General features: G+C 37.3%; 1 protein-coding gene across 3 annotated transcripts; it reads left to right on the forward strand.

The window, feature by feature from the left end:
* The first annotated feature begins 907 nt into the window (after nucleotides 1–907).
* On the forward strand, nucleotides 908–114,648 carry cntn5 (contactin 5). 3 transcript variants are annotated; one of them, XM_084950056.1, is made up of 24 exons: nucleotides 908–1,451; nucleotides 37,335–37,452; nucleotides 52,437–52,643; nucleotides 60,387–60,510; nucleotides 60,621–60,796; nucleotides 68,132–68,227; nucleotides 71,336–71,539; nucleotides 76,638–76,740; nucleotides 82,739–82,920; nucleotides 86,626–86,762; nucleotides 86,916–87,045; nucleotides 89,569–89,713; nucleotides 93,466–93,593; nucleotides 93,975–94,150; nucleotides 95,497–95,617; nucleotides 98,205–98,363; nucleotides 101,165–101,314; nucleotides 101,986–102,056; nucleotides 111,452–111,686; nucleotides 111,771–111,880; nucleotides 111,989–112,175; nucleotides 112,339–112,451; nucleotides 113,099–113,267; nucleotides 113,733–114,648. In XM_084950056.1, exons 2-24 carry the CDS (start codon nucleotides 37,398–37,400, stop codon nucleotides 113,834–113,836), a joined length of 3,282 nt encoding a protein of 1,093 aa, XP_084806182.1. In that variant the 5' UTR covers nucleotides 908–1,451; nucleotides 37,335–37,397; the 3' UTR covers nucleotides 113,837–114,648. The 3 variants fall into 3 exon arrangements, with proteins under 3 accessions (XP_084806182.1, XP_084806183.1, XP_084806180.1); XM_084950057.1 differs by having other exon boundaries at nucleotides 95,500–95,617; XM_084950054.1 differs by having other exon boundaries at nucleotides 909–1,451; nucleotides 93,975–94,162.
* The last annotated feature ends 16,305 nt before the right edge of the window (nucleotides 114,649–130,953 follow it).

Genomic DNA, 130,953 nt, shown 5'->3' on the forward strand with positions numbered 1-130,953 from the left:
CTGCATGGATCTGAAGTCAATCATGATCATCAATAAACACTTGTCCTGTCAAACAGTCCCTTGACAAGGAGTCAAACATCACCTTTAGCTCTTTTCTAGGTTTGTTAAACAATTGGTTTTCATTTTTGTTTTCAGATTCAGTATTAGTTTTACTATTGATATGGTTTTAAAATCTGGCATCAAAGGGTGTGGATCTGAGGGAAAAAACCAGGCAACACTACATATCCTTGAACCTGCTTTATCGTCAGTTTGGGCTCTAAATATGACCTGAATTCACAAATGTAAATCGTGGAGTATAAAATAAGACTTGAAAAAATGTGACTGACTTCATAAACTCATCATGAATTTACTAACTTCACAGATCAAAAGAGCATTTTCTATCAACATCTACAAAGTCTTCTTTATAGAAGAATCTCCACCTACTGGTCATTACAAAAAATGCAGCTTTAAGAGGCTGTGCATTAGTTTTACTTTTCAGACCCTAAAGTTAACAGGTAACAAATTTCCCTGTTTAAATGAATACAGCGGAACACCAGGTGTTTGATGAAGATGGAAAAACAAGCTTCAAGCTAATTTTGTATTTAAAACTTTAATCTGCGAAATTGGTGAAACATGCTAAGCCAAAGTTAGCCATTTGCTACATACAGTAGCTGTTTATTGGTTATTACCTTAACAAGGTGAATGTTAAAAATAACGATAAAAAACATTTTTGTCATATTTCACAATAGGCTAAAAATGTGGAGAAAATTCAGCAGCAAGACTCGACTGGAAATGTATATAAAAATTAGTTTTAATAAATTATCAGTGCCTCACACATGTGTTAATGGGGCTGTAGACGTGTATGTATTAATGAACAAAAAGGGGGGGAAACCCAAGTCAGCATTATATGCGCACTCTTGAAAAGAGGGGGTATATTCAGCCATTTACAAAGCAGATTTTTTCCACCCCCACTTAATCAACTTCAGCATCAAAGCGACCAGCAGATAGAAAAGCATATTCCGACCAAGATCTTTGTACAGTGGCAGAAACCGATGCACTGATGCAATGCCACTCCTTATAACTAACTAAGGGCCACCTTTTTTTCCTCAGCATCAGGGAGATGGGATGCTGCGCTGCAGACAGAGCCTCAGCCGGCTGCAGCGGTGGAGGCTGACAGAGAAGAGACTAAACCAAAGCTACGTCCAGCACGACGCACGGCACCTCCAGTAAGCTCCCCGAAGTCGAGGACGAGCTTTCACGCTTCTAGGGGGTAAAGAGCTCGAGACCGAAAGAAGTGTACCTGTTTCCTGCTGTTTGTGCTTAAGGATGTGCTGTTTGCGCTGACTAACCACATAGAGCGGCAGAGAGGAGGACCCGGACTTCACTGGATATAACCGCTGCCATTCCGTTGTTTGGGTCAGCTACCACAGCAGCTATCACCCGGAGACCGAGGACGACTTTTTTGTATTTCCGTGAGTATTTTAAAGTATTTCACTTTACTCGCATTTCTTTTATTTTTCCCATCGATTGTAGAGCTGGATCTGTAAGAGCGAACGCGGGTTGTCTAAAGAGAGACAAGTTCTGGAGATGACAGCCTGGAGATATCCATGAAAAAAATAAAAATAAAAAAAATAAATAAATGAAAACCTGTAAGGAGCTGAATAGTTTTTTTTTCTTGCTTACTTCCAACCACGCTGCTTCAATAACTTCTACCTTTTCCAAAAGAGTGAACAGAGTCAAAATTAAGCATGTGGGTGATGGAGCTGTTTCAAGATGCACAAAACACACAACAAAGTGTCAAATTGAACCATTTCAGCTGCTCATCGCGCCTGGGGGTAGCTGAAATAATGACTTCAGTTTTGAAGTCAAATTAGCGGTGCCCTACAGTAACGCTTCAGCAGTCTTAAAAAGAAAAAACAATGTGTAGATTTGAGCTCTAGCATCTCAAATGGGTCCATTAAATGTTCTGTGTAAGAAAAAGAGCTGCACTGTGAGGGCAGGAGAAGATCTGTATTTTTGGAGGGAGGATTGCATTTTTAGGTTAGAATAGAACAGGAGGCTTCTAACACACCACTTACCACACAAGTAGACCCATAGGAATTATCCAGTCAGAGATATGCAGATTTGCCAAACTCTAATTTTGGAGCTTGGCTGTGTTGAATGCAAAGTGTAATACTATGGTCTAAGTGCACTGGTGACAGTTGGTTGTCCACTGTGGCTTTTAGGCTCACAGACTTGTGTTTGGTCTTATTGATGTGTTTGGATGATGCACAGAAATGAAATGGCTATTATTAAGCAATTACTCAATTAGGATATGTTTTCTTTTCTTTTTTTTCCCCTTAGAAGTTTGCATGACTTTCTTCTCAATGACAGTAATTAGCCAAGCGGTGGCAGAAGGAATTAAGTCTGTCAAAGAAAAATGCACCCTTTCAAGGTCTTTCTGCTGTCAGTAACTCCCCTGCTGCTTGGGGTTTTCTTCATTTTTGCCACTCCGAGGCACTAAGAAACAGCATTGTAATAATTTAAGGGTAATTTCTAATTTAAAGTCACTAAGTATGTCAATACAATATTTAAGAGTCATAAAGTTTTAAATGATGAGCCTCTGCAACATTTTTTTTTCTAAAAATATAGAAACTAGTTTTGTCTGCATCCTTCAGTGGTTCCCAGAAGCTGACATATAGTAGCAGATGTTCAGATCTGCTTTGAAGGTGGTAGATGTTCATATGAAGCATGTATCTGTGAAGCTCAAGAAAAAGACAGACATTTTCCAACAGTAAAAAAAACAAAAACAATTGTTCTTACTCCATAAATTGTAAAATTGTGAAATATATGGCATTTGCTTTATTGACACCCAGCGTGTTACATACACAATGGTGTAAGTATAGTTTGTGTATGTGAGAGTGCGATATGCTGAAAGAAAAGTAGCCTTCGCTCTCTGATTTGCCTCATGAATTGTTCTAAACTCTGTGACCTATGTCACATACAATACACCGTGGCAGAGCTACACTGCTTGCAACATGGATGCAGTCAATATGGAGTTTTGCTACAATGTCAAAAAATTCAGGCAAATTCAGCAAAACCATGTGTATCTTTTTTTTCTTACAGCAGTGGCTTTCTGTTTTATTTTCCCCTGATTCCAACTGGTATATTTCACTCTCAGCATGAGGACAATGCTCCACTTTAACAAACATGGAGCATTTATGACTCAAGGAAGCTTTCCATATTTCACCATGAAAAAAAGGGTAAAAAACAGAAACCTCACCTAAATATTGGTCAAATTTAACACCAATAGCTAAATATCTTTGAATTATATCTCTAAAACTGTATAGCAGTGTTACAATCATATAACCCACATCACAGTGTAGCTCTATGGTTTTCTGTTAGTGTAATAGAGCATCCATTAAGACTTAATGATGGAAGTATAACTTGGAGGCATGCTTGGGATTTCAAATGTCCTATAATTTGCCTTAATATTATTATAGATATATATCTATATTTCATAAGCCCTATGTGCTTAAATGATTGCCATATCAGTTCATTGTACAGCTGGGTTTAATTTCCTAAGATTATCTGAAAATGGCTCATCTCACCAAGATATGTATAGTTCAAGTCACCAGATGCAGTAATCAAAAGGAGATTCACCTGCATATCAGGGGGAAAGGTGGAGGGAACGCACAGCTGTGCTTGTTTCACTTGGCATGAATTAGAGGTTACCCCTATCTTTATCATATGTAAATCAGTTATTTGCTTGCAGCGCATGCTTTAAAATGTTTGTAAATCCACATGGGGGCAGGTGTGAGATGAAATGCAAATTAGTAAATCGGCTAACCTTGATTGAAATGAAAGATGTCTTGATGTTACAGCTGCCCCATCCTCCTAAATTAAATGACTATTGACATGGGCCAACAGACACGCATTTAGGGTATGGCTAATTAAAAACGACAACTCTGGTGAAGGCCTTTGGGACACTTGGGGGAAAAAAATGCATATCAGCAGTGACAAGAGAGAGGCTAGGGATAGAAACTGTCTCACCACCCAAGGGAATCATATTTTCACTGACAAATCTGCAACTAATAAAGTGAAAACGGACAAAAATGTCGTGCGGAGCACAAGTGGCGCTCAACATGTCCCTGTAGAGTGTTGTGAGCAAAGCTATTCAAAGGATAATATGGTATCACACTATATCCTGCTTTATTGTATAGAGCACTCTGAAGCTTCTTCTATGGTGACAAAAGCGCAGTGAGGCAGTGATATGAAATTGCTGAGCATCCTCAAATATGTAAACAACATGTTTTTCACTGTCCAGAGGATGCAAGGGCTTAATTTTGTGCGCAAAACATAATCGTGACTAACAATGTAGGCCCTGGGAATATTTCATGCAGTGATTTGAGATGACATGCATTTGTTGGATTAAAGAAATTCCTTTTAAGTGTTGGTAATCTTGACAGTGGCAAACTCCTCTTTGGCTGTCTTCCTATCTAGCACTTTGTTTGTAAGGCAGGCTGGTCTAGCACAGCCTGGAAGACAAACATCCCTCATGACCCATCTGACAACTTAATTTATATAATTGCTTAGAAGCATCTGTGTAAGAAAGACTGACTTTCAGCACCCTCATCCACTTGTCACTGTTATGAATGACTTGGATTTGATGTCCAATGAGTCAAACAGACAATCTTAAGTCGCACTGACATTGCAATGCTAAAGCGTGTGTGTGAACAAAATAAGTACTGTTAATTTGAGTGCAGTTTTGCATCCTTCAGCCTCGTACCTTCATCTCGTATGTACGTCGCTGCTTTGATCTGACTCGTGCGCTGCAGCCAGGAGGTTGTACAAAAACACCACGCACCATGACAATTGTGTGAGTTAGCAGTGTGTAATTAAAACAAGCGACATGACTGCATCAACCTGGGGCTTTCCTTTCTTGATTTCTACTGCTTTCAGAATGGCTAAAATAACTTATTTTGGTTTGCTAATATGTCCCACAGCCTCAGGTTGGTTAATTATGCTGCCCTGGTATCATTTGTCTTTGGGCTGTCCTCAGTGTGTTTAATTTGAGCAAGTGATCTGAAGATACCTGCAGGCTTCCTCTGTGCCACAGCTTAAATATGTGCTTTTAAAGTGTTAAAGATTATTAACTGAAACAAAGCAATGCGTTTATGAAGTAGTAGTTGAAATGAAAACAGGAACACACTTGTAATCAAAATATGGGTCTCTCATTAGTTGAAATGGTAAATCTAGTTGATTATCGGGGCAACAAGGCAAACCTTTTGACTTCATTGATGAAATCTGCACAGTAGCACCCTGTACTCAACATGTTACTTGCGTGCTGAAATAGGTGTAAGGAAGGAGTTTGTCAGTGAAGCGAACACCAAGTATTTGCAGAGATGGTATGGAGAGAGTAGTGATGATGGTGGGGAATAGCCCGAGGATGGAGTGTTTTTCAGTAGGCAGCTCCTGATTTTATGTGACAGTAAAGGGCCTTATCTACCAGGGCCATGATGAAGCACAACACTCTTTGATTTTTTATCTTCCAAACGTCTAACAATCTCATGCTCTAGACAGATTAGTGAGATGAAGGTGTAAAAACTGGCTATGCAGTTTCATAGGAGTCAAATACAGGGTCTAAGGCTATATCTGCATCATGCTGATAGTACAAAATGAAAGATTAGCTGAATTTAGTGACACTTTTGACTTTCAGATGAAAGAAAGTAAAATGTGATTATATAAATAAATAAAACATTTAAAAAATATATGTAACTGGTAAACGAGTTTGTGTTTGTCAGATTGGGAATGCATTCAAAAGTGTTATAACGACAGACAAAAAGGGGTTGCTTTCAAGCTATGTGTATAATCTTCAATAGAATTTGAGGCATAATAAGTTATTGTTACCTAAGATTCATAATTTCATTTGCATTCTTTTTTATACTGTTATATATTTAATTTTTGTTTCTCATTACCTCAAGCAGGGCATTGATACGCCAAATGATTCCTAGGAGGCAATTTTTTTATGCCTCACTTAAAATTCATTGGCGCTCACACCAGACTTTACAGCTCCATATCTACTCCTGTGGTATCTTAATAAGTCTTACCTCCAAAGACACGGAGAGCATGAGCAGTGTTTATAGAAATCAAAGGAACACTGAGAAACCAGTGATTTTAATGTAACATTTCACAAGTCCTGAGGCCGCGCCCATAAAAGTAATCCAGCGCCACCCCATTCTACACCACTTGCACCTATTAAATGTGCGTGACGCTCTCAGTTACTGGAAAACTGCAACAGTCTCGGAACGTTTTAATCATGTCTTGAACATAATTAGGTCGAATTACCTTTCACATTTTAATCTTTAACCCTAGTGAAAATGTCTTTAGGCCCTGTTGCTTAACGGCTGTTTTCTAGCTCGTTATTGCATTAACGATTTTTATGTGCTGTGTTTTCTCTTGTAAAAGTTTGATTGGAAATGAGGAATCATCTTGAGAACAGTTTTGTTTGACTTGTGCTGTATTTTTATATGCATGTTTACACCATTAATTCTAATTGCAGGTTACTGTCAGCTCTTTCAGAGTGCAGACATATTCTTTCCAGAACAGTAACCTCAGTAGTTCTTGGACATATTTCAAGTCAAGTCCTTCGTAGCGTCTGCTCCTTCATGATCAACCTAATAGTAGGGATTTTTCCAAGGGAATGCTGTCCATTAAAAGAAGAGAGTGTTTTAGGGTCACCTTTCTTGCATTTTGCATGTTGAGTTGATATATTCCACTCTCATGCCTCTTTCTCCCAAGAGATGAAATGTGTATGGAGGAATCTGTTGGAAAACAACTGAGAAGGCTGTTGTGCTTAGCTGTCTTGTGCAGTACCTCACCATGCGGTCTCCTGTGACAGCAACAGTGAATTTATTCTATCCTTATGAATGCATAAATTCTGAAGTATTGTTTTGTTAGGCTATGATATAATGGTACTCATATGAATGGGCAAGACCTGATCTTGGGTGATTTTCATTTTCTGTACCTAACTTTGAACTTATATAAACACGTTAGTTAAAGTCAATGATCTTGGGATTGTGTGATAAAGGAATTCAATTTAACACACTTCAGTATATAGTATCCATGGTGTTAAAAAAAGGCTTTTTTGTCAGACTTAATAAGAGTAAAATGTCTTCCAGATATTAGGATGATGTGAGGATTCATTAGGTGTTGGGATAAGACAGACCCACTGATGCATTTTACAGGAAATAAAAGAAAGGATGCTGTTCTGTGAAGCATCTATACAAAGCTGCTATTGTGTTGTGAATGCTGATGTTTGGGTTTACACCATTTCTTGATATCAGCTGTCAGCTTGGTGTGAGAAGCATTATAATGATACTGAAAAAAATACAAGGGAGATTAAATATTTTATTTTTTTCCTTTTTTGCATTTCTTTCCTGCATTTCACAGTAGCCATACCATTACTTCAATATGTGCAATTAATTTATATGGTTTATATTTTAATTTTCAAGTCAACGTTATCCATTCTTAATATCTCTTTAAATTCTAATGCTTTTATGCTCTTAATAAAACAATAAGATAGGCAACCTCTGAGCACTGGGTGAGAGGCTGCTGAATTGTTTCATTTTCCAGCAGTTTGTTAGAACAATGAATGCTGCAGTTAACATAATGGGAGATTGATGAGAGATGTGACAGAAAGGGAGGGCTACACAAAAATGAAAATGCCAAAAGTGCAGCCTGTGAAAATAAAACTGGCCAAACCTTTTTTGAAAAAGTTCAGAACATTCACTAAGCTGTACAACTCTACAATTATTGACTGTAATTCTCATTCTAGCACATCATAAGCAACTCCAATTGTTCGGCAACTGAAGGCTTGTAATTAATCAGCTACAGTACGTAGAACATCTGCTGTGCAGGAGAGAATCTCTGGTCTGAAACACACACACTTAGATCTACAGTTTCTAGGTAATTGAATTAGTTTAGCTTCAAAGGGAAAACATTTATGGGATGGTTTCAAATGGTTTAAAGGGCCATTCTCTTTTTTTCCAAGTCTTATTCTACTTACCACAAACTGTTCTGTGGTAAACAGATTAATTTGTAATCAAGCCTCAGAGTGTCTAATCTAATTTTCTGCGTTACCTAAGCATATTTAAAAACATGCAGAGAGCCATTGTAGTGAAGGAATTTTCAGCCTGTTTCTTTATTTCAAAGACAAGCCCGAGAAAGAGTCATTGCTTACTGTCGTTTGTTGGAAATCTTTTATTGCTCTTACAATTAGAGAACACACAGTCTTCAATTCGAGCAACATTAAGTTCTAGTAGTATCTCCTTTTTCTCACTCTGTGTGGGTGAGGAAAGGGTGAACTTTCAACATGGAGTGGAGCACACACTGAAAACAACTGGGGTGGTGAAATCAGAGCAGAGGAGAGAAAAGCAACTAGAATCACTGAAAAACTCAGAATTTTTTGCATTGTGCTAAAAGAAAAAGAGTGCATATAAAATTGTTATTTTTTTCTTTTTCCTCATTTAATTTCTTTTTTGTATGTATGTGAATCTACTGTCTGTCTGAGTGATCAGAAGATGTTGTAGTAATAAAATCTGGATTTAACACTTCAAAACAGCAGCTTGAATTTGATTTGGATGTGTCTGCTGCTTATTACTATAGTCTCAGTGGATCATGTTTCTTGTACTATTTCATTTTTTTCTATTACCTGATAAAAGGAAACATAAATATATGTTAACAATGACCATTTAAAGAGAATATGTACTATATTAAAATATAGTATATGTGAGCAGAGTAATGCAGCAGTCAGAATATTCACCATTCATGTATATTTTAAGACCACAAGCCTTAGCCTTAAAACATTGTGAGCCCAAGATACCTTTGTCAGCAGACAGGTGTTCTCTGTGTTTGACAAAAGTTAAAAACAGACTGCAAAAAGTAAGTGCAATAGGGCGACAGGCACCGTGCACCCTGGACAGGTCTGCAAAAGTCCATACATGGAAAATTTGTGTGAGATACCTTCTGCAGACTCTCTTGGTTGTGAATGAGCTGACTAAAGTTTTTTTTTTCTATTGCGAGTGCAACAGAACAGTGTTTTAACTACACTTGGAGCTGGATATATTTCTCAGGGATTGCGAGACTTACGTTTGTTTCACTTTTCCACTTGGTAAGTAACCAAGAGGACTTAAAGCAACTTAAATGTTACACAATGATACCTCTGAAATAAGATCCTGTAAATGACAAGTAAAATGTATATTTAAGCCAAGTTCTGCAACAGCTAAAAGGTATAGTGAACTTTTAATTGTAAAAGTTGTAATGTAATGCAATGAATGTAAAGTGCCCAGGAGGTTACATCTAAATGAACAGGTTTTCTTTATTTATACTGGCTTTAAGATCAATCACATAGTAGATAAACCATACTAAGCTGAATTCTCCTATACAATAGTTCACAACTGGTTTACAATCAGGTAAAGCCCTTTACACAACAGACATGTAAAATCAGTGGAAATCAGACTCATCTATGCCTAATGCAGCTGTTCATAGCGGCGGCATAATTTGGCTGGACAAATATGCAGCATTTGTTTTTTCAAACCATATTCAATTTTTCAGATCCGAATAAAGAGATCTGACAACTGCATTTGGCAATCATCTTTCTACTGTTTTACCTCAGAAACACAGCTGGATGCAGCTCTGTGTCAATCGACTCTCTAAAATTATTTCTCTGCAAATCACATGTGGTCCCAGCTGTCCCAAGAAGAGCTCAAACTTCCCCACTGACATTCTGAAAAATGTATGAAAGCGTCCACGATACAGCTTCAACTACATGATCAAGCCATGCAATTCTGCCTGTTGCTGCCTTCTCCTGAGAACTGAATCTTGTTGACTTGATTTTTTTCCACTGTGCATTTTTTAATATGAATTCTTCTGCAAAAATGCAATCATTTGATGTTCATATGCGTTACACGATGAGTTTGGATTCTAAAATTTGGGAAATTTGTGCAGTTTTTTTCATAATGAACTTGGTTTGTAATGGTATTCAAATACAAAATAGGACGCAATAATTAGGACTGAAAAATGAAGCCCACCAAAATACCAGTTTATTAAAAGCATTGCCTCATTTTGAATTTAACATGTCTTTAATAAGTTGGGACCAGGACAGCAGAAGGCTGGAGAAGTAAATGGTTAATATAAGAAGCTGTTACTGCATTTTTGCTATTTACTAAGTTAATTGACAACCGGTGAGTAACACGACTGGACATAAAAAGAGAATCTTAAAGCTGTCTTCCCCAGGTCAAAGCTCATTAACTGGATTGAGACAAAGTGGAAAACTGTTCTTTGGACAGACAAATTGAATTTTTTTCCTTTTTGGTTTGGAAAACATTAACACTACATACTCTGGACTAAGGAGGAGAGGAACCATCCCACTAATTATCAGCATGGTTTTGTAAAAACTGCATATCTGTGCTTGCACAGTGGTGAAAGATATATATGTGATTTAGAGCAACATATACTCCCATCTTGATCTGTTTCAGGGAAACCCTGGCATATTTCAATAAGACAGTGCTTTTTAAACAGCATGGCTTTGTAATAGAAAAGTCTGGGTGCTAAACTGGCCTGTCTGTAGTCCAGATCTTTCACCAACTGAACACATTTAATTCAGGACTGTTGATCAGCTAGAATCGATCCTATATCAGACAAAAATGGGATAACATTTCTCTTCCGGAAGTCCAACAGCCGGTTTCCTCAGTTCCCAGATGTTTACCAACCGTTGGTAAAAGAAGAGGTAATGCTACACAGTGGTAAATGTGGCCTTGTCCCAACTAAAAACATATTGAATGTTTAAACTCAGACATTGTACTATTTCACAAAAATATGAGCTCATATTGAATTGAATTGAATTGAATTGAATTCAATAACATGTCTCAGAAAAGTTAGCGGCGGTGACAGAGGTATGCTATGAAGATATGAAGCTCCCAGTGCAGTATTTCTGCTGGTGTTAATGCCAGAGGAGGCAGTTATTGAGTCAGCAGACTCAGACTTTCACAAGTGTTTGGAAAACGAGACTGTGTGGTTAGATGCTTGATTTTATACATCTTTAGCAATGTGGTTGAAAAAAACTGAATTCTGATATTAAGACGTGTGGTCCAATACTGTTGTCCATAAGGAGAATCAAGGAAAAAAATTCCAAGTGGTTAAATTCATTGCTTATATATGAACACATAACTCCAATTTTAGCCAAATTACATTGGCTCCCTGTTAAATATCGCATAGATTTTAAAATTCTTTTGTTCTCTTTTAAAATTCTGAATAATTTAGCGCCCAGCTATCTTTCTGAACTACTCCACTTATACAATCCCAACAGAGCACTTAGATCGTGCAATCACATGCTCCTAGCACAAGTCGAGAGGTGACTGGGCCTTTGCAACCGTGGCACCTAGACTCTGGAATAACCTCCCTGTTCATACTCGTACTGCCGAGTCTATCCAGTCTTTTAAATCACGTCTTAAAACGTATCTTTTTACTTTGGCTTTTGATTCTAACTAGTTGGCTGTTCTAGCTTGTTGTGTTGTTACCTGTTGTTTGTTGTCCTGTTTTATTGTTTGTCTTAATTGTCTCATGCTTTTACTGACTGTGAAGCACTATGGTTAACATTGTTGTTTTAATATGTGCTATATAAATAAATAAATTTTGATTTGATAATTTATTATCTGGAAGTAGTGTGTGTGTGTGTGTGTGTGTCTGTCTATTTCTTATTTAGATTTACTGGCTGTTCCATATACTTGTGAAAAGCCTTTTGTTGTCAAAGTAGCCAAGACAAAGGCTGTAATGCTTTAATCATGTTGATTATTGTTCATGGTCATCTTACAACATCAGCCTCGGGTTTTCCTACAATACAAACCTATTTTTGAACCACTGTTTCACTGGTGCAACATAATCAAATTTGTATGAACTATTATCTGTAATTTGTTCATTGCGATTAGTGATCCCGCTTTAAAGAAATTATGCCAAATAGAAATTTAGTTGCTTATATGAACTAGTATATAGCATCACTGTGTTCTCCATAGTAAAAATGAAAGCACTTTATCACTTTAGGATCTGGACTGTTGAGATCAGATTCAAATAAATTGAGGCTTAATTAGGTGTATATATCATTGCCATAAATATTACCATGGGACTGCACTGAGAACTGCACTGGGAATGAATGACGAAGAAATACGTGGCTATGTTTCAGTAGCTGTCGTTTTTAATTTTTAAGTCACGAATCTTCGAAATTGACCACACATTAAAAAATAGTTATTCCTAATCAGACTGTTAATGCAGATTTTTTTAAAAGCATCTTTACTACCAGCTTCCATTCTGTGGACCACACTATAGTTACCATAGCAACTTGTGCCCCTTGATTTGAGCGAGGAAAATCAGGTCACATTATTGCTATGTTGGAAGCGACCTTTACTTCACATTACAGATCTAATATTTGGATTCCTCTTTCCTGCCCACCACTCACTTTGCATCTCTGCTTAATTGTCTGCATTCAGTCAGAAATCAACATAATCCCAAATTTTTATCTTGATTAAATGCATTTTGGCTAAATTGCAGAGATTGTACCATCAAAGCAAGAATTTTTAGATAAAAGCTCATCTTAGCATCTCCTTTATTTTTCTTTTTGTCTTTTAGCGTGCCATTAGCAGATAAATCCATTTACACTACTTCTGTTTCAGAGCACCTCTTTTAATTATCTGTGTACCAACGAAGAATTGACAACAAAATGCCTTTGTTTTGTATATTTCTTCTCATACATCTATTAAGAGCTACTAATTTATAGAATTAAACATCATTAACACATTAGTTTAGTTGGTTTTATTCAAATGTACCCTGTTACTTTGTTCTTAGCAATACAAGTGGATGCGTTAATTGTGCAGACCTGTGCTCTAGAGATCCAACAATTAGTTTTGAGACAGTCTCCTTCTGTGCCAGATCACATACTCATTAACTCTCAATTTTCAGTAGAGCTCATTTAAAGCATAATTGTGTGACACATGGAAACTGTGGTTCTGCCAGGGAAAATTTAAAGTACAAAGTTTCAGGTCCTCAAAACTGGTGTGTATGTGTGCATTTGTTTGTGTATTTGTGTGTTTATGAAGCAGTCTTGCCCAACTGTATGATACTGCAAAACCGTGTGCAGAGGGTAAACAAATGTAAATGTGGTAATGTTTCCCTCACTATTTACACACATATATATCCACACACAACCTATTTTTAACAAAGCTGTTAAAACAAGTTGTTTTTGTCCAAAAAGCAGAACAAAAGAGGGATATTCGAGAGGAATATTTCTGGGTGCTGGATTGTTTAGTGCCAGCCAGTGCGTGCAAAGCTGTTTTAAGGTTAGAAGAACTGATTAATTTACATATATTCTCTGATGAAAAAGTAAACATAACCAGATGCTTTAAGAGATTATGCCCTTTGGTATACCTTGGTATTGCGCTAGAAATGTGTTTAATTTATGGTGAGAGAAAGTATTTTAATTAGAGCAGTTAAACAACTGCAAAATGTAATTTATACCAAGCTACAGTGTATAATCTGCAGATCTGCAGTGCTTAGCATTTTATTGAGCATGGAATGATATGCCCCACAACCCATTTCACATCCAGGAGAGGTGTGACCTCTATGCTCCCCCCCCCAAATCTGCTGGTGGACACTTGTAATGAAACAGAACCAGTGAGCTTTTTCTTTACTACTTTCCACACTTTGATCAAATATTTCTAGTTATTCATTTGATACAAATACACATGAACTTGAAAATTAATTGGACATATTTTTTGTTCAAGACGTTTTAAAAGTTTTTAGAGTTCAGCTGTCTCCTTGATTGTCTCGAATCAGCAACTCTAAACAAATGAAAGCAGTAATTATAGTTTGGGGTGAGCGACATAACCTCAAAATGATATCATGCTATTTCAAGGAAATTTGCCAACATGTTATCAGTAATTGCAGCTTCCAGGCAGCAGCATTTATTAGTGCAAATAAAATGAAGGACAATATTCTTGCATTTTTTTTAGTAATGTGCTTTGCAGGAGGTTGTTGAAGTAGCTCCATTTTTACTAAATCATAATGAGAGGCTACCATGTGGCTCTCACTGTCAGATGTGCCTAGACCTGACCGATTATCATGTGTGCTAGGGAACATAAACACAGGGTAGCACTTTTCAAGACTTTGGGTGCCTTGAAAAGCGCTATATAAATCCAATCCATTATTATTATTATTATTATTGATATTGTAATATTACACTTAAATTTAAAGAAATATACCAGTAGGATTGCAGATGATATGATATGGCACAGCGCTAATTAAAATATTCAGGGCTAAAATTTCAATATGACCTTTGTTATACTGTCATCTAGGTGGATGGTAGAGCTGGAATACATAGATAAGACACTAGATTTCCAACATTCATTAGAGTTGGTGCATTTTACATTACAATAGTGACTTTTTCAACTAATATATAGTTGAACACTCATTTTACATTCATCAGGAAATTTTGTGAAGATCCGTTGATGGGTGTCTATGCTGTTTATTCTAAAATGTGTTGACTTTGCAGAACTCCTTTTGGGAATGCTTTTTAAAAAACTGGAGATCAAAATGCTGTTAGAGCCATTTACTCATGAAGTACATCCTTTACAAGGTTAGACACTATTAATGTTTTTTTTTTCTTAAATATAATCATTCACACTAACCTCAGACAAAAATAAAATATTTACATTTATTTTTCAATTGCTTTACTTTCTTAATAGAAGGCCTGAGAAGGCACCACACTGACTGAATTCACAAAGAAAACTTGAATGTTTTTGTATTTTGTTGTTCACCTCGCTGCTAAAAACACAGTGTGAACTAAAGCAAGACTTTTATCAGTATAAGTTACTAGCATAAAAGCAAAAAGATAAACAGGAAAACAGGCTCTCTTTATCTTACTGAACTTTATAAATATGACATGTTCAAAGATCCCTTGAGAAATGTGCACCACTCAGAGAAGTGGGAGACAGGGGAATACATTTCAAATGGCCTAGTATGCGCAGAGAGTATATCTTTTTGGAAAATTGAGTTGAAAATCATTAACATGACAAATTTTTCAAGTCTTACAGTTTAACGATGAAGGGTTTACCCTGCCACTATAACTGTTCTTTCTGAAGCAACAGTCTTATTTGAAGGAAATTAACATATTTATGACTCAGCTTTCATTTTGATGGGGGGAATAAAGGTTTTCTCCAGGATGAAGATGACCTTTTTTATATAGCAAGGTATAATCTAGCCTACATTAGTTGGTGGACATAACTTAATGTTTTAGTTGTTGCTACATAAGTAAAAATATATCTTGAAGACAGCTCTTTGTTTACTTTGTCTTTTACTTTGTAGTTTTTTTTTCTCAATTTGTTTAAATATTTCAAAATTTGTTCAAAATGGATAACAGGACCAGAAGGCTAATATGGTACATTAGCAACTTTAATGGTCAGGTTTTGCCTGAAACCCTGGCGCTTTGATTGAGGGATGTTAACTTAAGACTGGTCTCCCACTGGGCTTGTAATACACTGGCAGAAAACCCACATAACTATTCTTTGTAATGAACTAAATGAGGTGGTTCAAAACCCAAAACAAAACACATAGTGTCTAATTATCACTATTTTCCCCCACTACCTTCCATTATTTCTTTTGTTTTCCATGTATTGTTTTTTCATTTGAATTATATTTAAAGTTTGATGTCATTCCCTTTTAATGATGTTTGTTAACTTCATGAATCATTCATCCATCTATCCATAATGGGGAGGCAGGTGAGTGGGATAAGTCATAGGGTGAGGTGCAAGGTACATCTTGGCCATGTTGCAAGTCCATCACAGAACCCAGACAGACAACCAGTCATGCTCAGATTCACACCTGTGGCCAATTTAAAATCACCAGGGAACTTAACAAGCATGTCTTTGCACTGTGGGAGAGAGCAAGAGTACCCGGGAAAAATCCCACAGTCACAGGAAGAACATGCAAACTCAACACAGAAAGGCCCCAGCCAGCAGGTTGCTTTGAAGCATAACCTTGTTGCTGTGGGGTGACAGTATACTTACCACTACACTACTGTGCTTATTATGAATACGCATGTTAAATAATCCAGATCAGAAATCCTGATTAGTATTTTTGCCATACTTGGCAGGCTTCTTGATGCTACGTGCTTCCTTGCAAATGTCTGCTGAAGGTCATTTTAATGTTGGAGTTACTACAGAGCCCATCTAGAGATTAAACTAACATTGAAAACAATATAGGAATAATATGTGATTGTACTGGTTGTATTGCATTAAGTTTAACTTTATACTTTGTCAAATATATTGTCAATCTTCTCCTAAAAAAACAAAATGGTACTCTTTGCTTTCTGTCTATCCCAGCAGCTGCAGAGACGATAACCACTTGCAGCTTACTGCTTTCTCAGTCCAAAAACAGACATTTGAACAGCCTCAGTATGCATCTTTGCACTGATTTTAAAACAATGGTGGATTTTAACATTCAGTGCATTCATTTCATGATGATGTAAGTTTGTGGGATGTATCACATTTTTACTGTAATCATTATTTGCATAGTTATCACCAGACTGCCAAATTCTAAAAAAAAAAAAAAAAAAGCTACTTACTTAATAGGAAGGCAATGTCAAAATGAAAAATGTCTGTATGGTTGATGCCTCTCTTATCCCATGTTCCAACTCATCTTAGCTTGGCCTGAATTCTTTTACATATCTTCATATATGTGTGCCACGTTGCTCATTTGGCTTTAAAGTGTCAGTATGTTCTCAGATTCAGTCTTCTCTAAGGACATATAAGTATTTCAGGCACACACTTAATTCTCCCTTTTTCATCACAACAGCCAGGCAGCACATGTAATTTTAACACTGTGAAAGGAGGTAGCTCCATTCAGGTGTGCACTATCTCATGGTGAAGACAATAATTGCCTGTGCTCCTCTTTCCTTTGGTAATTGTCTTTTGATTGAGGTCATCGGGACAATTAAAACCATTGAGGGGTGAATAGTGGCAGCCAGAGACTTTAGAAAGCAATGCTAGGTGGTAGAAAGGATGAACAAAATGTACAGAAGAGATAATTGTGTGTGGGAAGACCTAGTGAAGTCAGGATGAAACTCGCCGTGCTTTATCACAATCTATTAATTCTATGCCTTTTTCAAAAATCTGTTAGGGTAATAGGAGAGTGTTCACAGGAGTGCAGTTTTCTATTTTTAAGAAGTTATACGTCTGTTATGTAAAGTAGTCACTCAGATTTCAGATCAAGTGACAGAAAGCTGTTTCTTTTTTTATTAACAACAGACACTTCAGTGCCAAAGGCCAGGATAAAATGAACTCGAATCTGTTGAAGTCAATTTAACGTGAAGTACCTCTTACCTTGATGTCACTCGGCAGTAATGGAAACATCTACTTTGTTTTTACAGTAGGATTTTAAAACGTCAGTTGAGTATATTAGAACATAAAACTTTACAAATTAGCAAAGCTTGAAGGTTTACCTATAGTTGAATACTTCCATTTCACTATGCATAATAATGCATTATGCACATGTGGGTTTTTTTAGAAGCAAAATATAAAGAAATAACAGTGAAGAGTTTTATATGTAAGTGTGTGTGTGTGTGTGTGTGTGTGTGTGTGTGTGTGTGTGTACACACAAATTATATACATATGCATATGTGTAAGTGTATTGTGTAGGTCTGAAAAATTAAATTTATTTTAAGAACAAATTAAGATATTTTTCTTTAATTATACAAAATTATAAAAACTGTTTTGATTAAAATTTTATTTTTTCCCCTCTGTGCTCATTTAAAATAAAACATTTTAAGAGGTGAGCCTCCAAGCATACTTTGCATTTTTATATTGAATTAGGCTGGATGATAATTATTATTAGTTGTTGTTATTGTTATTATCATTATTGGTGCCTTTGAAAGCTGACATTTAAATAAAATAAAGTAAGTGCTTTGAGGCGTGATGAGGCGTTGTGATTTGGTGCTATATAAATAAAATTGAATTGATTAAAAAATGTGTACAGAACAAATGCAGAGTGACATTTAAATGCTTGAATTTTACTTTTAGAAATTTGTGTTTTTTGTTTTAAAATAACATTTACATGTAACCTAAAGGGTAGACCTAGAGCTGGAGAGGGGCTCAACTGCCATGATTCTTAGACATAAATTCATTTTAGTTAAATCTAGCTATTCTTTGTAATTGTGCATGAGAAGAAAGTGGGTAGAAATAATATTTTCGTATTTTGGTAGTCATGATTTCAAGACTACCAAAATAACTTTAGCTGCATTAATCATGATTTCACATAAACCCGTAGTACCAGAAGAGGTAGCAGCTTATTGCGACTTTAGGGCATAGCATAGATATAAAACGGATTAGCAAAAATATTCGTAAATACCAACTTTTGATTTTTGTAATTGTGCCAGTATGTTAACAGGGCAAATGACCACATCTTAACTGCAGTTGCTCGCAGCAGACATTATGATGTTGGGGGGAAAAAAAGGGGGGGGGGGGGGGACACCTGCTCATACTTCTGAATTAACTGAAATAACAAGTGGTTTTGCAAGAAGATTGTGAACTATTATTGAAATCATTTCATTTGCATAGATTTCTGCTTGGATTTCCTCAAGACCACGAAATGAAAATAGAATTTAAAACAAAAGTAAATTGCGTTTAGAAATATACATTATTATTACTCAGCGGAGAAAGCTTTGTAATGCGAGGATGTCATCTCTGATCTTTGGGAATGTTCATGAGCACTATTGTTCCATACACATTGCCTGTAGTTCTAATCAAAAACAACAGCACACTGATTAGGAACATTCATGTTGTTTTTGTTAAATTTACACCTTTCTCCATCAACGTGAGATTGAGTTGAAGCTGAGACTGATTAGAGTGGAAAAAATGCTTTTCTTTAAATTTTATTTATACAGTGCCAGATCACAACAACAGTTGCCTCAAGGCGCTTTATATTGTAAGATAAACCCTACAATGTGTCACTCGATTAGAATTTGTAGTGACAGATTTTTGTCCTTCTAATTTTGCCCTGTATACAGTGGAATCTACAGCAAACAGTAGTGATCTTTTTTAAGTTGAAGATTTAAGATTAATAAACAAGGTTTACTGTCCAGAAATTACAGCTGTTTTTCTAGTCCCCCATTGGCAGAGGCTCAAACGTAAATGGACAGTTGTTTGAATTCAATGAAGAAGGTAAACTAATGAAACCTCTGGATGTTAGTGCCACATTTATACTTATTGGTAGCTGTTCCCTGGAACTCGCAGTATAACATACATAGAAAAGTTGATGCAGTGAAGGAGGCAAAGCAGGTCATCTCTTAATTGGAAGGTTGTTGGTTCGATCCCTGGCTGTTCCAGCCTGCATCCCATGTTTATACAAGATACTAACCCCTACATAGCATAGAATAAAAAGTGTTTATATAACTGGGTGAATGAGGCACGTTGTATAAGCATTGTGAGTACTCAGGTAGAGCTGAAAAGTGCTATATTAGAACTCGATTTACCATATACTGGAGAACTCAGGAATATCAAAAAGACTGAAAGACCACAAAAGACAACTAAAGTTAGTTAAGAAAAACCCCTGCACGACAATTTCACAAGTCAAGAACACTCACTGTCAAGTTCTACAATCTAGAGAGTCCAAAGAAACAGTTTTATAGCAAGGTGAAAACTAGTTTTTACATTAAGAACAAAAAAGTCAGATTAGACTTTGCTGGCTGCAGTGACGTGGCCTAGCAGAGCGTCTTTGGGGAAAAAGCAGCATTTGGTGATATCCATGGGATCTAAACTTCAAGCAGTCATTGACTGCAAGGATTAAAATGCTTTTTTTTTAATAATGATATTTATTTAATATTATACAAAATAAAATATGGAATTATTTTATGTGTTTAGTGTGTTATATTTCAAACTATCTTTGTCTAATCACTTTTAAACCTCTAAAAATGTCGGTCAGTGGAAAATAAATAGGTGTAACTCATAAACAGATAATGCAACCCTTTGGTTAAAAGCCACATATTCAACCACTTTAAAACATATTAATGTTAGTCTCGTCCGTTCCCAGAATACACAATTGAAGTTTCACATATATTTTTAATATTGCAACAAATAATGATAATGTTAATTTTTCTGAAACATGACTGGTACTCTGGTTTGCATTTCTAACAGTTCATTTAAGGAAGAACAGCAAGGACCAGCCTGTGTAATCTCGCGAGTAGATTACACAGGCCTGAATAAAAAAATAAGTGTTTATTCTAAATGTAACTGATTGTTTTGCTTTTAAATGTAGCAAATTTCTCAACACGGGCGTTGTTTTAAACATGTGGATAAAGATTTTGTCAGTGTGTCAAAATCCAGATTTCAGCTGTACAGAGTAGCAGCTTGGCAAGTGGCTTGTGTGTTAGCAGTTTTTCCTATGGTTAATGGACTGTGGTAAAGTCCATATTTCATTGTGTTCACAGGATCAGAAAATAAATATTTATGACAACAGGTTTATTGTGAATTCGGCTGTATTAAGGAGAGAAGGAAAGAGTGGAGGAGAGACACAAACAGATGCAAATGAATGAAACAGAAACCCAGCTGAGTTTAGCTGCACTCAAGCACTTAGAATGACATAAAATGAGAGAAATACATACCCCATACTACTATTGATTATAAACTGGACATTAACATTTTCAAAATTCATTGTTCTCCCTCAGCATTTGATTTCCATCAGACCTAAGAACACTGACGCTAATTTGCTGTCACTTAACCCTTCTTTGATACACTGATTTTCAAAAAAAATTAAAGGATTTGAGCATTTGGCTCAGGTCAGCGTCACTACCAGTGGTATGAGGTGATACAGCACCTGGACCCTACAGAGGTTGCACAGGTAGTCCAACTCATCCAGGTTTCCTTTTGTTTGTTTATTTATTTGGGGCAGGGGCTTCAGTTACTTCAATTACAGCCTCAATTTAAAAATCATAGTGCTTTTTGCTACTAACAGCATCACATCTAACATGTGTGTTTACCACACGCTATTATGCTCTGCTTAGCACTAATATAGGAACACCTAAGCAATGAGGAGACTGGACACCTTTTAAGGTCAACTACCATTAGTTACCTACTTTAGTTTAAGGCTTGAATGTCATAAAAACCTCACAATGCAATGGAATTTTATTCCACTGGAACCTTTAAAGCTGAAAATCTAAAATGTAGTTATATCTGGATTGTTTGATTTAAAATCTACTGTAGTGGTGTACAGAGGCAAAAGTAGAAAACTTGTCTTATTCTTCAAATACTTACACACCTGACTGTATATTAACTAATTCAGTTTTTGTTTTTTCTGATGCTGTCATGGTGCACATCAAGACTTGAAACCTGATGTCATGAAGTGACCTTTCTGGATTCATTATCATTCATTCATTCATTATTTCAGCCTTTCTGGAGCCAAACCAGTGAGACTGGTTTGAATGACAATGAATGACAATGACAATGCAGGCTCGGATGATGGTATTTTTGCATATTGTATCAAAATGAGTCTTATTTTAATGTAGCTCTATGATTCAGGGATTGTCCCCATGTCCCAGTGAAGGCATTGTGGATGCTGTTCATGTGTCAGGAGTAATGTTATGGCTATAGCAGCTCCAGGATTTGTCTGTAGATGACGTCACCATTATAGTCTAACTGTCTGTTCGTTTGTGAACAAGACGGTGATCAGATTTACTTGTTGATGATATTGGTCAGGATTGGCTGATAATAGATGTTATGGTATCAGCATTATAATTTGTATTTGTATCATAATGCAGGAAAAGAATGATAGTGGAGTGTAATGTGACTGTGGTCTTGATAGTCTTCATCTTAAGTTGCTTACTATTGTAGTTAGTGCAGATACATTTTTAGCATTGTATTCCACAGTCACTCACAACATTAAAATCACAGACTGGTGAAGTGTACTATTCTTTTCACAAACCGTAGATCTTCTTCTGAATATAATTTGTTGGGCTTCAGAGCTTTAATAGTAAAAACAGGAGATAAATCAAAATTTTACACTGACTGTGACTATTGTACAACAAAATCACCGAAAATATGAGTTAATTCAATTCAATTCAATTTTATTTATATAGCGCCAAATCACAACAAAAGTCGCCTCAAGGCGCTTCATAGATACAGAGAAAAACCCAACAATCATATGACCCCCTATGAGCAAGTACTTTGGCGACAGTGGGAAGGAAAAACTCCCTTTTAACAGGAAGAAACCTCCGGCAGAACCAGGCTCAGGGAGGGGCGGCCATCTGCTGCGACCGGTTGGGGTGAGAGAAGGAAGACAGGATAAAAGACATGCTGTGGAAGAGAGACAGAGGTTAATAACAGATATGATTCAATGCAGAGAGGTCTATTAATACATAGTGAGTGAGAAAGGTGACTGGAAAGGAAAAACTCAATGCATCTTGGGAATCCCCCGGCAGCCTACGTCTATTGCAGCATAACTAAGGGAGGATTCAGGGTCACCTGGTCCAGCCCTAACTATATGCTTTAGCAAAAAGGAAAGTTTTAAGCCTAATCTTAAAAGTAGAGATAGTTTCTGTCTCCCGAATCCAAACTGGAAGCTGGTTCCACAGAAGAGGGGCCTGAAAACTGAAGGCTCTGCCTCCCATTCTACTTTTAAATACTCTAGGAACAACAAGTAGGCCTGCAGAGCGAGAGCGAAGTGCTCTAATAGGGTGATATGGTACTACAAGGTCATTAAGATAAGATGGGGCCTGATTATTTAAGACCTTGTATGTGAGGAGCAGGATTTTGAATTCAATTCTGGATTTAACAGGAAGCCAATGAAGGGAAGCCAAAACAGGAGAAATATGCTCTCTCCTTCTAGTCCCTGTCAGTACTCTTGCTGCAGCATTTTGGATTAGCTGAAGGCTTTTCAGTGAGTTTTTTGGACATCCTAATAATAATGAATTACAGTAGTCCAGCCTGGAAGTAATAAATGCATGAACTAGTTTTTCAGCGTCACTCTGAGACAGGATATTTCTAATTTTAGAGATGTTGCGCAAATGGAAGAAAGCAGTCTTACATATTTGTTTAATATGTGCGTTGAAGGACATGTCCTGGTCAAAAATGACTCCAAGGTTCCTCACAGCGTTACTGGAGGCCAAGGTAATGCCATCCAGAGTATGAATCTGGTTAGATACCATATTTCTAAGATTTTCAGGGCCGAGTACAATAACCTCAGTTTTATCTGAATTAAAAAGCAGAAAGTTAGCGGCCATCCAGGTCTTTATGTCTTTAAGACATTCCTGCAGTTTAACTAATTGGTGTGTGTTATCTGGCTTCATGGACAGATAGAGCTGGGTGTCATCTGCATAGCAGTGAAAATGTATGCTATGTCTTCTAATGATGCTGCCTAAGGGAAGCATGTATAATGTAAACAGAATTGGTCCTAGCACTGAACCCTGTGGAACTCCATAATTAATTAACCTCAGTGTGTGAAGAGGACTCTCCATTTACATGCACAAATTGGAGTCTATTAGATAGATATGATACAAACCACTGCAGTGCAGTACCTGTAATACCTACAGCATGTTCTAATCGCTCTAATAGGATATTATGGTCGACAGTATCGAACGCTGCACTGAGGTCTAGCAGGACAAGCACAGAGATGAGTCCACTGTCAGAGGCCATAAGAAGATCATTTGTAACCTTCACTAAAGCTGTTTCTGTGCTGTGATGAGCTCTGAAACCTGACTGAAACTCTTCAAATAAACCATTCCTCTGCAGATGATCTGTTAGCTGTTTGACAACTACTCTTTCAAGGATTTTTGATATGAAAGGAAGGTTGGAGATTGGCCTATAATTAGCTAAGACTGCTGGGTCTAGAGATGGCTTTTTGAGTAAAGGTTTAACCACAGCCAGCTTGAAGGCCTGTGGTACATAGCCGACCATTAGAGATAGGTTGATCATATTTAAGATCGAAGAATTAATCAATGGCAGGACTTCTTTGAGCAGTTTTGTAGGAATGGGGTCTAAAAGACACGTTGATGGTTTGGAGGAAGTAATTATTGAAGTTAACTCAGAAAGATCAATTGGAGAAAAAGAGTCTAACTTAACATCAATGGTACTAAGAGTAGCTGTAGATAATATTACATCTGTGGGATGATTACTGGTAATTTTTTCTCTAATGATAAAAATTTTATTTGTGAAGAAGTTCATGAAGTCATTACTAGTTAACGTTAAAGGGATGGTTGGCTCAACAGAGCTCTGACTCTTTGTCAGCCTGGCTACAGTGCTGAAGAGAAACCTGGGGTTGTTCTTATTTTCTTCAATCAGTGATGAATAGTAAGATGTTCTGGCTTTGCGGAGGGCTTTCTTATAAAGCAGCAAACTATTTCTCCAGGCTAAATGATGATCCTCTAAATTTGTGACACGCCATTTCCTCTCCAGATTACGAGTCATCTGCTTTAGGGTACGTGTTTGAGAATTATACCACGGAGTCAGGTACTTCTGATTAGAGACCTTAGTTTTCACTGGAGCTACAGTATCCAGAGTCGTACGTAGTGAGGAGGTGAAATTATTAACAAGATAATCAACCTCTGTTGGGGTAGCGTTCAGATAGCTGCTCTGCTCTGTGTTGGTACAGGGCATTGAAGATGATAACAGTGGGTGGATTATATTCTTAAACTTAGTTACAGCGCTTTCAGAAAGACATCTACTTTGATAAAATCTACTCTCCACCGCTGTGTAATCAATTATTGTAAATGTAAATGTTATCAGGAAATGATCAGACAGGAGAGGGTTTTTAGGAAACACTGTTAAATGTTCAGTTTCTATGCCATATGTTAAAACAAGATCTAGAGTGTGATTAAAGTGGTGGGTGGGTTCTTTTACATTTTGAGAGAAGCCAATTGAGTCTAATAACAGACTAAATGCCATGTTGAGGCTGTCATTTTTAGCATCTACATGGATGTTAAAATCACCCACAATAATTATTTTATTTGAGCTCAGAACTAAATTAGATATAAAGTCTGAGAAATCAGACAGAAACTGTGTGTAAGGCCCAGGTGGACGATAGATGATAACAAGTAAGACTGGTTTCTGAGTTTCACAGCTGGGGTGGACAATGTTAAGCATCAGGCTTTCAAATGAATTAAAAGTCTGTCTTGGTCTTTCATTAATTAATAGGCTGGTGTGAAAAATTGCTGCCACACCGCCCCCTCGGCCTGTGCTTCGAGGTTTCTGGTAGTTAGAATGACTCGGGGGTGTTGATTCATTTAAACTAACATAATCATCCTGCTGCAACCAGGTTTCTGTAAGGCAGAGTAAATCAATTTGTTGATCAATTATTAAGTCATGTACTAACAGAGACTTGGAGGAGAGAGACCTAATATTTAATAATCCACATTTCACTGTTTTACTCTTTGGTTCAGATGTGGATACTGTATTGTTCTTTCTTTTTGATTGTTTATGTTTAAGTTGTTTGTTGCTGGTTTTTAGTTTGTTTTTTGTCTTTTTGGAAGCTGACACAGTCTCTATGGAGATGGGTTTTTGGGGGGGTAGCAGGAGGAGAGAAGCTGCAGAGAGGCGTGTAAGACTGCAACTCTGCTTCCTGGTCCCAACTCTGGATAGTCATATTTTGGGGGGTTTAATAAATTTGTCCATATTTCTAGAAATGAGAGCTGCTCCATCCAAAGTGGGATGGATGCCGTCTCTCCTAACAAGACCAGGTTTCCTCCAGAAGGTTTGCCAATTATCTATGAAGCCCACATCGTTTCTGGGACACCACTCAGACAGCCAGCAATTTAAGGAGAACATGCGGCTAAACATGTCACTCCTGGTCTGATTGGGGAGGGGACCAGAGAAAACTACAGAGTCCGACATTGTTTTAGCAAAGTTGCACATCGATTCAATATTGATTTTAGTGACCTCCGATTGGCGTAACCGGGTGTCATTAAAATGTCTTTGCTGTGTTTGGCTGTATTTACTTTCAAAATGATCACTATCTGAGGCTTCACTGCTCACTTACTCAAGGCGTGGGGATTGCATGTTTGTTGGCGCGGAGGGGGCATGGTTCCTGTACCATCAGTGGAATGTCATTGGCTGATATCTTTGCTAAGCAGTAGGATACTATAAAAAAAATTTTTTTAAAAATCTGCTAAAGTTAGCAACAGTGAGATGAGCTCAAGCATGACGGTCTCTGCTGTAAAAGAGAAGGATGTCAAGTGGACAAGGTGACCTAGTATCCATTTCAAAAATGCAGGAAAAAAATCTGATTCCCAGAATAAGCCCCAGAATTGAAAACAAAATATACTTACCCAGTAAAAAAAAACTAAAACCAAAACCACAAAAAAACTTAACATGAGCACTTAAGCAGCATCAAAAAGAACCCAATCCTTCTGAGTCTCCATCAAGCAACCCACAATCACCCAAAGTTAAGCAGCATGCCCTCTGAAGACACCACAGGATGTCTGCTAGGGTCCTGTGTCCGTGCTCTGACTGATCAGATGGGTTATTGCAGGATATGAGGCACTTGCAAAATATTAGGCACCTGCCTAATATTTTATGTATGCCATAAATACTGTTAATGATCAATAGATTATGTACCCTAACTGGTTCATACTGACACATTTAGGATTCACTGGTAAACATTCACATACTGTCAACAATATGGGATCAAACATAGAAAGCCTTAAGCTTACTTTATCTAGCAAACACTAGATCACCATTGTAAATTTGCACAATTCTTTAACTTAATAGTTTTTGCTCTAATTTGCTGTATATAATTATCAAGTTTAATGAGTTTTACATGCTTTCTCTCTTCATTAGTAGAACAGGTTTTGTTTTGTTTCACCAAGCTATTCTTTTTTTTTTATTCACACTCACAAAAAGGTTAGAATTGGCACATGTAGATGCACTGTTAAATGTTAAATGAGTCACTTATTACACTGCTTCGTGTACTACGTGAGGCAGCTGCAAAAAAAAAAAAAAAGCAAAAATCTTGAAAAATGTTGCTGTTATAATTTGGTGCATGTTCTATAGTAGTGTTTTGCATTAGATTAAGACTTCTGTATGAGTTTATGGTCCTGGTGGAGTTGTGAGTAATATATGCTTTAATAGCTGTCGATGTCGGGGTGCTCCGGTTATAATGAAATAATAATGAATGTAGTTGACATGGAGACTGTGAGATGTTTAATTGATACATTGGTTCACAGTCAGGCGCAAGTAGAACGGGATGGCTTTATTTCTATTGTGGGTGCAGTCAAGGAGTCTGCTTGCCCCTGTTAGAGCAACAGCCTCAGGAAAGGAGAAACTCAGCCAGACTCTGTGACTGCAGTATACTGATAGAATACAGAAAAAATACAGAGCCAAGATTAAATTTATCAGGAAAAGACGTTTAAATGTAGACCATAACAAAGATCAACCACACCAAGAGAGAAAGCTGGTCAAAAGTAACAAAAACAGGGAGGGAGTACTACCAGCTTTGTCTCAATATGCACTGAAATATAGAGTCTGCTAGTTGCACCTAAGAACAAGAGGGAAGAGATGAGAAGCAAGTGGGGTGGGCGAAGAGAAGGCAGGAGAGAAGAGGTACAAAAGGGCATGTAATAGCCACAATGTAGACAACAGTGGTAAAACACTAAAAAACGCAACAGAGCAGAATATGTAAAGGTGCAGTTGGCAGGAGGTTTTCTAAAACAACCTGAACACTGACATGGCTCGCAGATTGATTCCTTTTGTTGCATTTGCCACCTGCTTCACCCTTAATAGTGTTATGCATACTGCTTACCTCACCCTGAGGTTCCATGTTATTTCTAAGCAGACATCTCATTGAAACGAGTGGCAGGACCAGGAACTTACCAACTAAGGGGCTCGACAACAGGACAAATAAAACACTGTCTGCCTTAAAGCAAAAAAAGAACCATGCTATAGTTTTGTTTTTTTACTTCAATCTAGTAGAGGGGGTTTGTTTTCAGCACACATTTTCTTAATGCTGCTTACTTTCTAATATAATGCAATTTTGTTCTACTGCACATTATGTGTAGGTCCATAGACACAAATGCAGGCAAAGTGGGTTGCTCAAGGGCACATTCAGTGATATTAGTTGAGGGGATTCATCTGCAGTGTATTTAGTATATATTCCAAACATTCCAATTCAGGCACCAAAAATTTAAGTCTAATCAAAAGTTCATTTCTCTAACATTCATCATTATCCCCTCTTGTAAATGGTCCAGCTTATTAGTTGTTTTTAAGAGTTTGCCTCCGCTTTAACGTTTACAAATGGCTTGTCTTGGTCAAAGGAGTGAAACGGTGGCAAGATTAATCCCAGTATTATCATGTTTTAACCTCACCCCCTGCTTTCGGATTAAAACCTCTAGAGTGTGTAACGAGACATTTTAAAGAGCTTAGTAGTTTGTCTTGGCGGAAATACAAATATATCTCTAAGCAGTGTTTTCTGTTATACTTATCTAGATTTATTTTACCACAGCAAATGCATGAATATGAACATGTAAAAGAGATCATTTAGCTGAAACATATCTAACTCCAAATTTTTCTGTACATATTATATACTTTTAAGTCCTGTAGTGTAGTATCAGAAGAGGAACCAGGATGCATATGGACAACAGATTAATAAATGGGTGAATAAAATACAACTGAGTCATTCAGCTTTTATTATTAAGTTTGTTTTAGTCTGTTTTCGGAGTTGCTTCCAGACCTCTTATGGGAAGAAGCTTGTCACTATCTGCTGTGTGGCAGGCAGGATGAGGACCCAGAAGCAGGGCTCGGAACACCGAAGGGTAAACTAAAGATGGCAGCTTTATTGCTGGAGAACCCCAGTACTTGTAGAGAAAACTAGATACATTAAACTCAAACCACAGAATTGGTGAACCCAGAACTAGGAAATACTGGGGATAGGCAGGACACACAGACAGCACATGGGAGTGATACGACGTGACAACAGCTAGAGGAAAACACAGGGCTTAATACACCAGGGAGTAACGAGGGGATGGGAAACAGGAGGGAAGCACAGCTGGGGCTAATCTGACATAATGAGATAAGGAAACAAAGCAGAATACGCTGACATAGGACACAGACTGTCAAAATAAAACAGGAAGCATGAGGCATTCACAAGGACATGGACTTGACACTGAGACAGACTGGAGAGACAGAGGGAACGTGGAGACAAGAGTGACTAGATGTAGAGCAGGGGTGGGCAACTCCAGGCCTCGAGGGCCGGTGCCCCTGCAGGTTTTAGATGTCCTTGAACCAACACAGCTGATTTAAATGGCTAAATTAGCTCCTCACCATGTCCTGAAGTTCTCCAGAGGCCTGGTAACGAACTAATCATGTGATTCAGGTGTGTTGACCCAAGGTGAGATCTAAAACCTGCAGGACACCGGCCCTCGGGACCTGGAATTGCCCACCCCTGATGTAGAGTGTGGGACACGGGAAAGTACAGCGTAGACATGGGAACCGAGAATAAACACAGGCTAAGATAAATACTAAGGGAGGAAGAACTACAATCACTAAGAACTAAAGAAAACCAAAACTGAACAACAATAAATCAAAGAATCAAATAATATAATTACAAAGTTTGAAACAGAAATACTCAGTCGCAGACCCAGAACTCTGACAAAGCTGATCCAGAGGGTTTAATCTCTATGAATCTGCTGGTAGAACCTGTGGAGGGAGCCCGTTTTTGGATGCTGACAGACATGTGATCTTGGTCGTGTTTTAAGGATTTTTAATAACTAAAACCAGAAATGTTCAGCTGGAGCCTCCATTGGCCCCCTAGCTACTCCGAGCATCCCACAGTGTCATTGCTGCAATCCCAGTCTACATCCCACAGATATAAAAAGGTGATGGGGTCGGTCAAAAAAGGAAGCATGAAAAAGATGATGATGTAAGGTTGGGATTTGGAGTAGCTTTGGAAATTCACTTAGTCCAGTATGATGATGATAATGATGATAATAATAATAATAATAATAATAATAATAATTTGACAATAATAACAATAAAAAATAATAAATAATAGAGAATAGAGTAAAGGAATAACAAAAAAGCAACAAAAACTCAACTTTAGCAATAAAAATAGTAATCGTGAACAGAAGAGGAAGGTTTTTATGCTGAAAAAAATTATCAATTGTGGTTAATAAACTATATCAGAACCATGGTTATGGTAAATTAAATAAATAATGACCTAATCTTACCTTTCATACATTTCCCACTCCAACTCACTAAAATTAATCCCAACAAATATTCCTTCAGTCATTCATTTCAGTCTAATCCAATTAGTAAAAAAAAAGAAAAAAAGAAAATAGTATAGCATATATACATATATATATACATATATATATATATATATATATATATATATATATATATATATATATATATATATATATATATATATATACATATACATATATATATATATATATATATATATATATCGTTGTATAAAAACATTTGTGGTTCTGGTACAATGTGTACATGTAATGTTACAATAAGGTTCAGCATTATCATTCTTTGATAATTACAGGAGCAAATGAATATGAGTATGATCAGTTCAGTCCACTAAATATGAGCAAAAGTCATGCTCATATTTATAAAGTTGTAAAAACTTTATAAAGTGGTCTTAATTTTTAAAAAATAGTTCTACAGGCTTTCTGAAGGTCTTTCAAAGTCTTTCTTTGGACACTGACTACTTTTTGATCACTTGCAGTCCGGTCCTTACACTTGACTACATTCAAAATAATGTTAAGTTACTTAGCACTGACCTATGAATCATTCAAGAATTACAGTAAAAGGCACCTAACTCAAGGCATGAACCACTGTTGTCTCTACACAAAACAGCCAATATAGCAAGCAACCAATTGTAAATCATATAGTTTACTTTTACCTTGCTACTAGCAACATTATTCAAAAACACATTATTGGTTCCCATTTCTTTAGTTGAATCTAAGAAAAAATGGGATGGGTGTAAAATAGTATTTTTGCTACAGATTACAGAAAACATACACAAGTATTTTTGTACCTAGCAGCTCTTTGATTCCCAATGAGCTATTAGCTGAAAACTTGGCGCATCTTGGCATGTTGCGCAGTATGTCCTTAAAAAGTCTGAGGAAACTGGACAAGTAAAGGACAAAAGAAAAAGTGGCTTTAAAGAAAGATCAATAGCAGATGAATAGGATCTGGAGGTCTTGTCCTTTAAACTGAGGAAAATAGCTTAACTGAGACCTGACAAAGGACCTGCCTGAGAGATACATGTGACCCTAACGTTGATCTTCTTTCCGTTCACTGAAGCCTCATCAGACATGGTCCCACTGGAAGGGTTCCCGGTCTTATGAAAAACTGAATTATGAACTAAATTTGAATCAAAAATTTAATTAATAATATCTTCAACATGTAGAAATGAGGTCAGAAAAGCGGTTGAGTGAAGAAGAAAAGGAGTAAAGGAGTGGAGGCTCTGTCATGTCACACACACACACACACAATGAATACTCTCAGTCATGGATTGGGCTCCCCAGAGCCCAGACCTCAACATTATTGAAACATTGCAGGATCATCTTGATAAAGAGCTGAACAAAAGGCAAAAGGAGCTTTGGGATATCTTTTAAGAAAGCAAGAACGATTGTGTTCTTGTTCTTGAGTTTTGTTGAAGAATAAAGGGGGCCATGCCAAATACTGACTTTGAAGCCTGTTAGAATTGTGCAAATTCTGATTTTGCTTTTATATACTGCATTATGATTATTATGCACCAATTATGAATTTTTTTCATTAAATCTCTGCACTTATTTCCCATTTTCCTTGAAAAATATAAAATAATAAAGGGTGCCTCAAGACTTTTGCATAGTGCTGTATATAATATATAGACACCAAGTGTTTATATGACAGTATCCACAAATGAGTGAGCAAGTGCAGCAGAGATGAGCATCATAGACTTGTGAAGTGGCTTCACTCATCACCTCTTAAACATATTTTTAGCATGATTATAGTCAGATGTTTGCAGAGGAGCAGGCAGATGTTTGTGGCTGCCAGTGTCCTGAGTACTTGTGCTTCTGCTGTTGGTATATTCTACTGATGCAGATGCTACTGGAACTACTTTGTGTATACTACAGCTACAATTTGTTTTGTATATGTACAAAATATCTAACACCATGTTGCCCAGTTGTTTTATTACTTTATTTACTCAGCGTGTTGACAGACTCTGAGAGTAAGATGACAAGTTACACACTGCTTTTTGCAGGGCTGGAGAATGTATCTGATTGCATACATCTGTTAAATTTCAGCAAATAAACATTTTGTGCGCGTGTGTGTGTGTGTGTGTGTGTGTGTGTGTGTGTGTGTGTGTGTGTGTGTGTGTGTGTGTGTGTGTGTGTGTGTGTGTTCCTATCAGTGACAAATGCTGTAATATACTATTGTGGCACTGATTACATTTCTGGTCTCAGCATTTGGTAGACTTACCTTTCCCGATCCACAAAATGTATGCTAATTGAAACAGGTGACAAGGTGAGGCAAGGGAGCGTGAAAATGATCATTACAACCACAATCTGGATATCTGTGGTAGTACATTTGCCATCATGGCTTTCATTTTCCTGTATGACTCAATATTTGTTGTGCTAATACCTTTGTTAAAAAATACAAAGGTTACATCCAAGACATCATTGTTTTCAAGCATGAATAGAAACATGTCCAAGTTGTTGAATAATCCATAGCAAATTGATGGATTTCAAGGGGGGCTTAATATTTCTGGTGACAAAAAAACTACAAGCATACAACAACAACAGGTCCCGTCAAAATACATAAGTGTCACGCTACATTGTAATTGAATCATCATAATTCATTCCATTTTTAGAAGGCTGTCGGAAGCATCTAAATTATGTGCTTGTCCTTCATTGTGTAAAATTCCACAATATCCTGCAATAAGCAGTTAATGAGAATATAGCTACCTGGGGAATGTTTTCAGGCAATGTTTGCGACTGGTGTTGTTCAGCCGGACAAACAATGTCTGCACATATTTAATGGAATACGTCTTGTGAAAACACAAAGTAGAAGCATCACAATGAGGACTGTCAGTGGACATTGTTGTAACCTCTGCACTACCTCATTAATGCTTCTCTAGCTAAGCTGTGATCGGCTGGACAGAAGTGTTGCAGGATTCAGCTCCACAGCCCCCTAATGTATATAAATGAAAAGTTGCAGGCTACTGTGGAGTACTGAATATTCACTCTTTTTGTAGATCACTTTGTCATGTAGAAAACAAAATATTTGTCTTTTAGTAAAATACAAACTCTTAGAATTCTTCAGCATATGATAAGAGTGGCTAAATAAAATCTTTGAGTAAAATGTAAAATTAAGCATACATTAATTTTATGCTTGTGAATTATTTACTTTTTTTGAGCCCAGTTTCTGGTTGTACAATATCCATTGTATTGGCTTGTGAATCAAAGGCTATCTAAAATTGTTTTTCTCCCATGTGAAATTTAGGGTTGACTGGAAAATGAAAGCTGATTCAACAAATGGCATGTCTGACAGAATTCCGTGAAACACAGAGCAGTTGAGTTGGTTAAACCTTAGGTTGTCCAACTACCAACACACTTTACTTGATACATACAAAAAGGACCCGTGATCTCTTAAAATGACAAATACCTGACAAAAATATATATATATATGTATTGACATTCCACTTCCTGTAAATCACAGGTCACAGGTGATGCTAAATACTGTAGATTTCTTTAAAGAACCCTATTCATTCATTAGTATATTTTGATGCCTAAACTAAAGTGATGATCTTTATTTCGTCCCGCAAATATGAATAAGCCATTTATATCTGACTTACAGCAGAACCAAGAAACATTTTATCTTATATTGCACTTATTGAAGGATTACACTTCAAACTCATTGTGCTATCAGACAGCTGCCTAATCAGAGTCTAAGCCTAGATAAATGCGCTCTGCTGGAATTTAAAACTGTGACATTTATAAAAATGTCCTTCTCATATACTCATACTCTTTAGTTTCTCTGGTACAACATACCAAATACCCCGCTACAGCAATATTATGTTTGCCTCATAAGACATCAGCGCTTTAAGAAATCTTTTAAAATAGGCCATGATGACGTGCTAGCTCTACTCTACTAAATTCTATTAAGGACAAATGAACAACAACTCACACAAGCAATTTAAAAAAAAATGTAAACAGTTTTTTTTTTACTGCAACTGAAAACATAAGATAAAATGACCAGAGACACGTCCTCTCAGCCACAGTAAGATTCCCAGCCATCATCATACAGCAGAAGCTGTCCTATTGAAAGTACACGGGTTTGAGGAAAAGCAACCCAGTGTCTCTCATCAGCTTAAGTGTGCAGTGGACTGATGTGAATTTTACTCCTCAGTGACTCTCACTTCAACTGAAGCAGTTTCAGGGCTCACATACCAGACAAGCTATAGCATGAATAGTATTCAAAGGCACTGCACCTTTTTCTAGTAGAATTACTGCGCTATATTTTAAATAGTCTTATTACACTACCTGCAAATGTACGCAGTGTGAAATGGTGTGGGATATGAAGTTTACTTAAGACTGCTACTAAGGCAACCTGATACAGAGTATCGGCTTTTTTTCCTCTAATATCCACAAAAAAGAAAGACACTTCTGGTTTCACTTATCACCTGGGGAGTAAGGTGGGAGTAGTTCAGTCCAACGCGTGTCCAGGAGTTTGTGTGTCAATGAGCTGACCCGTGTGTTCAAGAAAGAAGAGAAACTGCTTGGCTGTCTTAGGTGATTTTCTGTGTTTTAATGTATGCAGAATCCTTCTGCTCGTGTTCTCTTACGCTGCTTTTGTATGATCTATTTTTACTCCCTTGTATTCATGTGAGACGCACAAAAGGTCAGAGTGAGGTGAAGGAGGGTGAACACTTTTTTTCCAAAAAGAAGAGAAATTTTCAACAGCCTGTGCAGACAACTGTCTAGACAGCATACAATCAGCTATTTAATTTATTATTTTTTTATATTACCAAGCGTGGAAAGAAATAAGAAATAGCTAAGAAATAGGAACATAAAAACATATTCCTCATTTTGAGTTTGAGTTTGACATTTTTTTTCACCTGTAAAGAAAAAACTTTACAGGTGCCTTATTTATAGGGAAAATAGCTGATTGCTTGCAGTGAACAAGCTGCAGACAAAAAAAACTGCATATATTACAAGTAAGAATAATCTGTTTACCTTGCTTTCTTCTTTCTCTTTTATTTCCTTATGTTTTTCTCTCTTTCTCTCTCTAAATAACAGCCTAATTTCTGTGTTACTAATTATTTAACCCAGCAGTACTGTTGCTGCATTGTGCATTGCAGGGGAGGGAATGAGGTGAAGCAAAGACAAGGACGGATAAATAATGAATGTGACATAACTCCTACTGGATCTGGACATGCTTCCCTCAACCCTCAGAGCTGTCTGTGCAGCTGTGTTAATGATCTAAATGACACAGACTTAAATAAAGATAAGAGACACTGTCACTGAGATAAAAGTGGAAGAGAGCAAAATAAAAAAAGAGATTTTAAATGAATGCACTCCTGTCAGATAACTGGAGAAATAACACTTTTTAATATAGAGATTATTGACAATGAGCATGAATAACAAGGTCAGCAAACCTTATTCTTTTCAAAGCACAGGCCCACAAAAACTGTATATTATGTAATATATATCCTGTTAGCACTGTAGACTCATCCGTAAGTTGAGGTGCAGTGGATATTTTATTAGTGTTTGCTATTGTGATCATGTTTTATGCTTAACTTATAACTGATGGTACCGAATGGAAAAAAAGGACTTTTGTGCAGGAATGAAACATACTCCAGTATTTTTATTTTTATTTTTATTTTATTTTTTTATGTTTACTGGTTTGCTGAACCAAGAAAGTTTATTTGTTAAAAAATGCACTGGGAGTGATCTTTTAATAGATCAAGCAAAGCAAGCACTACGTTTGAACAAGTCTACAGGAGATAACCTTCATGTCACTCCTCATGCAACTATACCACCGTTAGTCCAAGACTGGGTTTGTAATTAAAATTTAATTTTCCATTACCACTTTGGCTTCCAACAATTATAAAAACAAGATAACTGAGATTAAACGATTATTGTGTCACATCCCATAATGCAGTAATGCCCCAGTTTGCTCTGCATTATCAATCCATTGTTTGAATATTCACCCACTGAAAAGAGAAAGGTGAGCTTGGGCTTTTACCGTCTTAAGGTAGGTCAGATTTACTCTACTGATGATGTGTTTTGGAGTAGTAAAACGCTCAGTATGAGAGGAACCGCTGGTTCAGACGTTAAGTGGATGTGCTTGGATGAGAAGCCAATGGTGCAAAGCTACCATCTGTGGAATTATGACTCAATGCCTGTAAGTCATAATCCTGGCTAGATGTGATGATATCATAGTGCCATGAAAAGTTGGTGCAGGGAGCTGTTCACAACGCAGCTGGGGCAAGGCGCTGGATGATAGTCAGCTCTCTGCTGTGTTGCGTCACCTGTTTGTGGAGAATCTGGTGTTAAATCACCTGCAGATGACACAATTATTACTATTCACATATTATTGTGTATTTTAGTTTGAAGATTAAAATAGGTTTAGCTGGTCATTGAATTTTGTGTATAAGAACTGGTTTATAAGGTTTGTTTAGTTAACAAAAAAGCCTCTTTTCTCTCTAATATAATAAGCTAAATACAGCTGAAAATAATTACAGACTTATAAAACGCGCTCCTTTTAAGCGTTAAGCAAAGGAGTTAAGCAAAAGGCGCACGTAGTGCTTTCAAAGAGTCCTTTATATATTGTAGCTGCAAAACATTCTTTATCGTGAAATTTCAAGGATTTTGTTGCTATTCACAAACTATTCACACTGTGTAACTGCAGCATGCATTTGTCACTTCAGTAGCCAAGTTGGTGTCAGTCACTATCTGATTACATGATGCATGTTGGATTTTTCTCAGTACAAGATGTACAGCAGTTCTGTGGTATAATGGGAATTTAATAGCCGTGATAGACGGCATGCAATTAGAGAGGGTGTGAAGAGCCCAGGATGGGATAGTAGTCTTGCCCACCGTATAAATTTTGCATGAAATTATGGAGTGGGAGCAATCTTGTCATGTGTAACCCCCCTGAAGTCCAGATTGTGTGGTGTGAAACATCCCTGTGATCATGTGATAAGAAAATAAATGCACACTCTATTCAGTGAGATTTTCACAGGGATTTTTGATTGACAGCTGTTGTGTTCTACAGGGCGCTTCTGGTTGTATGTGATAAACATAGGTACATCCTCCCACCAACTGATTTGTTTCCTAATGTTTGTAGGCGCAGCTTTAATGAAGAAGCAGACCTGCTAACATTCTTGCAGAAGGGACCTCTTCAACAAGTATGGGGTCACCATGGAAACCATTTCTCCTCCTGTCTGTCATCAGTGGCCTTTCAGGTAAGAAATTCGAGAGCTAGTGTTCAGATACTATTAAGAAAAGATGTACAGAATAATTTAAAGTATTAATATTACAAAAAGAAAATTATACAGTAATATCTAAAATGATAACTTGCCGGGGATAAATGTGCCACATGTAGGAGAATTTATTTATTCATTCATTTATCGGTGTCAAATATGGGGGATATTTTTTTCACTTTCACATCTTTAAAAAGACACGTTTTGTATTTAAATCCAAGAAGTTATGTGCCAGGTTCTTCTTGGTTTCTAAAGGAGATAAAATTGGGAACACCTTTGCACACCTTCTGTGGTTGCTGTACAAAGTAATTACTCATTACCAAGTTTTATTTTATACATACCTTTCTACCTAATTAATAAAGAAAGAATAAAAGTAAATTTACGTAACATGAATGTATATCCAAGTACCTTTAAAGTATCAGGCAAGCTTAACTGGCTTAGCAGTAATTAGTTTCAACATACCAGTGCTCCGCTTTATCTGTCTGGTATCCATTATCTTCCCATGCTACATCTTCACTAGTGTGTTTAGCAGTGAGCGCAAAATTTCAAGTTACGGATCAAGCGACTCCCTCGGTCAGTCTAGAACATGGATTTGCCGGTCTAATGGATTCTGCCCTTTTAACAGTTCTTTCAACACACCAGAGAAGGGTTTTTGCACTCTGGGCCTTTCTCTGAGCTTCATTTATGGAAGTCAGAGAAGCTGCACTGACCTCACTGGTCTGCCTGTTAAACCATAATAATAAATGGAAACAACTGTTTCTTGAGTTTTAAACATTGTCTCTTGGGGCTGTTTGCTTCTGAATAAATTGTGGGCATATTTTTTTAAAGTTAGGTATACTGCTGTAGAGCAGTATTGTACATTACAACCTTACAAAGGAACAAAGTGAGATATAATTTATTTTTAGCTGCCAAAAAAATTATTTAACTTGTATAGAAGTGACATGAAGCAACAAAGAAAAAAAACACAAATCTTTCTTTTCACTTTTCTCATTTAATGGTTCTAATGCAACTGTTCCTAATTCAGTATTGTGTGTTGTTAGCCCACATTTGCCACAGACAGAATTTAGGGTGGGCCACTCAGATATATTAATGGTCAATTTGGTGACAAATTCAAAAATGTCTAGCTCCAACCCACTTCCTCTCATTTTCCCACCAACGGGCAGGCTGGACAAGTTGCCTCTGTGATGGTCCTTGATATCACTCAGCTCCCTCTCCAGAGAGCCTTTAATCTTGTGGTCAGACTCCCACTCCACTGTCTTGGACTGATTATATTTCTTAGTTAATGATTTTTCACAGGGTACTTGGCAATTTAAGTATTTGCATAGGAGCACTAAATATAATTCTGTGGGGGAAAAAAACGCTTGAATTATTATTCAATAAAAAAATGTAACATTAAAATTCGTTTCTTGGGACTGTCACATAGGAAATTTCTTTTATACCTTTGATTGTGGCCCACTTTTTTGCATTCATTAGATTGTGAATATATTTTATTTTATATATTGACATAAATCTATTACATATGGTTTTTTGTAGACAGTACAGTTTGTACTACAGAATGCCAATTATCCACAGTGCTGCATAAACATTACAGCAAACCAGACCTTTACCACAATTTGAAAATGTTAACATCCCAGCAACTACTGTTTGCTGTTCAAGAAAACCAAACCTCTGCTACTGGTATTAGCAGGGAAGCTGCCTAACAAGCCTCCAGTGGTAATGTGAGCTTGAACTCCATCAGCTGACAGGCCTGAGCTTGTATTTCAAAAGCACCATAAGGTTTGATGTAGTCTAATCATAAGCATTTTGAACTGCTGTCTGTAAACTGTAATCATTGCTTCCCCAGGGATTTTGTAAAATCAATGCATGGAGCGCGTGGGAATGTGTGAAGGAGATGGTAAAGCTGATGACTGACAATTTTGAGTTAGTTTTTAATCAAGCTGTTTTTCGTCACAAAGTGTCCAATTTTCAACTTTTAAATGCAATGCTTTTACAATACTTTTGAATCCCATTTAAAACCTTTGAAAACAATGGTCTCAGTAGAGCCTTATGATACACAAATAGAAGCATAAATATAAAAGGAGTTGTTTAACAAACTGTGGAACACTCATATTTGGTAGCATTTGACAGCTGACCATTACTGACAGTGCTGACCACTGTCCATCACAAAGTGTGAAGGAGGATAATTATAGTGAGTTCCTGTTTTCTATTTTCTGTATAGCTTTTTAATGTGCCCTAAACGCATGAAGAAATGTAAGAGTTTATTCTCCCTTTTTAAAAAAAAAAAAAAAAAAAAGTATTTTAAATTCACAAGAAACTGCAGAATCACTGCAAAGTGCAGTGACTATTGAAAGCTTTTCAGCCCAACATGAGCACTTAAGAAATTTCTCATAAATGGCTTGTGTGTCTCTATGTGGGTGTCTCTTTGCTTTATGTGCGATAACAGAACAGGCCACGGCTGCTATAGAAGATTCTGATTTTTCAAACATGAATAGAGAAATAGGAAAACTGGTTGGAGAGTCAACAGACTCTGGTTCACTAAGGTCTACTATGGGACTTAACAATGAACCGAATCTTACAGTAGTAGTAGTACATTTGGCACAAATTCCCAATGAAAACAATACTACAAGGTATTGGTGTATGTATGAAGGTGGTAAGAAGATATCAATACTAACAGAAATTCCACTATTACGTAACTGTGACTTGGACTTTTTAAAATTAGCTGACAGGAAGTTACTGTGGAAAAGAGAAGAGTTTTCAGTAATTCTTTTTCTGTTTGTCAAGACTTCAACAGTTTATCAAGTTTATGAACAGGGACTTAGCGGCTTGTGTAGTTAATTTGTTTCAGTTGAGCCAATTCTGTCCATTGATTTTTGATCTCAGGATTTGGTTTCCTGGTTCCTTAGATGTGTACAGTTGACAGAATTTGCTCTGCTTGCTCATTATGGGTGTCTCATCTCAGTACTACTACAACGGCTTCTGTTGTCTTCCTGCTTTGTAAACTAGCTTCCTTTCAGAAAAAAAGAATGCAAGGTTGTTTCTCCTTCTGGATTATAGGTGAACATATGTTCACATATACTGTTAGGTACAACAAACTCAAGTATTTAAATATATAGTTTTGCTATATTATTTTTAACTTGGTATTTTTTGCACTACACATATAGTGACATAGAAAGAAGGAAATACAAAGAATGTCATCAATTCTCCTACACTGATGACTGCAGTATTCACTGAACATATCTATGCAATTCAGCTGAAAATTGGATACAGGAAATGCAGTCTGTGTTTCTTTCTTGTGTGATTTAGTTGAATGACAATGCCAGGAGATTTATCACAGTGTAAACAAAAGTATTTCATGATTGCATAAAAATCTAAAAATAAGACACCTACTGTTATGCATGTGCATATTTTTCATTTTCTTTAACCTTTATTTAACCAGCATGATATGACTTTAGATTAAATTGTCTTTTGCATGTGTGTACAGGCTACAATAGACAGCAATACTATCAACAGAGTAGTAACACACACACACACACACACACACACACACACACACACAAATAGAAACATCTAAATTACACAAAACACATATGCCAATAGAGAAAAATACAAAAACAACCAAAATGTATGAATTATAGCATCTGTAAAGCATAAACCAGTAAACACATTGTCTTGAGCCAAAATACGGGGGTAGTAATATTGAGTCAAGACATTGTTTTGCAACCTGAATAACATCCTAAAATCACAAATTCAGTTTGTGAGACCAGCTCCATTTAGTTGAGGACTCCAGGAGGACAGAGCTTTAACTCAGAATACCCTTTTCCAAATATTTGGGGCAGATATTGTTGCTTGACAATGACAAGTTTTTAAATTTGTTTGCCTTCATTCTTCTTCAGCCAAACTTTTCAAGGGACTTCTTTTCATCATTCATCCATACATTAACACTCATTTTTGTCTTGAAGGTAACTGAAATGAATAGAGTCCAATTGTTGCAAATTTGTTGCAAATTGTTGTTACCTGAAAACTGTGATACCACAAATAGTTTGAGTCATAATGACGTTGAAGTTGAATCTTCCATATGTGGACTCTGAGGAAGAGCTGTTCAATTTATACAACACGTATTTGACTATTGTTGTAATAATTATATATATATATATATAGAGAGAGAGAGAGAGAGTTGTAGTTCTCCATTTTAGTCAGAACAGCACTGCAAACTAAGTGTGCTTTTAGTACTCACAACTATCAGAGATGTGTCACATTTTAGTAAGAGTGCCACACTTCAAACTGGTTTTCAATATTATCAGCAGTAGGAGCCATGAGCAGCTGTTCCCACGGGTGTGATGCTGTCTTTGTCTAGTATAATACTTTTGACACAATGGTTTGTATAATGGATTTTTGACCCTCTGTTCTCCATGAGAACAGAAAATACTCAGTTTGAAGACAGTAGTTGCTCCATTCTATTTTACTTTCCCCTGTGCCTCTCTTCGTTGTCCAGTCCTTTTATTCTGTAGATATTTAAATGACATAGAAGGGAGAGGGCACTAACAAAGTGGGTTGGGCAGGCATAATGTCTGGGGCCATTTTTTTTTTCTTTTTTCCCACCTCAGTCCACCAGTGATTGAAATATAATATTTCTTGGAGTGTTAAGTGTGGAATGGTAATTCAGCTTTTCCTTGGTTAACTCAGAGGTATCTCAATATTAAAAGTGGGTTGCAGGGAATATAGATGTGTAGCGCAGTATAAGTGATGCATGAAGTAATTTTCACCAAGGGCAAAAGAGTCAAATGACAGAAATATGGCTGTGTGTGGGGAAACGAATGAGTATTTGCATGCAGTACACAGAGCCGGACCATGCAATGAATATATATTGCTGTAATTGTATACCTTGAAAAATAAACTTTAAAATATGGAGTTGTTATAAAAAGTGACACCCCCATTCCATAACTGCATCTCCCACTAGCCTAGCATTCCAATAATCCAAAAGTCATGGTCTGTTAGTCAGTGTACAGGAAAAGCAGTCAGTAATCACAAACCTGTGCTAACCTGGTACATTTAAACCGTGTTGAATACAAGGAATGTGGATGTCATGTTCCTGTGTTTCCTGTACATTATTTGATCAGTTTAAAATGTTTCAAGATTAATTAATTTCAACATGTTGGACTTCACTATCACACCTTGAACAAGTTGTTTTTAACTTACTTGTGTTTCCTATTTGTTACTTCCTCTTTTATTTTCACTGTCTCTTGTGCTTTGTATTTCATTTCATTTCCACCTCTGTCTCATTACACCAGCTGTGTTCACTTCCCCTAATTGCCCTCTTGTGTGTATATATATATATATATATATATATATATATATATATATATAAAATGGTGTCTTTCCCTTAGTTTGTGTCACAGTGTCTGTTTTTGCTCCTTGTGTCATCCCTGCCCGAATTGTCGAGTCCTATATGAACCTTGCTAGGGATGCAACGATACCAATTTTTTCAAACCGATACGATACCGATACTGAGTACTTGCCGATACAGAGTACAAAAACCGATACTTCTACCACACACACACACACACACACACACACAAATGCAATGAATTGGAAGACAGGTTTTATTTTATTCTCTGCTGATAATAAATAATATCTTAATAAAAATGACCACAAAAAAATTTCAAGTGAAAAATAAGCACTTCTGTTAAATTATTGCAGAGTCTCCACATTGTAATTTAACAAAATATCACTGAACTATTGGCACTGTCTCGAGCTTTCGGAATAATAAATAAACACTTCTGTTTGGAATAAAATAAATACAAATTAGGTTTGAGAATAAAATAAACTTTTAAATTGTTGCAGAGTGTCCATATTGTAAACAAACAAACAAAATAACGAAAGTATTTGGCATTGACGAACGAACTCCTCATCTGCCCGTGGATCATCAGTCCACTGCGCCGTTAAACCAAGGACTGACATCGCGCACACACTGCTTGTCTTTACCTCTTTAGAAAGTTTTGGCACCATTATCTCCCTGAAGTGTGGGCGGCTGGGAATTTCATATCGCAGCTCGAGTATGCTGAGAAGAATCCTATGTTTTCCACGACTGGCATTGGCTGGTCATCGAGAGCGATAAAATGAGTCAGAGCCTCTGTTATTTTAACTGCCCGTGGATTTTCTCTTGACATTTTTCATCGCTTTTCCAAAACCTGAGTTAAAGTTGGCTGTTCCGGTCCACACTGCTGACATTTTGTTTAGCCTAGCTACAGCAGCCTCCAGTTTCTCTTTTTTTATCTGGAGCTGCCAGTCTGACTCGTCTAACCCTGTGCCTGTTTAGCGCGGGATGTCCCCCTAGTGGCCAATCTAAAAAACTACAACAAAAATGACAAGCCACCCCCTGATTAATGAAATAAGTTAGTATCGGTTCATTGTATCGGTTAACTTTTACGAGTATGAGTACACACACATTTTACAGTATCGGCCCCGATACCCGATACCAGTATCGGTATCGGTGCATCCCTAAACCTTGCTATTTGGATTTTGGGATTTTCCATCAGTTTGAATAAAAGTGTTTCCAGTTTGTTCGATTGTCTACAGAGTCTGCATTTTAAGTTCTGCAAATGCATAACAGTGGAGTCTATTTTTGGTCCAACCATCAGGATAAAGAAAACGTATAACCTCTGACTTTTTTTTTTTTTTTTGTCGGATTATTATGCATCTTCAATATGAATTTTATGTTAAGAAAAAAAAGGAACAAGTACAAGCAGCATACTGAATTTACTCCCACACTTTCCATCAGGAGATATGACACATTAATACCTTAAATCATACAGTACCATTGCAGTTTCATTGTTACTGCGGCAAGGTTGAAGCAACTCATACAATCCCCATCGTACGCCAAGGATCATGAAAAAAGACTGGGTTTTAGTAAGTAGTCCACTGTGATATGAGGTGAAGTGAGGTTGCATATGATGTATGGATTGTTCTATCTGTAATGATATTCCACTGAATAAATGGTCTCAAGCATAATCAGCTTCAGTCAATATAATCTTCCTGTGAAGGTCTTCATTAATCTTACAGGCTATGCCTAATCATGTCCATCTACTTGAGCACCCACGAATGTCTCACCTACTTACTGTATGTTATTCTAATTAATTTTTCACACCATTGTCCAGAGGCTGCCGACAAAGCCCCACAAGACTCGCATATTGTGCCCTGCACAGTGTCAGCCCAACGGCCTAATACAAGTGGATAGGTTTTCAGTGTTTCCCCAGTGTTTGTTTCTCCAGATCTCACCTCTGTTAACTCGAAACGTGTCATCCTCCTTTAGCCTCACCTTCACCTCTGTTGTTGTTTTGTTTGCATGTTAAGTCCCTTGTCTCAAATCCATGTACGTGTCCTTTGTAGGCACACTGCATAATAATTTAGAGTAGCTTATTACAGAAAGGTGATCTCCATTAAAGTAAACGTACAGTCTAGTAGTTTAAAACACACGTCATAATAAAGACAAGGTAACAGGAATGTTTGACTTTTTGTTCTTTGTTCAAGTATAGAATGGCTGTTGCCTCCTTTGTTGATGTTATCATGAAGGTGGTGTTAAGACCTGAAACGATCACCGATGGCATTGCTCTGGAGCTCCCTGAAATACAGCAAGTGCAGGCCTTTCAGCAACAATGAGTGTGACTGATTTTGCACCCACTGAAAGATAGGGATCAGCAGGATCTGCAAGGGTCATTGCTTTTATCAGATGAAGGTGACAGCTGACAAGTGCAAGTGCCCGTTGGCTTCAGCAGTCAAACAAATAAAAAAAGTTATTTGTCTGACTGCTGTATTTGTCAGGATTTAGGAATGCTATTTTTCCTGAGAAAAGACAGTGATACGTTTTATAACCTCCACCAAACATTGTGTCAATTAAAGCATACATGCACTTTGTACAACATCCCTTTAACGTTATGTTATGTTTATTATAATAGTAACTTTTTGTTTGTCTGCTTGTCTGGTACCTAGGATGCCAGTGTATAATTTTGCATAGTTTTTCAAAACAAGCCAGGGAGCATGCATGTCTCTGTTAAAATCAAATATGTATAGTTTTATTTTAGTAGCAGCATCAAGATATCTGGTTATAGGCTCTGCTTTTTTCTTGTTAAAAATTCCTTGGTGGTGCCAGAGGTCAGACAAAAATCCTACCTTGAAGCAATGACTGTAGAGCAGATCAGCTATAGGAGGAGAAGACTGCACTGGGTGCCACTCAGCCAAGAACAGAAAACTGAGGCCACAGTTCATAAGGAACCACCAAAATGTGACAATTCAAGATTGATAAAATGTTTCCCGGTCTGATGAGTCTCAATTTCTGCTGCGGTATTTGGATGGTAGGGTCACAATGTGGCATAAAAAACATAAAAACACAGATCCATTCTGCCGTGTGTCAACACTTCAGGCTGGTGATGGTGCTGTAGTGAGTATATTTTTTTGGTATACTTTAGGCCCCTTTGTACAAATTGAGCATCATTTATATCCCACAGCCTACCTGAGTGTTGTTGCTGACCATGTGCATCCCTTTATAACTACAATGTACTCATGCTCTGATGGCTGTTTCCTGAAGGATAAAGCAGCATGCCTCAAAGCTCAAGTAATCTGAGAATGACAATATATATAATAGCACCTTGTTAGATGTGGTTGAATAGGAGTTTCACACCATAGGAGTACAGCAAACAAATCTGCATTAACTGCATTATGCTATCATGTTGATATGGACTAAAATCTCATAGGAATGTTTCAGCACCTTTTATATATAATATAATACCTAAAGAGTGGGTTGTGAGTGTATATCTTTTTTATGAAGTCAGTGGAAACAATAAATAATATTTGGATGGCTGTTACAATATAAATTCATTGAAATGACAGTAGCTTAATCACCACTGTTGTTATGTACTTTACAGGCACTGCAGCTTTACTATTGCATTAAGTGGTAAAGCTGTGTTAGTAATTCACAGTATTTTATTGTACCGTCTTGAACCCCTGGCATAATGAGCAACGACTATGTACTAAGCTCAGGTGTGTCTGCATTACTCATCCATAATGGGTGAAACTAAGCTGTTCATGTGTGACTTAGAACTAGTTTACTGATATGAAGGAGAAAAAGGCTTCATCACTGCTTCTTAGGGCCTCTAAACACCAGATGTGTAAAATCCATGCCAATATTTCATGAGTTGAAAATATTTTTCTTACTCATCTACTTTTAATGCAACCGTTCACACCGACCATGTAATTTAACTGGACAAATTTGCAACATTTATTTATTTTTTTAAATCAAGCTCAATTTTTCAGATTTTTTTAGATTTTTGGGGGGATCTGACTAAACAGATCGGACAAATCAGATCACTGAATTTCTGTAGATGTGCAGTGAATACACAATGAGATGGAAATAGTAAAATATTAGTCTTTCACTTCAGACACAGCGAGATGCTGATCCGGGTCAATCGGCTCTCTGAAATGGTTTCTCTGCCTTTTCAGATGTGATCTCAGCCCTGCCAACAAGACCTCAAACTGCCCTACTTACATCCTGCAGTATGTACAAAAGCGTGATACAGTTTCAACTCCTGGATCAAACTACGAAATTCTCCCTACTGCTGCCTTCTCGTGAGAATTGGATGAACCAGAATCTCAGTTTCTTAGTTTTATTGTTAAGAAAAATCAGAACCAGCTCATCATGCCTCTATGTTGACGTAATTTTTTTCATAATGGTTTTTTTTAATGACTAATTCGTCACAAAAATGCAACGCGTTCAGTGTCTACATACGTTACACGACAAATTCCGATTTGGAAATTCATTTGGTTTTTTTTTTCACAGTGCATTCAGTGTGTAACAGTCTCATGCTTGATTTAGTCTTCTGCAGGAAATATTTACATCCCAACTCACGTTACCTAAATCATGTAACCAGAAACTCCTTTTATCCCTACACTGCAACCTTCCATGACATTCAAAGTCATTGTGGTATGCCTCAGCCAAACTGGTAGTACATACAGACATTTCTCAGGAGATGCACTCCAAGTTACACAGAAGGTTGTGGCATTGGGTTAAAATGGGTTTCCCATTATGGCGAAAGTTACGATGTAGCTCTGACGCAGAAGTATAATTCACGTGCTAAGTCTATATATGTATTGTAAAAGCTATTAAAACAATTAATAATACAATTAAACCTATAAAAGCAATGACAAGTATTATATTGTTTCACAAAGGGCAAGACAAGATAGGATATAAAAAATGCTTTATTTATTCCAACGGTTAGGAAATTACTGTGTTACAGTTATTTAGCTACACAGTAGCTTATGCCATTGATTTAACAAAAGTCGCACACAGGATACCACAAATTCACAAAGCCACCAATCCAAAAGTTTTTCAGAAAATCCTTCAAAAATACCTAGTAACCAGTTTCTTTAGCTTGTCTCAACCTGACTGTCAGGAATTATGACTGTCTTACTGGTTTATTACTTTAGGGACACCAAGGTACATCAAGTATAATACAATGTAAAAAAAATGAAAGCTACTTAGACCTTAATATTTAAAAAACACTAGATTATCATATCTGAGTGTGTCAGAATTGTGATAGTCCTACAATAGCTACAGTATATTATATATTAAATGAAACCATAATGTTGCTCAAGCACATGAGTATTCTAAAATCCCATGCTCCCTATAAGTATGACTCACTTTGTACTGTGAAAAACACTTCTGCGCTATTTTTTTTATGGTTCCGGCCCAGTCTGAATTTGCATCAAAGGCTTGTGTTAATACTCTTGGGGTAAGCTTTTATTTGATTCACTAGTCCTTTGGTTAAAATTACCCCTCATAGTTTTGTACTTCTTAGGACTGGAAATCTCTCAGGTATCCTAATGATTTGATTCTGATTTTAGGCGCCGTGGTTTGGTTACAAAATGATACATCCGTTTCTATATATGCACATTCATAGTGTTGTAGTCATTATTATTTATCACCGTTAAAGTCTGATGAATCTAGTAACATTATTATTTATTTCCACTGCAGGAAGTATGCCAACTGGCATTGATGAGATACGGCATGTTTACGTGGAGATATCCTGTTTAGCGAGAGAAATGAGCTGTATGTCCTGACAGTATTTTAAATCTTGACTAAATGAAGTCATTGCAGCTGTCATCTTTTAACAGGATCAACCTGTTTTATAACAAGCTGTTTCCTTGTAATCATTCAGCTTCTTTCAACCATTACATCTTAGCTGTCAGTCAAAGATACTAAGTTGCTTTATACATTTTTGCATCAAATATGCTTAAGACCAGTCTGCTTCTGATAGCTTGGCCTCAGCTCAGTTATATATTATGTTCTGAGCTCTGCTTGAATTGCAAAAAAAAATCAGTGTGACAAACACGATCATAAGCAGAACTTTGTGTGACTCACTCTGTATTCCTGTGTGACTCTAAATGTTCATTGCAGGGCATGACAGATCTTTCTAGTTTTTCTCCAGGGTTTCTTTACCCTACATCAGGCCTACAGGGTCATGTTTCCAGGCTGCATACCCATCATCTCATACATAAGTAACTACAATACTGTGCAAAAGTCTTGAGCTACACCTCATGTCTTTATATTTTGTCTACTAAAGAGTCAGACTTCTTTGCTATTTTTTAAAGTGGTCTCGAACAATTATCTTCAAGCGCTTTCAAAGTTTTTCACCCGTTTCCAATGATTGGATTTAAAATACACTGACCTGACCATTTTCATAGATTTATTGGCACTGACCCGTGAATCCTTGAAGGCACCTAACTCTAATAATGAGACACTTTTGTGTCTACACATTATAGATAACTTAGCAAAAAATGAAATTTAAATCCTATCTTTAGGTACTTTGTTACTAGTAGCCTGTCACATAGAGAGCATCTCTCGTGACTGAGGGCCCTCGTCTGTGTGGTAACAACTGGGTTTTCAAAGCTCATTTTCAAGCATGTGAGAGAAGTCCCTAAGTGTAGGAACAAGAATGTTCTGAGGGTGAATGTGTCACTGCTGGAAACTGGACCTAATACCATGGGTCAGTTTCTCAAGCAGCCTTGACACATGAGACCCACATTCCATCTCTACAATTCCTTCCCTCCGTAACGGTGAAAGCATGCTGACCAGTGATCGTACCTTTAGACCAAACATCCTGAAGGTCTTGGTATCTCCTGATATGAGAAGTTGCCTGTCCATTAACTCTGCAATACGCTGAAGGGCCAGCTGTCCATACTGCTGGTTGAGGGCATCCATTGTGTTGGTATAAGGGAACCTAAAGTTGCTACAGGAGTCAGCAATAAGCAGCTTAAGGTGATCCAATAATATCTGGAAACTGAAGCATTTTGTTGCATCTGCTGGAAGAATATTTTCCTGGGCCATTCTCAACCATGCAAACTCCACTGGATTTAGGTATACAAAATCTAGGATAGTAGGTATGGGACCCTGTAGTAGCGCTCCTGACCCCCACTGGACTCTGATGGGGGACCATGCTCCTCCCATGCAGGTAATGCATGGGATGACAGGATATGGCATTATTTTTGTGCCTCTATTCTGGGTGCATATTTTAAAAAAAATTGCAAGTGCAAATGTTGCATTTTGAGGAGAAAATTATTTTGAGCAAAGAAAAGCTTAATTTGAGCAAATAAAATTCATTGCTGCGTGCAAGAAATGTATTTCAGTGTTTGCTATTATCCATATACACACACAATAATAGCCCCTCTCGCTCAGTTGTTGCATTTGCTCTTGCTCAGATTTCTGCTCTGTGTGCTGACAGATATCTGCGGACCTGCTCTCAGTGTGTTGCTCAACATCTCTGCACCCTACGCTCAACTCTTTCTGTACACGTTATAAATGTGCCACAAAACCAACCATTCACAGACTTGGATGCGAAGATTCTGATTGGCTGTTTTGTTCTCCAATCAGCTCACTAGCTACTCTATTCCAAAAGCACTGTCCAAAATGTAGCCAAATCCAGTGGAGTGGTTTTCTTTAAGCTAGATTAAAACCAACAATGGTCTTAAAAAATTATATATTTTAAAATAAATAACATACTAACCAAAAATAAGTTTAGCTACACTAATACATTTCTTGTACGCAGCAATGAATTTTGTTCGCTCAAATTAAACTTTTCTTCGCTCAAAATAATTTTCTCCTCAAAATGCAACGCTTCATAACAGGAGCGCTTTTTAACAAATACTGCATTTAGAATATTTATGTTGAACATTACAAACAGTGCTAATATAAATGCATTGCATTATTACACTGCCATTAAGCCATATTACTGAGGCTCTAAAAATTAGCTATAATTTTATTTTGGAATTCTCTCTCAAGTTAATACGATTTGTACCTTTCCAGGTGTTAAAGGCACATTTAATGAAGTACTGAAAGGTACTGTTGCAGGCATCAGCAGTGAGAATATGATTTACACCACCAACTAAGCTGATTTTTGGCAGAATAAATGGTTTAACTGACTACCAACCAACTACTAATTGCTTTGCTTTTCAATGTTCAAACTCACAGTATCTTTAATTTCAAATGGAGTTCCATATCCTGTTTCTCAGCAGAATATGTAATACTGTAATTGCCTGCTCTCCATTTGAAGATTGCTTTTTTTTTTTTTTGCAGCTGACAAGTCCCCAAGGACACATAATTATTTCTCAGTTTTGTTCAGTTCTTTCACAGTACTTTATCATGTAGGGTAAGAAACTCCCACCCTCCTTTGCAGATATCTGATTAAGTTCTTCTTGAGCTTTAAGATTATAGTCTTATGCATTTTAGTTTGAGCCATATATTTGCACAGGATTGGTTCCATAGTACCAGTAAGTTTAGCTATTCCTTAGGTGTATCGTACAGTTGCTTTGAAACGTGTGAAACGAGGATTAAATTTCAAGCAGAAAAATACACTAATTGTTTATGTTTTCTTGAGTTATATTAATAGTATCACAAAAGTAAAACAAATTGGAACAATACCATTAAAAAAGTGGACTGAATTCTTCAGAAATAAGCTGCAGACATTTATGGTGACAGCGATGACTAGTGACAGCCTCGACGTCTTTTTTTAGAGAGGATATTATTCTGAACCTCCACGGTCTCTTTGACTTTAAAGGAATCTGTTTCTCTCCTGTTCTGTTACACTTACCATTTTATTCAATTTGAGACTTTGATGACAGTAATCTCCAGAATATGCAGTGTGTCTGTGGTTCCTTTTAAGAACTGCATGTTTTCACCTAAGGCATCATAAGTGCCTTTTTAGTCAGTACATCAAATGGTGCTACGCAGCAGATGCTCCAAAAAAAAAAAAAAACAGACTGTATGAAAGCCAAATGGGAAAACAGACTCCTAGATTTAAATTGTAGAATAAAAAAAATGTTTAAAAAAAGAAATTTGAATCTTTATGGGTAATTTCACACCTTTTTAACAGGTACTGTGGTAGTGATTTTGAAAATGACTTTTATATTAGGTGGATATTGGGACTTTAACAGACAGATATTTAATCTTACACAAATCTCTTAGACCTTGTGGTTACAATTTTACTCAGAAATTAGATCAACTATATCATTTCTATGCATTTTTTAGACATTGTTAGGTGTTTTTTTCTGTTTATTTCACTCTCTGAGTTTTACGACACACCTGCTTTCTCCTTTATTTTAGCCTGAGTGCTATGCCTTGTTTGTAAGCACTAGTTTGCTCCAAATTATTCTATTCCTTGCAGAATGAAAACTGACTAGAGTTGTTTTGCTGCTGAGTTTTATACTATACACTACACTGGAGTACTTTTCTCTTTGTTATTTATTAAAAAGGTTAGTGCTTTCGTAATTTGTTTTTTCAATTTGGACATTGACTTGCTGTAACAAATATCCACTAAAACTGAATTTGTTGTTATTGTTGACAAATTTAACTTCAGTTTCAGTTAACATCCTGAACATAAATGATTTATCCTTAAACTGTGTTCCACATTTTTTTCCCCCAGATTTTGCAAGAGCTGTTGCAGCACGGCCTATATCATATGCAGCAGTATTACGAATGAAGCCAGACAGCTCTTCTTCAGTGCTCAACTCACGCGGCAGACCTCAACACTACAGCAGTGGGCCGGTGACTCCTGACTGGCCTGCTTTCTCCAGTCACCCCCTGTCAGCCCTGAGTCTGCATAGCTCTCAGGAGGACTATAGAAGCGAAGGTAAAACTAATGGAGCAGTCAAAATCTCAGTTTGTTTTCTCTCAAAAGTTTTTGATTTGTTAGAGTTTGGTTTCATACTTGCATATATACAAGCAAATGTTTCAATAGGGATACATATATATATATAAACACAAAAGCTTATTAATGGGAGAATTTAGACAATTTTTTTGCTGCATAGAAGTCATCTCCCATTTTATCCATGGATACTTAATATTTGGGTCCCTTTTGACTTAATTTACAATTTATAGTATACATTGTTTAGCAAAGTAGGAAGAGAAAGCTGAGTATGTTTTTTCTTTTATGGCATAGTATGTCTTACTAGCTATCAATGTCAGCTTCTAACTCCTTATAAGTAGAGAGCGCCACTTTTTCACGCTATTTTCTGTTGTTAGTTCTGGATTACATTCTCAGTTGAGGTCAACTACTTTCAAGTCACCCTATACAGGAGTGAGACCTGAATTGTGAAGTTCAGATGACAGTGTTCTCACCCGCCAAAATGAGCCTAACCAAAAGGGAAGGCACTCCAGAGTTTGACTGAGCTCCTCCAAAAGTAATTGGTGTGAATGCACTCTGCTATGTCTGCACTCTGGCAAATGTTTGCCATATTAGGTTAGACTTTATATGTTTCTCTCTGTTTAGGTTTGGTCTGGAAATGAATTGTACCTATCCGTTATCACCGCATTCTCCGGGGAGACCAGGGTCATGCCCTTTGTGAAATTGAAGTGGGATCATTGCAATATTGTGCTCACTGTGCTTCTGCCAGCATAGAAAGAAATAATGGATAGCTATGTCAAAGACAAGATGTAATACCCCAAATGCACAATGGAAACACAACATCATAAATTTACATGGGTCACTTAGTGTCCTGATTTCAAGAATTAATAAGTCTTGAGGCTCTAATGACACATTGATGCTTTGATGTGATTAATTACATCATGCTTATTGCATCTGGAATGCTCATTAATGGAAATCTGAAGCAGTTTCTCTATTGTCAAACCGGATCAGTAGTTCCTAATAAAGTGAGTCATATTAGAAGCAGGCATAAAATTATAATATCTATCCTTTTTTTTTTTTTTCATTTTTTGTTTCCTTTGTTACCTTCTTTTCTGTTCCAGGCGCTTGTCTATTCCTTTCTGCCTATCTTTCTGCCTTTTTTACTTTCTGACAGCATTATCACTAGGTAGCCATAAAATGACTTACATCTATATAACCAAGGTGAGGGTAATGCCTCTCCACTGTCAGTGTTGACAGGACCATTATACCATTGCATCGGATTGATGTTCAGTGGATGAAATGGATGCCAACAAGTAATGTACCGTTTGTGGATTGAAGGGGGTATTGCGTTTTTTGACTCTATGACTGACAGATGGCCATGACACTCGAAGTTGAATGACACATATGCTTGTGTATGTGTTTGTATTTTCTACAGACAAACACATAAACAAATACAAATGCACTTAAAGAATGATATGGGTTTTTTTTTATCCAACTCTCAAGTGTTTTCAAATTATCACAAACATGTTGGTTGAACAGCTCTTCAGTATTGCTGTGAAGAAGTAATTGTCCCATTCCTGATTAGTAATTTGTTTGCATATTTGTCATAACTAAATGTTTCAGACACATCAAACAGATTCTCCTATTAGACTAAGATACCCAGTGTAAATTTAAAAAAAAAATGTAGATTTTAAATGAAAATACCATTCATTAAGAAAAAAAGCTATCCAAATCTACCTGGCAAAAGTCATTGCCCCCTAAACCTAATAACTGGTTGTGCCACCATTGGCAGCAAACCTGCAATCAAGCATTTGGCTGTTAAGTTAATTGGGATTCCTAGATTGGCTGTAGGTGTAAATGTGAGCACGAGTGGCCATCTGTCTCATGTCTGTTTCTTTGTTAAACCTGTGATGCACTAGCAACCTATCCAGGAGGCTGTCTTTGGAGTGTGACTAGAAGCCTCAGAGGGAACCCACACAGACACAGGGAGAACATACAAACACACTGAAATGCTCCAGCCAGATGGTGGATTCGAACACAGGACATTCTTCCTGTGAGACAACAGTGTTAACTACAGCATCACCATGCTGCCCCTAAATAAAAGTAAATGCATTTAAAAAGTGTTTAATCACAGTTAATTAATTATTTAACAAGCAGGGTAGTTACTGTTTTCCCTTAATAAGTTAAATCAGCAATTAAAAGATAAGATAACTTTTATTAGTCCCACATGTGGGAAATTTGTTATCTTACAGCAGAAAGTGGAGAGTACAAAGTTACAGTAGCAAAAATTAAGAAAAAACGTTTGAATAAGATAAGAGAAAAAGAATAAGAATAAGATACTATATACAATAGAATAAAAATACTTTATACAACAGAATAAAATACAATGTTGTCAGAACAGAATTTTGTATTCACTCAGGTTGTCAGTTTTTTTTTCATATTCATTAAATTGTGTCAAATAATTGAGAAAAAAATTGTCCTTGAAGCGCAGATTCTTTCCCAGAAGCCTTGAAAATTGAGGGAAGTCTGGAGCCTGTTTATTTCTCCTTAATTGAGTATGTGGGTTGCACCCATGAAAAACTTTAGACAAATTGACATTCAACAAATGTATTAATTTAACAAGCAGGTACCTCGGTAGCATCTGGAACAACCATGCACAGCTGCAAAAGCCTGGCCTTTCATCCTCATGCTAGTGACCAGTATAGTACCACACTGCTGTGGGATGGCATCTCATTCTTCATCCAGCATTTGCAGCAAGTCAGCCAATGTGGTTGTGTGTTTCTGACATAATCAGCATGCGAAAGCTGATCCCACAAGTGTTCAGTAGGGTTAAGATCAGCACTGTAGGCAGGCCATTCCAACCTCTACACTCACAAGGGAGTCTGGAGGGAGTCCCTGATAAACCCTGCTCTGTGAGGACGAGTGTTGTCATCTTGGAGGATAGAGTTCAGTCTCAGACTGTGGAGATATGGGATTGCCACTTGTTGCAGATTCTGAAGTTGATCTCTCAGTGTTGAGATTGGCTCCAGTGATGACAAACGTTGCCAGTGAGGGATATGCTGCCCCACACCATCACACTGCATCCACCAAAATCCACCAGCTGCCAGTGTACCTTGTCTCTGACATCCCATATTATATGGAACCAGTTTATGTCTGAATGTGCAGACAGAGAGCCGTGTAAATAAGATGCAGAAAATGTAAAGACCTGATGGGCTTCTTTTATTTTTAGAACTAGTAACACTGCAAGGACTGACATCAGTTGCTTTATATGCACTGTAAGGTTTGCAACTTAATATTGATTCATTTTCCTCCAGTGATGAGGATATTACTTCAAAAGCTATTTATTTCCCTGTAGAACAATGAATTGCTGACAGTATGAAAGAGATTATATACAGCACGGGAAGAAAAAAACAACATGATTCCCATTTTGTCATTGGATTATTTCTAAATAGCGGCAAATACTCAAGATTGAGTCACTCGTATTGTTGCATTGCTGACATTATGTACCAGATCAAATGCAGTGTCAGCTAGTGATGAATGCCCTAACCGTGTATTAAAATGGGTTCTGGGGATAATTCTCTGATTGTTATTGCCATGTTTATCTTCCAAATGTTATCTCTCCAACTCTCACACACGATGATACTCTGCTCTTAATGACAACAGTTAACTGAACTAAATCGATGGTTACAGTTGTGGCCACAAATGTGACAAATATTTTGGATGTCAGAGCCAAAACATGGAGACTGTAAAAAACAATCTTGAGAAAGTGGCTCACATCCAAACTGGGTGCTGCAAGAATTTCAGTTCAGTAGTAGAGAATTCAATTGAGGATTGTTAAGTTAACTAAATTATAAAAATTACATTTTACACTAGCAAAGTTGCCATTAACTGAATGTACTGATAGATTCTAAAACTGTTAGTGTTATCAGGAAAAAAAAATCATTTTTTGTGACAAAATAAAGCAGAGTTACTTCTGTTATTTGTTTCTCTTTTCTCTCCTAAACCAATTCAAAAGTATCACATAAATAAACAGTATTGCAAAATATAGTATAAAAACCTTCCCCAAGGCCAACTAAAGCAAAATACTTAGTGTAATTATGTCTGTTAACCAGTTGGTTGTTAAGCTGGCTGTCCCATTGGCAGTGTGTGGAGCCACTGCAGGTTGGAAGTTCAATGATTATGAAGTTAACAAAAATAGCTGATATTATCATGCTTAGCTTTGAGTTTTTTAATGTCAATGAAAGGTAGGGAAGGTATGTGTTAGTCTCTGAAGAGGGCATGCTGCTGCTTAAACTACTGATTTAAACAGCAGCATGCATGACTTTTATATATATATAAATATATATATATATATTCAGCTACTATATTCTCCTGTGTCACATGCAAACTTCAAAGAACCTCTGTTTACGGAGCTTAGAATATCCCTAAATTCATCATCTCACAGAAAAACAATTCTTTTGAAGAACACAAGATTCAGCTGTCTTTTGCAATGTCTGTAAATCTGATGTGTAATGCAACTAGGAAGCCTGCCGTACAAGGTGCATCACTTTTCTGTTACCAGCCAAATGAAACAAAGAGCACTCAGAAGAAACAACGCAACTGCAACAGGGACTGTCAAGCAGAAAACTCCAGGGCTGAATGATACTGAAATAAATAAAAAAATTACTGACATTTCGCTTCTGTCTATTATATATTTCTTTTTTTTTAAAAAGGCAGGCTTTTTCCCCGGCTGACTTGAGAAGCTCTGTTTGATAATAATTAATTATTCTACAGTCTTTGAGGTGATTTTTTTTTTAGGGATGTGCACCAGTATAGAAAAACTGAAAAATATTTTTTGGGCGTAAAAACGATCAATTCGTATACTTTAATACTATACAATACACCGAACACTAGAGGAGACGCCCCTCTGAAGGCCCATCATTATTGCTCCCTTCCTCAGGAGTGAGACTATTTTCTCCAGCACTATGCTTGTCGCCGAAAGGTGGATGCTCACGGCAGAATGTGTAACCCCTCCTTAGCAGGTCCCATTTTGTGGGAGGGAGGAGTTGCAATCTGTTCAGAGAAAAGCAGAAGACTGGCACATTGAGAGAGGATGTACCCATGTGCCCTGTCCTGCTTGCTGGCAAGAAGGCTGCAAGGACGCCTGCACAGTTTTGTTTGGCCTGCACCCCAAACTCAAATGTTGCCTTTTTGTTAGATGCTCATTTTGCAGTCTGCCGCTCAATAGGTAACAAACTGGGTGTTTTGTAAATTGATTTTAAAATCTATGCACCAAAGAACCCTTCAGTCGAAGTAAATCAACTTATATGTGTCATAACAATTTAGTTTTCCTTGTCTGACACATATCCTCTGATGTGATTATTGACACATTACTGTGTCAGTGCTAGAAGGACATTGAAACCTCCAAAAAACATTGATGTCTGGGTAAGTTTTTTGTAACCTGTAGTTCAGTGGCATTTACAACTAAAGTTTTCTCTGTACTGTTGTAAAACAATCGTGTCTTGTATATATTGGCATAGCAAATTGGTTGACAGTTTCATCTTAGCTCTTTCATTAAAATCTATTTAATGAGGTCACACTGATTCTGTAGGTACCTCTGGACTCCTAACAACCCATGTGTCCCCCATGTATGCTGCACGCTTTCAACTAAAAGAACAAAAGTATGACAGTTTTCCCTTTGAACTGCGCACATGCATTTGATGACAGTTGTGCTCTGTGCCTTAAAATGAAAGATCAAAAGTGTTCAAAATGTCATATTTCTTTGCTTTTGGGATATCCTATGAGTTAAGAATTCAGTGATGTGGTAACGCATGGCTGGTAATTTTCTAGTGCGCAGTATGCATTTATAAGTTTAATAGTTCATTTACCTACTGCTTACTAATAACACAGGCTAAAATAATGATCTAAGATAGATTTTTAACTTGAGGTCACAAAAGTAACAGAGTAGTAAATGCCTCTAAACAATGTGCAGTTATTAATTTGATGTAAGAAATAAAGATACAAGATAACTGATGTCAATAAAAAATAAACAGAATATAAAATGAACTGTGGAACAATGGTCAGAATTCCCATTGTTCCAGCTTCAAGTCTTCTTCCTAGAAGACTTGAAGCTGTTATAGCTGCAAAGGGCAGGCTGATATTAAACCCTATGGATTAATAACGGGATGTCACTCAAGTTCATATGCATATTAAGGCAGACAAGCAAATACTATTTTCAATACAGTGTATTTGAAATGAGCTTGTGTTCCCATTTAAACACAATGGTCTGTCTTATTACATTTGTTTGTATATAGCAATTGATTAATACCATATTAATTTTAATTAAGCACTTATATTAGAGTTACATACAGTAAATAATTTTGCTGAATATCAGATAAAGTCCTTTTAGAGTGTGTGTGTGTGTGTGTGTGTGTGTGTGTGTGTGTGTGTGTGTGTGTGTGTGTGTGTGTGTGTTGTTGTTGTTGTTTTTTGTTTTTTTTAATGTATTATTGTGCTTGCCGAGTGTGTTATTTTTAAAAAGAAAGAAAGAAATAGAGGCCTGGTATCCACCATAGCAAAGAAGGTAAACACTGCAGAAAGATTGACAGAAAAAATAATGCTTGTGTTATAATATTCCCTCCAACAAATAAAAAAAATGCCTGTTTTCTGCTCAGTGGCAGCATCTTTAAATTATTCTGTAAAAGGACAGAAACAAATCTGTAAGAAGAGAAGATGGATAACAATATCGTACTGTTATCAGTCCCCTAACATGGTTGTTCTAACATGGTTGTTTACCATTTGATACCTTTGTTTAGCAAACTGTATATGCTTGGATATGAAGTGCAAAGCCCAAAGAGATAGAAGATGTACAGTCCCTGCTTTGCAGTCCCAAGCCAGGGCAACAAAAATACTTTAGTAAATAGCAAAGTCAAGACCATCACTTGTCTTTCGTTAATCACTCGCCCATTTAGTCAAACAGCAGTGTGTCCAAAAACGTCTAAAAGAAATGGGATAAAAGCTTAATGGATAATCTTAAAGGTTTAACTTATATCATCATTCATTTTTAACATAAGAAACCTAAAAGATTACCCTGAGGAAAGGATCACTTCTAACTTCAAAAGCTGTTATAGCTCTTGGAAGGACAATGCTTTTCAGGCGTTCTTGCTCAAAATTCAGTTTAGAGTGCCATTTTGAGGATTACTCAATTCTTTGTAATGTTAGAACTAACAGATTAGTTATAAAATATATCGCTCAATCTGGAATGCACTAATTAGCCACAATATTAAAAAACAGACAGGTGAAGGGAATATTTTGTCCATAGTGCAGTGATCTTCCCTCAGGTCCTCGCATATATCTAGCTGTTACTTTGACATGGACTAACCAATGGCAGCAACCTCCCTCAGCAGAAAAATGTAACCTGATGGCTTAAGAATCACAACAAGCCTCCAAGCTCTCTAGATCCCAATCTTGGTGACCATCAAAAATGCACCAAAGCAAGTCCAATCCACAGCGCCCCATCTTGTAACCTAAAGTCCCCAAATCCCACAGTGCACCCCAGACTTGTCATGTCCTTGCCCTGACTTGTCAGAGCTGTTTTTACAGAATAAAAGTGATACACAAAATATTAAGCAGGTGGTTTTAATGTTGTGAAAAATTGCAAATTTCCTACTGTTTCATGCACAAATCAAATTCCAGAGTTCATAGAAAGCCCCCTGGCACTCTGTTATGATAATTATAATCATCTTTTCTCCATCTCTTCTTTTGTTGTAGAAAGTGAAGAGTTTGGGCCTGTTTTTATCCAGGAGCCAGATGATGTTATTTTTCCTTTGGATTCTGATGAAAAGAAAGTGGTGATGCACTGTGAGGCACGGGGGAATCCACCACCCACATACAGGTGTGGCATTTGTTTGTCTGTGTGCTAATTGAAATTTCAGCTTTAACTCTAAATTAGTTGGTCATTCATCACAAATATAACAAAAACCTTATTCCTCTTATGTTTTTCAGTTGGTACATCAATGGGACGCAGGTAGATTCAGAGGCAGATTACCGCTACACATTCATCGACGGAAACTTAATTATTTCCAATGCAAGTGAGATCACTGACTATGGAAAGTACCAGTGCAAAGCAGAGAACAGCATTGGGATTGTTCTCAGTCGAGATGCTTTATTACAGTTTGCATGTGAGTATGATTTCTCTGCTTTATTACACCAACTTTCTACCTAGTAAAGTTCAGATAACCGCACTGTAAGTCAGTATTTATTAAAACAAATGGAAAGTGCATTTCATTTTTGTCAGACTAAGAACTTCTATGAAGCAAATACTTAGCTTTAAGCCCTTTTGTCTCTCTGAGTCAAAGTAGCACTGTTTGGTTCTAGGGATAAATAAACACTATGCTTTGTTTTGTTTTGTTGCTGAATATAGTTCCCACAAGCTCCATCTGATACTGCTAAAGGGGTATATGCACTCGAGTGCAAGTGTTAAATGAGACCAAACTGCACGTTTCTTCCCACAGTATAATAAATATCAGAGGGTAAGGCAACAGCACACATGGAATCACCAGGGACACTATGCTTTAGTCAAAATGCATTGTTGGGGTGCTCTACAGTTTCCTCAGGGGCAATGACCATAATACTCTTACCAGTAGTTTTACCATTCTCAGTCACTGAGTTGTTGCTAGAAAGAAAGGTACACAGTCTCATCCAGTGTTATGGAGCTTTAGAGTTCCTACAGAATTACTTAAGAGGCATCACTAGATTGGCCTGCAGCTGTGTAGCAGGCAAAATGGATGAACTTCTCTATAAAAACACAGCATTTCTTGACGCCCAGAGAACCAAGTGCTTTCTTTACTTTTGGTTGCATTCATTCACAAAGTTTCATATATATCAATATGATCCAAATGAATAAAAATCAAAAGAGGACCAGTCCTAATTTAAGTGTAAGGCAGATTGCTTGGCAGGCTGGAATGCCCAGATGGTAAAGCACAGGCTTCAAAAAAGTTGTGCCTGTTTGTGAGGAACGCAAGATGTACTTCAACATGTACCCTCATCTGTGTTCTCAAAGATATCCAGATCTTTTTCTTCTCCTTTTTAAACTTAAGGGTCATGTACAAATTTATGCTTGAGTTTTTTACTTCTAAAAAAAGCAAACTAATCTACAACCAATTTATCAGGTTGCATTATCTATACCTAATATTAGCATTATTTTACTGCTATGCTGTTATTATCCCATTTAAGCACCTAGTGTATTTATTAGTCTAAGCCCAAAGCATAAAGATGGTGAACATGGCAAACATGGGAAAGTATAGAAGGTGTTTCCTTTGTGAACTTCCTTAGGTTTCACAGTGGAGGACCCTGACAGCTAATGCTGTTGACTATCTCAAAGTAGTTCTCATATCCAAGGCAATGGGTATAAGAATAGATACATGTGAGTGAAAATTTAAAAGGTAAACATGAACCTTCATCCTCTATAGTCAGGGAATCCAGTGGCTATGTTATACTACTGTGGGTATTTTGCTGGCGTTCTCATGATCCACTCGGTTCCTCTTGGAGGAACTGATGATTTTAAATTAATACAAAGTTGAACAAAGTTTCAGTTGGAACTGAAACTTTGTTCAACTAATTACCGTACTTCCCATACTAACACACTCTGTTAATTCATTTAGGTTTTTTTCCCCCTTTTAGGGTATTTGTTTTTACTTAGAAGATGGTTAAGTAGTGTGCTTCTGAAGTTTTAGGCCTTACACAACAACTTCAGACAGCACTGAATGACAGCAAATGTCTGTCATCCCCAGTAAGATTAAGTAGAGTACCAAATAAAACTGTAGAGTCCACCATTGTTTCAATAAATTTAAACTGTCTTGGCCTGACTCTGTATCAACCATCATATTTAAAGAGGCACATTTGTTGTTTTTCAGCATTGTGTTTTAAAGAATCAGTTTTCTGTTTTGCAATGGACTCTTTATGTATAACTTTTTTAGTTTTGTGTAAATACTTTTTAAGTTTCATTTCTATTGATCTAAAATCAGTAAAGATGCATTTTTTGGGCAACCTCCAGAGCATATGATTTGTTTTGAAGCAAATAAGGGTTTGTGAGATTACCAAATCATTCCTTTTTTATTCACACAGCATTCCAACTTTTTTTGGAACTGGGGTTGTGGATCATATTTTGGTCACTCTTTGTTTACTGTTGCAGTTCTTCAAGTGTGTGCATTTTGCTTTGGTAATCATCTTGAAAAGCATGTGGTTTGAGCAGATAGTAAGGTTAGGGATATGTTGTGTTGATTGGCAGGTGTGTCAGGTGAGATGATGGCCAACTGTCACACATCAACTTCATCCAAACAACCTTTCCACAAAATTGGATTTTCTAGTTTCAATAACAGGCAGGTCACCTAGCATCATGTTGTTACTATAGATATATATATATATAGATATATAGATATAGATATATAGATATATAGATATAGATATAGATAGATATAGCTATAGATATATATATAGATATAAAATTCAATGAGTTTTATTCAATAATTTTTTTTTCTAATCACATAATTTTCATGCAACAGTTTCCTTGCAAGGTGTTGCTAATATAAAGAACACACTGCAGGTACTGCTGTTTGATACAATCCTTACACATAGTTCATTACGCTAAACTGTTATACCTGAGAGCAATAAAAAAATATGTATGCACAGAAAACAAAATATTTCTCAAGAGCAGTACCGATAAATTCATATGTTTTGTTATGATGTGATTAAAAAAATAAGCTCTAATAAGAGAAGCTTTCTAAAAAATTTCAAAGACTGTGTACTATGTTTAACAGCTGCCTTGTTGTTTCCTTAATAATGATATTTAACATGGGATTTGTGTGACTGAAGCTGCCTTTGCTAAACCATGAGCAGAAATAGTAGTCCAATCATTTCTTCTCTTCACTAGATTCATTCCAGGGTTTTTTCTACCATGTAAAATAACACATATGTGTGACTGTTTCTTTTGCTTCGTGCAGTACAAATATTCAGCAGCGTGAATGTGCAGTAGGCTACATTTCTTTAAAGTGCAGCCCTTCAAAAGGCTAGTCACAGAAACAAAGAAAGGTGCCCTGCAGCACACATTTAAATGCAGAACCTTCCTTCGCTCTTTCAGCATATCAAATGGTGGGTATTTATCACTCAGCATGAAGCTCAACTTTTCCTTCCCTTTTCATGTTAGCACTGCACATTTTTATGCAGTAGCACAGTGGTTGATTGCTTTACCTGGTTCAGATTCATATGGGTACTTCTTTTCCATGTAAACTGAACGTTTTAATGGAGTAATTGATGCTTTATTGAACTAGAAATCAGTGTTCAAGCTATGTGACTTGTGGAATGCATTACACGCATATTAAAGAGCATATAGAAAGCCTGGCTTCTTGTAACTTTGACTTTAGATTGGAACATGATTACCCCAGTTAGATTGTAGAATTTAAAGCACAGCGCTGTAAATACTAAAGTCCTGCACCTGGTCTGAAAGAAGCCTCCAACTTCTATATACTACCTGCAGCAGGTTGAGTTTGATTCACGCCTACTTAAAATACTAAAGGTTAATGGGCTTGATATTGTTTTGCACAAAAACTTAATAAGTACTATCAGAGAACATCTTGAAAGCCTCATCATAATATCATCATAATAAACATTCACAGCCCTTGTGTGTGTGTCAGTTCACCTAAATGTTTTTGCTACTTTATATGACTCAGGAAACTTTTGTTATCTATTTCACACATTACAGTAATGTGTGAATTGTAATGGATAGTGAGTCAGATGAGCTATTGCATCTCTGGTTATGTTATATAATAGTAATAATAATAATAGTAATAATAATTAATATTATTATTCGTTTAAATTTATTTTAAATAAGTAAATTTTTTTAACTAATGGACTGAATCAATTTGAGTAGGCTGTCAGTGTCCCTCATTTATGGTGGTGGCTCTATGTTAATGCACTGTATTCATTTATCTCGCTATAGATAGCGGCCATACTGATCACAGCCCTGCTTCACTGAGTCATGAGAGAGTAAAGAGTGGACAAGGCAGAGTGCATGGGGAAAGGTTGAGTCAAGGCTCTATATATTCTATCCACTGGTCGTGTACTCTGTTCGAAAGATGTTTCAGTAGGATGCTTTTTTTCTCTTTGTTTTGAAATTCTGAGCTACTGAACTCACACTTGGGCTGCTTTTCAGCCGTGACTTTGAAGGCAGCAGGCAGAAAGGAGGCGTCTGATCTTTCTCTCCGAAGAGTCCTTCTCCCCCTCTCTCTTTTTGCGGACGTGAGGCTGGCCAAGGCTCAAGTCACTCCAAGCTGTACAGTAGTAATGAAATTAACAGGATGCTTTAAATCAAGCACTGGAAGAGCCACACACACCACTCTGATATGTTCTACATTATCAGATGAAATGCTCATTGATTGAATTGATTCATACTGACCTTGAAACAATGGATTTACATTAAGCACCTGTTCCTTTGCTTGCTGCAGATTTCATCACTGACTTGGATTTTAAACATTTATATGGACATATGTTGACTTGTAATTTTTCTGGAAGCTTTAATGGCCATGGGGTTTTTTTTACGTTATTGAAAAAGTCAATAATATTAACTCGGGTACATAGCTTTAGCTTGTAAAAGGACGTTATATTTTCTTCTGGTTTCATACCATATGACTGAAGCACCCACTTGGTCTTAATTTGTCCTGTATGTTAAGTGATCATTCTGTCTATATAGCTTTTTGCACTTGTTAATCAAATAGTACTTCAGATTTCTTGGTGCTTACCTGATATCCCCCTTGTGTTGCTTCTTCCTGTAAAATGTTGAATTTCCTGTGTGCCTGGAGTTGTTTCCCAGGAATTGTCTACCTTTACCGTGTGTTTCAGACACACATCATAGCAAGTGTAGGCCCTTAAAGTAAATATACTAAGGTCTGGAATATCATTCATTATTGACAAATTTAGGCAAGCTGCCCAAGAAGACCCTTCTCTCCACAACATGTAGCCTGGCAGAATTTATTAAAGGGAGAGAATATACTGAAACGCTCATATCCACATCTGGTTGCTGCCAACTCCCGCAGCCACGTTGTAGGTCTGTAATTACTGTGGCTGTACTCGTGTCTGTGTTATTTACTCACCAATTACTCACTCAGTCATTTCATATTTTATCCTATTTTATCACTAGATAAAAAATCAATGTAGCTTCCTCATTGTCTGCTTACTAATTAAAGACATTGATCAAAGATAATGCATGAGTTATGTTGGAATAAAAAAGGGAAAAGATGTAGAACAAAGCTACGCTGACAATAGAAGACAGGGTGGTGACAGCTGCGGGTGAATCAATAGGGAGCGCAGAGACAATCATTTCCATCCGTGCTCTGGTGGCATGCTGTTTCCAAATGGGCCAAGGTGTTATGACAGAGTATCTCTAGGATAGCTGTCCAAGACAATTAAAACAGGAAAAAATGGCAAGACAGCTAAGGATGGGAATCAGAAATTGGTTCCGGTTCAGGACCTGTTCCAATCTATCGGAACTGTATCACTCCTGCTTTTTCCTTTTATCAGTGCTGGCATGTTTTCTGACATGAGCACATCAAAGACATCAAAGTCATAACTGTGAAGCATGTGCAAATGTGCAAACTTTTTTCTTTTTCTTCTTTTAGCAAATTTTATTTAGGCGCAGAGAAAATAAAACAGTTGCATTAATTCTAAAACCCCAAGAAAAAAAAATACAGGAATCAATAAGCAGTTGGTAAATCATCCGAATTGTAAGTAGGTACTAGCAGAATTCCATCCATTTGCTTCCGCTTATCCTTTTCAGGGTCGCGGGGGGCGCTGGAGCTTATCCCAGCTGTCATAGGGTGTGAGGCGGGGTACACCCTGGACAGGTCGCCAGTCTGTCACAGGGCTAACATACAGAGACAGACAACCATTCGCATGGTTACATTCACACCTATGGCCAATTTAGATTGTTCAATTAACCTATCCCCACAAAGTGCATGTCTTTGGACTGTGGGAGGAAGTCGGAGTACTCGGGGAGAACCCACACAAACACGGGGAGAACATGCAAACTCCACACAGAAAGACCCCGGCCTGGTGGTAGAATTGAACTCAGGACCTTCTTGCTGTGAGGCAACAGTGCTAACCACCGTGCCACCCACCGTGCCACCGTGCTGCCCCACTGGCAGTATTATCTGTAAAACTCATAGAAATACCTATCTCTAAAGTCAACAACAGTGAAAAACATTGAAATGTGGACAAGCCAATTGTCCCCATCTAACACTGAATTGAATGTAAAATGTGACTGGAATCAATTTTAGATAAAAGCTCAATCACAGTTGTTTGTAAAAGACATTAGACATTAAAAGAAGCTATGTTCAGTCATTGGGATTCCAGGATTTTTAATTTTGTGTGTTGTTCCAAGATTGCTCACTGTCAGGAGCTGATAAACTGTCCATTTAGGGCTGGATCTGTCTCTTTCTAGGCACAGGAAATGGTGGGCATAGCAAATTGATTGGTGGTGTGGACTGAGTGCTTGCAAATCCAAGTTGTGTGGCAGGTCATTCTATTGGGTGTTTAAATGAAAAAGTGCCATATACCCAATGTTTTTTCTTTTGTTTTTTTTTCCTTAATCTTTCAATGTTAATAAACAATATAAAATAGATAAATAAACAATTTTCCACAAACTGCAGACAATTTTTTTGTTTTTTGATGACCTGAACTATCCTTTAGTTATTTCACCAAAACAAAGTTCAGTAATCCAGTGAGGGTTTTTTTTTTTCAGTTTTTAAAGACACTGACTATGCTGTGTATATATAAACATGATATTTAAAGGGCATGGACCACAATTTTCATTAAATGTGCCACAAAGTCGGTTTCACAAGTCACTCTGAGGCATAATTGTAAAGACTATGGAATGAAGGCCATGAAGACCTAATCACCTGCCCCAGGTTAGAGGTCTGTCACTTGATCTCCACACTTTGCCATTGCTTCAGCTAAATGTTAGCAGCCATCATTATGCTCCAAAAAGCTACAATTCTGGAATGAAACATCCATTGTTCTACTCATGAACAGTAAAAACAGGGTAAAAACACACTTGGACACATAACTCTATAACTGTAAAGTTCCATGTAATTTAAATTAGAACTTATTGAAATAGTAAAATAGAAAAGGAGATGCAACTTTCTGGTTTTTACTGGCTTTTAACATTTTCCTGTTGTTGTTTTTTACCACTGTAGTGGTTCAAAGTACGTAGTTTCAAAAGAAATACATAAGCTGTCTGTTTGTTCTTTGTCTCTCGCTGAGTACAGCGTGTTTTTGTAGAGGTACTATCACTCGGGGAGAACAAAAGCTTTATTATTACCTCACCAAATCAAAATTACTTCCCTCATCAAATGATGAAGTCAAAGGCTATCAGCAGAAATAATGATGGTTCTGTATAAATTCATTATATCTTACTGTGTTTGTTTTTATTTGCACTGAAAGCTTTCGTTTCCATGCTGTTCTAGATCTCGGTGCTTTCAGTACAAAGGCCAGGGGTGGGGTTTCTGTGCGTGAAGGCCAAGGTGTGGTACTCATGTGTACCCCTCCTCCCCATTCACCAGGTAAGAGTTTAGTTTTTCAATCACAGGCAGAAGAAGAAATTCATTTTTTGCTTTTATTACCACTCCAGTGTGAGTTATTGCTCCCACTGTTTATTTTTATTTTATGCATTGTATTTTGATTATTTATATTTCATAGCTGTTCACTGTCCTGTCTATCCATCCATCCATGCTGTTCATATTAGTGTGCCAAGTTACAGTGACCAAAGAGCCAGAACTCCACTTATGAAAGATTAAATTTACTGGATCATTACAACTAGAAAGAAATGTTACACGGCCAATTATTTCACACAGCCACCATCTTTAATGCCATATATTTAATATCCCTCTCTATAGTCGTCCTTAAATATAAGCTCTTATGAGGTTTTCTGTTTGCATCAGCTCTGTCATTCTCCTGCACTGCACCCATGGGAACGTTTGCCAAGTGCTCTTCAGCACCCATACAAATTTCTAGATGCCATTTTGCATCTCATGGTAGCAACCAGAGAGTCGGTGACAAAATAGCTGGTTTAAAAGAGACACAGTCAATAATTAATGTTGCGTAATGACTGACAGATGTAAGTGTAGTACAGAGTTTTCTCAACCTTAAAGTTTTTCATCAGTCATAGTGCAGATGTTGCCCTTGCTCAAGGAGTATGTGTGAATATGAATTTTTCACAAGGAATTTGAAAATCAACCCCTCATACATACATGCATTTAATTTTTTGACCAAGGTCTCTTCTTGAATGCTTGGAACTCTGATTGGCATGTGATTGAAATCAAACACTGGCAATGATGTTAGCATGATGACAGCATAATGGAAATAGTGATTTTCTGTCTTTTGAAATTTGTTGCAGTCTTACTACTATAAACTGTAAAATTGACCCAGGTTTCATAATGACATACTTTAAGTCCCCTGTGTTGAATTGCTTGCATTATATTCATTATACGGGCCAAGTGGATCAATACAGAATATATTATACAATCACTCAGTCGTTAAATGCGTAATTCAGGGCAACTGCATTAGATTTAAAATTTATTAGTCTAACAGAAAATCAGCATTTAAAGAGTAAATAAGAAAATCCATTGAAAATTAAATCTACAAAACACATTTGTGCTACACAGAATAATTGAAGGACCTTAGCTTGTTGATTAAGAAATTTCTGGTTTCCTGTACCTGTTCCTTGTATATATGTGGTTAAATGATACAGTAAGATACAAACTGCTTGTCAGGGAACAAGCTTGGATATTGTTGTCTTGATTTCTATTTTATAAGCTTACCTTCCCTCAACTAAAACTATAAACCTAAGCTTCTAAGCTTTTACAGCATTGCTGTGTAGGTTTGGCTGCATTTATCCACAAAAAGCGTTGCTACACTAATCATACTTTAGGCCAAAAATGAATAGTACTTAGTCTCCCCTTTTTATGTTGTGATATTAACTTTTAGGTTTAAAAGGGATATGAGAGGCCAGTCTCAACATGTTGTTGAGCCTTTATTTTGATGCTTATTTTTTCATATTTGCAGATTATACTCAAAAACACAATACAGGTAAGATTATGATTTATTTCTTCGGCATTGCTTACATGAAATTAAAAATGATCTCAAAAAACTTTGATTAGATGCCTCAGCCATTGAATATCGTACTGTGATGAATGCTTTGGTGTGTCACAGTTCAAATTCATATTGAAGAGGGAGTGCTAAAAAATGTTTGGGCTAAAATGGCTGTGGGAGGATTCAAAGACATTAAAATGCCACTTATTTTGCAAAGGCCTTGTGAGTAAAAATAGCTATGAGTCACTGAGATATGAAAAGTTGATCATCTTCCGTTTGATGGTTTTGAGAAGTTTCTGTGTGTTTTGGGTAAATGCTGCGTATAAAGAATAGAAAGAGTATAATGAAACTCAGGCGTCTTTGACAATGCTAATTGTCTAGAACAAGGTCTGTTATCTTTTATATCAGCAATGATATTCTGTGTTAAGTTATTCTTTTTAGTTTTATAGGGTCCTGTTTGACTTGTGGACCAGAATCTGGAATATCACTATTTTACCTATTTTTCCCTCTTCAGGGAAGAATAGCAACATATAATGCTAACTTTGGACATTAATCTGTTAAAATACAGTATTTAGGAGTCCACTAACACTGAGCTTAAATTGAGTGTTGAATTTAGTCATAAGATCTGTGCACTAATAATGTTGCATCTTTAAAACATCAGTTATTCATTATTTACCAAGAGGACAAGAAGCTTATCCTTTCTTTGTCTGTTTCTTTCATCAATTATGGATCCAGATCAAAGAGTTGTAGCACAAACGTTCAATGTTCAATGGAATGCAATGTTCCACAGATTGAATTTAATTGTGTTTCACACTTTAATACTGATCTTGGCTATGTATAAATGTGTAACACATGGAAATATGTCACAGTTTAGCTCTGTATTTATCATATTCATCTATCCATTTATCCATACATTAAACTGTCACTTCTGCCACATTCATAAGGTACAAATGGCTAAAATACAATACATCTTACCAAGTACTTTATTTCATGGGTCAGTGATTTATATCTTCTACTCTTACTGCATTTTGTTTGAAATCTAAAAAAGATTGTGATCCATCTACATCGATAATCATTCAGAATTGTTTGCTATAAAAGCCAGCTAAATCTGTTTTTAATGACTCTGAATACATTCATAAGCACGTTCATACACATGACCAAGCTTATTGGAATCACTCTGTCCTGGAATAATACCCTATCATATGCTAGTTTTACCTTTCTGATAATCACCGGTTAATTAGATTAACCTCCCTGCAAATAACAGGGTCTTTAAAGTCTTCTTCTCTGAACTTTAAGCACCTTAATATTATTTTTTAGATTAATTTAGTCTGTGATGATCAATTGGCTTTGTTGCTGTATAAAATCCATACTCACGACTCCTTTAAATCATCACTGTTTCAGTATTATATTGAGCATTAAGCAGTGTTAGGCAATAAGCAGTAATGCAAAATGCATCTAGTACAGTACTTTAGAGTACTTTTTTTGTGATTCTCTTACACAGATAAAGAGCTGATCAAAATTCATACATGTAAAAGTTTTTTTCCTAATGTGTACAGTATCTGTCTTAACTTGCTTTTCAGAGATTATCTACAGCTGGGTGTTTAATGAATTCCCCTCGTTTGTCGCCGAGGACAGTCGACGCTTCATTTCCCAGGAAACGGGAAACCTCTATATTTCGAAGGTGCAGCCCTCTGATGTAGGAAGTTACATCTGTCTGGTGAAAAACACAGTGACAAATGCAAGAGTTCTGAGTCCCCCAACACCTCTGACACTGAAAACCGACGGTGAGTGTTTTTTTGGGTACATAACGCAGAAAGTTTTAAAGTTCGATGTTTGTTTGACAGTAACAGAAAGCTAAAACTACATTTTATATTCTGCGTGTGTACAATATTGCGTAGAAATGCATTTGGAGGAAAATTTCAGATCAGATAGTTAATAAAGTCGGGCGTTCTTCTGCTTTCCACCGAGCCTCATGTTTGTAGAGGGCGTTTTGAATTCCATACACACCATAAATAGATAGTGAGCAATGCTTTAACATTAGTGCGGGGAGCCTTCTTAGCTCACAATGTGCTTTGGTGAAACTGGCCATCGGGGAAATCATTTTCCTGCATAAAATTAACTGAATCAATGGCCCTTGCTGTGGATGGGAATTTGCTCTTTTATACTAGCCTCTCAGGAGCCATGGTGTGGAGCTGTTTGTTGGATACAGGTGTGGATTTCACCTACAGGCTTTTTTACATCCGACTACACAGAGAAACGTCCATCACTTCACGCAGGTGCCTGTCTTTGTCAAGGTTTCAAAGAGCCACTGAGATTACATCCCCAGTGAATCTGTGAAATGGCCTCTGTGCCTCAGAAACACGTTTGTTCCAAATGTTACAACGCAAATTTACCTCTTTACAATTACATGCCTTCCGGCAAGATTCTTGCTCTGTATTTGCATAACCTTGTGTGAAGTGGCCCTCTGAGACATACAAAACACTTTGCACATAACAGTGCTAAATTGGTTTGTGTCTCTGTAACTGAGCTGCAAAATGTAGTCATAAGGGCATATGGTCAGTCGGCTATTAGCATTTTAATATTTTTCATGGTTGGATAAAGAAACAGAAGATTAGTTGTTGCTGTGTGTTTTTTTTTTTTCAAATAGTGAATGAACGAAGGAAAATCAGTTCTGCACCAACCGTGTCCTATTTGGTAATGACACATGGGTTGAAGAACAGCACCCTCACCTGCAACACAACATGGCCAATTCTAATCACTACACCTGTAGGTCCATTATGCCAAAGAACGTCTTGGCATCTCTTGCTCAAATCTCATGATGCTTAGCAGCCTCTTATGTTGTGAATTTGGGTGTAAAATTCTGAAAATTACATTGGCGCGCCTCACAGCAGTCGCCCAAATGTTGCCGTGCTGTTTCCGCCCTTCAGTCATTGGAGTCTGACCAATTAGACACTGCAATCTGTGCCTCAGTAAAAATGAGTGATTATTACACAGCAGACAGTTCAAGCTGGATCTGTGCGTGGCTCACCACTGTCAGCTCCAGCCTTCACTCTCTTAATCAAAACAAGCATCTGGGTTCCATTATACCCAGCTGGAGGCCATTGATCGTCAGATCACAATCCACCTTCAGCAGAACGGGGCTAAACGCTAAACTCCAGACTAATACACCTTTTAAAAACAGTTCATCTCAGAAACACCTTCTCTTTGATTTTCTGCTTTAGTGAATTTAGAAGCAATTGCACAGTGTTGCCGTACATAGCATTATTTTGCTGTGGTTCTGGATGTGAACCAGTGTAAAGCATGTACAGCGTATACGTACATAGCTGTTTTGTTGCTTTTGCTTTCCCTCTAACATCCTTCTTTTGTTTAACATATAGATATATTATTTCCATTAAATACAACACAAACCTCAAAGCAGTTTTACATTAATCAGCTTTGCGTTAGCGGCCTATCGTGTTTACTTTAGGTGTGCATGCTTTAAGCTGTCACATAATTGCCTTTATTGATACTTGTTATGCATAAAAACATTACAAAGTAAATTGTCACTGATAGTAAACTGATTACAGCTTTAGAAGTTATGGATGCATGCTTTTATATTAACTCTGTAAGACCCAACCCATCAAAAAATAGCCAGAAAATTCTGATTTTTTGGAACTGAGATGTTTATTAACCCTTATTACAAAATCCACAAGTTTTTTTTGCTATATCATGGTGTTTATGATATCGCATTTGATACATTGGTCGTTTTTGGCAACTTTTTGTTAACAACAATTTTAGACAAAAAAAAAAGAGTTTAGTATTGATCATGTTGATGTGATAGAGGTCTCAGAAACTCATGTATTAAATATGATACAAATGGCATTATAGGGATAAACAGTAGCTAAATCTGAGGTAATAAAACAAAATTCAAGAAACTGGACTAAAAATTGCAGATATATTCATGTCTTATGGTTAGTGAAAAATAAGGAATTTATCCATCAATAAATCTCATGTAGCTGGGAGAGTACCTTATAAATACAGAAATGCAACTAAAATCTATGGTGTATTTTTATCGTTTATACAGATAAGTGCCGCAATTTTTATTTGGGCTTCGGCCGCACTGCTGTTATTAATGTCATAACATATTTTCTGTCTCACTACTGTGTCAATAATATCAGTGAAAGACAATGTTTGCAGGCACATCTATGCATGGGCATGTTTTTCTCTGCTTCACTTTACTAAATTATTATTGAAGACCTCTGGTTCATAGATATATCGGATGTCAGAATGATTTTTTTGGCCAACATACTGTAGAGGCATAGTCAAAACAACTCCCTGTCCTTGAATGAATACACATTTGAAAAGGAAAGAAAATAATTGCCATTGTTCTTAATAGCACATTGTATACATCTATGTTCTTTTTGAAGTTTAAAAACATTTCATTTAAAAAACGTTAAATGTGCTATTTTTAATGAAAACAAATATATAATGTGCATATAATGCATATAATGTGTATATGCACAGATTAATTAATCAAGTGCTTATATGACCCGGAGTTGTCAGTTTATTATTTCATTTTATTTTATTTTCAATTAAAGTTTCAGAAGTTTTGATTTTGATTGGCATCATAAATCCTATCTGTTGCTGGGTCAGAGACCTAATAATACATTCTTTTAAATTTGTATTAACTTGGATTTTCGGTAAAAGTTAACAGGCATTATACTTTGAAATTGGTTGGCAGAAGAATGAAATACAACGAGAAAATAATCAAATTTTCATGTGATTAATAAATGAAATTGGAACATAAAATATAATGCTACGCTGTAGGGTTGGTAATGTTTTAGCACACCGAGTCTACACATTAGTTCTTCCAATTCTATCAAGTCCAGCCACTGAGACTGAATATCATATTGAATATACTATGGCAAGAGCCAGTGAAATATTGCAAATTCATTATATGTGAAGGGCTGCTTTGGAGCCATAAATGTTGAGAATGAGATTGAAATTGAAAAGTTCTTTGGAACAAATATCATAAAACTCCTTTTCCATGCATAGTGGGCCACAATTCAATAACCCCACTCCCTTTCTTCATTCATTTTATCACATAAAAAGTGTCAGGTGCATGTAGTAGAAGGTGTAATTATGGTATCTCAAATGTCATGCGGGTCATTTGTCCTGGTGCTCATGTACTTTATAATGCATGTGGAGTCATGCTACACATGCTCTGATATGTTTTGATGTGTATTCAGGTTCAGCTGTGGATGTGTGATGTTCAAATGCAATGATTGTGTATTTAACATTACCGTATGTCACCGTTCTCTTCACGTTGCTGCTAAGCGGCTCTCTTTGTATGCCTGCAGACTTTCCCGTTGGTTGTTTATATATGTATACACTGTTAATCTCTGTGTAAAAAGTCGTCAATATTGCCTTCACTGGCACAATATTTTGCAAATCGTTGCCAGAGTCAGAACAGAGTTTGGAGAAAGAGCTTTAAAGTATGTCACCCCCCTTTTTTTCCTGGAATCATTTACAGGAGAACCTGAAATTGGCAGAATAGATTTTCGTTGAGGGGTTTTATATCATTTTTTAAGGATCAAAAAATGGTTCTCTTGGTCAGTGTGAATGCTCCTGAGGATGCTTTTGTTCTCATATTATTGCATGTGAACTGGATGCTGTATTTGCTTGCTCATTGTTTGTTGTGTGTCAGTTATATTTGCTCATTTATATTTGTATTTGTTACAAATTCTGCTTCTATCCTGGCCTTGGCTCTTGAAAAAGAGATTTTAATCTCAGTGAGACTTTTACCTGGATAAACAAAGGATTTAAATATAACACATATTTTCCTTTGAGGAAAGTAAAACATTCAGATAATATTCGTATCGCAAACACCCATTTAATAAGACAGATAACAGTAAATCCCTTTAAATGATGACGTTTTTCTTTGTTACACTTTTTTTTCTTTTTTGTTTATTACCATCTCTGACACATCATCCTAGTAAATGAAAATAAATAGCCGGCTTAACATACAGATGAATAAACAAAGAAAACGTCCTCTGGCGATGGCTTAGAACAGAGGTGTTAGTCATAGTGGCACTTAGCAAGACTGATAACATGTTATCACTTGTGTCCTTCACAATGTGTTTGTGAATTGTTGAGCGGATTACTAATTCTTGAGGACAATAGTAGGAGTCCTTTTGTGTCTTCTGCTGGAGAATGTTTGTTTTTTGTTTGTACGTCATCTTAATGTGCTGTTTGTGTTTTCATATAAAGCCAATATGTCACCTACAGACTTTTCCTTACATTCCCACATCTTCCAAGTATCTGCGACATATTAAGACAAATTAAATTGCAATCTACCAAAGTGCTAACCCTAGCTAATCTTGCTCATGCTTTAACCCACTGTTTTTGTAGGGATTCAAAATATAATTATTAAGTTGTGTGCTTTATAGCTCTGTTAATTAAATAGTCTTATTAAAATAACACTGTATAAACTTAAGGTTCATGGTTAAAATGATTTTCCAGATGGTGTGCACAATATGCATTCCACACCTAAACACTGCTTTGATTTAACATATTGTTCATTTTAAGAGGTTTAACCAACACAAATCTCTAGGAAGAATACATTTATAGCATATAATTTTATCCTTCAGTTGTTACTCTTATTTTGAAAAAATTGCAGGTGAAAGAGGAAATGGGCGCCTAAATTATTTTTATTTCTTTGTTTGTCTGTATATGTGCAACAAAGTTTAACAAATCGTCATAACATCATATTGTTAAATCACTGCAGTCTGTTTCTGTGTCCACACTGCAAGAAGCAAAGGAATAATAGCAAACTGGAGACCAACCAGCTATTGCAATACCTGCTTCTAATGTGTACAATTTCTCTTTCTTAACCCTTTTCAGGTGTCATGGGTGAATATGAGCCCAAAATTGAAGTGCATTTCCCTACATCTGTTCTGGTTGCCAAAGGAGTCACTGTCAGACTGGAATGCTTCGCTCTAGGAAAGTAAGTAAACAAGGACATATTGCGCAAATATTGGTAGTTGTTTATTACAGCACTATCATATTAATCACCAGGAACAGTAAAGTACAGCCTATCGCTGCTCTGTTGCTGAGAGATCCTTTAGATAATCCTGCCTGTGTTTTTTTTTCTTTCTTCCTTAAATTACATTATTCCATTACCTGAGTGGGAAGCAGGCATATCTTGTCTTCAGGCAGTATGTTAAGTGAGTGTAGAGAAGTGCTGCATCGTAGCTTGGCTGTTAGATGGCATGTTAGTGCATGGTGGGGGGGGAGACTGAGTGGGAAATTCAGCCCTAGGGATCCATGTGTTCTTATAATTGAGAGCCCTAATGTAGCTGTGTTTCCTGGGTGCTTTCAGGGTCCGTTATGAATGTAGAAAGCCAAGGTTATGTGTTTGGAGGGAAAAAAAGGGAAATTGGTAATAGTTTTCTGCCAGGAGGGAACACTCTTTATTCCACAGAGACTAAATCCAAACCACTCTCCACAGTTACTAAAGTTAGTGCTACTGGCTTCAATATTGCCTTTTGAAATATTTATTTTCTTTGTCAAAGTTCTGAAATTGGGAAAGACTTTATCTCCAAACACGGGTGGGCTAGATGATGAAAAGGGGAACTTTATTGGTGAAATCAGTCTTATCAGTAAGACTGCAAAACCATTGCAGTGGTGTTTTATATGACAAAATAATTCTGGTAATAATTTATCATCTTTGCTCTATTTTATTTAGTATTTATGCAGTATAAATTATTCATTCCTATCTTAAGTGCAAACAGTCTCTAATCTGCGGATGACTAAGGGCCTCATAATTGTTTACTTTGATTTAATTTAATTATCCACATTATGGTGGTCATTTCCTAAATATATAGACACTGTATTATAATCTCACTCCCCTTGGCTTTTTCTATCAAGCAAAGCAGGAGTTTCTGAACAGTCTGCTTGATGGGAAACCCACTGAACAGCCAAACAGCTTGAATTCTTGCCCTGTGCCTCCCTCAATGAAGTAATTTGTGCATGATAGCTTTCAGTCAGACAGTGATCCCAGTGACTTACCCTTTTACGCAGAGATGAATGATTTATCAATGCACCCCATTAAGAAATGCCAGTCTTTATATAGCACTGAAAATGAAGTTAAAATGGGTTTTGTACTCCTGTTGATCAATATGTATGATGACACTGCTATCTAGTACAGGGCAGAAAAGCTCTTTGTGTGAATGCCAAAGCTCCTTGATGTGATTGTCTGAAGGGTGAAGAGAACAACGAGACAATGAAAACAAAAACAATATGAATACTGCTCTTAACTTGAAGGAATTTTGAACTATGTTCACATCATAAGCTATTTTAGTGATGTCAGTAGGAATTAATCAAGATTTTTGTTTAACTGCACCATGTAGAGTTAGTAATCACTGTGGTTCCTGAGTTCCTTCATCCATAAAAAAGGTAAATTACAGCTTTGACTAGAAATAATAAGCAAAATACATATTACACAGTTATACAGTAATTCCAGAGTCCAGTGACTTTGAAAGAACCTTTGAAAAATAATTTCAAAGGTATTTTTAAAAGCAGACATTTAGATAAAGTAAAAATCTAACTAATTAAAAAGACATTTTTGGTTTCAAGCTCCACTCATAAATATTTGGCCTTTTGGAAGTTTTTATCCATGATGTGCTGATTTTAATGTTGCCTCCCTGAAAAGTCTGAGGCCTTTTTGAGGTTCTCTTAGAGAACGCTGTGGACTGAGGGAGGTCTTTGGATCATAGTTATGAGTGATGGGAAGGTGGGCTGGCAGATTAGTGCAGCAATAGCAATAGGACTGTTGTGCTGAGGAGAGAGTTGAGACGAAAGGCAAGGCTTTCAGTTTACCAGTCCATCTTTGTTTCATCCCTTACCTTTGATCACAAAATCTGTGTAATGGCCGTAAAAATAAGTTCAGAAAAACAAACAGCCAGATAAGATTCCTCCGTAGGATGGCTGTGCTGAACTTTAGAGATATGGTGAAAAGCTCAGACATCCAGAAGAAGCTTGGATTAAAGCCTCCGTGTCAAAAGGAGAGTTAGGTAGTTCAGGCACCTAGTTAGGTTGCCTCCTGGGTGCTTTCCTCTGGAGGTGTTCCGGGCACACCCAGCTGGGAAGAGATCCCAGGATAAACCCAGAACCCACTGACAGATTATACATCTCATCTAGCTCTAGAACACCTAAGGATCCCCTGGGAGGTACTGGAAAGTGTTGCTAGAGAGAAGAACATGTAAAAACAATGCTCAGCCTGTTATTACTGTGACCTAACTTTGGATAATTGTACATTAGATGGATTGATAATTATAAATGCCAGAACCACGCACCCTCAAGTTGAAATCCTGCCTTCACAGGATCATCTATAAGTAACTCTGGAAAGTGCAATTCTGTTAGCTGCTTTTATTTCAAGGGTTACTAGACTATGAAGTTCATTGTAGTTCAAAAAGCCTTGTACATTCGATGGGTTACACATTCAACCCACTCATTTCCACTTAAAATATAATATGTAGCATGTGTTAGAAGGTTTCATCCAAATTGCTTTAGAGTAGTAGATATACTTTTTAGTTTCAGTGATCCCAGAGAGAATCAAGCTCTTGAAGCCCTGCAGTTAAAGCTGACCACTTAAGTCAGCATGAAACTGTACCTCTTAACACAGCACATTTTATACTCTCTGTGCTGTTGTTAATGTTTGTGCTCTGATACAAACGTTAATAAAAACACCTTTGTCTTTTGTTTTGATACTTCTTTTAAAATGGTATGGAATTTTTAATTTTTTTTTTAAAGAAGAAATTGAGAGTTAGCAAATTAGCTAAATCGTGAGGCATTATCTACATCTTAATGATGTGAAAGAATCAAGTTCTTTATTATATTTTGGTATTAGATTTAATTTTGCACCTTTATTATGGAACTAGTCCAGATGAGAGCACATCAATTGTGTGGATTGCTAATTAATATGTAATCTGCAGAGCTTGCCTTTAGGTACATTCTTCAATTGAAAACGATAACACCTCACATAAACTCCAGTGTGTGACTCATTCAAAATGTTAGGGTATGAAATGCTTACTTTTAGAGTTTGATGAAACAGACCACAATCACCAGGGTTTCAGAGTCTACTGTCTACCTGTCTGCAGCTTCAGGAAGATGCTGACAGGAAGACTTTCTCAGTCATACAATGAATGAACCTGTTCCCTCCCAGTCCAGCAAACATGTGCAGGCCCAGTGCTTATTATTCAGTCTCCAAAGCAAAATCCTTCCATGGACTCAGGAAGTTTTACCCCCATCGTCCAACCTCTCACAGTCCCTACAGATTTCCTTTGTTATCTGACTTGTCAACAGTTTAGTTGGAGCAAAGGTCTCCAGAAAATTGTCCATCAATAACATACAATGAAGTGCATCACAGCAACTCAATGGCATATTCATGAATACTGATTAAGTCTTTGTAACTCTTTCTAGTAAAGATAGAGTATACTCATGTTCAGAAATCTGGAGTTTTGGTAATTCTAACATGTTCTTTTTGGAAACTATAAACTATTCCTATTCACAAGTCACGAACATCACACGAAGGTTCTGTCCAAAATGAAAAAGAAACATTTGTTTAATAAAACGTGATATGAATCCTAATTTGAGTCCATTGCAGCTCAAGGGTGTAACATTTCTGTCTTGACTAAATGATTGATGGGTTCAGTGGAGCTTTGTATGGTGTCACTTTTCTATCTTTCACAAAACTGTCAAATCTAGTCATATAGTCACTACTGATACTGTGCTTATACATAGGATGACATTCTCTCTCTGCATGTGCAAGTAATCTATCAAAGGGATCTTTAGGGGAATACATGAATAAACAGGCGTTGATAATGGTTGCTGGAATATCAATTATTTAAAAAGAAAAAACCCTGATCTTGTAATAACCTCATTTGAATAATGTCCCTTTTCCTCTAATGTCTGGTATCTGTTATATCTATTATATATATATATATTTACTGTAACAAGTGAGACACATCTATCATGGGTGGTCAAAGGGTCATTGTTTGATATGCAGAGCAGAACATTAAATTACTATCATGGGTTTTCATGACTTATGTGCAAATGAAAGATGACAGCCAAAGTTGTCTTTTACCTCAAGATGTTGATAGAAATTATACAGCATAGTGATGGAACTAATTATTCAATCCCCTGCTGTATTTAGAAACATGCTCAATTAAATGAGAGAGTTTGTTCATCAATAAAATAAATAAAATGAGCAGTCTCTAATTTTTATGGTAGTTTGATACAGAGAGACATGATATGAACCAAAAATACAGGAAAAAACATGTAACATGAAAAAGTATTTGATCTGCCACAAACCAGCCAGAATTCTGGCTTCCACAGATTGGAATCATTCAGTCAATTAAAAATACTCCTAATCTCAGTGTGTATGAAGCACATCTGTCCACAGAATCAATTTTTGCCTTTCCAACCTCTCAACCTCACCTCACCAGCATCTTCACCGCCAAAGGAGCTGAAAAAAGGAAAGAAACTGTAGACCTGCAGAAGGCTGGAATTAGGGCTGTTCGATATAACGATATATATCGGATGACGATATAAAAACGTCTATCGTTTCATTTTACGCTATCGTTTTGTGGTGTCGCAAAATAAACTGTTTACGGCAATATTTTTTTCTTCGTTTTGATGGTCACTGTAGTGGCTATATTAATTTCTTAAAGTTCTCTCTTTCTCTTATATTTTATATAACCACACTACTGATGGACAAGCACCTGTTTTTATGCGTTGTGGTTAGCAACAACGACGGTAACAGCATCGCGTGTCCGCTTGTTTATGTTCCACATAAACCTTTCACAATAAAGCTCAAGATCCTGTTGAGACTTTTCAAAATAAACTGAATCACGTGAAAGAGCAGATTATTTACGGATGAGAATTAAAAAAGAGCCGCCAGGTGCTAAAAAATAAACCTTAGGCTCAAACATTAGAACAGGCTTTTCCCCGCAGCACGCCGTGTAATAAATACTCACAAAGAAAACGGCGGCCTTTACAACTTATGTCTAAAAATGTATAGTTTCATGCATCGTTTAAAACACTCGACTCCAGCTACATGACACGCAGCTGGAAACACTTCCCGCAAGACGAGCTGCCCGAGATTCACAGAATTTACAGAAAATGTTACATTTTTGTGATTTATATCGTTATCGGGACGATAGAATTCTTATATCGGGATATGAGATTTTGGTCATATCGCAATGGGCTGCAAGAAGGTGATTAATGTTGCTGCAATTATTTAGAAGTGGAAGAAATATAACATAGTCATAAATCACCCTTGATCCAGAGCTTCATACAAAATCTTGCCTCATGGAGTGTTGATGATCACGTGGTGAATCAGCCCAAAAAATATGGCAGGAGTTTCAGAAGGCAGTTGGGACATACCCACCAAGAACAGCAGAGGTAACACAAACTGCGTTGTGATGGATTTTAGTCTTGCAGTGTCCGCAAGGTCCCCCTGCTAAAGCTCTTTACATGAAGTTTGTATTTGTATACATTTTTATGAGTCAAAAAAAGTTCAATGCAAAAGCACCATAAAGATTCTTACTTCAAACTTTTAAACCACTTGTTTTCATCATCCAAAAGTCAATGATCATTAAAGAGGGATATAAATGATGGAGAGTTGAAGATGCAAAAGGTTTAAATATATTTTAAAGCTTTCACAGGCTGCATATATTTAAAATTTATTAAAGACTAAATTAATTGGAGCAATTGAAAGTGTCATTACAAGATCATTTATCTGTGAGCATATGGTACATGTTATTCTAGTCCCTTTTCTTAAGGAAGCCCTGAGTCTGAATTTCTTTAAATTATTATTTCTGAATTGAATCATGATCGTACTGTATGTAATTCTGCTTGTACACTTTATACTGTAGTTCTGTATTATTTATGCTACTGTATTACATGCTGTGGTGTGCCATGCTACTTTCTTCTTCTCGCAGCCCAGTGCCAACCATCACGTGGAGGAAGATAAATGGCAACATCCCCAAGAAAGCAAGACTCCGTAAATCTCAGGCTGTGCTAGAGATTCCCAATATTCAACTAGAGGACTCGGGAACTTATGAATGCAAAGCTGAAAATCCAAGAGGAAGCACTGCTTTCAAGGGACATCTGCAGGTCTACAGTGAGTCTAAGTATTTTTACATGTTTTGTCTTCACTGGTTTAGGGAAAAAAATGGCACATTTTGATTATGTGGTGTTGGCAAACACCCCACCACTACCACACACACACACACACACACACACACACACACACACTTCATTATTATGCATTATCTAAGAATGTGCTTGTATTAGCACAAGTGTTCATTCATTCCAGGAATGACAGTCTAACCAGCAGCTCTGCTATTTTGGTCCTTCTGAATTTTTTACTCGTTTTTCATAAAGTAATCTTTGCCACTTAGTGTTTTCAAATTGAAGACTGTTCCTTAGGAATTTGCTCAACAGCCCGTGCTATAATTATGTATTGATCTACCCAAGATAATCCAAGAGCAAGGATTCATCACAGCAAGGAATGTGTTGTTTTGTTTGAGCTGAGAGAGAACTTAAGTGTGTCTTCTTCTAAACTACATCCCTGTTCATTTGATGCTTAATAGACTACTGTGTTTGCTCCCAGGTGCATAATTTGATTTTTTTTTTTCTGTATTGTTTATATTATTAACAATTATTATTTATTTATTGATGATACATCTCATCTAAAAAAGACTGAAGAACTGCAAAATTTAATCAAGAATTTTCATTATCTGTTTTGTGTTTGTGTATGATTATTCATTTTGGGGTGAATTTCACCTAAGAACAGTTTTTAGTTTTCTAATAATGAATTTCTGCCTGGTTTGTCGCCTTCTGTGATCATAAACTTATCTTTGAGGCTGCATGACTCCCAGTTCCTCAGTATTTGTGCCATGTGCTAGGCCCAAGATAATGGACTGCTTCAACCTTGGTAGGACACGTTTCCAAGGCCCTGTTCTTCTTGGCAACCTCCATTCTCTTGACATCACAAGGAGAATAGCGAGCCTAATTTGTAGCAGCCTCACACTAAATGTAATTTACACAGGTTAGCTCGTAGTTTGCACTTTTATTGTGAGGGAGACCTTTCTGACCATAATCATTCAATCAAACCACACAAAAAAAGTATTCTACTGAAGGTGCCATATGGAAAGAATAGAACGTGCTTGGCATGTTATTGTGAGAGAAACAGCTCAATAATGTGGGTGTCACACTGTCTGCACACTGCACAAGAAATAAACCACAGTGAAAGGTGCAGCATTTAAGTTGGGAAGGTGTGTCATAGTATACGCTAATATGGACATTATTTGGAGGATTTAATTTCTTAACGTAACATGCCAGAAATATATGTATAAGCTTTGGCTAAGCTAAGTAAAATATATTTAAAGTGAGATCTAAAGCCAAAAACATCATCAAAAAGTTGTCACAAGAAGCATTACAACTTTTTGGTTAGACTTACACACACACACACACACACACACACACATATATATGTTAGGGGTGCAACGATACTCGTATGGATATTGAACCGTTCGATACAGTGCTTTCGGTTTGGTACGCATATGTATCGAACAATACAAAATTTTTAATTTATTTTATCAACTTTTCTTCTGACGATGCTGTCTGTGTTGAGAGCTCAGTGGATCTGCGTTTGACTACTCCGCCTAGGCTGCACTGTCGAGCGCAGATCCACTGAGTGCAGCACAAGCTAGCAAGACAGAAGCTAAGCTCGTTGCAACATGGCAAATTGAACCTCCCCCACCCTCATTCAGATCTGGCCTTTGGAACTATTTTGGTCTTCATGTGAAGTATGACCCTGAAGGTAAGCGCGTCATGGACAAAAGTAAAACAGTATGTCGAATCTGCCACGCAATGCTCAATTACATGGGTGAGAACTACTGCGTTAGCGCAGTTTGCTCGTTAACGTGTTGACGCCGTCCAGCCCCACGCACGGGGCGATCCGCGGTAGCTAGTTAACAGAGATTTGCCGTGTTGTGGCGTTAACGTCCTTTCAGATTAACGCTGACAGCACTAGTGGGAACACAATGAATACAACTGCACATTTAGCCTACATCACCCTAGTGCAAAGACAAGTGGAAGCAGACAAAAACAACAAGCACGCATGCTGCAAACTTTACCCGGGTAATTTAGACAGCCGTTAGCACATGATTCTCCTTATGGGGACCTGATATGTTTAATATGCTGCTGAGAGTATACCCCAGAAGAAGCGTATAGTATAGCTTTTATTTTGGAAAGAGCCATTTCTCTGTAATAAACTCTCTTTTCCAAAGATGAGTGATTTCTGGATCAGATATTTATTTTTTTATTACTTTGTTGTTTCAGCAACATTACATTTAAAAACTGTACTTTTGAGTTAAAATATATTTATAATTTTAATAAATGACAAATTAAAAAAGCATGAACATTTTTTTGTATCGAAAAAATAGCGAACTGTGACACCAAAGTATCGAACCGAACCGTGAATTTTGTGTATCGTTGCACCCCTAATATATATATATTGATGTTTGCGTATAAGGTCTTGTTTGAGAGTGAAAGACATTCAAGCTAAAAGGGATTAAAATAAACTAGAAATACTCTGGATTTGTGACTCGCTGATTAGCATTTTCTTTCCCGCACAAGACTGACAAAATGTTCCTGCCCCAGTAAAAGGTTCTTGTATATTTTATAATCTTGTAAATGTACAAGAATTTAAAAAAGCCACAACCACAGATCAGAACTGCAAGATGGAAAGAGACTAGAAGATAAAAAGAAAAACCTACAGCCTATACAGTGTTAAGATCTTGAGTTGTGAGAGAGATTTTCTGAGGTATGGAGTTGAGCAGGAAATGTGGATGGAGCCTTGGGAACACAAGAAAGTAGGCTGTGGAGAAAAAGAGAAAAGTCTGATGGTTAGTCCCCAGGAAGGGCAGTTGCTTATTGCTTAGTTTGCCTTGGCCTTGGACCAGCAGTAAAGTGGAAGGAAAGATAGAAGATTTTGACATACATGATACAAATAAGTGTAGCAAACAAACAAGCAAAAATGCTTCAGTGCTTACTCACTTGGGATTTGATTTGATTCAGTGCAAAAGTGCTCCTGCCTCTTGACATAAGTTTTAGTTCTTTATTTCCTTCAGTTACTATGACCTCCCTACAGTTTTGAGCATGTTAGCTTGACAATAACACAAAAACATGAAAGTGATCCCTACGAGAGTGGCTTTCTACAAATCGGAGCCCCAATAAAAAGCTGGGCTTGACTTTTTTTTTCTTGCAAAATACATGCAAAAACAATTTGCATGGTCTGTAGTTAATATAAAGGTTTAATACACTTACTTCTTGTCCCCAAAATAAGCTATAGATCTGTTGTGCAGTACATGCATCAAAACTTCTCTTTTGCTTTTTCATACTATTCTGTTTCATGTTACCAAAAAACATTAAGGAGTGCCCAGATTTGAGGACTTTTGTGTTAAGTGATAAACAACAAATAAAAAACATTAGTGTACATGAAAGAGAATGCAAAAACAAAAGGCTTGATGGTTTTAAAGATTAAAATGCTCAAATTAACTAATTAAAACATAAAATATTACTGAGATTAATAAAAGCAACATGTACACAAACATCAAATACATGGCACATCTGATTTGAAACTTAATTTATAAATTAGTAATCGTAATAGTTTATTTTTAATCAGTGACTGATTTTATTCAACTCTAATCAAAAATTCAGCCTTTTACGTTGACGATGTATTCATGCATGCATGTTCTTGTATCTGGTGTGCACTTCAAGGATACATTACTTATTCGTAATTTTTTTTTCTATCTTCAAGCCCTCCCGCAGTGGGTCAGAATGATTAATGATACTCAGATGGATAGTGGAGAGAAGCTCCAATGGGAGTGCAAGGCCATTGGGAGGCCCCGGCCCACCTATCGCTGGCTTCGTAATGGTTTGCCCTTGACATCACAGGTACCCATTTTACTTCACAGTACCCTTTCTTTTGCTCTATGGAACATCTGAATCATCCTTGTGAATCTTCACATCGACTATATGCAGTACAATCCTGCAAATTATCTCCGCATCCAGGAGGGATATTCCTTTATTCTTTTTTTTTTGTTCCAGGGTCGACTTGAAATAGTGAATGGGGAACTGACCATTCACAAAGTGCAGCAGGCGGACTCGGGAATGTACCAGTGTGTTGCAGAAAACAAATATGCGGCCATCTACTCTAATGCTGAACTCCAGATTTTAGGTATCAGCTAAATGGATTTAAGTTGAGCAAAAGAATGTATCAAAAACAGAAAGGATTGGTGTGAATTACTTTAATTATGTTACTTTCCCTTTCTGCATATTGTTTTATTGAATGTCTGCAAAGAATAAATTGCAGACATTCAGTATTGACAGTTGAATAAGGTACTGCATGATAGGTAAGGGCGGGTTGCTGAAATGCAAGCGGAGAACACTGAACTGTGAGATGTGCTGATTGCCAATCAATGGTCCCTGATTTAACCCAGGCGGTGGGCGGCATGAATAAAAGAACGCCTCTTATAGTTATATTCAGTGAGGTGTCTGCAAGCATTAAGCTTAGGAGAGTCCTGAATAGTTCTACCTTATTCTGAGAACAAAAACCAATGACTTGTAGGTATAGATTTATACTAATGGGAGCAAACACTAAGAGGAAGACATCAATGGTTTCTTTGATGGAGTTTAATGACTCCATTAGAATCTTATCTTCGCTCTATCGTTTGTCATCAAAGCCCAGACTACATTACTTCTCCCATTACTTAGGAAAACAAATCTTCGATCCGGACATGACTTTCATCGGCCATTTATTAGTCAGTCATTACTATTATCACTTAATAATCACTTATAACCATTAATATATCGGCCTACATGGTCTATATATTGATGGTGAAGTTTTCTCATTATTTCTAACAGAGTATATGTATCTTTTTCTTGTTGCTGGTTTGGTTTTTTGTACACAACAAAACCTCCATCAGAAGCACTTTAATGACATTAAAGGCCAAAGAAGCTGTGTTCTTTCTTGAGGCTCCTGGGTAAAAAACATAACAGTCATACTGAATAGCTGTCCACTGTTCTGTCTTGATGCACTATTTTCTCCCTGTCATTTTCTATACTGGGACACATCTGTGACACCCATTCCCCTTTCATGTTTCCCTGAGGGACAGTTTGATTTACTGTCTGTATGGCTTGCCCTTTTTTGAAGGCAAGTCTGTGGCATTTTGAAAATCTTACTGCAAGTGGATATGGTTTTTTTGCCCAATATTTAAAAGATTAGTATAAAACCAGTGTAAAACAATCACTGCTCAGTTGATTTAAATTCAAAGGCTTGCCTGCAAGAACCAAAAGTGCTGTTTTTTTTAAAAAGTTTTATCTGTGCTGACGAGGAGGTGCTTTTTGCCCTCCTTGGAGACAGAGTCACACTTGTGATATTTAGAGACTGTTGACGAATGTTTTCATAAGTATAACCCCCAGGCACATCTTCCTGGTGACCTGTGCTCTGTGGAGATGTCCACAAGCAAACACTATCAGGACAGATTACATGACTAATAACAGCCTGCAGATGAGCGATCACTAGAGGCTATGTGGGGGCAGCGGCTGCCCTCACGTCTGTGATCTTGTCCTCGATCCAGCTCTTATGGGAGCGTGGCGGGTGAAGTAATACGGGTACTGCCACCAGCAGCTGTAGGCGTGCTCTTATTTTGATTAAAACAAATACGCACAGCAACTGCTCTGTTTTCTGCTACTTTCGTGTCTAGAGGGACCTCTGCCACTCAGACAGCTACTGAGGCTCAAAGACACAAGTGTCACAGGGAGAGAGGAGGTCAGCCTGTAGCTACAGATGGGATTGAATTGTCATTGTGTATAATGTCACCTATGAAGCATCATTCAGAATTTGAATAATCACAGTTGACTAAGCCCTGTAGCCTGTAGATGGCCTTGATTTGTAACTAAGCTATATGCCAGCACCACAACATTAATGCCTGAAGCCTTTTTTTTACAAAATTATTGCTTCATTTGTTTTTGCATGGCACTTATATTAATTGAAATTTCATATATATATATATACATACATATATATGTGTGTGTGTGTGTATAATACATAGCCAAAGTGGCTCATTTCACAGTAAATAAAAGAATACATGTATGCATAAAAGCTCTCCTTGTAATACTTGTTATGAAAATTGTAGTTTTGTAGTTTTTGTAATTTGCAGTAAATTTCGATTAACACAGTGTTCTGAGTCATGATGTGCCAGCCTGAACCCTCTAGAATTTTTAAAATAATTACTTTGAAATACCACAGCTGAAAAGTCAGAACTGCATTATGCTTTTAACTTTTTTAAGTTTCAGCAATCGCACAGTAATTAAAACAGCAATAAGCATCAGGTATATGGGGGTTTGTTTTGTTTTGTTTTGTTTTGTTTATTTAGTTTTATTTCTTAAGTAAGCAGGTGAATTTGAAAACAGTTTCAGATGAAATAAAATAAAACAGGAATCCAAATTTCCACTGAACACATTATTCAGCTAGCTTGTGTGGAATTTTGCTGTAAGTGGGGGCTTACATTCTGGTAGAAGATGGTAATACTGCATTTTATTAGAAGTCATTTGATTCATAGATTGTTTTAAAGCTACATCCATGATCAAATGTCCCTTAAAATAAGTACTTAAAGTAGTGAATCTTTATTAAAGAAATATTTCGATATACTTTATAAATCATATAAAGTAATATGTGCATCTTGTTTGTCTAACACAGCATCAGCACCCATCTTTGTCCCCAATCCCATACGGGTCATAGCCACACTTGGAAAAGATGTGTCATTAGATTGCAAACCAAAGGCATCACCCAAACCACAGATAACATGGAAGAGAGGAGACCGGAGGATAATACCAAATAAAAGGTACAAACATGACCACTCTCAAATGAAAGTAACTTTTAACATACTGGATATCTTATTTTGATCTTGTTTATTAGAATGCATGGAGTTTTTAAATTGTTTTTGTGCATTTGTCCCTTTGCATGCAACTTGCAAGAACCTCAGAGCTAATAGTTCTGCTTAGGATATTTGAGTGTGTAATGTGTGTGTCATCATATTAAACTTAGAAATGTGACATATGTTCAACACGGTGTATGGTGTGATATGGTTGTTTTCAAAAACCACTGTAGATACATGTCGTGTGCACTGTGTACAGGGGCTCAGTGTTACAGGCGTGTCTATCAGTAGGGTAGATCTCTACTCTTAATTATGATTTTTGCTTTTAAACAGTATATCACCACAAGCCTAAGATTATGTACAAGTATTTGTGTAAAAACTAGGATAAACATGTAAAACACATAATCTACCTTAAGTAGAGCAGCCTGTATAATAATATGTTGTTAGAATTGTTTCAGTGTTTGGAAAGAAATCTTTTAGACTTGACAAATGATTCATTTCCACTTTTATCACTGGGAGAGGCAGCATACATTTTCTTTGAATAGTCGTAGATTTACAGTGCCGCAGCTCTTTTTTGTAATAGAATCCGATTTTTAGTTCATCTGTACAGTTTAGAGAATAAAATATTATGAGAGAAAGTTAATTGCTCTGTAAAATATGTATGAAGTCATGAAAAGTTTGTCTCCCTCGGTATCTTTATATTGTTATTCATCCTAGTTTTATGGCATAAATTCCACTGTTATCATTGGAGCTCAGGCCCTTGAGGAATTGTCTACAAGTCTTGTTGTAACACATCACAGTTTCATTACTGTAACTGAAATAAAGTGTCACTGCTAAAATAAAACACCTTAGGTACTGGCAAAGCTCTGGAGACTCATACTCAACCCCACCTCCTTCTCAAGGATGCTGACAATTTAGACCACACGATTGCATTTGGAATTCACATGCAGTTTGATGCATCATCTTTTATGAGAAACATCTCTCCATTGCACCTAGAGGGGGCTGAGCAAGGTGCGGGTCTATCAATCAAACTGAGCGACGCCGCTGAAATTATCAGTCATGGCTGAGCATCTCAAGTTTTGAGTGAGAGAATGGAACCTTTGTTTATCGGCCAAGATTCAGCAGTCTGTTGAACAGCCTCACAGCAAGGACAGCCAGTTGATAATCAGATCCTCAGTATGTGGCTCCTTCAAACAGGCAGGGACAAATCTTCCTTTCTCTAACAGGTGGAAGAATATTCAGGGATTAGTTTATCAGGACTGTTTCAGAGGTTAGTGGAAGTTTGTGCTATTTATTTCATTTTCGATTAAATTTAAAATAGTCTTCATAGGGTTCTTTTTGACATTTTTCTTGCAACTGATGGATGGGTCGTGATTAATGACGCTAAGGTTTTTGTCAAACCTTTGCAGATGTTTTTCATATCACAACACAACCTTAATCTTGTTTAATATCTAACTTCAAATAAACTGTCTGAAATTGCTAATCTTTCCCCTGCTAGTAATATATAATTCACTATATTTGTGAGGTGTTGTTGTTTTTTTTCTTTATAAGCTCTACAATCAGTGTTTCAAATTTTTGTATAGATTTTCTCTTAACATATTCAGTGTTTTGATAATCGCAGAATCAGATCTAATTACAATTTGACATCTTATGCATTGCAACTTAAGGTCGCTCTAGTAGGTTAAGCAGGTAATTGTGTGTTTGTGGGAGGTGCTGTTCAAATGGAGATCAATCTTGTGAGAGGACGATTTCTATCTGAAAAATCCAAAATGGAGACGAGGAGATATGCGTTTGCAGGTCTTGGTCAGAGTGACTCCTGTAAGGATTTTCTGCCATTTCCAATAGTAAAGAGTTTATGGGTGTAAAGACGTCCTATTCATGAAAGACCGGGAGGAATCGAGCGTCACATTTATCTGGCATTGACAGCTGTGCTGACTTAATGAAGGTTTGTAATTAACATGGATTTCCACTAATGTTCAGGGCTTTTGTCTCTTAAATAGAAAGTATTAATCCTATTAGTTTGAAAGTACATGGCAGACTCATTTGAAATCTACAAACACTTTGTTTGAGAGCCAATCAGGAAGAGCATAATTTCACCATTTTTTATTATTGCAAAATGTTTTCCACAAATAATTTAAATAGGTTACTAATTTCATATGTAAATTAGTATATTGTTGCAATCTGTTTTATTTCACTTCAGAGATCTTTCTTTAGATGAAGTTTTCAAATCCTATAGTTTAGCTGTGATCTTCTTATGTTTACATCACATATTCTGTTTACCCAGCATTCCCTATCTTGTCCTTTCTGCCTCAGTGTCCTTGTCAGATGTAAAAAAAATTTTACGCTAATTTGAAAAATGTCTCCTGGCTGCAGATTGCCACAGAATTGTGTATGTGTGGCAAGATTTTTTAGTCACGCCCTCGTGAAGATCCCCTTGCCAATTTTAATCACCTTGCCCATGATGAAAGTGCTTAGTGTTGTAAATGTGAATGCTAAATAATGTGAATTAAATTACGGCAAAAGACCGGAAAACCTCACACCCCCTTGTTATTTTGATGAGTGAAATTAATTTTCTAATTAAAAAGAAAAAGTATGTGGATGCACCTCAGTTGCCATTGGTGCGAGTTCATACACTTTTATATATCTTGCCTCAAAGGCAAGAATTTGAAAAAACAAAACTAACAATAATTTCAAAGTATTAACCACCTCCCCGTTTAAAATTAGACATAACATAAACATCGCAAAGGAATCGGTTTGCCCTAGAGAGCAGCGTGACATGATCACAACATGGTCACAATGCCATACTTTAACATGAATCCTGCTCTATAGCCATCTGCTCACACACCTGCTTTCAGGCTTTTTGTATATAGTTACAGTCACAGCTATCTTATGTCAACCAATGCATTTTCCAGCTGTTATTTACAACTCAGAGAGAAATGTTAAAACCTAATTACTATTGTCTTTCAACTGGAGAAGGGAGAGCTGTGGCTGTTTCTTTTTGTGTCTCCGGTGTGTATTTAAGGAGGGCAGCTTGGTGACATGTACATCTGCATTTGACAGTTTTTGCTTTAGATACATTAAATGAACATTTAAGGTTTCTCTGGCGCTACCATGAGCAGTCTGTAAGATGAATGCACTATTTATGTATACCTAACAAAGAATCTTGTCATCTATTCTTATTATTGTACTTTGTGTAGTGTTCTCTGCAGATTTTGTACTGAAATGTTTCATCAGTGACTTTTAAATTATTCTGCAATTAGAATAAATTGCAGCTGATTGTGTTCTTTTAAAGATTAAATATAGCAAAGCATTGTAGTGAAATTGAAAGTCAGAGAAATAACTTTCTCTGTTCTTGACATCAAAACCTTGCCCTCATTATCTTTAAAAGCATTTCCCTTTAATCCTGTGCATGGTGGAGCTATTTAGTGGTATCAAAAAATCAAATTCATTTTCACATTTTTACTATGATTAATCTTTATTTCATGTGTTTATTCTCATAGTTTGTTGAAATCGAGTTATATAAACAACTTTAAGATGTAGATCTAGTTGTTAGTATTTCAAGCATATCTCATGAGATTGCATATGCTCTTACCGATAGTGAATGTTACTATTCTTGTAACCCGAACAACCCCAAAACATATAACCTCATGCTTGAACTTGTTGTTTGAATGTGAATTTGTTTCTCATACCAGTATTGATTTTTGTGTCCTTTCTTATAGGATTATGCTGTTACGGAACAACACTCTGAAAATTGTTAACTCCAGCCGAGCGGATGAGGGGAACTATGTGTGCCGGGCAGAGAATCAGTTGGGCTCGGCAGAGATGACTGCCATACTGTGGGTAAAAGGTAAGCGATGCCCTGAAGGCCTTTATTTTCTGCCAAATTAGCACAAGTCGGCCACCAGTAAACAGTCCCCAATGTCATTTTTTCCTCCCCACCTTTGCTCGGGTGCCAGGGAATTTATTGTGCTTGCTCAGCCGTGAAGAAGGCCTCTCACATTCAAGAATCATATTACAAGGACACACTCTAGCCGTGTAATAGTATGTCTCATAGCTGCACTGCGCACAGTTTAGAACAGAGCTAACCAGGATATTTATCTGACAAAAGGTGAGTGTTTTTGCCCAGGTTAGGCTTGGGTTCCCGTGATTGCTCTGCCTCTGATGTCACAGTTAAATGCACTGCCTTCCGTTAGCCTGAGGTGACAGTGCAGCAGCTTTGTGCTTTCAGAGGCCATGCGTGTGGTGCTTAGCCCGAGCAGAGTGGAGGTGACTGTCGGGGAGAGTGTGGTGCTGAGCTGCAAGGCGACACATGACACGTCACTGGATGTGGCTTTCCAGTGGTTCTTCAACCAGAAACCAATCAACTTTCAGTATGACGGTGGCCACTTTGAATACATCCAAACAGTAAGAGCCCGAGTAAGAGCAATAGTACTATTAACAGCAATTTTAACACATTTGCTTTTGTTCCTATCTAACTATTTATCTCTGTCTATCTAATTATCTGCATAACTATGCATATGTTCTGTGTAAACAGAAGGCTTTTTTGCCTTTTGTTTAATTTGTTCTGTTTTTTTCCACATTCATTGAGCCTGTCAACCAACCTATTTAAGTTAATTTTCCTACCAGTATTCCTACTGAACCGAACACTTGTTACACCTGAAAAAGAATCAGGTCCGCCAAAGGTCAGACAGCCTTGTGGTATCATCAAAGCGAGTCAATAAATAACCCATTTATGCATATCAAAGACAGTCCTTTTGTTTTAAATTTCACCTGTGAACTGTGAAAATGAGACACTGACTCATACTGGCTCAGCTTTGAAGGTTTATCAGGGTCACCAGTGATTTAGTATGAGAGGTAAGGCTATTGTCAGCTTTTCTTCAAAGCTGACAAGCTTGGCTTGGTTATGGCAAAGTCTAAGATTCTGCTCACAGCAAGTACACGGTAGTTATTCCCATCTAGAGTTAATATAGCACAGTATCTTCTCTTTGACTTTTATCCTCTAGAATTGACCAGGGTATACAGGATCAATGATCCTTTATATGCGATGTACCAGCAAAAGCAGAATATACACAGAAAGAAATGTAACCTTTGGCTTCCCTCAGCTACAGGACTGTTTCGCTAACCTTGTCTTTTCACCTTCTTCATATTTATCTTTGTTATTTTTGCTGGACCGCTTCTGACCTCTATGTTTCACTTGTTTGTTTAGGACCAGCAGATCAATTGATGATCAATAGATCAATATATAATTTTCTGCCTCAAGGTGCAACATCACCATAATTGTGACCAACCATAAAATGTTAAAGTTGAAAACAAATCAGCAAGCTACTAGCAGGGAGTCCTGTTCATGTCACTATTCCTTTATCAACAGAGGATGTTAAAATCACATCTGCCCTGATATGTCCTCTGCTACAACCTGTCCTCTAGGGAGGAAGTATTTGCAGTGACAATTCTTTACAGGCACAACAGAAGCCTGGCTGATGCATGGTTTGTAATTTTAATCAGGTTTCCTGCTAAACAGCTGCCTGTAGACTTTGAATTATTCCCAGTCTTGCCTTAGGCATTTCTCATTTCAGCAGAGAGAAAATACGGGTAGCTGAAGAATGTAGCACCAAGCAAGCACCTGAATTAAACAGGAATTTTTCAAGCCACATGAGCCTCTACAAGATGTAAAGGAATCACACTTTTTGTGTCGAGCACATTTAGGCTTGCCTAATGCCTAACTTTTTAATGCTTTCCTTTCCCAATTGCAGCAGTCTTCAACAGTGGATCTGATGATTAGGAACATTTTGTTGAAGCATGCTGGGAAATACGGGTGCAGAGCCCAGACCAGCGCTGACACTGTATTTGCAGAGGCAGAACTTCTTGTGCGAGGTAAGCTTGTTATCTGGCAGTACACTGTGACGTCTTGCGCGCTCTTTATTGCTGGCGACTTACTGCTTCTCTTGAACTAATCCACAACTGCAGTACAGAATTACCGTATTGCACACTCTTGGAGAATTTAGTCCAAGTCACCGTGCCACTTGGCTAGCTTTTAGGTGAACAGGAACAATGACATAATGAAAAACTATCTCGATGAACATATGGGCACATGTGGGCCCAAGACAGACTTTCAAATTTAGTGAGCCAGTGCTTTAAAGCTGTTAGTAATTCTCTGAAATAATGTTAACAATTTCTGGGAATCTATTAAATTAGCCCAATTTGTTACAAGTGCAGCTCATCTGGGAAGTTGGTTAATTACAGTGATCATTAGAGATTTGCTCCTGCTGGGGACAATTGTGCCAAGACTACTTCCACATTATTGCCCCTTTTTGATCATTTCTACTAATTTTACATTATCATGGTGAATGTCCTCAACAGATGTTGCATCTGCATGAACAGGTTTGCTATGTGCTGTTAAATAGATTGACTGAAATGTCTAGTGATCAAATGCGTTGGTTATTTTTTGATTGTTGCTGAAAATTGCCCATGCAAGTTCTGGGCTTTTTGTTTTTTTGACTGTTGTAATGACACATTAACGCATTGTCAGGCTAATCATCATTTTATGAGTGACACTATTTAAGCCTCATTGCCTGAGGAGTTTTCATGGGAGATGGCAGGAATATTTATAATGAAAGCAAATCTATGTCAAGTTAAGCTTTGCCTGTTGATTGTCTGTGTTATAATCGGGCAATACTTTAATATCAGTGGTTGGTGATAGTCACTGGAATACTGGTGTGCAGGTAGACTCAAACTGTTAGTGTTGGGGTTTAAAGTAAACCTCGAATGTGTTTCATTTTCTCTCATGTATAACAATTACAATGGTTGATGCTCATATTTAATAGTCACAATTTCAAATAATGAAGTCATCTTTTTAACCTTCAGCTAAAGAATTATTACTACGCTTATATGTAAAGATGTCACTGAGTAGGGATGCTGTGTCATTAATATGGTCATCTCAGGCTTATGGCAGTAACCCATACCAGTTGTGTGACATTTTTGACAGCCAGCCAATCAGAGGGGAGATGGTTTGAAAGAAAGTTACTCTTTAAGGGAGAGGAAATATGAACAGAAACTCCACTAAAACCCAGTACAACGTTATTTTACTTCTTTTTTTTTTTTTTTTTTTCTTTCTTCATTTGACATTGTGGATTTTTCACTTTTATTAGAAAACCTATGGTGAGCAATCAGACAGGTAACTTGGGATGAAAAACGGGGAAGGATTTGCAACACAGCTCCCTAGAAATGAAATATTATCGGTGCTATTATTAGTATGTAAAATATGCGATTTAATATGCATCCCTAGTTATGAGCCACAGTTTAATATGTTTTCATTACAGCTGACAAAACAAAACAAATGCATTAGTTAATAACAAAAAATATAAAACATGGTAGAGAAGCATGCATCCCCCGGACATCATTATAGGTGGATATTTGTCTTGTCAACTGCACATCTGCAGAAAGGATGGTATTTATCACTGGCAATGGCTAGCATGTATCGTTCACATTAATTTTGAGTTGATGCAGTTATTTGCATGCAGACTTCAGTTTTTTTTATATGTAATGAAAATATCTTTGTTTCCAAGATGCAAAACATCGACAATTCAAATTGTTATTTTAAGCATCTGCATCATCTGCAGATACAACATTTAAATATCATATACTATTAATAAGAAAGGACATAAAATAAACAGTAAGTTGTCTCCTACCTGTCAAAGCTTAAGCTGCTAACTAGCTGTAGCTAATAGAAATCAACTCATTCACTGCCCAAACACTGGCAAAACATTCCAGATAGACGTCTATGACAGTAATTATTTGGATCCCACAGTGCAAAAAAATGGCCCTTGCAGTGTAGCTTTCTCATGGGCACTTTTGGGGGGACACAGTAGATTGATTTTCACTGAGCGCGCCACCTGCCTGCTTTTTCATTTACAGCTGTTCCCTCTAGAGTCCTTAGATGTTTGCTTTAGCTGCAGTATACGTTTACCTCCGAAGACTTAGGTAAACATATGTTCAGCTGTATTAAAACAGAGGAAGGCCTGCCATCCAGTCACGCTGAGCAGAACTGGCAAACTCCCTCCAAAAATCAAAAAAAGGAAGCGTCACTATCCCTTAATCATCATCAAATCCTTGGCAATGAATCTGTGTCAACCTGCATCCTGCTTCACTTTAGTCAGTTTAGTATGTTGTGTTCTTGTCTGGTGTCTGTTTGTGTAAAGATTACAACAGGGAGTTGGTTTTGTCACCATACGCGCACAGCTGCATTTCCCTCCTAATGCTTCCGCAGTTGCATCCATTAGTGTATCTAATTGTAACAGCCCATAATGAAAACATCACAATGGGCCAGCTTAAAAATTGATTCAAACAGCAGCAAAGATTGATGATTGTTTGTTTTTTTCCTTTTTTGCGTGGCCATTTCAGAAGCGTTTTTCTTTTAAACTTTCAAACATGTTTTATCTGTGTCTCCTTTTTCTTCCACCAGGCCCCCCCGGACCACCTGGAGTGGTGATAGTGGAGGAGATCACAGACACCACAGCCACTCTGTCGTGGACACGTGGCGTCGACAACCACAGCCCTATCAGCACTTATAATATACAGGCCCGAAGCCCATTTTCATTAGGTTGGCAAACTGTCAAAACAGGTAATCAATAAGGAGCAAATTGCAGCCTGTAGATCTGGGAGGTTAATGTGAGGATATATACAAAGGTCGTAATCCTGCCCAAAGTTCTATACCAAGATAGAGAATCAATCCAACTAGATCAAGGTTACTGTTTTCAAGAGAAACAAATACAATTTTCTTTGGTAATCTTCTCTTGCTTATATTAAAAGTTTGAATTCCTCGTTTTAAACAGTTGCTATAGAAAAAACTATGAAAACAGTGCTCTCTGATGCCCATGTAAACATTGCCTTCTACGTGTGAGATTTTTAACAGTAGGAATAGGACACGATAGGATAGGATAAATAAGAAGCAAATTGATCGTATTCACTGTTTCATTCATTCAAGTGTTTGAATGAAGGCTATGCCTAACAGAGAATGAAGTCACTCCAGTGCAGTCCGAGTTTATTTTAGTTCTAGTTTATCTGCTTGTCCATGTGAGTCATGAATATGCAGCTGAACTTACCTCTTCGACTGTGTATGACTGCTTACTGTCTGTGTTCAAGTTTTATCTCTTCAGGCTTAGTGCTTTTCTCCTTGCACCTTGGAAGTTGGTGAATTTGTTTCTAGATAACCTGGTTAGCAAGTGCATTTTTAACTAACTGTAATATTAAATATTTTAATTTTTTAATTTTAGAAGGCTTTAAAAATGCTCTTGTCGTGTATAGTAGTACAATTAAACAAATCACAAGAAGATATGTTAAAAGTCGATATCTATGAAGATGTCTTAGGCTAAAATTAACTATGGGGATCATTTATGTCAAGTTGTAAACATGCTTATTTTTTCCAGTAAAGTTAAAATGAGACTGTTGGAATTGACTATTTTTTGAAACTGCAGTTTCCAACAAAATAGCACCGTCATATCCTGACAATGCTTATGGCTTTAAAAAGAAATACTGTCTTACCAAGTAGTAGTACAGTAGTACAAGTTTAAATAAGAACACTTATTAACTAATACAACATATTACCCTTCCCTCTTGCACTCATACCACTGTTTTCAAAAGGGTAATTTCATTTTGCTCCTTGCCTTGTGCGTGCTGAGCAAGAGTCACTTCATCTTCCTGCAGACACTAAGCGAAGGAGGAGATGTGGCTGATGTGCCCGTTTGTTTCAGTCTTTGAGGCTGGTGCTGTAGTGCGACAGCTAGTCGGTCTTAATAAAGAACATGAAACACAGTTTTCTGTCATTTTCTAGTTGAATTCGGCTATTGTTCAGAGGTGCTCAGCAGAAAGTCATTTGAGCACATATCAAATGTCACTGGTGTGAATTTTAGTCAGTGTCATGTCAGCAGTAAGTAGGAAATTAACCTTTTGGGCTTGAATTATAAAACCGATCTATGTTCATTTAGTAAAAAACGTACTTTCAGTGCTTAGAAAGGAATCCTTTTCTTCTGTAACTACATGGAATAGCCATCAATTACTATCACTTAGCATTAAAGAATGAAGGCTTGCTAAGCGTCGTGTGTAATCCATCTTAATATAGCGTGTGATAATTATAGCAGAGTTTAAGGTGTGATAATGATTCATCCCCACAGATATATAAATCATACTTTGTATACCCTCCTCTCACATCATGTCTGTTCAACTACATTTAATTTGATAAAGCACAATTAGGTCTCTCTGATATATTGTCAGTGTTGAACTTGTTAAGATTAGCATGAAGGGGATTGGGTTTTTAGCTCCTGCTCCTTACAAACAGAGTTATCAGCTCATGTTTGGAGAGCAGCCTGCCTGACAGAGTGATCTCATTGTGAGCCGCTGTGAATGATAAGAGTGTAAGCTCCACTGCTTTAGAGACCTCTGGTTCATTTGTGACATGGATATGCTTTCAGTCAATGTTTGTTTGTTATTGCAGGATCAATATTGACAACGCTTGATTATGGCAGTGCTGAAGCAACTAGATTAGTTGCATTATCTCCTTGTAATTCTATTCTAAATACATTCATAAAATCAGATTTTTTTTCCTTTAGTCTGAGGATGTAATTTAATTGCATTGGTTTGTTCTGCTGAAACTGCAAAAAATGGTTGAAATCACCTTCACTCTGTGTAACGTTTTAAGCTGTTGTTAATGCATCAGAATGCCATATATCACCTTTAAAGCAAATTGTGTAACATCACCACCTGGTGTGAAAATATAACAAGTCACAGTGAATCTGTGAGGATGATAAATAAGTTGTACAGTCCATAAGAACAAAGGAATCTTTTGTTGGCTCAGTTCACACTAGTTTTTAACTGAAAGGCCGGTTAAAATCTCCCAACACTGACATTTTGCATATAGGCATAAATTGTGACCCTTTTTTATGTCATTCTACAGTTTGACAGGATTAGATTTAAGAAATGTTATGCACAGTATGTTTTCATATGTAGACTTTGTCATCAGACTTTGTAAAAAAACATTTTGTAGGCCACAATCCAGCCTGTGTTGCTCTTCCAGATCTGTGCCACTTCTTGCCTGTTTCAGTGGCTTTTCACAGTGAAACACTTACTTAGTTGCATGATTGAAGTCAAAACCTTTGATTGTTTGGCCATAAAAAAAAACTCTGGCCTCTCCTGGTTGCATTTTATTTCTGTTTATTGCAAGCTATACTATTCTTTGGAGAGGATTTTATAAAAGGCATATGATACCTTACTGATTTATTCAATGTGCTTTCCGCAAACACCTTTAAAGCGCTAAGCTGGCACTTAGGGTACTTACCTATTATATACTGTACGTAAGGAAAACTGAAGTGCTATAGCTGCAACGTTGTTCTGAATAAATAAACACACAGGAAATACTCTTGTGTGCAGACCCAGAGCCAGTGACAGGAGACATGGAGTCAGCCATGGCTGTGGAGCTCAACCCCTGGGTGGAATATGAATTTAGAGTGGTGGCCACCAATGCAATTGGGACCGGAGATCCTAGTGCACCTTCGAGAGGAGTTAGAACTAAAGAAGCAGGTAATACAGATTTTGACAGACATCAGCTGTAAGAGCACAATTATATTTATTATAGTCAATTCAAAATCCAGTTGATAACTTATTGCTGTTAGAGAGCTTAGCTGCTGTCCCCATATGCCACTTCAGAACCATGTTGTATTCCCACTGTTTATGTACTCTATTTTAATTGGGGAGGACATTGAAAGTAAGCTGCTTATGTGAATTTCAACAAGTCTAGTGTTTCTGTAAAAGCAGCCAGGCTTTTAAAGCTCCAAGGCAACAACACAGCAAAATATAGCATTTACGGTGAGCAAAAATTCACTGTGCTGCTTCACTAACTGCTCATTTTCCGTCTACAAAATGCAATAATTATAAAGGTCAGTGGTCATTTCAAAGTGGCTTATTTAATCTGTCCCATCTCTTCAGCGTAATTAACAGACTAATAGCTGTATCTACGCACAGTTGTGGTAATCCATCCCAAAGTTACAATACGTGATCTAAATGTCAACAAATAGGTTCCAGTTCAAAACACAGCACTGGAACCCTACAATAGCTCTCACTTTGATTGACAGATGTTTCAGTGAAGGCACAGCCACCAAATAAGGTAGTTTTTTTTAGCTGTTTTCTGATGCTTTGACTATAGTTTTAAAAAAGGAGATTTTGTAGTCAGTGCTAACCTCTGTTTTCCACAGTCCCATCAGTGGCACCATCAAACGTTAGTGGAGGAAATGGGCGCAGACATGAACTGGTCATCTCGTGGGAGGTAGGTTTTCTGTCCAATTCACTCAAGTTTGACAATGTGCAAAATAAACGGTTGAATTAAATGTGTTAAAGGCAAATCCCTTAATTTAAAAATAATACTTCTCACGAGCACAAGATCCAAACATTGGAATTCCTCTGAGACCGTATAATGATAAGCAGAAATGGCATATAAATAACATATAGAAGGATTTTTCTTTGAAATTCAAGATGCTAAATATATAAACATACTCCTGTTTTTACAGAATCTTATAAAAAGCTTGTCAATGTCTTGAGGCCAGATTGAAGATAGAAGAAGAAGGAATAATGACTGCAATAATCAGTGCAAGTCAAAGTTACCCTGATAATAAATGTTACCCCAAAAGGATTTAGAAATATTAATACCATTTTTATTATCTTATCTCCAAGTTTACTTTTATTCTCTGGATTCATAAAATAGTGCCTCTCGTTTTCTCTTGTGACCCTGTAGAACAAAGCAGTGCCTCTGGTAGTGGAAACCCACATGCATAAAGGCACATCATGATGATTATTTTTAGGATCATTTACATGAGTAAACATAAGAAGACATCTATAGCCTGTAAATATTCATCATTTAACTTGAGGAAGTATTACTCACTAGGATTAAAAATGTGATAATGGGACTCTGTGTAAGGAAATTTATCATCGCCTAGACGCGTCTGAAACAGCATGATGAGAATCAGTAATGTAATCCGAGAGTAAAAACGAGCCCACTGCAAGAAGGTTTATTGTAAACATCACTAAGTACATTTCTGACTTTATTCACTGTTTAACAGTGACTACTAAAAAGAAAAAAAAATGCATATCATCTAATAATCATGTAGATGTTGCCATCACATGAGCTGCATGTGCTGCTCATCCTAAAAAACTTCACTTCCTGGGAATACTTGTCAGACATTATTAAGGAGGATAAAGCATGGTTGATGGATGACGGTAGTCCTTGTGGTTCTAAGCTTGAAGGAAATGGTCTGATGGTTTCACGATACACAGATGATTGCATTCGTTTCCAGTCAGTTGCATTCACTTGAGGTGAGATGCGATGACTAGCTGCAGTAACGCTCGGTGTGTTTTTAGGGACTTGTATTTGATTGTCATGCTATTCCCAGAACCATCAGCGTGAGATCTAATTAACACATAGACAAAAGTTTCGGCAGCTCGAAAAAATAAAACGAGATCTTAGAGAAGTTGTGACTCTTGTATAGAACAAATTAATAGTACCTGTGATTACACTATCCTGCTAATACAAGGTTTTACATTTCCTTTTGTAAGAACCAAGTTTGGGATACAGCACTGTGCAAAAGTGGAGAGTCACCTCTCATTTCTTTATATTTTAATTGGAAAAATTGGAAATGTGCTAACGTACATGGATATGTTGTTTTTGCTACGGAATGTCTAGACACAGAACTGGTTCATCTTTCGATTCAGGTGACTTTTCTGTGCTTGAGTATATAAGGTCATATAACACAACATAGGTCAGTGTTAAGTGCTTAACCAAGAAAGGGAAACATTCCTCTTAAAATGTTCAGATACAAGGACTAGGCCAAAAAATGATGGAAAAAGCAGCCAATGTCCAAAGGAAAACTTTGAAAGTAAAAACAACTTAACTTTACAAGAAAGTCTGGCTTCTTGGAAGCAAAATGGTAACAAGATGAGGGGTGACTCAGCTTTATCAAATTATGTAGTGCACAAATATAACTCATTAGACATTTTCTACTCACTTAAAACTTCCAAAATTAAAATGTCTTTAGAAAATGTGCAAAGGCCATAGTTCATAAACAGCAGGGCTCTATTTACATGTAGGCATAAGTTGAAGGATGAACTTGAAAACACTGAGGTTACTTCTTCAGTTCTAGCTGTTTGTGACTTCATGTGCACCAAAGTGAAAGAAGACAACTCAATAATGAATTGGTAGAGTGGCCAACTACCAAGAATGTGTCATGGTGTGCTGTGTGGCAGGCAGGAATTGGACCCAAAATGCAGGACTCACGGAGGCAAAACGTGAGCTTGAAGGCAGCTTTATTGCTGACCAAAACAAAACCAAACAGAAAACCTAAACTGGAAAGCTAGAACCAAAATACACAGGAGAGACAGGAGGCAAAGGAATACACAAGCTAAGAAATATAGAACAGAAACCAAAACACCAGTAGTCATAAGCCAAGAACCAAAAGGAAAACAGCCCAATAAACAATAATATAGAATCAAAACACTGGGCCACAGGCCCAGGTGTTTTACCCACAATCAAGGCTTACCTGCTGAGAGCACAAGTGTTGAGTTCATATAAGTTTTTATCGTTTCCTTTTGTGAAATACAAAGCTCCTGAAACCTGAATTATTTATTCATTGTTCATCTTCAGTTCAGTTCATTTTATTTCAAACATTTCAAACATGTGCCTTCACAATCATTACAAAATATCGTTCCATTGTTTGTTTGAAAAGGAGTAGGCAGAAGTATTTACTTATTTGTCCCTACCCCCTCAAGTTTTACCTCTTATTCATTAAATTTTTTTTTTGTCTTAAATTAAACAAACAACATATGAAACAAAAGTAAAACAAAACAAAACAAAACATACATAAATCAAAAACAAGAAATTAGCAAGCCCCACCACAGTATAGTTTCTTTCATATGAAAAATACAGAATGTGTATATTTGCAGATACACAATTTATGGAAAAACAAACAAACCAAAACAAAAAAACCAAAAAAAGAACCACAACACCATTACCAGCATCATTACCGTCCTGGGTTAACCCCGTTTTCTTCATTCTTATACTTATTTAAAATTAGGTTTTTATATTTTACTTTAAACTGTTTTATGTTTTTACTGTCTTTTATTTCTTCTGTTAGACTGTTCCATAATTTAACTCCTGCAATTGAGATAGACATCGTTTTTAAAGTTGTTCTAGCACTTTGTATTTTTAAATTCCATTTCCCTCTTAACTTATACCCACCTTCTCTTTCTATGAACAATTTACAGATTTCTTTGGGAAGCAATTTTTTTCTTACTTTATACATTATTTGCGCTGTTTTAAGCTTCACCAAGTCTTGGAATTTAATAGCTTGCATTTTGACAAAGAGTGCATTTGTATGGTCCCTGTACCCTACATTATTTATTAATCTAATGGCCCTTTTCTGTATTATAGTTATTGTTTGTGTGTTACTTTTGTATGTGTTTCCCCAGACCTCTACACAGTAGCTCATATATGGCAGTAGTAAAGCACAGTATAAAATGTGCAGTGCTTTCTGATCCAACATATGCTTTGCTTTCCCCAGGACGGCAATGCCCCGTGCCAATTTCCCCCGAACATAAGTAATGTGTGGCTTCCAACAGAGCTTGTGGTCAATGATCACCCCAAGAAATTTTATTTCATTTACTCTTTCTAAATATACATTGTCAACACATATTTCTACTTTGATGTTTTTCTTTTGGTTTCCAAACAACATAAATTTGGTTTTATCTAGATTCAATGATAATTTATTTATATCAAACCACTTCTTTAATATCGTTAATTCCTGTGTGATCATCCCCAAAACCTGTGGCAATTCCACACCTGAACACAGTATATTTGTGTCATCTGCAAATATTACAAACTTTAAAATCTCCGATACTCTGCAGATATCATTTAAGTACATAATAAACATTTTTGGACCCAGTACTGAACCTTGAGGTACTCCACAAGCTATATCCATCAAATTAGATTTATATTCATTTATTTGTACATATTGTTGCCTATTCCCTACATAGCTTTTTAACCATTCCAAAACCACTCCCCTAAACCCGTACTTTTCCAGTTTTTTTTAATAGAATTTCATGATTAACAGTATCAAACGCCTTCTTTAGATCTAAGAAAACGCCAAGCGCATACCTCTTATTATCCATACATTCCGTTATCTTTTCCATTAAATCTATCAGTGCCAAAGCTGTTGATCTGTTGCTTCTGAACCCATACTGACTATCTGTCATTAATTCATATTTTTCCACAAAACTGTCAAATCTTTTTATGAAGAGTTTTTCCAGTATCTTAGAGAACTGGGAGAGTATTGACGCTGGTCTATAGTTTGTAAAATGATGCCTTTCACCAGTTTTGTAAATGGGAATAACTTTAGCAACTTTCATTTTTTGTGGAAAAACTCCTTTTTGAAACGACAAGTTGAATATATATTTTAATGGTTTTACAATACCATCAATAACAGTCTTTACTGTTACCATATCAATATCATTCCAGTCTGTACTGGTTTTGTTCTTAAGTCCTCTAACTATGTCATAAATCTCTTTCTCTTCCACTGCTCTTAAAAACATTGAGCTACTATTCCTTTCAATATTTTCACCAGTGTCCCTTTCTATTCCATCAACCTTTATTTCTTCTGCCAGTTTTGGCCCTATGTTTACGAAGAATTCATTAAAGCCATTTACTATCTCTTCCATGTTATTAATACTTCTTGTCCCTTCTATAAAGTACCCAGGGTAATCATTATTCCTTGATTCATTTTTGATTATACTGTTTAATACATTCCATATATCTCTTGTGTTATCTTTATTGTTTTCTAACCTTTTAATGTAATACTCTCTTTTACAGGATCTCATTATATTAGTTAATTTATTTTTGTAAGTTTTATACTTCATTTCAGTTTCTATTGTTCTCTTTTTTATGAATTCTCGATATAGAGTATTCTTTTTTTTGCTGGCATTTTGTAGTCCTTTTGTCATCCATGGTCTTCCTGCATAGTTGTGTTTCCTATTGATTTCAATTACTGGGCAGTTTTTATCAAGTAATGTGTTAAATGTTCTTAAAAATCCTTCGTAAGCTTTATTAACTTCTGTTTGTTCATATACAATATTCCAATCTTGCTTTAAAAGTTCATTTCTAAGACAATTTAATGTCTTCTCTGTTCTTATTCTTTTGTAAATAATCTTATGTCCATCGTTGTTCACTTTATAATGGCAATTATAAGATGCAAAGACTGGTAAATGGTCACTTATATCATTGATTAACAGCCCACTTTTTATATTTCCTTCTATTATATTTGTAAATATATTATCTAATAGAGTTGCACAATGAGATGTTATTCTGGTCGGTCTTGTTATCAGTGGAAATAAACCAATGCTGTACATGGAATCAATAAATTCTTCTGTACCCTTATTATGATTTGGATTCAATAAGTCAATATTAAAGTCCCCACAAATAAACATTCTTTTCTGATTTATATTTGTAAATAAGTCCTCCATATTATCCTTAAATATCTCAATCTTAGATCCTGGTGTTCTATATATACAACTGACAATTAGGTTTTTCCTTTTTTCCATACTTATTTCCACTGATAAAGGTTCATCTGTCCACTTTCAGCACATCACAAAAATAACACATACAGTTTCTTATCATGGCATTGTTGCTTTTATTGGCCCACTACACCTTCTGTGTGTACACATTATAAAGTTTCTAACAAGCAGTGTTTCCCAGTGTCAAGCCACAAATACAGGCATTCACTCCAAAAGTTATTAATCAAACACCTGACTGTTGCAAAATACCCAAACCTGTTTTTTTTATGTTCACCAACCTTTTCATTTTGATTAATTATTCTACTGTAAGTAATCGGCCGTGTTCTTGACAGATTGTTACGGTTCGCACATTGAAGTCTGTTGAAAAACATGTAGATCCGTTAGAAATGATTTCTCCACTGATAATTTCCTCAAAACAAACCATTCATGTCAGTTTCCCCCTTGTGTTTCCATTCACAACACCGGGCAACCAGGGAAAACAGCTGCACACTCCATCTTCTTCTGAACATGTCTGACCACAGTAACACCTGGAGGTGTGCAGTTCTAATTACAGTCCAGGTGTGCATAGTCTGTATGCTTGATTGCAGCGATGTTTTGGAAAAAATGTTAAAATTTTCCTAAAAACTACAAAATGAATTTTGATAACCGTAAGTTATATATTTTTTATACAAGAATAAACTTTTATTTCTACTTCCATTCTACATGTGGCACAACAGTGGGAATGATTTGCAAAGCAAATAAAATTGTGCACTGTTGCATAGAGAAGACATAACTGTAAGATTATCTAATTTTTTATTGAGCACCAGAAACAAAGAGGTAAACCACATTTAACTATACTACCGTGACATAAGCTGTAGCACTACAGAATTCTTTCTCATCAGCTGTGTCAGGTGTAGGTGGTCAAAAGCAGACCAAAGTGCGCTTTTACACCCTAAACTCAAAAGTTCTTGAAGCTTGGGCCCTCTGTGTGTTGCTGATTGAAAAGAATTTCTCTACTTCTTTGTTACTGTAACTTACTGCAGCTGTCATTTCCAACAAACACAACAGTCTGCACTACATACTGGAAAGCTCCTCAGCTGTAGAAACAAAGATAAAATAACCCAGGTGGTGATGCACTGAACTCCAAGGCAGCATTGACCCTTTTGTTAGGAAAGGCAAGGGAGATGCACATTATCTCCCTTGCCTTTCCTAGGGGGGTATATCACATAGGATGCCATGTGAGCTGTGAGGGGCTCAGGTGAACATTCATCATTAGGGCAAAGTGACCTTTTTCCATTTAGACACAGAGACGTGGGAGACCCATCTGCTGTGATATACTGGATGATTTTCTCTGACTTTCATTGAATTTATACTCAGATATGGAAAGTCATTGGCCCACTGGGACAGAACAGTTTTCCTCAGGACCAACCGTTGAACTGGCTGTTCTACAAAGGCAGAACATACACGAGATAACAGACTAAACATCTGTCTACAGTCATTTCCAGCACATGTGCAGATTGTGGTTATAAATGGCTCTGCATTTCAACATGTATAGATGATGTGTTGGGAGCTGTGGCAATATTACCAGGTTTATTACAAGCTTATTATTAACAATGGCCAAGGAGTGGCTCAAGATCATAGCTCATCGCATTTTAAACAGGGTTCTAATTTAGCCTGTTGAAATTTGCTTAAACATCCCGGATCTTAAAATTAGAGGGCGCAACTTGGTGATAATTGCAAAAATTACTGACACGGTTCAAAGACGGCCAGCTGGGCCGTTTACTACACAGAGCTACATCAGTCTGGCAAGTGATTAAGATGTACTGAATTTAAAATTTGGTCCCACCAGAGAGGCGCAGTAAAGATTAACCTTGACTCTAAGCGTCATTCTCTCTAAATCCAGAGGTGTTTATGAAAATCTGTTTGTAATCTCAAGCTGCAATAGTTGTAGAAAATATAATAAGTTTCACAACAAGTAAGCGGGATATTGGTATGAACCATTTCCAAGTGGACAGCCTGGCTCTCAGCCAGATTCAGGCCAATGCAGCTACTGAATTGCTATGAGCAGAGCTGAGAATTTGCAATTGAGATCAGCTGAAGGATACATTAACAGGGGACCAGTGAACAGATGTAGAGGCAACTGACAGTTATTCTTGTAGTTATTAAGTATGGGAGCCCAACTGCCACTGGGAAGATAACCTTCACATCAGGAGATGTGCACCTCCATGGCACATTATGGGGGATAATGTCCATTCCAGATGGGATGCTGTTTGGTGGTAGACCATTTCCTATTTATAACTCAAGAGTGTCATTAGCTTGGCTAGTATAGCACAATGACATCCATCTTATAAATAACATAGCGCCCCATGTTGAGGGACGCATAAAGCTCATAAAATAACGATTGATGCTTGGTATGACACAAAAGCCTAATAAAGAGCCCTTATGAGTCATGCGTGAATTTAAATAATTACAAACAACAATTTCTTGCTCACGATTCTCCTCATAAGGTTTATAGCTGTGACTTTCGTTCACGCACATCCATGATCTGAAGAATTTGGTTCTTCCACGAGTGGCTCAGCATAAAAGTGAGAGCGAACATTATTCAGTCTCCTCATTTGTTTTCATCCAGACATTTTTTCCAGTCAGATCAAGTCACTTGTGAAGTAGCGAGCCTACAACAGTGAAAAATTTAAGTGCTTCTTCAAGAATTATATTGTCTCTCTGCCAATTTTGAGGTACAAGAATTGGTCACCCATCAGGAAGTGTGTCAGTTTTCGAGAGAATCACAGCACAATGCTGAGACACTTCACTTTGATACAGTAGCCTCCTTCTGGTTCTTGGCATTTTAAGTAGTTTTAGCTCTACCCTATTTGTTCTTGCTTCTGCTAAATGCTTTTGGAAATAAATCAAGACTCTGTCAGTGATCAATGGAGATGGATATTAGAGGAGACGGAGCAGGAATGTTAGCCCTTTTTGGCAGTCAGGGCATGTGAGCGCATGGCAGTTCCGCCTTTCCAATCATCTGTGGAAAGTTGTCAGAGCCTGGACAGCCATGGTGGGCAGGGTTATTAAGCAGGATGAATGACTAAACAGTCTCTGCAGCTTCATTCAGCCATCTCTTTAGAGGCGACTGCAAGAGACTGCTTTTACACTTGTAGCCAAAGGGAGGACCATTAGTGATGCCTCCATAGTCCCCATCACTGAGCCTTAAGACTTACCTCAGTTCAAACTGTGTCCACACTTATCTGTGACTATCTCACATCCCAAAGTCTTTCTGAACTTAACTAGCTAATTTGTTCATGCTGTTTTGTAAAGACCTGTGTTCCTTGGCATCTCTTTCAAATCACTGCCAGCCGTGAGAATAATTTTGATGGAAGCTAATTCATTTCCACTGATCATCCCTGTAATTAGGCAGTCACGGTGATTGGTCATTGTCGAATGAAATGTGAACTACATCTCTATTCCCGCGCAATCCCCCTACAGACTAGATAGCTAATGCGGGTGATGCCTTCAGGGGACTGTATCACTCTGAAGCTTATGCAAATCAACACATTACAGCAAATGCAGCATACTTGCCAAAAACAGGTGTACAGGTGTTTGTCATTTATTAAATTTAGCCAAAGATTTAATCCCTGCAGCTCATATTTTAATTAGATTCTAGCTCACTTAATAAATTGGCACTTGATTTGATTAAGTACAGAGCAGCTGTGGAAGACACTTCCCAGTTTCACCACTACAGGAAAACCACAGATAATCACTGGAAACCCGTGTCCCCAAAATCCTCCTGTCAGACATGGAAAGATAAATAGCTACATAATGGGCACAACTGAGCCAGATATGATTTGTTTCCATTGCTCAAGACTGACTGCACCTTTAGTAATACTGGCAGACAGTCGCAGTAAATGGGAAGGAAATTGAAAGCTGGTTAAACGGGATTACCGCAGAGGAGAAACTTATTTTTTCATTCAATGAGATCCTTGCTTTCACTGATGAAGCTGTCCAGATTGGAAATTGTGCAAATGATGCACTTTCAGTCAAAGAGTTTAAGTGCTGCTGAGCTGCTTTTGTATTCTTACACCAGTGAAATACACTCCATGGTGATTGAGTCTCCTCTTTCTGTGTTTTCAGCCTGTATCTGAGGAGTTCCAAAATGGTGAGGGTTTTGGGTATATTGTTGCATTTCGTGCCAACGGGACACGAGGGTGGAAGGAGAAGATGGTGACTTCCGCAGACTCTACGATGTACAAATACAGGGACGAGACCTTTCCCCCTCTTACCCCCTTTGAAGTGAAGGTTGGTGTCTACAACAATAAGGGAGATGGGCCATTTAGCAAAGTTGTCATCATCCACTCTGCTGAGGGGGGTAAGTTAATATTCATGGTTGTATGAATTTTAAAGACAGAGGAGGAGTTGTTTTCTCCATTAGATCTTCACTGTTGTTTTACAGAGCCAAGGGAAGCGCCGTCTGATGTGAAAGCTTACGGCATTTCTTCCTCAGAAATTAGAGTGACTTGGAAATCGCCCACGCCTGGTCCTGGAAAACCAAGAGGATATGAGGTTTGTATAAATTATGTCTGTGATTGTTTCTTTGCACACTTGTGGTGTGTGACATTTTGTAAAACGTTCTCCTTCTTGTATTTTTCTGTCCTTAATTTCTATTAATAGGTCAGCTACTGGAAGGACATGGAGCTGGAGGAGTCAGGAAAAAAACAACAAACTGTAAAAAATGAGACATCGATGGTCTTGACAGGATTAGAGGGGAACAGTGTGTATGCCATTACAGTAAAAGGCTTCAACAGCATTGGCCAAGGTCCTGGCAGTACTGCTGTCACAGCCAAGACCAGGAAACCCCGTGAGTACAGCACTGACACTAATCTCATAATACTATATATGGAATACAGGCTACTTGTTAAGTTTGCTTCCCTGTAGAAAGTGTAGTAATTGACCTAGTTGGCTGAAGCTCTCTTTTAAAGTCTTTTTAAATTTGGACTTTGGGTGTTGTGTTATATCCATAGCTCCTGCTCAGCCACCAGCCAACCTTCACTGGCTTCAGGAGGGCAACAACGTGTCCTTAAGCTGGGACCCCGTGAAGGCAAAAGACAATGAGTCTGATGTCATCGGGTACATGGTAATGATCCATCCTTATATTGTTCAGTTACATAAAATCTGGTAAATTGTTAATGCAGGGAGGAAAAGTTCCCAAACAAAGTATTCTATCCTCGATTTTGCTAAAGATTGATCTCAAACTCTTCTTGTCTCCACATGAGTAGCCGTGTTTATAGTTTATACACTGTGGCAAATAATTATTTGATCCCCTGCTGAATGCGTATGTTTGCTAACTCACAAAGAAATAAACAGTCTTTAATGTTTATGGTCGTTTCATTTTAATGGAGAGAGACTCGATATCAACAAAAACAAAAACACATTACATAAAAGTTGAATAATTATTAGGATCAAATAATTATTTCCCCGACTGTATCTTAGAGAAATGATACCTTTTGAAAAGATTGAAAAATGACCTATGATACACAACTATATAAATGCATTAGGTATTACCATTACCTTCAGCAGGGTTTTCATTCAAACTACTACTTTCTAATAAAAATTGGCTTGCAGCATTTCTACTGACCTAGTCTTGTAACAAATAAGAATATATCTGCAAATACTCTTAGCTTATTTGACCATTTTTTCTTTCATAGGGGTCTGAATGCACTTTTAGTGTAATATACGAAAAAAAAAAGTGAAGTAAACCTTCAATGTGCATATGTAATGCAGGTGTTACTGAAACAGGAGGGCAGAGGCCACAACCAGGTGACAAGAACCATTAACCCTTCAACCATGCTCTCACTGCCAGAGGGAGGCACTTATGTCATCGAGGTGCGGGTGCTCAGTGAAGGGGGAGAGGGAGCCTTCAGCTCCCAAGTTCGACTTGTCACTTCCTCTGGTAAGCTGGAAGCTGGTTAGTTGCCTCTCTTCTCACTCACATTACATGACCTCTGAAATCCAATTTCTATGCACAAGCTGTTTTCTCTTTGTAGCAATCTTATGTCCTGCCCTTAATTTAGTCACCACAGCTGTTCAGCGGGCCAAGTTTTCTTTGGCTAATACTGTTTTAATTACCTCGCCCACACAAACCTTCCTACTCCTGCACAGCCAATTAACTTCTAAGCAACAGAATGAACCGAAACTTTGCAGTGTTAAGTGTGACCAGCCAGATTTTAAAGGCAGTTGCAGTTTTCCTCTTTGTCTCTATATTCCACCACTCATTTTCCACCCTTCAGGAAAAAGATTATTTCCATGCAGCTACACACTCCCGATATATAGACCACTATATTGAATACATAATTTAGCATTAAAAAAAGAATTCATCTTTGTATTGACTCTCCTCTCATCCACTTGCTTTCCTTAGGTGTCCGAGCAAAAAGCAACCAGTGCTCAGTGCACTGCCTGCCACGGAGCCTAACATGGACTGCAATCCTCCTGGTTCTTCTGGTGCCTTCAGCTTCCTGGTGAGGCCACGGTAGTGTCCTCACTTTCATGAAGGGAGCCACCAGTCTTCTGCTCCCTTTTTCTCTCTGACTGCCTGCTTGCTTTGGCCTTACCCATCTCAAAGGGCCTGAGGTGTGCTGAAGGGGTTTGATTCTGCCAGTTCACATGCAGCTCTTCAGAGTCCCTCCTTTTCAATTCAGTTTTCTTTGAGGCCCCGGACATTTGAGTTGCGCCATTCTTTCCAACATCACAATAGTGTTGTACTGTAGTATACATTATGTGGAAGGATTTGTTTAATCACTTAATTTAACATTATGTGTTCCTCTCAATGACTGGCATCTAACTACTTCCAGACGGCTCCTACAGCTCCGGGGCTCTACAGAGCATGAACAATTCCTTGAAAGCTGCTGTGGTAGTAATACAGGGATCAGCCGACCTGTTTCTTTTCATTACTTATCTGCATCAATTTACCCCTTGGCTGCCTAACAAGCAATGCAGCAGAGGCTCAGTAGAGATAAGTGCATTGTTTTCTTATTCACACATTGAGGAGAAAAAAGTTTTTTTTATGGAACCAAGAATCTTACTATTTCCAGACTTGCTTTTTGTACATTGTGTTACCTTTAGAGAAAAACAGTGGTGTGTGTCAGCTATGTCAAACTCTGTTTTTTGGTAGCAATTAAGCAATGCTTGGTGATACAGTTTGTTAACTGTTGGATGTATGGAAGTAGGAAACAGTGGTTTGGGTACATGCTGTGCCCAAACACATTAATAGACAAAGATAGCTCTGTACGGACTCCTGGTGTCAGTACAAATAAATGTGATGTATATTTTTTAAATGATTGTTTTTGGAATTTCTGACTTTCAGAAAAGAATGTCTGTTCGTATAGGTGTGTGTGCGTGTGTGTCCGTGAAATAACTCAAATATCCAGTAGCTACACCCAAGGTATCCAGAAAACCATCTCTGAACACAAAAATGACACAAAAGGTCAAACATTGAAGCAGACGGACTACAACATCAGGTGCTCATCTTCTGATGACTGCTTCCATCAGGACAACAGGCCATTCATTCACATATTTAAACTAAAACTCAAATCATATAGAATCTTGCTGAGCTATCACACAGGTTTGCATTTTAAGGAGTTTTGGCCATGTGTCATGTACAGTGTTGGGTAAGTTACTTTAAATTAGTAACTTAGTTACATTACTAGTTAGTTCCATCAAAAGTAACTCAGTTACTTCAAGTTACTCGTTACTTTCAAAGTAACTAGTTACTAGGGAAAGTAACTTTGGTTTTACTCAGACTTCTCTTGTTAATGTGTTGCTAACTGGATACCCAGCAAGAGTGCCAGTCTTCTAGCTTGCTTACTTGCCACAAGTGCACTGTGCCACCTACCAAAGGAAAAAATAATGTGCATATTTCCACGAGAGAAATCCCATGCCTGGACCGTCGTTGACCGCTGCCATGATTCTAGCCTACGTCACAGCGTCATGTGCGCTTTTTACATCCAACACAAAAACTGCAGTCGTGGTGCTTTCGATTGTACTCAGAACTCAGAAATTCTGCCTTCCGAATAGGAAGATGTAGGTAACACCAGACTGCAGATGAGCTGCATACAGGGCTGGACTGGGACAAAAAATCAGCCCGGGCATTTTGACTAGAGACCGGCCCGCCATTATAGCAAATATCATAAAGCCTTTGAATGAAAACAAACACTGTTGTGACAGTGATGTACACTGTCTTGATGGTATATATGTATCAATCTATCAATCGTTTGTTGTAAGACTCAGATAATTATTTATTAAAAGCTAGACATTTGAAATGAGAATAAGAAAGTATTTCTTTGTGCCCCCCTTTCCCTGTTAATGCCCTACCTGGCCCCCTGGCAACACTTTGCTAGACCCGCCCCTGCACAGTTACCAGCTGTCAGCTAAGTAAAAAAAGGATCCTGGTGTTATTTGTCTCTCAGAAACAGTTCATAACTTCCCTTCAACTCATTCATGTCACCTAAAAGGTAAACCTGTTTCTCCATCACCTGTTCAGCTCTGATGATTCAGTAAGGACATCTCCTGGTTTCATCTGCATGTTTCCCACTCACCAGATATACAAACCGACATCATGACCAGCAGCTTTACAGCTGTGGCTCCAGCAAACATCAGCTGATACTAGAAATTAATATTAAATAAATTCTAACAACAGCTGATCAAACGTGCTGCTGTTGTTTAACGCGACATCCGGTGGTTTCCTCTTTCTGGCGCAAAGTGGACGATAAACAAACAAGAGGGAAAAGCCGATCAGCTGATCATTGATCAGTTTCATGATTAAAGTAGCAACAGGAGAGGGAGGGGAGAGAATGAGAGAAGAAGAGGCAGCTGTGCAGCAAAGACACAGAATAACTCCAGCTTTGTGTCTTTTTCATTGTAGCTGAAGTACGGGACAAATCGCGTTTATTTTCAGCTCAATACAAAACGCATAATATTAACTCTGAATACGAGACGATTCCGTTTTTTAGGGAACGGTTGGCAACTCTAATAATTAACCGTATGAACAAAATAAAGTTCAACATCATTAACATCATAGCTCCCACCCAGCTGTATAGAAACTCCGTCATGCTAGCTAGCACGCAGTACGAAAATAAACTCCAACTAAACTTGGTTTATATCTGACCCAGATAGACTGCAGGTCATAACGTCTTACCTGAAGTTCAGTTCACCTGACACTCGGACGGGCGGCCGCTTCGGGTCTCTCCTCCTCCTGCATCCCCTTTCTCTCATCCACCTGCTGGCCTCCACCACTTGCTAATGTTACTGAATCTGTGGAAGCTCCGCGATGCCACCACACGAAGTAACGAATAACGAGCCTATCTAAATCCCAGTAACGAGTAACGCGTTCCTGATTTTGGCATAATAACTAGTTACCGTGCTCGTTACCACAATAATAACGTAGTTACTGTAACGCGTTACTTAATAACGCGTTAGTCCCAACACTGGTCATGTAAGATATGGGTAGATTAAATTTCACATACGTGGCATTAGAGGCCGCAAAACTTTGTGTGATAAAAGACACTCTGCAGAGCCAAATAGGACAGCATCAAGAGTATCTCTCCTTCCTCCTGGGCTTCTCTCTTGCCTTGTCTGCAATAAAAGCTTATCTTACAGGGCAGAAATCCAAATGAATTTGCCTCAAGTGTAATTAATGTTAGTATGGAGATCTATAGTCCTAAAGCCTTCTTGCCTGAACCGACCTTTTGCTTCCTCTGCCTCTAGCTCTGTGGACTCTATTACAGAGTCAGAGTAACCTGGCTCACCCGCGCAGGTTCAGACAAGGGTGCTGGCTCAACCACAAGAGATACGACCACACAGCAGAACAGAGGACGAACACTGCTGCGAGCAGTGTCTATCCCATAGATACTCTTCTTTCGGACTTCTCTGTTTTGGTTACGTTCAAAAGGGGAGGATGGTGAGAGTGGTCTCCTCTTTCTAACTTGTACATCATTTCTGTCTGTAGTGCTAAGCATTAAGCTGTTTAATGTCAATGGAGGGGTTTTGTGGTGCTTTTAGCCTGTTCAATGATGTCGGCTCAAACACATGCCTCCACACAAGTGCTAATGTACCAACCTTTAATTATTCATGCAGCACCTGACTGTGTTGGCGCATCTGATTTATGATAATGGATTATGTATCCAGCAAGGGGACCCATTTGGTTCAGAGAGCCAGAAGCTATAGTGTCAGCAATTAAAACATGAACTCCCCCTAGGTTAATGTCAGTGTGTGTGTGTGCATGCATGTGGATGTGTGCAGGATATACTGTGCTTTTTAGTAATCTACAGTATATTCAATGGTATTAGGTCTAATGCATATTGCTTGAGATTAAAAGAGCAATATTTTTGCTGTTTTTGATGACACTACTTGTAGTTACATTTTGTATGTTAAAAATAGGCTGCTATTACTGTAGCGTTTGAATATTTTTAATGACTTGGCCATAGAAATAGACATAAAAATATTACCTTAGGTACATTTTTCTAACCTGTCTGTAACCTGGCCTACCTGTCTGTAGTGTGACTAAAGGAGTCACACTACACTTGTTTTGATTGGGTTAGCCACACACCGACTAAAATGTCAAACCGAAAGCGGAGCAACCTTGCTCCGAAAACAATATTTTTGGAATTTCAATTTCAAAACAGATTGGATGATTTGAAGCTAGCATGCCACGTGTAAAGGTTGTCCCCTTGTCATTCTGAGTCATCTTTCTCTGACACTTGCATCATACACACAAGGAGGGTGACTCTGCTGTGTCAAAAACAGCCTTTCAAGAAACAACCAGCCAATATCTTCATACTGCCGCTTCATGCATTCCCTACTGTCCTTCCACTTTATAAAACTTACAGAGTCAAGTATTAAATTGTCTTTGCAGCGTTGTTGTTCAGGGAATCGCTTTGTGATTTAGAACTGAGCGATCCCTGTGACTTTGCTTTTGAGGCAGGTCACAGTTTAACACTCATCCTGAAATTGCCAGAGAAGAACTGCAAAGAAGGGTCCTCCAACAGATGCAGCTGCTACAGTAAGAGGTAAACTGTAATATCATACAGTAAGAGATTTTCACATGCACTTCCATGTTTTTTCACTTAAAAAAAGGTCTTAAATCATACAGTTTTGGACAGATTTATCATGGGAATATGTTTGTCTTCTTTTAGGACAATTAGCAGATGCTACTAAATTGAAGACAGTATTTGGTTATTTTTACAGTAGTATGTTTTTAAAGGCTTATATGTGATATAAATCTGATGTAATATAAATTGTATATATAAATCATTTATTAGCTGTTGAGTCTGCTTTACAGGTCACGCTGTATGTTTTGGTATTTAAATGTAAAAATATTACTCTTGGGACTTCTGATTCTGCAAGCTAATTTGAATTTGTTATTCGAGGTTTCTGTGATGTTTGGATTTTCAGCCTATTGGCCCCCCCGGCAGTGACAGGAATGGCAGAGAATGAGAATTAGGGAAGAATGTGAACAGAAGGATTAAAGGAAGCGCTTTGTAGTGAGAGTCAACAGAAAGCATTGTATTGCATCAGTCCACTAATCATCAAACACGATGTCTTTTGTCCTCTAAAATCATCTTCTTGACCATTTACTCTGAGGAAACCAAAATGCACAGTATGTGCAATATTTTTGACCTTTACATGACATAAAACTGTTTTCCTATTTTTTTTTTTTTGCATCATAATTTATGTTCAGATTGTTATCCTTCCTATTAGCTGTAAATTAATGTCACTTGGTTTGCCGCTTAAGTCTCCAGGTTAAGTAATGTTGTTAAGATATTTGAACAAGTGTTGTTCAATTCAGAATTCAAAAACAAGTGTAGTGTATAAAGTATACCCTCTTCAGAACTAAACCCTGCCTGTGTGCTGGCAGATGGTGTACTATTAAAGGGGAACTTCTTGAAATACGCCAGTTAATCTGATATACTGTGAATCCTCACTCATAAGAAATTAAAGCAAAAGGGCCCTGCAGTGAGGCCTCATTAGGGAGACACATTTAAGAGTAAATCTAAGAAGCGAGAAGACAAATCTGGTTGATTAAACTTTCTTCTTGTTCTTCACACTTTGTGTTTTTCCTCTGTTTCTACTCTAAACATTTACCACTGAAATATAGTAATGAGATATGGGAAAATGTCTGGCCCTAGCTAAATCACATGATGTCTGCCTGCAAATAGTTTCCAAATATGATGTCTCATGCTGCTCAACAGAGAAAAAAATCAACATTTCCTAGATTTTTGCCTGCAGGTGTATGTCCCTTCAGGAAGTAAGAGTCACATATGGTGATTTGTTTATACAGATCTTGGAATTCAGCCAAATCCCTGCAGATTGGAGACAGTGGTGATTCAGTTTTGGAGATCCGAGCTACTTTTCTCAAGACCCATTGTGTGAGGAAATATAATGGGATGGATGTGTAAATCTGGGGATAAGGAAGGAGCAGGCTGTATAGGAAGATTTAAAAGTCAAGCAAGAAAGCAGTCAGCTTAGTTTAGACCTCTGCCAAGACCTTATAATCTACCCAGTTAGCAGTTACTTTCACAATTGCACTGTGCAGATAGCTGAATATATAAAAGTAGACTAAATTTGACCCAAAGGTGACACATGCATGAAGGTCAGGGGGTCACCAATTTCATAATATCTGTTTCTGTATTCTTTATCTGAATATAAGAGTAATGCATGACACATACTTTGTTGCAATGGTCTAAGGGTAATAGTGTTCATGAGGAGTTTTGTGCAAGTTTTTCAGGACCAGTTTGAAGCTTGGTTCAAGCACCCTGAATAAATATATTCAGCTACACAGTTTTGTTGACCTTAAAATATCTTAATAAGATTGTGGTTCTGTTTTCAATTTGGTCATATCTAAAATTGGCTGTAACTCTGTATGGACACTGTCATTAAAATTTCACATTAAAAAGAAACATTGGGCAGAGGATAGGACTGATAGGAATTCAGCTATTTAATCTGGAGGCATCTCACAATATTCTTACTTACTTGTGGATTTAACATGATCTGAAATCATTAAAAGCATATATTATATGCCCTATAGAACTATGTTCAAGTCAATCCAGTAGGCATGCATGAAAGTACTTGACTGCCCAGCAATCATTTTATAAGTTCTTAGTTTAAAACCCAGTTATTTTATTTCTCGTTGCTTAAATAGAAATGAAAAGTAGTTTCAGAAAGACTCTCAAAAATTAGCAGAATGCCATAAAAATTTTAAGGCTATAGGGAATGTAGAGTGAATCCACACAATAATATCTAATTGTATCTAAATTGCAGAACAGAAAAAGAGCAGCCATCACTTCCTTTTCAAAGAGGTAACTATTAGTAGTAGTATTTTTTTTCATTGGCCATCAATGGGCCATTCATTAAAACTACACAGGTGACATTTATTGCTGGATCTGTGGGATTTTGCATGTTGAAAGTTCTACCAAAAATGATCTGAAATGTATTGTTTCCTTGTAAATTGTATGTAATTTCATTAGTATAACCTTCTGGTTTTTTGTCTAGGTTATGGGTATAATGTGCTACTTTTTTACAATCTTCATAGTAAGTAGATTCAAAGATAATACCTAATGTTTTATTCATTGCTTTTAGAATCAGATGAATCAAAGTCCTATCGGTGTCTTTAATGCACTGGCTTCTTTCCTGATTGAACTGTCCTGTCCTGCCACTAAGACCTTGCTGCAGCCCCCATTCTCTATTTTCCATGACAGAAGGAGACAAAGGTAAATGTGGGGTTTATCCTTGGTCTGAAGTCTGGCTGTGCAAGAGAGCATCCAGTTCATTGCTTGGCCTTTTACTGCATCATTGCCTACTTTATAGTAAAGCCAGGTGCAGCGAACCTTTCGTGAAGCTGACATATTGCCTGATTTAAAGATTCCCTGGGTGGCAGGCCACAGTAAAACCTGGATCAGTTGAGGGAATCTGAGGGTTCCTTTAAAGTGAAACTAAGTCACAAAACAGTAAAGAGGTCACGCTATTCTGCTTCTTTTTGGTATTCCTCCGTAAGTTTAAATTGGCTGGATTATCTCAAAGCTCCATATTTGCTCATTCTGCTGCTGCACTGAAACACGTGTGAATTTCCATGACTGATAGAATAAAGTTGAATCCGTGTCTGGCAGCTTCTTTCTTCATCTGGCTTGACTGAAATATATTGATTTTCAAAAGTTTCACAATGTTCAAATCTTCAGTGTACAAATTGCTCATATATTCAGTTATGGAACCACTTGGGGAAGGATGTCAAATAATTTCATGTTGCACTTCTTACTTGAGTGACTGTTAATTTCATCTGGATATTTGAAAAATGAAAACCCACTACCCCTTGACTGCGCCTAGAAATTCTGTCCATAAAAAAATCAGTCAGAGTTGTGGCAGTTCAACACCCACCAGGAACCAGCCTGACTTGTTGTTGGAAATGTGAACTAGCATCTCGATGTTATATGGGGACTGCATAGCCCATAACAATAGCCCATACTCTGAAAGCAACTCCTCAGGACACAGGTCAAATGCCTCCTGCATTCAAGCTTGGACTCTCCAGGTGGACTCTCCTCTTCTGTTCCCTGGCATAGACCTTCACATGGAGGCTGAGGAGTGTGAACTGCTAGAAGTTGGAACACATCCACCAGTCCCCATTCTTAAGGTGAGAACCAATACCGTGGTCCAAATTTCCATGCAATGTTATAGAGGTGTGTCACAAAAAGAGGGCACATCATCCATCCCGTGGGCTCTGCCACCATGGAGTTCTTTAACTACCTCAGGGACTCTTCCCACATCCCCAGACTCTGCTTCCTGAACGTGTAAGTGGATTTGAGGAGAACCTCAAAATATTCTTTCTAATTCCTGACTTTCCTTTTAATTGCAGACAACAGCACATCATCCCAAATGAATATAGTGTGAGTGCAGCATAGCTTCACCCTTCTGAATCACCTGACAGTTTCAGAGTCACTACTAGGCTAACCAAAAGTTTTGCTCCATGGTCTCAATGAACTGCTCCCACAACAACGTTTTCAGGTTTTGTTTTTTCCTGTTTGCAAGAGTGCTAACCACTCTGCCACACTTGGCCTACAGGTACCCACTACCTGACTCTGAAATCCCACAAGCCAACCGATTTAAAAAAAAAAATTCAGCTTAACAGCTCAATTTACTTCTGGTGGGTGTGTCCACCATCTAGTTATTGCCAGGCAGAAAAATTACAGTCACAGCTCAGTGCATCATCCTCAGCAACGGAGGTTCAGAACATGGTTCACTCAGACTGAACATCCACAGCCTCCCTCAGAGTGCTGTCCCTCAGATTTCTGCCAGAGGTTGAAGTTGAAGATATCTTGGACTGGAGTCTCTGCCAGACGCTCTGAGTCTCACTGTATATGTGTGCACACCAGGTCTGTCCAGCATCCTCCCCCACCAGCTGATCCAACTCACCACCAGGTGAGTCAGCGCCTCTTTTCACCCGAGTGTCCAAGACAGAGAGTGAGAAAAATCATTTATTAGTTTAAAGTAAGTTTAAGTTCACACTTTGTATGCAGGACTTTTGTGATATCCCCCTCTGATAATTCTGCTTCCACCCAAATGAATTGGATGTTAATACATTTTGTTTGTGGTACTCGCAGTATTAAAAATCTCAGCATCAGTGCTTTAATGACAACAATGTCATGTGCTCTGGATATTTTACAGGTTTTTATGGGAAACAGTGTCTACTAAGAAAAGGACACGCGGTCTAGTGGACCAGAGCTGGCCAGCCAAAGCAACAAATCTGACCCCACTTGATGGTTTTCCAAAGAGTCTTTTTTTTGTCATAAAAATGAGCTGCTGTTTCTATTTTAATGATACCAGCTTTACTTCACAGTAAACATCTAAATGTCCACAAGTTGAATAAATTTCAGTTCAATAAAGTAAAACACTATTGTTTACTTTCAAAGTACCCTACATGCGAATACTTGTGCTGTTGTAGATTCACTGTGATCTAAAATGTACATTTTTATCTGCAGGTAGTATCTGATCTTTATAGCAGCAAAAATTAAATTAAACTAATATAACTACAGCAGTGCGAGAGTTTATTTTAATTTAGTCTACTCTGCAGACTAAAATAGTTATTGACAATTGCTGGTCATTTTGGTGTATACTTCATATGACCTGCAGGAAATCAACATCTAAAGGGTGGCTACAACAATGATACTTGTAGAATCAATACCTGGATCAATACTGTACATAGTGTCAATACGCTCAGGGCTTTAATCATTCATCTCTGATGTCTTGCACAAGGTTCTGTCAATGCGTCTTTCCGGTATAACAGCTTCACATCCTCAAAGCCCAACAGTAACCTGAGGTATAGTCCAACATGAGCGTCGACATCCTCCTAGATTTTTGAGTGAAACCAGACATACACATATGCTACAGAATCAATATACAGGGAGTGCAGCTGTTGTAAGGCCATGATGAATGGGACAGACTTGAGGTGATTGAGCATGTCTGCTCCGATGGTGGTGCATTTAAATTGGGCTGTGCGTGTAAATGTTTTCCCTTAATTGGTAGCCAGAAGAGGTTTATCCCCCGAGGTGAATACAGATTTGCAACATGGCAACTGAAAAGAAATTCAATTCAGGTTTAATGAGCTTAAGACTGGATATCTAAGTTCACACTGATAGGCTGAGGAGAAAGAAACTTCTTGTTTTACTGACAGTTTTATATATATACCTTTTCTTCTTAGTTTTTTAACTCTGGTGATTAATTTTCTAGGTTTGACCAATTGACTTTAAGCTGAAATGAAGAAATTGCTCTTTACCCTTCATCGTGCTACGTGTGGGTCCCTGTGTGGTAGGTTTAGCAGACTGATTTTTTCCCTTTCTTCAAAACAGGAGCCAAGTTTAATTCTAAAAATGTCCTAAAACCAGCTGTGGTGGACCATAGATCACAGCAATCGCTGTTCAGGTGAACTAGACACAAAGTCTGTAGTGCTGAGGAGTTTTCTTGATTAACGTGTCCTCTCAGACAAATAGGTGCATTAGACAGCTTAGGGACTTAGGAAACAGCTGCAGGAATCTAGAAAGACAAAGCAGAGACGAGAATTACAAGAAGCCATCAAATAATAGCTAAGATCTTTGCACATGGCAGCAGGCAAACTTCTCACAGTAAATGATTTTTAAAAAATGGCCAAGCACAGAATGTTGATACTGCTCATGAGAAGATATTGTTGAGAGAGCATTTGACAGTTTTAACAACTGAAAATTCTTGTCAAGATTAGAAAAACAATTTTACTGCTCAAAGAAAAACGATTCAAGGAATTTCTCGTTATGTTAGAAAAATCAAAATAATCTGATGCTGTGGTGAAATTATTGGGAAGGCACTGCATGGAAGCACCGACATCAAGCTCGTGTACTGATAGATGGCTGCAATAAAGTGCAGCTATCATTGCATTTTTCAGCCTATGTTGATGATTCTGGAGGTAATGGGTAAAAAGGAGATTTTACATGAATGTACTTGGTATCAAGAAGGCCATTTATAGAAAAAACATCCACTGAAATCAATTGAGTCACTGATGTGTTTGCGGTAGCGCATACTGGCATCAAATCAATATAATATGGGCTTCAGAACATCCTGCTGGACGTCTTAACTGGTGCAATTGGTGGATAATCTTCTGAGATTTCCTCTGGGTTTCTGTTTCAGCAGCTGCACAGTTTGTTTTAAAGGGTTCTGTTTCGGGGTTTTCCATGCCACCAGAGCAACTGCGTGATTACTGTGTTTTCTTCAGAGGCTCCATGTATAGCCTTCTTGGCTGCTGGAGCTAATCTCAGTTTAGCATTTCCAAACAAAAGCTGTCTTTGTGGTTACTCAAACAATTGTAGACCACTAGAAGCCTCTGATCACGCCGTTTGTGAAAACAAAGACATGCAGTTTTCTGTTTGACTCTTTCTCAAATGGTAGTTTATACATGTAAGCCACATCTCCCAAGTGGTCACCGGCTGGCCTAGGAACCTTTGGCATTAACACTTCTATCTTTTTGAGCCAAATGTCTCGCAGACATGCGTTAGAATATGCAAAAGAATGTAAAACTTTGAAGTGTTGTTAGTGCATTTTAACAAAAACAACAACAAAATCTAAAGGAACATTTAATAAAATTCAAGCATACAGAAACTGTTCCCTGACCTCCCTGTCTCTGTCTTCATATTACTACTGTGCTGACTAATTAGACCACAGAATCAGTCTGTCTGTCTCTTATGATATTATATATAAACATATTATGAAAGATTTTTCTTTTACATGTAGTCTGGTCTATCTACGAAAACCTAAACTGATTAAATATATTTTCACTAAAATTATATTCTAATATTACATACATCATTACTAGAATTTATTTATAGATTTTAATAACATTTTAAATGTTTTATTTAAAATTATGAATAAAATATTTTTTAATGGAACACATAAACTACAAGCTAATTTACCCATTCTCTGAGAAAGACAAAACTTAGAAGCCGCTTTTTAAAATTCATTTTAAGTTTGTTTATGATGTCCTAAGAAGGTAAAAAATAATAATAATTTAGATCTAAATAACTTTATTGCTTTGTGACATTGAGCAATGTCACATCACAGCCTGTTTACAATCTGCAGATGTTTTATGACAGAGGGATTTGTTACAGCTGAGCATCCAAATATCAGATGTCCCTTTTCCCCTCCTTCCTATAATACCTTGCATTTAACAGGCAGAGATGTTTGGCAAATCACATTGCACATGAAAGCTATGGGTATAATCTGCTTTCAAGAAAAAAAGATAAGTGAGATAAAACCAGGCATACATGAGCTGAAAGTTTGGGCTGTGTTGATAGTGTGGTAACACCTTATCTGTGTGCAATATATATAAACATCCAAGTGTTGAAAACAGAAGTTATACCTACCCTTTCTTCTTCGGGGTAGCAATTTTTTTTATCTTACTGTAAATAAATTTTCTTGTGTAGAACTTGACACTATAACAGCAGAATACCTGAAGGCAACCATTTAGAATTAGAATAAATCTTTAAAGTGGAAGCTGTCACTCACTTGGTTTGACTGACATAACTTCTGATGTGAGACAAACGGAAAGTGGTTAGATAAGCCTTTTGTCTTTGTCTGTTAAATGCCTCGACCTTGGATTATTGAGCTTCTGTCAGCTGCAGTCTCCAATCCATGTTGCTTATTTGCCACCATTGTGCTTGTGTAAGGACATTCTGCAGAGGAGATAGATGGCACTTTTAAAAGTGTCTTTACAGACACTCAAGACAGTCATTAGTTGTGACCTCACCTGGCACGCAGGCGTAGGCTGGGAGGCTTATTTTGTGATGTTTAGCGTTATGTTTGTGTGTGTGAAAATAATAACTTGACATTTGCAAGCAGCATCTGCTGCACAGTTAGTGCTATGATGAAAAATGTGGGAATGTGGTCTTACTCGTCCATTTTGGGAAAGTGTTTTGGACACATTGAGAAATGACTCGGTCCAAATGTCACTATGGGTAGTTTACTAAAGTTATGCCTGCTTGGATACCAAACTAATTTAACTAATGTACCAAAACATGACTGTGTGCTCATAAATCTGGGGATTGTTGCAGCACCCTGTTGGTTTCCAAAGCTGTGGAAAAAGTCCATAATCTCCAAATATTAAACACTTCATTTGCACATTGTTATAAATGGCACTACATGAAGTTTGTGTTTTAAATGTTCATTTAGATCATTTCTGCCTGGTAATGAGTGGGTAATTTCTGCTTACATATTAGGCATTTTATTGTGTTTTACAATTTTGTGTGCGTGTGTGTTTGCTTTTCATTGTGCGTTATAAAAAGATGATGTATATTAAGTAAAGTATATTAATCGCAATAACTCATTGTCAACTATTTTAGGTATGCCGTGTCCAACTCGCTGTCAGACAAAACCTTTCATCTTGAGTGACACGGGGCAATAACCCTTTGAATTAGCAGGGCATTAAGGCCAGACTGTTTAACTTTTGAGAATACACACATCCATCCAGTTTCTTAACTGCTCACCCAACTTAGCAGGACACACACATTACACTTGAATCAATAAGTAACAAAGCATTTTAGCTCAATTATGTGCACTTAGTAATTTGGCCACTGGTGGGTAAACAGAGCAGACTTGACATAGACATTGCTTAGTTTGCTGCGTGTATTATTTGTGCTGCTGTTACACGGCATGCTTACTAATCCAGATTGTCTAATAATGACTTTTTAAAGCAACAGAATCTTTGCTATTCTTGTGTAATTACCATATTTGGCCGGTATTACTGCTATTCTGTAAAGGTTACCTAATCTTTATCTTTATTTATTTTATTTTTATTTTCCATTTTTCGTTATGAGCATCTCAGTCTCATGTGGCCTTTGTGGCTGTACAGAATATGTTGATTTTGCATCAACACAAACATGTAATATTGGCAGACAAAAGTACAATTCCCTGAAAAGGAATTTCAGTTAGAAGTAGTATAAAGTAGTATAAGCCGTTGTTGTTGACTGCTTGGACAGCATATCTGTCTGCAATTATTTTTTTTCTTCCTGGGTCTCATAAAATGTCCGGAGAAGCTTGATTGAAAGGCGCAGCTGTGATGCAGCATGGCATATTGAATATGGTCTGTGAGGCATGAGTCTATGAGCCCTTGCTGAATTATATAATGGTTGATGAGGCTGGTACCGTTTTGGATGTGTTGTCTCTCATGTGTGCCAGTGCTCAGGATTTGGCTTTTCTCTCTGCTCTGTGGCAGCATTTAACCTGTCAAATGATATTCTATGCATCGTGCTGATGGACTGTGAAAATCTTAACTTAATCTTAATCCATTATAACCATGGAAACGTGGGCTATATTAATATCGTTGCCGAACATAAAAACAGCAATGACTGAACCACTCAACCATACAGTGCTTTTAGTAGTGTGGGATCTTTTTAGGTATGACCCACACAAAGACCCTTTTTTCCCTTTTCAATTACCTGGCACAAAGCTTTAAGGATCCCAGAGAGAGCAAACAAAGCTTCTATCACTCAATCACTGTGTGCTTTTAAAATGGAAAGCCACGCAGTTATTAAGCCTTTCCTTCAAAACACATTCCTCTTCGAGAAAAGTGATTTCTTCTGAGAAAGCTTTCCTCAACTCACTGGTATTTTCCAAACATGAAATTGCCCCAATAACAGTTATTCAGCCTGAACTCTACAGATATTTTTGTTTCATCTCCAATAGACAAAGATTGCCTTTATACTGAATGTGACATACACTTAGAATGTGTTGTTCGCATTTATTTAGAAAATGCCTGACAACTTGGACATCTTAAACAGTGTGTTTCTATGAGGTTACAGAAGTAGTTTATCTTATGGGGAAGAAAATAAATACTCAGCAGCTCGGTGACACTCAGTGTCACCAGTTGTAACTGCTCACTTATATTTACTCACTTATATACAGTATATTGGTTCACCGAAGAACATAATACTCCTTCTTTGCCTCTGGGATCTTGCCATATCACAGTGAGGCAATTTAAAAATTTCAAAGAATTGTTTGTGTGATTTCTCCTTTATAATACGCTCTGGGAGTTAATCTCTTTGGCCACTTTCTCCGTGTCAGCAGAAGAAATATTGGCTAGATTGAATAGAGAAACTTCAGGTGACATCGGACTAATGGGCTTTAAATTTAACCATGAGAAGTGAAGATGATTGGAAAAGTTTTTGAAGGAGGTAAAATTATAATACAGCCTCCCTGAGGTTGAGTCAAAAGCATCGGAAGACCTGTGTAATTCTCTCTCTGATGACAACCCTTAATACTGATTTATCTGATCAAGAATGTCTCAACAGCTTTCTCAGTTCTGCTCATGGAATACTAATAAACCATTTAATGAAGGCTAAGTACAGCAAGAACTGAACAGGACTGGGGCCTTACATACAGCTGTGACCTCTTTTCATTTTTTTTCTCTGCTAAAAATGTGCTTATTTTGTAGTAACTTTAAGCCATAATTATTTCTATTAAAATAATACATACTGTGGTAAATGGTAATACCACCGCTCACATTGCAAACCTTACTTAAATTCCCTCAATCCACAAAAGTTACTAAAGCCTGGTGTTTGATGAAAAACATATAAGCAGTGGCACCATTTCCAACCAAAGTGGCAATCAAACAGGATGTCTGGTCAAAAGCATTGGGTCCAGATGGAATAAGCTACAAAGAGAAAATTATCCAGTTTTACATGCAATCTGTTGTTTTCTGGTGGGACTAGAATATTGATGGAATCCTATGCTGTTTACTCCCAGATGGTTGAAACGAATTGTCTAATAAATTACACCAGTTAGTAGATATGTCTCAGAATTTAACCATAGTTCTTTGAAAGTGCCATTTTTTAAAAGTAATGAACAAGTATTTGTGATACGGGGTTTCATGTTTTGCTACAGAAAAAATGCAGTGGAAGAGTGTGTTTTCATATTGTACCATTATAAAAGCTTCCTCTCATTTTGACTTTAGATTTTTTCCTTCCTACAAATAGATTTGGAGTTTTCCTGGTCAAAGGGTACGTGATAAGAATATAAAGAGCAGCGGATCCTTCATTTTTCAGTGACATATTAGATGCGAACTATTCTTCTTTGAGCTAAAATAGAATCAAAGTCTTTTCTCAGATATGGAGGAAATCAAAAGCAGCTGCCAGCACTTGAAGCTCTAACCTGCATATATCTGGTTTTAAAAATAAGAACAAAGGTTTCTCTTTAGTGTAGTAGCACTAAAATCTTTTAAGTACTATTCTCTGCTCCAAAGTTTAGCCACAGATTTTCACATCCACAGTAGTGATTGTCGATGTACCAAAACATCTTCACAGTGTGGGGGCATGATGAAATTTTTCAAAGGGTAGTTTATTTGGCTCGATGGAGGCATGCTGCGGCTGAGAGGCTTGTTTTTTTGAATATCTGCTGTTCCAAATTAAAGCCAAAGTCCCAGTGAAGCACACAAACTGTTTGCTTACAAAGCTGGTGGAGCAGCTCTTGTAATTTATCACCCAGACTTAAATTTGTGCCTGGGGTCTGCCTGGACAAGTGTGACCTTATGAAGGTCAATGAGGTAAAAAATAAAACCGCTTTGCTCCCGAGAACAACCCTTCTTATGTATACTGAGAAGATTTGTAAGTCAAAAGCTACACATGCAGAGACACAGAGGCAGCTTTCATGTGTGCTGGACTGTATTTACTCTTTGGATCTAACATTTTCCAGAAGATGTGTCCTTTACCTGACACCGGATTCAACTCATATGCGACCGTGGCATTTCAAAGTTAAAAAAAAAGAAAAAAAGCTTACCATCCTAGTTTTCACTGTGCAGAGAAAAGCAATAAATTGAATCCCTGTGGACACTCCATGCTTTAGAGATGTCTCTTTCTGTAAAGAGGAGGTAATCACACATAACTGCTCAAACATCATATGGACGCAGGAGTCATAAATGAGAGCCTGGCACTTGCCACTTTGGCAGATTGCATTGTCAGGAGGTAAACAATGGAAAGAATGAGGAAGGACTCATCTGATAGGAAATGTCAGAGCATGATTGGATTTAAAAAAAACCTTCTAAATTAGGCTGATTAATCACGAGCTAGGAAAACAGTGACAGGTCT

This window comes from Perissodus microlepis, chromosome 14, assembly GCF_051167445.1.
Source record: "Perissodus microlepis isolate ML-2025 ecotype Zambia chromosome 14, ASM5116744v1, whole genome shotgun sequence".
Taxonomy (NCBI): Eukaryota; Metazoa; Chordata; class Actinopteri; order Cichliformes; family Cichlidae; genus Perissodus; species Perissodus microlepis.

Coding starts and splice junctions, on each gene's coding strand:
- cntn5 (XM_084950054.1), top strand. CDS start 37,398: ATGGGGTCACCATGGAAACCATTTCTCCTCCTGTCTGTCATCAGTGGC. Junction 52,644..60,386: donor GGAGGACTATAGAAGCGAAG/GTAAAACTAATG, acceptor CTTTTGTTGTAG/AAAGTGAAGAGTTTGGGCCT. Junction 94,163..95,496: donor TCCAAACAGTAAGAGCCCGA/GTAAGAGCAATA, acceptor TCCCAATTGCAG/CAGTCTTCAACAGTGGATCT.